General features: G+C 40.4%; 2 protein-coding genes across 2 annotated transcripts in view; both read right to left on the reverse strand.

Moving 5' to 3' along the window:
• The window catches only part of LOC113170691, a 47786-nt gene extending 47397 nt beyond the window's left edge, over window positions 1–389 (reverse strand). The window contains exons 1-2 of the mRNA XM_026372891.1: window positions 368–389; window positions 58–252 (exon numbers count right to left, since the gene is read on the reverse strand). Of these exons, the coding sequence (XP_026228676.1) occupies window positions 58–252; window positions 368–389 (217 nt within the window). The remainder of the gene's footprint in view (window positions 1–57; window positions 253–367) is intronic.
• Window positions 390–32151: 31762 nt separating this feature from the next.
• nectin1b (nectin cell adhesion molecule 1b) lies at window positions 32152–102351 on the reverse strand. Its single transcript, XM_026367105.1, has 6 exons — window positions 101459–102351; window positions 55379–55750; window positions 53292–53591; window positions 52705–52822; window positions 48402–48553; window positions 32152–36708 (listed from the first exon to the last, which is right to left on the reverse strand). Exons 1-6 carry the CDS (start codon window positions 101508–101510, stop codon window positions 36203–36205), a joined length of 1500 nt encoding a protein of 499 aa, XP_026222890.1. The 5' UTR covers window positions 101511–102351; the 3' UTR covers window positions 32152–36202.
• Between the last annotated feature and the right edge of the window lie 41828 nt (window positions 102352–144179).

Genomic DNA, 144179 nt, shown 5'->3' on the forward strand with positions numbered 1-144179 from the left:
TTCTTTTCAAAGTGGTTTTCTCTCATGGGGTGACAAGAGTGTTACACCTAATCTTACCACCTGTCCAGCGCCTGCAATATTCTCTGGCAGAGGCTTGGTACTCACAGGTCATTATCTGTCTCAGTGCGGGTCTTCTGCTGCCGCCGATGGACATGAAAACAGTAACAGCCACGCCGATGATGAGTCCAATGGCAACAACACCTCCAAGGATCCCGATAACACCACCTGGGGGACCCTGCGGCATTGGCTTCTCTGCAGACAAGAGGAGATATAACACTGTCAGGGCAGATGCTCCTTGAGTAATTGATGGTGCTGAGGTCAACTTGAAAAACAAAATCTAACACCGCTGAGGACAAAGAAAGCTCACTAATGTCACTTCTCAATGGCATGTTCTTGAAGCAACATACATGGTGGGAACACTAGTCCCCATAAATCACAATAGTTCTGGACATGCTGGTTGAAAGCTTTTCAAAATAAAACCAGAAACGCTCTCAAAAGAGAAGAAAGACTACGCTATTATAAAAGGAACATTTTTTCAAGTCATTTGACAATGTTTTGCTTGAGGCTTTCTGTCACAAAAACACATCCAAACAACATTTCCAGAGACACATTGCAGGATGAGACCAGCGTCCTGCCTGCATTGGCACTGTATGAATACCAAACTGTTGTGGTCACTGAGCAGCTGCTGTTGTATTTCTAATGTGGACTCCATCAACTGTTCAAAAGGATCCTAAATTGGCTTGGATTTGACAGTGAACCCAAATGCACTTGTGAGAGCGCGACAAAGCTATTATATTTTAAACTCCTTGCCAGCAGTTGGTAACAAATGTAAAATATATTTGCAGCATTGCAAGACTGGATGTAGTTTCCAAAGTAAAGTGATTTTGCTAATTCTGTTGAGAGCGAAACATAGAAAAGTTACTCTACAACTGTCAGCTCGACTGAATTATGAAGGAGACATGAAGGTCCAACCTAGTAAACACTGCAGATTGTTGATGTTACTCTCTCCGCTCTGTGTTCAATATTCCAGTCTCCCCTCTGTTAATAAAGCCAAGGCTATTAAGGCTCGGAGGCTGCAGTGGAAAACTAAAACTCAACATATTGATAGAACATATTTTTTCAGAGCTCCACTGGGCTACAGTCATCTCCTAAACTTAATTTTTGGACATGTGTTTGAAAGCCAATTTCTGGAAATGTCTTTGAGAGTTTCACACGTGACTGTCAAAAGTAATCTGTGATCAATGCCAGAGGGAACTGAAGCTGCAAGAAATACTGAAAATAAATACCTCCTAATGGCAGCATATAATTGTTTTATCTCATGCTTTGAAAGCATCAGCACTTCTTTACATAAAGGTCTGCTGATTCTGTGCTCATATCAACAATGAATCATCCTCCATGAGATCAGAATACTTCAAAATGCTATTCATCTGTTGTCACGTAGATAAAAAGCTAAATTATTGCAGGTTTCATGTGAACTTCTTCCACTGTGTCTCGTCTGATGTCAGGTATTGCTAAAATAGGTCAGTCATCTCTTTTCAGAAGCACAATAGAGCTTTTTTCATTGTTACAAACAGTACTGGTTCCAGTTTTTCTTCAACAAGAGCAGTTAAAGTCTTTTTTTTTTTTAAGATAGGTCATGGACCAATCAATGGCTGTGAGCCTGTTGTTATAAGAAATGGCAAATTCCTACCACCTTCCACGCTGAAAGGAAAGCCTATCTCAAGGCCCTCATGATGTCTCCATTATTATCTGGTCGTCCCTCCTGGTAGTGACAGGACAAGGCCTCATTCCCACGGGGGCTTTTCTCAACAGCCCCTGCCTGCTTGCTTGATTCACTGCCCATAATGACGGATACACAGAGGACTAGTTCACATACGACCACACAATAGCAGGCACGTTACGCACCTCGTACTCAACACTTGCTGCCTCTAAAGTCAGCGATTATGTATCATGTCCATCAGATTGTCATGTCACGTCAAGGTTGTTGCTACTCTAATTCTCTGTCTTGTGGTTCTTAAAAGTCATGTCAAATCTACACACCAAAGGAAAGTAAATAGGTCGTCTTGTAGCTACACGCGCCTCTTTCTTGTGATGCATTTCAATAAAAAGGCTGAGGAGTAGCTTTGAAGAGCCAGTGTGAATGTGATGTTGCAGTAGCATGGCAACAGATAAGTTGAACTCCTACTGTTGTCTCATCGCGCTACATAGTGAAAGCCAGTGGGCTGAATTTCATGGCCCTAATGCAAATGCCAGACACAATAGTCTGTTGTGTAACACTGACACACAGAGGAGTGGACCGGATCAGAATGCAATTTCCCTGTTGTGGAGCCTCAGGCGCTCAGCACACAGAATTCAGACTGTCAACTCCTTACACATAAAGGTAGCGTGGGCCACCTGGTGCACAGGCTGAACACTAATTTTCACATACAGTAGACGGTAAATCATAAAGAATTAAAGTGTTTAATTTTAGTATGTACATAAATCATCCTAATCATCAGCCATCTTCCTGTGCTCTGTGGCTGGCATGGGTAGCATCGAATGTCGTGGATGGTTAGCAAGCATGCACCATTACTCCCACTCTGTGTACGATACTGCTGAGCTGGGATAATTTTATCACAAAAGCCGATGCAGAAGCCAAGCCCTTCTAGTCCATGCACTGCCAACAACACCTTCAAATTCAATTAGTCCAACTAAAATAGTCTTGCTGTAGCAGATAACTGATGCTTGATGATTCAATTATTACAGGGAATGTATTTTCAAGGACATCAATTTGCTGGGAATTTGGAAACACAGGGGTACGACTGCTGAGGTCATTTCTATTAGCCTAAATAAAAGTTCCACTTGATAACATCTCAACCCACAACACACTGCTGGATTGTTTGTGTCATAAATAAACCCATAGCTCATAAAAGAAAGCCGTTTTTTTTAAAAGCAATTATTTGATGGAGTTAACCTGAGTTCCTGCTGAAAGCACTCAAGGACTGGCACTGCTGAGGAAAGTTAAGGCAAGCGTGGAATTTCAAGTTCAAGTTCAAGAATCTAAATCCCACAACTGGGTAATCTGGTGGGCATGGCAGTCGGACGGGCCGCTGACAAATTTATGACTAAACCTCAATTGTGCTCAGCCACTGTACTGTAGTTCTGATGTTTAGCATATACTCAAATTTCTGTTGTGTTAGTGTTCTCTGATGCCATGGTCCTGTGAAAGTAATCGTTTGGAAATTCCCCTGCTCTGCGCACAACAGGCAGTGCTAGATGAAGAGGGCTTTGTCCCTGTTGTACAATAAACTGTGGATTGCCAGCAGTAATAGACATGGGGACTGAGTTATTATATGCAGCAGTTTTCTGCTTCCTGCCATCAGAGCCACCAACAGTGTTGGTACCAACACCATCATTATCTCCACCTTCAGCGTCATCATAAAGCACGGTGAAGGAAAATTAAGACGTAGCGGGAAGACAAAAATCTGCCTGTCAACTCCGAAGGTGTGAAACATATAAAGTATGTAGAGCTATGAATCACAACTTTCATATAATGAAATCCTCTGCTTTCATGCAAGGAGTAATTTACATAAAGTATATCTAATTGTCAGGAGAGGGTATGCTCCTTTCTAGAAAAGATTCTCTGATCTGCAAGAAATGATTCCTTTTCTGCTCATGAAAACAGCCACTGCAATTTGTTTTGAATATGTACTGTATTGTATGAATGAGGACATGGTGCACTGAACCTATATCTCTTTGCTTTACTCATACTTTGTTGTACAAGTACAAGAAAGTTACTTTACACTTCTTCATATCTACAGTATATGCCTCTCAGATGACAGCGTACAGGGGGTTTATCAGACCGTCTGTTGGAGGGAGTAGGTCCATAAAACAAATAGAAAGAGAAGCTAAAAGAGGCTTAAAGCTCGATAAAAGCTGCTGTTTAATTTAATTTTGTGATTGGTTTCACATTAGTCGTGTGATTTAATGTTAACATTAAAGATTCTGATTAATGATGGATTCAGTAAATGATCTGCATTTGTCAGATGGACATTAAGAGGAGTAAATGCAACATAGATACGTCTCCAAATTTAAGAAACTTAAACACACGTAACTGTCTAAATAAAATCTAAATAACCTTTAACCTTTGCTTTTTTTTTTCACCAGTGGAAAACCTGGATAAAATCTGACTGAACTCTACTGAGTAAAGGCTGTTGTTCAAATATGTCTTGTAGCTGCCACTGAAAGATTGCTATTGATTTTCAATAAGTGTAAAGCACCCATCCATGCAGTAGGTTTCTGTGTGCTGTCAGTCCACCTCTGTGGCACATTTGCACCGACAGACTTGACCTTGGCTTTTTGTGGTCGCAGCTCCCTCCGAGGTGGCGGCAACCTTCATTCTTGTCACTTCTACTCTCCAGTGCTCATTGAGCTGCACCAGATGTATGAACCATTGTTGTTTTTCTGTGCAGCACAGTACATCCAAGCAGAGTACAGTCGCAGGCTGCATGTAGTCCTCCGTCAGCTTTGATAGGCTTTGTGGCATTACGTTTATGTCAGCTGGTAGCCCATGGAGAATCAAATTTCCCTGACAATCCATCAAGAAGGCATCATTGGCTCAGTGCAACTTCGACTCAGCAGGTTGTTCTGTTTGCTGCAGAGTTCAGACATGCAGCCAGTCAGAGGTCTCATGGGATCCAGGGGACACAGAATAAGTGCTTTGCATGTGATCATTACTTATTCATTCCTCAGGGAGAGGACGAGTGGGCGTTTACTACTTAGAGAAACATTTTTATGGAACAAAAGCAACTGATCAGCTGAATCTGAGGTCTGAAAATTGATTACTTTCTCACTGCTGCTTGTGGCCCTCAGTGAATCAATGTGAACAACATGCAGAGTGACACAGCAATTCAGTGCCTGCACCGTCCAAATGTGCAAAAACAGTCTATTCTCAAGTGCCAGCTGCACTCAATAGCCAAAACATGTGGGTTCTAGTGTTACCGGTCTCCCTTAGAACATATTAGTCACACATACCAGAGCAGGGAGAGTTCAGGTGAGAGGCCAAAGGGTGAGCGGACTCCAGCTGGAGGTGCACTCCAAATCCAATCTGTCACAGAATGCAGAAACGCAGGATTTAAATGGAGGCTTTTTTTTTTTTTCTCAGCAGATTGCTGCCATGTACCTGCTGCGGCTTGGTGTGGTTCATCAAACACTGGCATAGTGAAGACAATTCACAGCTTAATGATGTCTTTAAATGTAGGGACCTCTGGCAATCTGTCACATAATGGCAAAAAGGAATGTACAGAAGGCCTGAAACTGTACGGTATCACAGGGATGTTATTAAGAGGACATTTATGTAGTGGTACTTTGTAAAAATGTTCCAGTCATAAGTCTGATCATATTCCAAGAATGGATGTGGCTCCTGGCGCTCTCCCTCTCCCATCAGAAATTGTAATTGCTATCTCCTCCACAGGGGCCATAATACTTTCCAGCAAACTGGGGAGTTTTCAAGTGGACAGATTGAGAATCTGGCTACTGAACCACGCCAGCTCCACGCCACCAATGCCAGTCCGAGACGGCCACCTGTTCCAAAGACCACAGTGACTGGTTTTCTACCTCAGCTTGCATAAGTTTGCCAGACCAGCACAGAAAAACAGGGAAGGTGTCTAGTTGGTTTTATTTCTCTATTCATGAGTTGTACCGCTACCTTATGTGGAAGTAAATACCCAGGCTGTTAGTAATTTATCTGGAGGAAATTTTTTTCTACCCCTTTTTCCACATTGGGTTAATGCTGCAGGCCCCAATAAAGAGAAAGAAATGTGGTTTAATGGAGTTCATAAATCTGTATTTCAAGCTGCCAACTCCAAGCGGCACATACTGTTTTGTCTGCTTCTCTCCCACCCCTGCCTGAGTTGGTAATCTCGTTAAAGTTCAATGTTTCCAGACCTGTCTCCTCTGGGAGCTGGGGTTCCTGATGTCATCCTCTTTCTATAGTTTACCCTCTGGAGAGGTCTGGTCTAGGTTTCACCTAGATTCACACTGATTGTGTGTTTCTGCACCCCCCCACCCCCCCCATTGCACTCTCAGACCCAATGTGTCAAAATGGACACAGGGACAGCGAGCGATGAGAACAGAGGGATTGTGCTGGTGTGTGATTGCCGTCCTACATCACTCCACAGAGGGCAGCACTTCATTAAATACAAATTGTTAGCACATGGGATGTGTTTCTTAAAATGAATCCAGGCTCATTATGGACCTAACTGTCTCAGTCCTGCTGTGCTGCCATGAAAAACCTGTGCCTGTACGAGTTTTCTTTTTATTTATTGTCGGGTTTTGTTTGCATTTTACTTTTTCAGACGGCCTCTTGCAGGTACAGTAAGGACCAAATTGAGACTAATGGATGGATGTCACTGAATGGATGAATCCATGCCTACTGACCCATTCTGCTTTACTTTATAGCCTCTTCCATTCCCTTGTAAACATTTTGCGAGTCAGTGGCACGTTAAGGAAGGCTGGGAAAATAATCACAAGCCTTCAATACAAAAAAAAAAAAAAAAGCACTTAGCATGTTTCCACACTTAAACAAATGACACTCAACATTAGCGTGGCGAGTGGGATATCTCCAAGTAACCACGCACACATCAGCTGGAAGTGTCTGGTACACCGCTGAGTCCAGCGGGTAGATGAAGCGACAACAAACAGCACCAACGCCCCTGTCAATGAATTTGAGATTGCAGGCTGCCAAGCTGAAGCTGATGCTGTCATGAGGTATTACCTCCCATGACAGCCTAAATAACAACAGTTCTAATTAAAGAATGATTGGAATGGGTGGACCACTGCCTCCTAATGGGGGAATAAACCGCAGCATCGCTGCAGGAAGTGAATTGCGCTCATTTATTAACTTCAGGAAGCCGGTACCTGCTGTCAATTCGTAATAGCTTATTTTAAAATCTACCAAACTTTCTATCCATTCTGCCCACTGGCCCGTTCACAACACTTTAATTAGAGAAAAATATAAACATATACCAGCATATACAGTAAACAGTGTTTCTCTGCTCTGTAGTAACTCTGCTGCAGTTTTCTCTCCTGTGCATCATTGCTAATCTGAAAACTAGCTCTGACTCCAGAAAGCGGCTGGCCATGCAGTGCTGCTGATAGGGCTCCCAGTCTGCTTTAGCAGCCACTCTCTCACTCTCAAGCCCTTTCATGCCCCAGCTGAACCCCTCTATGCGTTGAATGTTAATTTAATGGCTGCTCCCAGCTCTGAACTGGAGGAGCTGCAGTGCTTATACAGATCTGTAGCCTCGCCTCAGTTCGCCTTGTCCTCTCTCTCCTGCCTCTTCTTCGTGTAAGCAAAATTACTCTCTCTGTCTCTCCCTGCCAAGCACAGTGAGGTCACAGCTGTAATTTCCTTTGCCTGGTTAAAAGCTGACAGAGTAACAGACCCAGTCAGTCTGGATCTGTTCGAGAGTAGGTTTTCAATTTAGCAACACTTGGGCTGGTGAGTCTGCAGATCTCATCCCAAAGGCCGGCCCCTTTTACTGTCTCTGCTGCTAAGCAAGCGTGTCATCTCAAGCACCATACACACTCAAATGTATTCAAATAACCTCTGTGGGATGGAGTATTAGATCTGAAATCCAATATATTTATATTCTTGGACTGGACTGTTTGTGTTCTCTCCGGAAAATTACCATTGATTTCTTTATACACACTGCCAGACCTCAAGATTTCAGTACAGGAATATGAATTCACGTTTCAATATTCATTTGTAGAGCACCTCTCTCCTCTCTGACACTTTCATTTAGTATTTCTCCTCGGCTGAGTCTTTGTCTCAGGGTATCTGTCATTAGCTGCTCTGTTCACTTTTTAATTGGTTATTTGCTTTTATGCTATGCATTTTTAGAGCTTTTTGAATTTTCCTTCAATTAACCCGATCAGCAAGGTACTCATAACACGTCCAGTAAATGAGGCTGCAGCAGTACTACCTCATTTACAGGTTCAGCAGTGACGGTTTGGTTTGTGACTTTCTGCATTTCAAGCGTTCATCAGCTGGGTTTGATTTCTCTGTGCCAAAAAGTAAATTAAATAAAATGTATGATTTTCACATGGTTAATGTGCTCGTGCAGTTTGCTGCCTGAGATGAAGCATAAAAAAGGATAAAGTGAGCTACGACTTGTAAACAGTTTAAATCGGAGCCGTTATCGGTATAGTCACTTTAATGAATTGGAATTTCCTGATGAAGATTCTCGTCCTATTACATACAGTGATTAAGAATCGTTTGTCATACAGCTGACGTTACCGATGCTCTTTATAACACTCCTAGATTAACTGATGATAAGATGATTGTCGTCTACACAGATATCACCAGTTTCATCGCACAAAGTCATTATCTGAGTCTTAATGAGAAATCGCCTAAATGTTGTGATTGATCGCTTACAAGTGCATCACATAATGTGTTCAAACACTGAATCAAATGTTGATGACAGTCACCTCAATGAATCAGCTTTTTTTTAGCTATGTAGTCCACATTTAAAGACGCTGGTTGTCTTAGGAACTCTCTGCTGTGTTTGGTATTTCTAGTTCAATATATAATTAGATGAAGAAACTCAATCTAATGTTTATTACAGTGAGATCTATTTGATAATGTAAGTCAGTAAGACTTTTGTTTACTCATCTTACATCTGTTGTTTTCTGCACTGGTCTATCTGCAGAGCTTTATATGTGATCTGTACTGTAACAAAGATATACCAGTCTGGTTTAGGGATGATTCACATCTTAAAATTAAATTCCAAAATGAGATGACAACTATAGTTATGCAACTTTTGAACCGACTTGTAACCTACCAGCAAAATGAGCCCTAGAGCCATGACTTCTTCCTCCTTTTGAGGAAAGTAAGATAAAACAGACAATGCTCCTTGAAAAAAAAAGACGCTAGAGATGGCCATCGCAGTGATAACCATCTCGTCTGTCCTATCAGTTTAGAGCAAAGACAGACAAAAACAAGTATGCCCTCCAACATGGTGAGACCTGTCTGCTGATCCTCTTCCAAGTTTGGTTTGAGAGTTAGAGAGTGAATAGACAAAGGAAATTAGTATACAACAGTGAACCATTCATGTTTTCTAAAATGATGTCTACACCAAGAGCAATGTGGGGACAAAAATAGCATCTTCAGAAAAACTCATAAAGGCTCCGGAAGCAGCAAACGAAATAAAGTGCAGCATACGTCCTAAAATGATTCATAGGCCGACTGTAATCTAACATATTAATGATGCTGTACTAGAAGAACCTCTTCTTCTGCCCATTTAGAGTTTTAGAGATTTTTACATTATCTGTTCAAAAGCTCATTTCAAAAATAGTGGTGAAAATCTTTCAGATGACATAAAGCACTTAGAAAAACAAAAAGCTACTCTAAGTGGAGTTCAGGTTTCTATTTTAGTAACCAGCTAATATGTGTGAGGCAACATTGCTAACCACCACACATCCATGTATATAACAACATTTCAAAATAAAATAAATAGTACTAAGTTGCAGTTAATTGAAATGTTGATTGCAAATAGGTTGCACCAAAATAGTCTTTCCTGCAATAACTAGACTACAGCGTTCAATCTGTTGCTTACTACAACACCATCAAGGCTTTGATGAGCTACATCGTTTCTATTGATTTGGCAGTTAGTTGAATGTTTTTGATTGGTGCTCTTGTTTGATTTTGCACCGCTTCTCCTCTGCCAATCAAATATAATGCACTTTGCTAAGCAGCCAGAGTCTGATAGACCTGGCTGTGGCCAGCTGACAACGCCAAGGCGAGTGCTGGTCATTCAACAATATTTCTGTTTGAAATCAGAAAAGGGCTCTAACATTACTGTGGAGTGAAAAGCTTGTTTACCGGCAGCGAGAATCCTGTCAACATCAAAATGCTCAGTGTCAAATCTGAAGAAACATCCACAGGTAATCTGACAGTAAACAGTGCTGTGAGTACTGTTGTGAGGTTCACACTGCTGGTTTAGGACTTCTCAGCTTTTGAATGTTATAAGTTAACATCGCTTTGATACTGTACATATTCAATATTACAGGGTAACTAGTAATCTGTAATCTCTAACACCAACCATCCCAACATTGATGATTAATATCTTGTAAAGGTTCTTTGATTTGCACAGTTGTTGCTCTTAGTGCTGGTTCTGTAGTTTGTCATTTAACAAAACACAAAAAGTTAACTGGAAGTGACTCTGGAATCATGTTTAATGCTAAAAACACATCTATTATTCTGAATGTGTAAACACATCCACCGGCTGATTGGTGGAAATAAAACAGATGAAGTGAGGAGATAAACTGAGATCATGTAAATGTCACAAGTTTACATCTTTCTGCACTTTAACAATAAGAAAGAATAACAATTCACAATTAGTGCCTCAGACGCACAAAACAGAAGTCGTGTCATTATTTTCCTGAGAAGGGAGAAATGTTACAGCTCTACTCCTGCATAAGTCGTGTTGTTGTGTTGCTAAGCTAAGAATAAAGCACAAGAAGATAAAAATGAATCAGATGACTGTGGAAGATGTCTTAAGAATAAAAGAAACTTTTTACTGGATCATAATCAGTGGCACCACATGCAATTCAAGTCTGTGTGAGTTACAAGAAATAAATCTAAAAATATGCTCTGTGCCAACAAAATCAGCATGCACTGTTGATGAATCTGTATGAGGCTGTTAGATGACATCATGTTTGAGCTCCCTGTTTCTAGGGAGATGCGTTCAGGCGCACATACTGTATATTGATCAGACTAACTGTAGGGGAATCGTGTCTTCTCATCTTATGATTTTCCAAGAAAACAAAGAAAGCTTTGAGACCTCTTATCCATATTCATACAGACCCCTGTACATGAAAAAACAATCAATATGCGGTGAATACAATGGCTGTAAGTGAGCCAGAACAATTACACTGGTAGGCACAGTCTCCCTGCTGCTTGACTGGAATGCAGATTCACAGGCTGGCACTAATGCGCAGTTTATTGTGGTTTATGGAGAGCTAGGTTGCTATAAGGACTCCACAATTGGCTGTTTCCACAGTGCTTGAGATTTCAGGCAAACACTTCAGTGAGAACATGATGCGGTTCATGGTGGAGGGAGCAATCGATGGGTGGATGAAATGCTTTCATCCTCGATTCCTTTCTCCCACAGAGGAGGTAGTTGAGGAGAATAACACAGTATGGCTGCATACTGAATTTTCCACGTGGAAATAAACCCCTTCAAATTCACACAGGGGATTCTTTGGATGTCAACAATCCCCACCTTCTCCGCTGAGAAAGTACATTTGTGTCGCCAATCAGGTGCTGTCTCAAATGCCAAATCTGAAATGAAACTGAAATCTGTACTCTGATATGAAAAAAGCAACACGAGTGTACAGTATCTGACAGGTTTCAGTCGTGGAGCAGAGTCGGTTACACTCATTTAAACATTGTGCTGACACTGCAAACGAATGACCACTTGGACAAATATGACCCCTGACCACAAACCACAGCTTTATGGTTATTACAGTCAATCAGAAGGTGGGGGCTATAAAAGGTCAGCCAAAAATATCACTGAACAGAAGATTTAAGTCTCCTCATAATCACATTGAAATTGACATGGTATTTTAAAGAAACGTGAGTCCACAACGTTGAGAATAGTCGAATATTTCTCCTTCACTCTTAAACCAGTCTCTGTGCATGTTTTAGGGGAACTGGACTAAACCTGATCCACTCTCTGATGTCTGGCTCAGGGTTTAAACATAAAAGAAGAGAACGTGTCTTCTTCGTGACAAACAGGAGGAAAACCTGTTCTTTCCACTCACACGAGCTGACTGAACACAGATCTTCTTCAGACCACAGACAACATGGGTGACTATTGTGATTCTGCATGCATACCATCGCCCCCCCCTTCGCTCCAGCTTAGTGCAGCTCTGCTCCGAGCACTCGCACACCGCTTAGACAGACAGCAGACTTTCAAAGGCATTTCATCGAGCCTCTCAAGCTACTTACTTCCACCACTAAATACTGCTGGGGAATCTCAAGACCCTGCTGTGGTCACTGAAAATATCTGTTGTGGGAAATCTGTGGGGGAAAGAGCACCAGGAGAATAGGAGGGGAAAAAGACCCTCCAAATAATTTAAAGTTGTGCAAGTCCTTGGAAACAAAAAAACAGCGCAGTTATCGAAAAATGTTGTTTTTTTTTTTTCTGTGTCCCTGCTGCAATTACCTCTGACTGAGCAGAAATGTGTATAAATGTAGTTCACTTTCAAAAATATGCACAAAAATGCACTCAAAGAGTTTAAAAAAATAATCTCTCCCACTGGACACTGTAAAGCTACCAGGTTTAAACATTTACACATTTGCCTTCTTTGGGCTCCGTTTGTTACTTCTGGAAACCACTCAGTTGTGGCAAAAGAAAAAGAATGGGGGAGAAAAAAAAAGAGAAAAGATGTCAAAACGACCCAGTAAAAACATACTTTATTATTCTCCAAGAGCCCAGGAAACACACAGAGCACACACACACACACACACACGGCTCCTTCCAGAATCCAAAGCAAATACATGAGTTCTTAACCCTAACTTGGCTGTAGCCACACAGTTCACTTTCTGTAAGTCCATCAAGAATGAGTGACAATTTAGATGGCAATGGTTCTTCACATCACAGCTTCAATTTAAGTGGAAGATAATAGTGATATTCCCCTAGTGGTTGTACGGAGTGAAAAACATGCCACTTGAAATGTTGATAATCATAGTACAGACGTTGTCTGGGTTATAAATTCACACTATGTCTCAAATCACAACATCATCAGCGCGTGACAGCTGAAAACAATGGCTAGACTTATTTGAAAAATGCATAAATAATTGAATTATGTGCAATGCAACACCTCAGAGACTAAAGACAAAAGGCTGAACTCAGACTGAAGAGGCCTACTTTGTGTGCTGGTTTGTAAAATCTGAGCTCGTACATATCTCACAACTTGTAAAGTCTCGACACTGAATTAATTACAGATCACAGCGCCGCCACCATCCGTCGCACTAAGCTGCGAGAGAAGATGATAAACACAACGGCAAAGCGAGTCTTTGACTGGTAATAGTGTGGGAATCAAGGGAACTGCACTGGAGACAAGTTGCTAAATGGTCCCATCCACAAAATGCTACCATGTGGAGGTTTGCAGCACCATTTACAGCCAAATGTTTCTTTGTTCAGTTTCAGTGGAGCTGCAACAGTGTAATTGCAAGGAGGACTGGAAGCGGGTACCCTGGTGGGCAACTTGCTTCAAAAACCAGATGCACAGATCATCCATTCAGTTTGGATGAATATTTGGTTTTGTGAAAGTAATGTATATTTGGGTTTTTTAGACGTGAAGGAACGCAGTTGTTCTCTTTATCATAGGGTAAAAACTGAGATGAGAAGCAGCAGTGACTCTGAAATAGATAAAATAAACCAATCACAGACCATTTGAAACCCATCAAAATCACGTTGTGACACAAACAGTTTTACAGTGGCGTGGGTTCATTCATGGACGACTGGCTGCTGGTGTATAAACTTGTGAGTTTGTGGTATTGACAACAGCGAGTTTGGATTGTTGATATTGTGTTTTGTTATGAATAGTTCATCTGTTATTGACCAAGCACGTCTATCTTAAAAATACAAGATGTGAAACAAGACGCTTTGCTTTGTAGGGTTAGATAAATGAATTGCAACGATTTTTTCTCAAGTTGGATTAGATTATAAACTGTCATCTCACTGTTTTTCTGCAGAGTTGCTGCCTGTTTGCACTTTGTATTGATGCAGACTGCATCAGCTGTGCTGGGTCCACTTGGTAGTATTGCAGTGGTAACACAGACCATGTAATTTCAGTAAAAGTAACTGCTGCTCAGCATCTATTAGCTCCAAACAAAACAATTCACTGTTCATAGGACATCGAAATAACTCAGTGCCAGAAATCCCACTGTCAACTAGTGCTTTGTTATTTGATGCAGCAGCATAAATCAAGCTTAAAGGTTGTGATTATAACCAATCTGTGTAAACCAGTTGTTCGTTGACTATGCCTTGGTTATTCCTCTTCAGAAACAGTGATCTGGCACTACTGTGGCCTCTTTTATAGGATTGTTTTGTTCCTTTTAATAGAAAACGGTTCCTGGTTTCCATTCACTTCCTTTCTACTGGGTTAGCATCAGGTATCTCAAAGAGACACAGTAAACCTGCACTCTCCAATAAAAGTAAGTGAGGAAACATGTTTTTGTGCTTTGGGTGGGCCACCTTTTAAGAACGCCTACTAACATGTCTGTGTTGTACAACTGAAAAGGACCATTGACTTTCAGAGTGCACCTCTCTGATTAATGTTAACAACAGAGAGACGAATAGAGGAGCTACAGTAGGGTCCGGTTAGGCTCACCACTCACTGTCTACTGATCTCTTTCAAACACACTTGATTGCTCCTCGTGGATTATCTGGTGGATGTGAGACCGCATGAGCGAGACTGTGTGAACCTGCGCGCGCAATGTGCATGCAAGTGTGTGTTTTAATTAAAGTTTGAAGAGAACTGGGAAAAGTTTAATTTAGCCAAGGCAGGGTGAAAAATTGTCTCGTTTTCTTGTCTTCATTTCTGTCGCTCCTTATCTTCCTTTAAGCTCGGCCACTGCACAGGTTATCTCCAAATTACCAACAGAACTCATTTATTCTTCAATTGAATTAGGTCCTAGAGAGAAGGCCTGCACAACCATCTCTCCTTTATAAAACAACCCACCAACAGAGGCTATCCACTGCTACAATGATTAGACCGCAGCATGACCTGGATCAAACACCTCAATCAGACACCACCACTTGTTCTCTCTTTGTCTCTCAAACAATTGCTGCGCCTCTCAGTCTCTCTTCCACCGACACAGTGACATCAGATTTTAAAAGACTATACGCTTGATCAGAAACACTTCAGATAGTAACCATCACTCACTAGTAGAATTATAGAAACAATTGCATGTTTTGAACAGGTGATAAAAGCACAGGGTGTTTGCAGAATGACTACATTTAAGCTCAAAATTATGTTCTTACAAAACACCACACCACACCACCTACAAGCTCAACACTAAAGGTAGAAAAGGACAGAAAAGCAGGTGTTTTACTTCAGACCAGCACATGCTACAATAAATTCCCTTCTGCTAACAGAGGAATTTAAAAGCAGGTCTGCAGTTCATATTTATTGTCATTTGCATTGGGCCATAGACACATACATTGTGCCTATTGTTCTTCCTGACTACCCTTTGGTTAAAAACAACACGTGTCCAATCCAACTAGGGAGTCTGACCTGAACATGAGCTTTATGTTAGTGTTCTCCAGGCCAAATATAACTCTCACTAGAATTGAAGGTGAACACAGTGAACATTAAATCATTGGTGTTCAACAGTTATAGTGTAATGGGATTAGACTTTATTCCATCTTGCAGCATTAAGTTGAAAGTTTGCTTCTACTTCCACACTTACCCACACTGCACAGGTGTGCAGGTTTGTTTTCCTCAACAGAACATGAAGACTTGCATCTCTTCATATCACTTTACACATAGTAAATGATTCACCACATTGGAAACTAATTTTTTGTTATTGCAGCAAAGGTGAAATTTTCTTTTGAGCCTGTTTCAAAGTGATGTTTGGACAAAAAAAGAAAATTATGATAAAAAAGGAATTTTAAATAAACAGGAATTTAGTGAATGCATGTACAGATGCTCGAGCAGACACACTGAGGCTAAATGCAACCGGGAAGAAAAAGCAGAGGGAGAGAAAACAGCAGCTTACTGACATTAAATAGTGTCAGGCAGTTGGACCAGGTGAAATGAATTCTCCCCAACGATCCTCCACTCATGTAGGCAGACGCTGTTCACAGAGTGTTGTCACCATTTTCAGCTCCACACAAAACAGTATCTCATCTGAATTTAGTTATTTTAGTAAGTCTATCCCAAAACCCGCACTTGCAGTGTTGGCAGGTAGTCAAGTGGCTACTTGTAGCATGTTTTTGCTTCAGTGTCCAAGCTCTTGTGACAATTGCAAGTATATTTATCAGTGTTTATTGGATTATGGTTTGATCATTAGGAATATTATGTAACACAAACTAGTATAAGTGGCAAAGGCCAACTCAGACGATTTGTTTGATCAAATAAATCAGAGAAAGCACAGGCTACAGTTTTACACACTGAGTGTAATTAATAATGCAATTAATTACTTTCTCAGCACATACAGTAGGTCGACTGTATTTAAAAAGAGACGTGTTTGACGTTATGTGTATTGTTTCTGACTGATCCAGTTTTAAATTATGGAATATATTTCTCTTTGATAAAAAAGATATGTAATATTTATGTTGACAGTGAAATCTTCTTCAGTCATTAATAATAGATTATAGTTTGGTGCATGTGGAAGATCTGTCGTAACCTTTTAGTGTTTGGACATTAAAAATAGGTTGTTCATGCTGCACCCAACATGTCTCAAACATTTTCACGTCTGAAGTTTGATGTTATTGTGGCGCAATAGACTGACACTAGCTCAACAGTGCTTCACTCCACCCTGCAGGCTCCTGCACGGTTACTTGCACAAATTAGTTTGTTAAGATAAAAAAAAACAAAAAAAAAAACTAATACATGTTACTTTTAAAATGAAAATTAGCTTGTTTTTCTTTTTTATACTAAGTAAGAGCCTGGAATCAATGATGTTAGGAACAAAAAATAATAATCACACTCTAATATTTCATTGCTCAGCCTTTAGCTTCAATTATGGCACACATTCGCCGTAGCATTGTTTTGATAAGTCTTTGCAATGTCACAACATTTATTCTCGTCCAGAGTTGCATTAATTTTTCACCAAGGTCTTGTATCGATGATGGGAGAGTCGGACCGCTGCTCAAAGTCTTCTCCAGCACATCCCAAAGATTCTCAATGGGGTTAAGGTCTGGACTCTGTGGTGGTCAATCCATGTGTGAAAATGATGTGTCCTCCTCCCTGAACCACTCTTTCACAATTTGAGCCTGATTAATCCTGACATTGTCATCTTGGAATGTGTCAGTGTCATCAGGGAAGAAACAATCCATTGATGGAATAACCTGGTCATTCAGTATATTCAGGTCGTCAGCTGACCTAATTTTTTGAACCCATAACATTAATGAACCTAGACGTGACCAACTGCAGCAACCCCAGATCATAGCACTGCCCCCACAGGCTTGTATGGCAGACACTAGACATGATGGGTGCATCACTTCACCCACCGCTCTTCTTACCCTGATTGACGACAGGATGTGTCTTCTAACATGGTTGTTTAAGAACTGAGAAGCTACTTATGAATCAGTTAGGGTTAAATAACTTGTTGGCAGCTGAAACATAATCATCCATGTAGTAATTATCCAATGGGAGGCTCTTACCTACTTGCTTAGTTAACATTGTTAACATGTTGACATTATATTAGCGTGTTTCTGGCTACCTGATGAATGTGGGTCCCATCCCCCCTTATGATTTAGCTCTATTTTGGTCCCCACCAACTTTTATTTTCGCTCTTTAACTGCTAAATGTTTGACGTTCTTTACCAGCTATTGTTGCCTGGTTTTGAGGTATTTCTTTTCTTTTAATTTTTTTTTTGTTAGAGGTATCTGAAAACATGCCTGCTGTTGCTGGAAGTGGTGTTCCAGCAGGGGATTTCAAAGCTGTACAATTAAACACTGAGCAAAAAGAGACTAAAAATGTGTTGTAGAGCTGAGAGTGCAACACGTAGAGATCATTTCACCGTGGGCTAATTACTGTGAGCAAATAACACATAGTCATTTCGCTCCTTCACAATATATAGAATATTAGTTCCTCTTCTTCCCATGTAATTATAACATTAGTGGAGCTTTAATGGAACTTACCATGTTAGGCAGTAAACCTGTGGTTCTCTGGACCCGCCTATTGTGGTTGAACCCAGCCAAAGAGATTGTTTGTGCCATGTGAGAAATGTTTGAATAATTAAAACCCCATTTGGCTGGCCATTCTGTATATAGCATATATTGCTTGATAAATGTTGGTTTAGATTTATTCCTGCAGTATCTATTGCCTCAGAAACCTCTTCCCCTTTGATGATTGCCTCTCTCCTTTCCTCTCTCCCCTCTCGCTCTGCTCCCGCATCTGCTTTCATTTTTCTCTGTGTGTATGACAAACAGCGAAGAAATTCCAAACTGTGGTCGTCCTAAGCCAGCAGCCCCTCCTCCAGCTTTCTCTTGGCAGGATGGCTCGTGTCTCACATTTAATCATGAATGCTTTGCCAGGCAGCTGGGCCTGAGGGAGATTCAGTGGGGGAACAGTAGAAATCTGATCTGGTGAGGCAGGCAGCGTACAGTTAAACCTCCCCATAAAGATCCAGGAGTTAGGCCACAACAACACCATTGTGATAGTTTTACCAGAAAAACAACAGCAGCAGCAGACGTGTTGTTTGGTCAGCAGCACTGAATAAGAAGAAAGTGGCAGAAAAACAGAGAGTTTCAAAAAGCATGATGAGCAATTTTCATGGCAAATTAAATGAACATATGGAAAAAGGAAACGTCCGTCCCTGTGCACGCTGTCCCTTCTCTTTTCCTTCTTTTTTTTTTTTTTTGAGACAAAGAATGGGACTTCTGTCTACTGAATGAAAATCCAAACATTGCCAAGACATGTGTGATCTATTAAGTTGACCAGATTTAAAGCTCCACCACTGGCTAACCCCACATCACAGTGTCCAACATTCTCATTCACATACATCTTGTATAATTGCACCCTCAAAGAAAACGCTTACAGGCAGCTGATAATTGAGTGGCACATAAACCTAATCATTTCTGCAGAGTCTCTTGGGGGCATCAGTAGTGACAAACTCTTTATCTCAAAGAAGAACCTTTCTCTTATTCTCACTCTGAGCTCAGAATGGCATTAAAATGGTGGCCACCAATCTTATTCTGTTTAGTCCGTCGAGCACTCCTTCCTAACTATGGAAAAGCGTGGCAGTCGTGTCTCTGTTGTCAACCACAGATAAATGAACAAATGTTTCCGAAGCTCTATTTTCACTCATTCAATCCAAATATGTTCCAACAGAGGAAGTCTAGGTGAAGCTGGGGTGACATAAACAAGCAGTTGGCTGGCATCAACATCTGACAATCATACAAACACACTCCAAAGCACACCTCTTTTCAGAGTGAGGATTCTCAAACTCACCACTGGGATGTACTGTACACTATTAAAACTGATTACTCATGCTCCAAGTTTGGATAGAAATCAATGGAATCAGAGATGCAAAGTTAAAACAGGTTTACTCTCAGTGTCACTTGATGCACAAATAAAGGTAGAAAATACTCAGTGAAAATAGTAGTTGGTGGAGGCCAAAAACAAAGACAAAAGGAGATGTATTAAATGATATATACAGTCAGAAGTCTAAAAGAAAAGTTAATAAAGTGATTAATTAGTCTGAAACAGTCTGTGACAGATTATCAAAATAAATAACAAGCAACCTGTAGATTTATCACAAATATGTGCAGAGAAATATGAACATTATTGCAGTTCCATCTTTTATTATTTTTCAAACACCGTTCACCAAGTCATCCAGAGTACAGCTATTCAAATCAAGCCATGTCCAGTGAAATTAATAAGCACAGCTGGACTCCAGTGTTTGCCTGTCACGACTCATTAGAGACATCTGTAGTAAGCATGTCATTACTCACTCCTACACCACACAGCTGACAAAACTGTTCCACAGGAGACCTCAGAACAGACACTGTGTGGGAGCCATGGTGGCCTGGGCTGGCAGGGGGTGGGAACACCACGTTATGTTTTTTTAACTTTCACTCAGTGACAATCGAAAGTCGCACCAAGCATCTGAGAAAGACCAGCCTGAGCAATGTTTGAATGTCAGCCTAACAAGCACCGTGGCACCGGAGACACAGTCTGCCGTCATTATGAGGGCCCTGGATAATTATGGTGTGGTGTGAAAACCAGCAGGCAGAGCCGTCGAATAGAATTTCAATAAAAGAAAAAAACCTATGAAAGAGGTAAGCATGTGACTAGACTAACTAAAATGTCAGAAAGGGGGGGAGAAAGCAGAATGAGAGGTCAATAACTATGTGTTTGACAGATGTATAGAGATGTTTACAGTATATCCTACAAGTGCTACTTGAAGTGTTTTTCTGTGACATCACAAAGGCCAGATGACACTGAATCACGTCTTTAAAGGCACATTTGCAAATAAAGACACAGCGTAACTACTAGAACACCTTCAAATAGACCTCCTCTTAGGTGGAGAGCATCAGAGACAACTGAGAAGGTAGATTCAGATAAGGAAGCAAAGCTTTGCATGTGGAGTCATAATAAAAACAATGCCGTTGTTGTTTCTGCTTGCATTTGCAAGTTTAGTGATGAACAATTCTATATGAATGTCTGAGTAGGCATCCTTCCTCCTGCTGGGTCAAGAAAAAATCCTGCAAATACTGAGGAATTCAGAGGAACTCACATCATTCAGAGATGTGGTTTGGGAGATCAGGACCCTAGCTGGATGGAAGAGTCTCATATTTTTTTCTTAACCTTAAACAAACACGCATTGTCCCAAAAGTCCCCATGATGCACACTCAGATCCTTGTTTTGCATCTGGCTCCCGTCCATCCATTGCTCTGTAAACAGAGCGTGCACTTTGTTTATCCTTCGCCTGTGCAGTTCCAGCCTGACGAACACAGGAATTGACTGACAGTGCCAGCAAATTAAGACTTAAAAACTTCTCCTTCCACAGTAACTTCTCTCCTGGAGACAAGAAGTGAATGTGTTCACAACAGCTCGCCACAGCGTCTGTCATCGATCAGCTGCAGCATCCAACGAAATGGACAAATCCAAATCAACTATTGTAGTCTTTTGTCTGTCTTTGTTCCAGCCTAGTGGCATTTTAATAAATCTATTAACATTTTGTTGCTGCTTGGAAAAAAAAAGATTGCTGGCCCGAAACAAAACCCCAAACTTTCAATGCCAGGCTGATTAAGCAGCTGTGTGAACAGTTAATCAAAAAAAATTACTGTGTGGTTTTTAATGAAATAACACTTTTTTGTTGTTGCGATGCTTCATCACAATCTAGAATTTAGTGGGAAATGCCAAAGAATCTGAGTTGCTCCTCCTGTTTTGTGGAAATCACTGTACGGGATTATGATCCTCTGACAATAATCATGAAAGGACACAATACAAAATTCTGTCATAGCTGAAGCCACCATCCAATAGGGGTCACCTCATCTTGACACATAAAGTGACAGTGAAATCATTATGAAGCACGGACCCTCATCTTTCACTGTGGTTCTTTCATGTCAGATTATAATGTACCCTGAAAACTTTCAATACCTTTGTAGCATCTGCTTTTTGCAGCAAGTCATGAATTCAATAGAGAAAGGTCCCTCTCTAACACAATAGATCACCTGATTGATGGCCATTCCTGAAAGAACTGCCAGAACAAAACAAGACCCTCTACTCCAATTCCCTTAGAGGCGATGAGTTTTGTCGGGTGTCAAAATGAACAAAAAAGAGGAGAGGCTGATTCATTCTGGCCTGAAAATAGATGACAGGAGAAGGCTGCTACAACACCAATTGCAGCACAGTCCCGCAAAAATAAAAGCCATCACCTGATGGATGAACAGGCACTTAATTATGAGGTACGTAGAATCATATCTAGCTCCCCTACAAAGAAGTTTCTCCGAGATATTCTGAGATATGAGAGTTGTCATCATTCATATATGCATACCTGTTCTGGTACAAGTTTTTGTCATTCAGATGTATAATAGCAAATGATTATAGAGGGTGGACACAATAAAATGTACAAAATTATGCAATCTAACACAATAGCTCTGAATAAAAGATACTGCCTACACCGTGTGACGCTCATTGGCTTCGGGTTCTGTCAGAGAGATGCTGATTCTGCTGCATTTAGTTTCTATTTGCAACCCTACTTGTTTTGGATTTGCTTGTTGTTTCTTACAGAGTCCAGTTATCAAACCCCAAATTCACTGTGTTGTGTGTATTTTGCCACAGAAACATGTGGTGGCTGTTTCACGGTATTCAAACACTTCAGTTTTGACAGATTTGTTTTATATGAAATATGTCCGCCAGCCAATTTGAATTTCCCCTTTTTGCCAATTTCCGATGCTATGTTAATTGCTAACGATCGCATTAGCAGCTCGGACACAAGAGCGACTCCTGAAACTCATCTCAATTTCCTGAGAAGATGCCAAGACCACATGCCAAGGCCATTTCATGACCAATGACTGGAATAGTCTACTCAGAAAATAGAACAGGCCTCAGATCAGACAGGAGTTTTGCCTCTGAAATTATATCTAAGAAATGTGTGTGTTACATCTGTCTTTTATTTCTTTTGTATTTTGTTTGTTGTTTTTTGTTTATCTCTCCTCTCATCGTGAGCCCTGCAGGTATTTGCAGCCTGCCCTGCAGCTCCGTTAGTGAGCTGTCACTGTAATTTGTGTTGTCGAGATTTTAATAAACTAAATGAAGCAGCGTGCTTTTTGTTTTAATTAAAGCATGTCAAACAGGCTTTAGTAAGAACATTTTGCAAGATGCAGCTAGAAACAAGTGTTGAAGACTAAATTACGCTAGCTGCTCTGTGGTCAAGAAGCCAAAAGCAACATTTTGATGCAGCGCTCATAAAATAATCAATACGTAAATCTGGTTTTTCCCTCGTCTCAAATTTGATTACGTTTGACTTCGACTGCCTGCTGTATATCTAAACACTGTTCTGCAGCCACCACAGTGTTACTGTATCATTGATCATCCTGGTAATGCTCATATTTGACAGCTCTTTAGATTTGTTAATTGACCTTTGAGTCGCTCAAGGGTAAGCAGCTCTACACCAAAGCTACTTGGTTGAATTGTTTGACCTTTGAGCGAGTGAAGAAGCTTGTCAAGTATTTAAATAAATGAAAAGCCGACAGGTTTAAGCACATGTTTGACTTCTGTCAATCACAACAGATGAGTCAATTCATTACAGACCTGTTTTTTTTTTTTTCTAGCAACAGGGTCCAAAAAAACTGTACATGTTATTACAATCGTGCCAAAACCAAAAAAAGTTGTTAATAAGCAGTGAAATCTGCTTTTTAGTGAAACATAAGTTTTATAGTTTGTCCATTTCTCAAAATACAAACACACACAAAACAATTTCAGTCTCCTTAAATATACCAGAACCCAACAACCCTGTCTTCTGAATTGGCACAGCATTTATCAGATTTATCATTTGTAGAAAAGGAGACAACAGAATCAGTTTCTTAACGTCCTGCACCGCGTTTACTGCTGCACTGGAGAGTACAGTGTTTATGCAGCAGTGTCTGTGAACACTGTGCACAGATGATGTGGCGTGGTACACTGTTTGTTGCCTGTGGGCTGGATAAAATTTATTGAACTCAACGGTTTTCCTCTCATTCTGGGAGTTGGCATGTAGACGGCTTCACCTCGTATTTCATGTTTATCTGATGTGTGACAGTTGGATCTCATACCTTAAACAAAGGAACCTTTTTCTTTGGCCAGTTCTTTTCTTTTTGCTATGCTAAGCTAACTCCAGGTATATATAAATAGCTATAAACGTCTTTATCCAAATGCTGTAAATGTTCCACAGTGTGTAGTGGCCCTCAGTGCCTTCAGATAAAACACTGTGTTTAGAGTGATGTGCTCTGACGACAGCACTCTGTGGGCGGTCACGCCGACCATCAGTCAACAGTGATTCTGTCATAAAGAAAAAAACAAAAAACAAAAAGTCAAGGCCACATGAAACATGCGACCAACGCGCACTACTTCACATACATTGCAGCTGATAGATGTGCTCCACTAGGGCTTTTTTTCCAAGAGCACAAGCTGCAGTTAGAGGCCTCAGGGCCACTTACAAGAAAACATCCTTCAACTCTGTCAATGAAATAGCAGAAAAGAGCACACGGCTACGCGCTGTGGACACTAAAACCTCTTTGGGAATAACTCAAAGCCACACGTACGTATTACCATGAAGGTATAAGCTGAGTTCGCTGTTGTCTTCTGTATTATCTTTCTTAATAGAACCAGGACATAGTTGGCACGAGCGTGAAGTGTCCTCCTGAATATGACTGAAGCTTTGTGGTGCTGCTGTTGTTTCATTTGACACTTAAAGTGGAAGATTGTTTTTGCCAAGTGTCACATTATAAAGCATTCAGCTAAGTCTATTTATTAAATAAAAGGGAAATGTAATGTTAAATGTTTCATTGCAGGAGGTCCTTGTATTATTACCTGCACATGGACTTCTCGCTGCTTTGTGAATGTGGCTTTCAGGGCCCGGAGGTGGATGAGCAAGGGCATTCCAATCTCATTATTACTGTATGTACTATTGTAGCTAAGCAATCCTGTTGAGTGTAGTCACAGATGTAAACAATAAAACTTATGTAAAACAGATCTTGTACTGATAAACTACTTAGAGAGTTTATGGTAACAAATTCAAGCCCCGAGCATCTTGACTGTCTGTAAACGTTCATGTCATGGCAAAGTGCAACAGCAACAAAAGCAGTTTGATGAAGTTCGCAGAGGGTGGTTGATGCAAAGCAAACACCACAATATGCACACTGCATGTAATGAGTACAGATCAACAAGTAGTAAAAGTAATCAGAAATGCCTCAGAAAGCCAAGGGTTCTGCCAACTTCTCAGCAAAACAAGATGACAAAGCTCTTTAGAGAAAAGGCCTGAATGATGATCAGCTTGTATGGCTTCATCATCTCCAGGGAGAGAGAAACATAAATAAACATGTCATCAGTCATAATAAGAACATTAAATTATGCTAATACATTTCCAACTTTGATTAGCAAATTAAAGCTAAAAAAAAAGTTAAAACCTCATGGCACACCAAGCAGACAACATTCATTTACTTAAGTAGAGCGCGTCCCTGGTAATTATTCATGTTTTCTCAAATTTCTTCTTCCATAAACCAAACTGGCTTCCTGGAAAACACTTCAACAGGGAAAGAACAGTTTGGGAAGCAGCAACAGGAATGCACATTCATTTTCCAACTACCATGAGGGTGACTGGGAAAAAAACTGGTAATCTTGATCCCTTGGTTTAGTATTTAGATGTTCTATGTAGACACCCATCTTTGTTTTAGCCTCTTTTATTATCATATTCTAGTCCTACTTTCTCACAGAGAGATTTAAATACCACTCACATATTCACAGAACAAAGCAATATGGGCTCTGCTGATGTTGGCTCAGTGACTGACCTCAGGTTTGGCTATTGAAACCTGCTGCTGGAGAAAGCCAGTCCTCCTGAGGCAACTAATTAGTTGTGACTTGTCATGGCAACTGGCCACGAGACTTCAGGGGAATTAGTCCCGACTGGCTGTGTTGTGAGGATCAGTTAGTTTGTTTGCATTTCTGCATGCATCAGCTTTTCAAACACAGAGTTGCAAATGGTAGTCTAATCTAATCAATGCCTGGCTCTGCAAATGCATTTGTAGCAGATTAGGAGATTTATTTTTGTTAGCAGTAATTCTGAACCTCAGAAGACCAGTGTTTTAGGGTCAAAGCCCATATAAGTCCACAGCTTCACATTCCCTGAGACATGAGACATCGTGAGATGTACAACTTTGGACTCAATTAAATATTCTCTGATGACCCCTGGTGCACAAAGATAATTTAGTGGTTAAATCAGGCGCAGCTGCAGCAACCTGCCTGTGATCCTGCTGGCGTACAGTCAGATCCCACTGCTTCTATTTCTCCTCTGCCACCACGTCTCTGTCTGCCCGTCTCAATTCCTACTTGGAAATAAAAGAATGTAAACTGTTTAGTTGTGATTAATGCACGTCAGTGGTTTATATTTCTCCTATTTTAATTTGGAGAGTAATCCAAATCTGAAAGTGAGAGACAGGTTTGCACGTCCATGAACTGGACCGTACACAACAATCCTCCTTATTGTCGTACACTTTGAATTTCGACTACACACTACCCTCTATCACTATTTGTTTTGGGCTGACAGGCTCACTGTAATGACCACAGAGTGCAGCCTCGGCCTGGTGGATCTGCTGATGAGGATTGTTTCTGACAAAGGGTCATTCGTTCTGCATGATGACAGACATGCCTGTATGTGCTGATTGGCTGCCTCCTCTGACACACTTAGTCTAAATGTAGACTGGCACTCACACTAATGTATACAGATAAAGCTGTGAGAGTCAATAGTCAGTGAAGAGAGTGTGGGGCTGGGAGACACTGGGTTCTTAATTTACTCCCATTTGTCCCATTTGTCAGACACTCTGTGGTAACTGGGCTGATGAATCACTCTGCATGTGGATGGGAGAGCTCTCCCAACCGCCAGCAAGTAATTCTTAACAGGTGAAGGTTCATTTCATGGCGACCTTAATATCTAGGGGACCAGGGAAATTTTAATTTCAGCTGACATAATGATGCTGAGTGAAATTTGACTAATCCTGTGATGCGTTCTCTCCCAGCGAAAGCAGTGGCTTCGTGCATGATGATCACCAAGGACACTGGCTCAGATCTGAGTTTAGCTTGAGGACAGTATTTCTTCACATGTCAATAGAGACAGTACAGAGACCGAATGGTCCTTCAAATCAGGAGCACAGTTCATTTTTAAAACCTGAAAATATTAAACAGGGTGCAACTAGTTCCTTAATGATGACAACCTGTGATGAACATATTAAAATCAGACACATTCACACCAAATATGTTCAGAAACATAAGCAGAACATGTTCTGTACTGTGTCCTCAGAAAAATCCTCTTTACTCAAGAAATTGAAAAAACATCTGGACATTAATAACCACAAGATCTGATTCTGTTCTTATTATTACTGTGGCAGAAAGGGAGTATTGTGCCTATATGAAATGACGTCGTGTGTACTAAATTAAGAAGGTGGAATCATGTCCTTGAATGTATCTTCGTGCTTCTGCAGCCACGCCCAGTCTCTGAGTAACTGAGGATTTCAGGGACAACATCAGTCACAAACTGTTTTATCATCCAGCTCCTTCAGGATTTAATATTCAAAGGTTGTTTATTTTAATTCACCCTGCGACAAGACTTGTATAATGCACTACATCAAAGAAAATGCCAATAAGCCGGCAGAACATTTAAACTTTGCCTTCAACCAACAATTATTAGCATCATTTTACCTCAAGTGTGCACAGTGAATGATAAGGAAAATGTTCCTACACTGTCTCGCTGATACCATCAAATCTGTGGTCATGCACATGAAAGTGTAGTTCAAATGTTATTGTGCGTCTAAGGTTGCTCAGGCTCAGTGCAGAAAAAGCAACGGTCAACAAAGGGATGAAGGGTATGCGCACAAACTCCCCTCTTAAATCCACACAAACACATCCACACACAGCTTTGACGCTGGGTAAATGGTCACAGGGACAGAGTATTCCCAGCAGGACTTTGTAGATGAGGGTTGTCAGCACTTTTCTCACCAGAGGGTTTAGGCCTTTCGTTCTGCTCTGGGATGGCTGAGTTTAATTGGAGAACGCTAATACGCAGCTGGATAGCAGAGCTGCTCATGCCATGACTGGCTCTGAAAATGGGAGGGTGTGAAAGCAGGGCTGGTGTGTATGTGTGTGTGTCTCCAGCAGCTACTGCAGGCTTGCATCCCTCAAGATGCCAACAAATTTATTCATGGAATCCAAGCAGTTTGTTTATGAGCCGTCTCATTTACAAAATAATAGGCAATAATAATTTCAGCAGATTGATCCTGGGTTAATCCAAATAATTGCCAATTCATTATAATTTCACATTTTCTGGAAATAGAATTGATTTGTTCTGTCTATCAGTGCGGTGTAAACTGCATGCCCAATCGATCAGGTTATATGTGACACATGTTTTGTCAAACAAAAGCAAAAGAGAAAAACAATGTCGGGAAATATCGTGCACATTGGAAAACTAATTGGAAAACATGTTCCGCCTTCACCATATGATGTTGAGAGAGAATTAAAATGATATACATAACCGTGTGTCAGTATGAGCCAATATAAGACATAAAAGCTTTGTCCGGGAACATCATTTCTGAGTCGTTACATTTCTATAAACAGCTTTATTTCTGTTTGTGGACGATCAATGGATTCTGGTGAGTTGTAGATAACTATCAAAGAAACAAGGATGTGCTCAGCTCTTACAGAGAAAAGCTGTTTATTCGTCCTAGATTATGATATTTGACTCTTTATAAGCTTTTATTCTATAATTTAAAAAAAAAGCTTGGGAAAACAATGAATTTGTGTTTGTCATGGATACGGCCTGGCTAAAATATTTATTTCATATAGTGCTGCACAGTGAGCTTATCTGTGTTAATGTTGTGGTGGACTGGGGTTTGAAGGGATTCAGTTCATGCTGGTCATGATTGACAGGTGTCAACAGGCATCACACAGTGCATGACAGAGTATGTGTAACTGCAAACGGGACAGTGTCTCTACTGACTCCTGTCCTGATCCGCGTATAAAACTGTATTAGGGCGAATTTCACAGGAAACGAAAGGACTCTTCTTCGTGTACTTTTGCAGCCCTGTAGTTGAAGCCGTCTCCCATAGAAATCAGCAAATGTTTCCTTTACACTAAATATAATAATAGGGGTGGTGGCTTCACATAAATCAGTAATTAGCTTCAGGTTTCTATTAGGTTGGTTATTGGCTATAGGCCTAATATGTAATCAAAGAGAGAGAGAGGGTAATGTATGGTCAAGGTTAATGCCCACCTGATTATTATCTAAACGCTTTGGGAATTAGTTTTAACAGCCTTTGCTTCGGTTTTTGTTTCAAGTCAGGAGTGTGGTTTAAAGCTGCTTGCCCGCTTATTTCATGTTCTAGGGATGGTGCATCCCAGTGGAGACCAAAGAGGTGCAGTACTCCTGGGACAGAGCTAAATCTCTGCAGCAGAGTCTTTGGATAAGCAGAAGGAGGGGGAGTGATGATGTTCTTGTTTGTGAACGAGTTGGTCAGACAATGAGCATGGACAGCACACGGACGTCCACATGCATTATGTTCTCCTCTGGAAACACTCCGCTGTCAGACAACAAGCTGCTGCTGCTGGAGGCAAAATATAGTTTATACGTTCCACAAGACCAGCAGAGGGGTTCGCATTGACCGTGGCTCAAGTAAGGGGATGCAGAAAACCACAAAAAGCAAACAAACCAAAGGAATATGGATGCCAAATGCTGCCTGTGTACCAGCTAACAGATTTTTCTGAGCCCTCCATACTGTAGGCTCAGGGGTATCAGATCCATGGCTGTATTCACAAGCTGAATTTCTATGTAAAGTACATGCACAGGCACTGAAGAAGACCTTAATGAATGGCAAATACCTAATCAGCTCAAAACATAGCAGAAGCACTGAGCCAAGTGTGAGCTTTAGTGTTTGAGAAACAATACTTCTGAGCTATTCATTTACAATAGTGTTGTTTTTCTTTTCAGTGTGAACATTGTGTTGGCTGCAGCATTACGGCGCAAAAACAGCTCCTTCCTGAGAGCAGTTTAAAGCGATGGAAAGAACAGTGTGAGCTGGGTCGTGGCAGGGAAATCTCTCCAAATGTGTGTGTGTCTTGCATTTTGGATGATGCTCCAAGTGAAATGTGTCAAGTTTAGTTGTGCTATTCTTTGCCTAGGAGCCAAAATCTGAGAAGACAAAAACACAAAGCTGAGAGTGAAAATACAGATAATGGAAGCTGGAAATGACACAAGTCAACCGAGGACATCTTTGATCAGCTGATCAGTGAAAGTTCAGCAGCGTCAGCTGGAACTCTGTCCTGATGAGTTTTGTAACATTAAGACTCAGGACGGAGCAGCACTATCAGTGCTTAGAGAGATGATGATAATGAGTTTTACACAACCAATTAAAGGGTGAAACTATCAAATGCATCACACAGTTGCGACCTGAGAAACAAAGTGTGATCACAATGACTTTGTTCCTGCAGTGTTTAAAAACCTGACAATAAAATGAGTTAAAAAGGTTAGAACACGGCTATTAAATGTTAGATTTGTGTGCTTGTTCAGCAGAACCTCTCAAATGAACTCACATTAGAAATAATTGTTGTGATTCTAATGTAACTACTGTGGTATTTATTTTATCCAGGACTAGTATTAGAATAAGATCAACACTGACCAGCCACAGCATTAAAACCACCTTCCCAACACTGCGTAGGCCTCAGTCTGCAGCTGCTCTGACCTGTTGGAGCATGGACCTCTGAAGTTCTCTGTTATCTGGCACCAAGACGTCAGCAGTTCAAGTTCTGCAAGTTCAGACTAGATCAGACTCCCACAGTGCATCCTGGGGCCATCTCTTCCCCAGGTAAACAACACACCCACCTGTCCATGACCTACTTTGGACACTAACATTCTCATTATAGGCACTTCCTGCTGCAGACAGGGGGTCAGCACAGGCACTTGATCAGTTCTGGCAGCTGTCAATAAAAACCAGCGTTAGATTTTCATCAGTTTGTGCTACAGTAGCTCGTCTGTGGGACTGGAACAGACAGGCCTTCACTCGTCACGTGCATCAATATGTCTCCGGTGCACACGACCCTGTCTAATATATCCCACCTCTTGGTGCCGTTGTAATGAGATAATCAGTGTTATTCTATTCCCCTGTCAGAGGTTTTAATGTTGTGGCTGATAGGTGAGCAGCCTGCTGTAAAGCAAAGCAAATCAGATCCCAGTACAGGATGTATGAATAATGTATCAGAGCCAAAGAATCCTTTCCAGTAACATTTGATTATGGACGTGATGCTACCTCAAACTGCCCACACTGAAAACAAAACGAAAAAAAAAAAACATTTCTAGAAGCTGCAAACAATCTGTTTATTACAAAAAAAAGTGTTTAGAAACAAAGAGACTATGCATAAATCATCAGACCATGATGAGAAAACAAAGCACCACTTTTACAGGCTGTGACACAGGTTAGCTTCCTGTTTTTTTACAATTACAATCTTCACTGAGAGAATATCAATGTAACAACAACAACGTTATTTACACCACGTCCCAGTGAATATAGGTCTTCGATTGAGACATTCATTTTCTTTCTTTTATGTCCATGTGTGGATCTTTTTAAATTTTTCTTCAAGGCTTTAAACTGAACGTTGACCAGCGAGTGAAACTCTCCTCCTGCTTCCAGCCCAATAAATGTCTCATGCATGTACAATATGTTGATTTAATGTAGTTTAATGACTCATGGTATTGGCTGCCTGTGCGCTTTCTGTCTTTTGGATTGATACATTTTTCCATTTCTTGGTCGACTGACAGCATTCATTCAGTATCAGTTCAGAGTTTAGTGACCTATCGTGGCTTGTGGAATCAATCTGACTCCCAAAATAAACTCCAGTGGAATAGTAATGTGATTCACCAGAAAAGCTCCTGTTTCAAACTAATGAAGAGCTTCTTTAGCATCAAATACACTTTTAAACTTTTTGGCATAATGATATGCCAAATTCAAAGCCTACAATTATAGATCAACATCAAATCATGGCAGGAATTTTACGCTGTATCACATACCTTGTGAGGCTGTTAAATTTACAGCCCACGAGGAGCGTATTTTAGAACAAAAATACAGCCGTATTTCATCCGAGGACGACTTTGATAGAGGAAATGTTGTAGAATTCCACTTGCGGCTCTGTTCGGAGGAGAAAAAACTAGATGGCCATGCATGTTAAAAGCCTATGTGCCATCAAAGCCCCTTCGGCTACAAAGGGCTCTTTTAGCAAATGGATGGCAACAGCTGCAAACTCTGGGCTGTTCTTAATGTGCACAGTGCAGATGTCTGCACTTGAGTCCCACAGTCTGAGACAGATCTGTCTGGCTCTACACTAGGCCTCTCTCATCCCATCACTGTAGCTTCATTAAGCATTGAACTCAATATCAACATCTGTCTGACAGTTTCTGCTCTCCAATTAAAGGAAGATCTCACAAAAAGCTACAGTAATAACCACTGAAGACCCTTATTAGACCGTATTTATCCCTTTCTCTTGTGTTAGCTTCTGCAAAATTGTTAACAGAACATGGACCCTGTCAACTTTTTTGAAAATAACTCAGGGTTTGAATCACAGATGTTCTCATCTGTTACATATCCTGTGTTTGGAATTTATCACGTCCTAATCGTGTTTGACAGTGTTGATTTTATTTTTATGGATCTATGTTTTACAGAGCAACAAAAACTGGAAGCAAAAACAGTGTGAAGGTAAAGAGAGTTATCCCTTTTTTTAATAACTGCAGTTGCCTCAACAGCCTTTCATTTTGAAAACCAGAGCTGCAATATACAGCAGAACATTGGAAGCCCTGATGCAAAACGCTGTCTAATGGCTGGATGCCTAAACACACTCTGGACTCTGAGTGTCTTTGACCAAAATTAAATTAGCAGTGCTACATCTGGATTTAAATATTGTTCTAACAAGGCGTGTCTTTGTTCAAACTGAAAAAAAAGTTTATTTGCAGAACAAACCTTGTATCTCTTACACTTAAGGTTCACAGGAACTGATACAGCTGAAAAATAAATCCAAAGAAGAACCTGCATAGGGTGACAGGGATACATTACTGATCAAAGACATTGGCAAAAAGCTGCAAATACCAAAATCAATACACAGTGATAAGAAATGTGTCGTAGACATGAACCATATTCAACCAGAAAACATACTAACACACATCTATCCAATCAGTGAACTGGGACAGAACATTGTTGACTATTGAACTCATTTAATGCTTAAAACAAATACAAGTTACTTCACTGGGTCATCACAATTGAACAAGAGAATTTTTTTTTTCATATTTGTAACACCCTCAGAAATATACATTCACATGGATGCATACAGACAATTTCTCTCTATTTATTTTCTTTCAATAACAGTAAAATCGACAAACTGTATGCATCTCCCCTTTGTATGACAGTGAAGCCGCTAGTGGCATGTTAGAAACGTATTGGAGGAGCATTTTTCGGTGGGACTTTGGAAATAAGCAATGCGTCAACTTCATCTATCCATCATCGAGTCTACGTTTGCAGTCAAAATAGGTATATTTTACATGAACAGGGTCCCTACGCAGTTGTCCCTAAATAAATCCTGACTATAATCTCAACCTTATGTACAGTATTTACAGTGGAATGTTGAACATATTGAATACAAAAAGTAGATTAGGATGGAATGAAATTACAGTCAGTATTACAAAATAGAAACTCATAACACCCCGACAACATGAAGACAATGTTTACATCTAGCAGTATACAGGATGTCGACTCCAATCTAAAAAGGTCGTTCTTTCTCCAACGCGTCTGAGAAGCAAGTGTGGCAGTGGTTTTGTAGTGAATGCAGAAGAGAAAAAGTCAAATGAAACCTTGAGCTTGTGCTTTAAGAATGGGTAGAGCTGATGTTCGCTTTGGGCCAAAGTTGCAGTTTTTACTTTTTATATATTTTAATTTACAAGTTAAATCTCTTTTCACTGGATTGTTGTGCTTAAAAAGTCAGCAATGTGTGACTAAGTTGCAAAAATTACATCTCTTTAGGACTTAAACTATCCAGTACTGACTGTAACAAAGTGCTGTGTCAACGTTTAGCCTCGATTACACTTGGCACTCAATTGATTTTAAGATGCATTGTTAGTACTGTGCTGGAGCTGGGATAGAACAGCATCCCAGCTATATTAACCACCGTTTATCATTTTATTATGTCATTCTGAGCAGGAATAAGTTAAATGATGGAGCAGCAACTCTTAACTACCTCCTGTCTCCTAACTCGATAGGCACTGAATGCAAACAAAAACACCTTTTTCATTCCTTGTCTCTATTATGCAGTGATGCAAACTGGCACTGGAACTGAAACATTACAGCAAAGCAGTCCATCTGCAGGTGAACAATTAAATAAAGACTATAAAAATTACAATTCGCTTTTGCACTTTGAAAGGTAGCAATTCCGCTACTCTAAATTAGTTTTCACCCTCTGAAATTCTCTGCTGCACACCTCGTGTATTGCTGTCTAACTGCAGGGGATACACTCAAAAACAAAAATAATGAAACTAAACTAAACTGAAATCATTAGACTTAATAAGAACATGGAACACAGTTCCCACTTTGTAATGCTAAATTGTGTTGAAAATACAATATAGTTTGAGGCTCATGATTAACATGCTCATCTAAAAAACATTCAGTAGACAAGCATGGACACACATCTCCATCCGGCAGAGAGATGTGCCGACACAGAGATGGTATTTTTTCTCATTTTTATTTATTTATATATCTTTATATACTTTTTGTATTAACTGCAATATTGTCGCTGGGTACTGTGTGCCCATAAACTCATACCTCTGTCAATACTGACAGCACTGACAAAACGTTGTCATTTGAGCTGCAAATGAAGACGACCGCACTGGAATCGATACAGAAAAAATAGCAACAAATGCACTTCCACTCCCACACAAAAACATGCATAAAATAAGGCTTAATACAGTATTTATATTGTTCAGAGCCAGTCAGATGTGTGGTTTATATCCACTCCTTTGATTCTGTTTTATCATATATTTCACAAACTTTATTCTTTTTTTTGTTTGAAGCTGCTGATTGTGTAATGGACCTCAATGCTGTGGAGAGAAACAAGTCATTTGCTATCATAGCATCCAATGGTGCTTGTTAACAGTGATTTTAAAAAGCCATAGCTATAATGCCATCAGACAGGGTCATTGTATCCCTACTGGCACATTGACATGCCAACATTTAGGGAAGGATAACAATTCATTCCTTTAAAATCCCACAATTAGCTTCTGAAAAGAAAAATAAAGTTGAACAACAAAACAAAAAGCAGCAGGTGACTTATTATAATCCAGCATGGCCACCATCATATTTTCAATTCCCTTTACACGTTAAAATGTTTTATCTGCAGACATTAATAAAAGCATCAGTTGGCATTTTCCTCCTGTCTTTGTCCTTTGTGTCCATGGACGACTCCTCATAGAAAATGCTGTTGATGTATGTTAGGAGGTTTAAGCCAAAGGAGAGACAAAGTCATTATGGGGAAATTCCCACGACACTTTTCTCTGACATCCATTTGATTAAAAAAAAAAGAAAAGTTAGAGAAAGACATAATCATGACAACTTAAGGCAAAGAAACAGACATTTCATTATAGTGGTAAGATTTGGAGCTCATACACACAGGTCAACCTGTTCAAGTCAAGTGACAATCAGAGCGTTATTGAACGTTTCACTGTGAGACTCAGCAAACCTCTAAGATGTAATTGTAATGCATCACTGAAAAATAGAAATAGCTGTTTATGATACATCTGCAGCCCTTCTCCCCCCTCTAGTCTGACTCACTAATGTAGGATCTGATTTGAGTGACGGAAATATAGGTTAAAAAAGAAAAGAAACAAAACACACACAACAGTTGTTACTGCCATTCCCCATACGGCTCAGTAGACTCTGACTCTCCCTCCGTAAACAAACAAATCAAGCATATAAATATAGGGGGTCAAGAAATACTAAGCTTTTCTTTGGAAAACAGCAACATACAGTATCTGCTTTTAATGCTGTTAATATGCAGACATTTGTAATTTCATGGATGCTAACCCCAGTGAGAAACAAGAGAAATGATACAGGTTCTTTACGGCAGAATTTCTTTTTCTGTCTCTGAAACCCGACCACAAACTTATAAAGACGTAACACTCCACCTGTAATTATGTCAGACATTAAACTCTAAATTCTATGGACACTTAAAAATTATACAAAAGACATCATAAAAATAACAAACCGCCAATGGTGATGGAAAACAAATAAAACTAATCATACATCCAGTGTAGGACTTTCACAAATGTGCTCACCAAACCGCAACCTGTAGTCACTTTTTATACATTTAATACATTTATAACATGAAAAAAATACACAAAAAGAATAATACACTAGTATTAATCAACAAATGACCTCCCTGGTTTCAAAGGTCAGTGACAGTGAGTCCATTTACATACCTTAGTTTGTATTCTTTGCCCATTCACCTTACGGATCTGATATCAATGCTGAAGTCAGAAGTTGATGTTGCTAGCACTTTAAATAGATGCTTGATTTTTCTAATTGAGATTAGTTGGATGGGGTCTGATGTGGGGTGAATCAGGGGGGAGGAGTACTCGATTGATCAAAAGAGGAATGGGACTGTGAAGGGTGCAGTTTGACCAATGGGAGGGTGGGGTCGTGATGCAGGTGAAGGGTGCAGTGGAATGCAGGTGGGGGTTGTTTGGTTTGGTTGTTGCATGCAACTACACATACCACTCTTTCTTAGAAATGACAGAGCCGTCGGTTTGAGAGATCATATCATCGGCTATCTCAGGTTCAGGGTCATACTGGAAAGCTAGAGTCCGCTCGTCATAATCTCGGCTCTCTCCTTCGTCCACAGTGAAATAGGGCCTCTTCAGGTCCTCTGACTCGTGGTCGAAATCGCGCTCGCTTGCCTCGAACCCTCCGGGGCCGCAGATCTGAGCAGGTTTCTTCTCATCGTCTGAGTCCTCTGGGTACTGCAGGTTCTTGGGCATTGGGGGGTGGGCGGGCAGGCCGCCGGCCTTGCTGTACCCATTTCCAAACACGTGTTTCTTGGTGCTGTAGTCTCCCTTGAAGGTGCGCTGGCGGCGGCGTAGGAATATGAAGAGGAGTATAGCCGCTATGCCTAACAGGGCGACTCCCCCCACAGCGCCCCCGATGGCGGCACCTGCATTGTGCTGCTCCTGCGGGATCTCACGGTCCACAGGTGGCGGGTTGTTAGGGAATTCTGGGTAGGAAAAGACAGATGGAAGGGAGTGTGTCAGTGCTCTGGTGGGAGGAGGTGCGTTTGTGCAGGTGTATTTTTTTATCTTTTTTTAGGAGAGATGAAGAAAGGGAGACAAGGACGGAAAAGCAAAGGGGAAAGGAAGGACCCCTGACCCCACGACAAACCCCCCCAACCCAAAATAGAGTCTTTATCAACAGCGCGGCGAAGCTCAGTCACTAACATTCACATGCAATTTAAGACATGGACGGAACAAAATAAACAACCAGTCCAACACACAACACCATCAAAGAGTAAAAAAGACTGAAGAGATTAAAGTGAATGAAGCTTTTCAGAATGCATTAATCATCAGCTCCTCTGTTTGGAAGACGGAGGAAAATGAAACAAAAATTAAACTGTGGACGAGTTAATTCATGTGGCCTTTGAAGCCTCTTCCCGTTCGACTCTGTATGATTCATACAAATCAAAGCAAATGCATTAAATGATATACTGTAATATAGTCCAGCATAAAATTGTACAGCATGACATATAACCATCGTCATCATCAGTGTAGCACTAATGAAATGAGTGCACTGCCAGAGATGATTATCAGCAGCCAAGCATGTGCAGCCCCAACGCATCAAGAGAGCTGATAAACATGAAGCTCTTAAACTCAGGCAGCAGAGCAGACAGCAAAAAATAGAATATGCTTCCAGGAGTAAAAAAAAAATATATATATATATTATTCAGAATAGACAGAGAGAAAATTATTAAATGAGTCAAAGATGTGTTGTAACATAGAACAGAGTGACAATGACTAATGGTCTTGTAGAGACAAACAGTAACTAAGAAGCCAGAATCACAAGTCTGGAATTTTGTCTTGCAAATACAAAAGGGATATGTTGTTTTAAATGCACAACTGCAGTAATGACACCATATCTGCAGCTCAACTGAGCCTTCACATTCATTCCAGCCTTTTAGAGAGCACAAAGCCTATTCACAGAACATAAACAATGCTCATGACTAAAGTGCTGTTGTTGTTTACATTAATACCAAGCGTAGAAAACCGCGTCGCTACGAGCGCAGAGAGGGGAGAGACTCTTATCTGAAACGTGATCAAAGTCACATAGAGCATTGGTAGGTCTTGTTTAAACCTGCAGATCCCAGGAACATTTAACTTCATTGGAAAACACTGAATGCTCACCAGAAAGGTGGGGGGGTGAAGAGTTACACCATGGTGTTGGGAAGAAAGGAGGGAGAGTCTTGTTCATGCAGGACAAACTACAGACTCATATGTACAGTATGAAACAAGGCAGGACAAGTCAGGTGAGATACAGTAAAGACTTCCTGCTCCCGATAAGATTTCTTTTATACTGATTTATTACCATCCTATTATGAGATGTGGAGATGTGTCACCACTGGGAGCTGTTGCAAAGTAAAGGCCACAACTGGAAGATAATATGACAGCATCAGACAGGATTAAGTTTAATTATGGGAATATTAATGGGGAATTATTTTTTTCTGAAAATTGGAAACGTATATAAAAAGTGACTGATCTTAAATGAGCCAAAATGAGGTTTTCTGTTAAGCAATACTCAAAGTCAAACAAGAACCATGTGGAAAACTTGCAAATTTGACAACCATTGTCTGCAGAAAAGCAATGTAAAATGAATGTCCCCAACTTCAACACAGTCATTTACTGCTTTTTAGTGGAAATGACAAATCTCTGTGCACAAGAAAAGGATGGCGCCGGGTGAAGTGCAGAAGCTATTGAAGCCTTCATCTGCTTTAATTACAATGGCGCTCTCTCAGACCAAAGGAGAGACCTCCCAAACACAGTCACTCTCCTCAGTTGCTCTTCCCCTGCACCCTTTCTCCCAGGGCCAACAGCAAAGCTCTCCAATTTCTAAAGCGGTGCCGGGCAAAGTCTCAAATATCAGCTCAGGTTTTAATCTGACCACCTAATGGGATTATTCAGACACAGGCCTTCATTACACACATGAATGAGAGAGCAGAGCCAGGTCACCCCTGCTCGAGAACACATCCTCCCACCAAGTCGGAACGAACGGATGAAAATCCAGAGGACTGAAGAAGCAGAGAGAAAAGGGAAAACGTTCTTCTGTAATCCTCTCCTCACACTTTACTGCCTTCATCTGCTACGATCTGTCTCTGGTCACATCAGTCTAGTTATTCAATCTTAATTAGGCAGATTAAACTAAAAAGACGCTCCTCTCCATCACGGCCATTTGTATTAAGGTTCAGGTGAAAGCACCTAAACGCCCGTATTTAAAGACTGTCACTGTCAACACTAATGACGGAAAAATGTGTCACAGTCCATAGAAACTACAGCCATGAAAGCAGTTAAACACTGAACCCCATGTGTTGTGCCAAAAACAAAAGAAGATGATGAGTAAAAGCTCAGAGGATCACTTTGGTGCTGTAGAGAACACATTTATATAATTCTGCAACTCAAAGAGATGTGTTGGCAAGGAGGACTGCCTGTTCTCACCACGTTACCCAGATGACTTCAGCTGTGGACGTATGCCTCTGCAAGGTCACATCACAACACCTCCCTTTCAGCACGCTGGCCTTGTGCGTACGTGAAGGATGCCAAAATGCCAGGACTTCTCAAGCCTTGGCGGCTTTTTCTAGCACCTCCTCACCGCGGACACGCGTATGTGAAATCAGAACGGCTATGGAAGAAACTAATCACATTATAGAAACACTAATAATAAAACACATTTGAAATGGTTGGGGTGCGAAGGGGTGTTTGACAGCACAGAGGAGGGAGTAGGCGTTTCACCAGCACGCCATCGCTATTGGCAACACCTGCCAACAGCTAGATAAAACAGACCTCAAAGCAGCACAACAACAGCAATGATACTGTTCCAGGCGGTGTGTATTAACACCACTCTGAAAGTATACAGATAGTGGGGTAACCTTGAGTTGCAACAACTAAAGTCTACTATTGAGATTAATAGGTGCCAAGATGTGCTATGAAAGGCTATAATTCAATCCATGGGCATGATAGATCTATACAGGTAATGAATAACATGAAATACTGCAGCCATTCAGACGCTGCAGCCATGCCATTTTGAATTGCATTAATCATACTATTTTGAACACTCACGTCTGACATGATCAAGTGGATGATTTACTACCTCCAAACATTTTAGTGACAAAATCTGTTTCCTTCACAACTTGATGAGTGTTCTTCCTCTGAGTCATTTGTGTGAAGCAGAAGTGAGTCTTTAAGGGAAACAAATGGTAAACAAAAGCGGAGCACTCAAGAAAAGCTTAACATCTTGTTGTGGAAATGACACATCGCGACCGCGCCAGAATTTTTGGCTACTGGAAACAACATAGAGGGTTTTGTTTTTCAGTTTAAGCTACAGTACAAAAACAACCACCAGCAGCAAATGTTCAAAGATACTGAAGGAACTGTGTGAGGATTGTCTGACACTGAAGGGGCTTTAAAGTGAGCGAAACTGTTTCACAACTCTGTCCTGCAGGTACTCTTTCTGGGTGTGCTCCAGTCATGTCTGCACACGAAGAAGAGAAGGAAAGAGACAGGTACAAACATTCCTGAGTCTTAGTGCAATGAGTTGTAAGGTGTTATGACAGAGGATGGAAAAATAAGAGAGGATTTTGAAGAGTGGTGCAGGGAGTGGCGTTATAATACGAGTAAATGAGGGACAAGCATCTGACAACAGAAGATGAAAAGAAAATAAAAGGCTACTCTGAGAAGTTGAGGAGTGGCAAGAAGGATAAAAGAAGATGGAGTAAGTGCCTTTGAGAGGTTGGGGACTGACAATGGCAAATAAAGAATGGCATAATGAGTGACTGAGAACAGGGACAATCGGAGAAGATGCATTAATTCAGCGATTCCAACGATTCTCATTACTTCCCTCTGACTTTGCCAGTGGTTGTGAAGTCATGGAAATGTAATGCTGCCACAGCGAATAAAGGCTCATCACTGACAGGAATTTAACATGCTGCCTGGGGAGTTAACGTGGAGGCAAAGCTCTTTTTCACCCTATTGCACACTTCCTTTCACCTCCCTGTTTGTCAACATATGTGTTTTGCTATCACTGGTTTTACAGAGGCCTGAGTTCACCTGATTTGCAGGTAAACGCCGCTCAGACCAGTCATTTGTTTCAGTGTAATAAAATAATAATAACAGATAAAAGACGCCGGATGTGCTGGAGGAGATAACGCTGTAAAATACTGACATCAAAACATACAGTAGGTGACATCATCTGTGGCATGTAGCGACTCGCAGAATGATCCTGTCACAGACACAGAGACTGATTCTCGTTTTCATCTCTCTACAACAGAAGCAGATTGTTTTTTGGTCTCTAGTGGCGACCGAGACACCACAATACAGCTTTTCTGTATAAAACCTGTCATAATACATCTGTTAAAATAAACAATCAAGTCATAACAAACAAAAAATGAGGCTATGATGGTAAATGAGACCAGATATTTGGGCTTCAGAAGGCATCCTCGCAGGTTATGGTCACTTTGTACTGCGGTGCACAGCATGACTAATCCACCTCTATGTTTGCTGCTAGCTTGCATGTGGCTGTGGAAGTGCTGTAAGAAGGAGTTATTGGGTCAGCAGACATGCAGCAAGCAAATCTGCATGTTAGGACGTGTTAAGCCAGGAGAGGTCAGGCCACTGTTTATTTACCGCACCATCCTACCCCCAGCTTCTCCTCTGTTCTTTTTTCTTGTTGTTGTTTTGGAGCGGTGTGTGTAATGAGTGAATCACCACACGGCATCAGCAGCAGCAGCAGCAGCTCTGCAGCCAGTGGTCAGACCCTGGGACAGTGTCTGACCTACTTCATCAGGCTCTCAGGGAGGCGTGACAGATCCAACACCACACGGGTGGACACAGGGAGGAGGAGGAAGAGGACAGAGGAGCAGAGCTGGGCCGAAGGGGCTCAGCCAATCCCCCTGCTCCATCCGTCTGCCACATCCTTCTCCTGTGCATATCCTCCGGAGAGCAGAAACAGCAAGCCATGCAGAAACAAATGTTAAGATAAATCACCACGATCTCAGCTGCTCTGCATTCACATGCTCTCCCCTGGTGACGTTTCCATTTCACTCCTCTAGCCAGGCTATCTCTTCTCCAAATACGAAAGACCCTTTTACACACTGAGCTACCCCCCTCCTCCATTCTATGCAAAACGAGCTGCAGCCACAATGCCTTCCCCTGGCGCTGAGCAGCACAGCGTGGCTCTATGGGGCGGCCCAGGGTGTGTGTGCGAGCGAGCAACTCAGGCTAATGTCTCATTTGGATAATGAGGTGTGATTTTGGCAGGATCTTAGCAGCAAGCAGCCCCTTCCTACAGTGAGGACATGGTGGCTAGAAAGTCGCTTTACCCGCCTCTAAACCCAAACCTTCTAGGTTTGTAAACAAAGAAGTTTAAGGATGACGAGAACCTGGCAGGGGGAGCAGGTGACCAAGGTATGGAATATGCTCCTCAACCCCACTGATAGCACGCGACTACTTGAAGTGAGAGTGCAATGATTTGCAACATATAGACATGTGGCCTTTGAACCTATGAATAATGCAGGTGGTGAAGTGAGACGGCGACAATACGATGTGCTATAGTGCACAGATTGAGACAAACTTCACCGTGACAGGCGAAGACAAACAAATTTCACATTGCTAGGGGAGCCTTTGCAAAGCTGACATCATAATGTCTCTTGTCTCTGTCAGAGAAAAGAAAGAGACAAATGGCTGCGTGGAGCGAGTCTGCTGTTAGATGTCAGTAATATATGGTGTGATACTTGTTTTATTCAAGGGTGTTCTTGCTGCAGTCTTGCAAGTTTTATTACAGGGAACAATCAGTGTGCCTTCACGTTAAGAAAACCGACAGACCCTGCGGTGACGGAGAGAGCAACATCCCTGCTCCTCAGCAGATGAAAATGAACTACGCCATCAACACCTACTGTTATTTGTTGGAGACCAGTGAAGAGGGACTAGAAGCGTTTAGAATAGAAAGCCCAGGAAAAAGTGATTTAATCATTCTGAAAGTTATAAACAACTGTATTGTTTTTGTGTGACAGTCCCTATGGACAATAGTTAATGCATTTGCCATGACAACCACCAGGAGCTGCTAATAATAGCATCCCTTTAGGTCTGCTGAAATGGTATTTATTTCTTGTTGAAACAAAAGAAATCAATCAAGTTTCAGAGAGAGCAAGTTTAATTTTATTGAATGGGCAGAAACCTGCATCCATTTCATTGGATCTTTAAACATCATCCTGTTAATGTATCTGCAAAAGAATGAGAACCAGAGGGGTGATTTTAAAAAGAGAAATTATAAATTATTAGGACAATATCTGCATAATAAAGGTCCTCTGAATATTTAATTGTAGCTCCTTTAATTTGATAACTGTAATCTGACAACAGTAAACTGTGTTATGAATCCGTTCTAGTTGTAATATGTTTTAGGACAATTACAACATCTAATGTCAGCTCACAGCAACATCTCCTGCTCAGTAATTTAAAATTATGCTGAGAAAGCTCCCTCTGCCACTGCCAACAACCCGCTGCTGCTCTCCTGCCAACCTGGTGGCAAAGCATTTGGAATCATTATAGAGACATAGCTAATGTTCTCAGCAAAGGTCTCATTTGCTTGCACTGGTTATTCAGAGCCAATAAAACTGAGGTGAGATTGGTAAATAAATAATGTAAAAGTCCGTGCAAGTACTTTTTTAGGGAATGTCAGGCCCTCTCACCACCACTGTGTTTCACTGTCTTTGCATATCATTGTACTGTTGGATTTAGAGGATAGAGAAAGTGACAACCAGTGAACACCAGGAGTTGACACAGGCTGTTATATAAAATCATGTAAACAGAATCCTGTCCTCACTTCAACCTCTGCACCGCTCCCGGTTTCTGTTTGCCTGGGAGCCCACGTCTGGAATCCACTTTACCTCTTCATCTAAATTCCACAAATCAAACCTACTGAAGCATCTCTGTCGGTCACATGGATACCTTTATTTATTTATATATGTATTCCCACTGAACTCTCTATGTTTTAATGATCTCATTTATATCATAAGGTTAAGATTTTTTCCCCCCAGCTCTTCATCTTCTCACCCGGGAGCGAAGTATTGCTTGTTCAGGCGAGCGTGAACAGATGTCGGCACTGGTTGCCCGTGCTTAAAGAAGTATCCATCCTCACGCTTTCTTGCTAAATTGAAGAGAACGCTCTCACTCCATCCTGTTTAACCCGAGTGGCAAAGCCCTGTAGCAAAGTAGACTGCACCTCTGCTCTCCAAAGCAGCTCAGTGACACAGCTCCAACAAAGGAGGATGAAAGTTAGCCGTAAGTGGAATCACTGAAGGGTTCACAAACTGGCTGACCCCAAGATGATCTGATATCATCCCTCACAGCGAATGTGGCAAGAATTACGCCTTCTCTTTGTCTCAGCTTGGCTCCCGCCTAACAAAGAGTTAGTCAAGGTTAAAAAATATTACGTTTAAGAGTATTCAAGTGGGTAAACAAATTAATTCTGCAGTGAATGTGCTGCTTCACTAAAGGAAATGTTCCCACATGTCACATAGCTGTGTACTGCCTGGAATAAAACCACATATCCTCTTTCTCAGGGGTGATAATGACATAATTGTAAGGCCATCCTGACAAAATGGCCATTTATCATGTCTTATTATGTGCTGGGAAGAAATTTAAGATGGCAGCATCGATTTGTTTCGAGCACGAAAACAAAGTGAGATGGTGGAAAAGCTGATTATCTTAATGAAAGACTGAATTTGCTCTCTTAAGTTGAGACGGTTTGATCTTTGAGGTTTAACCACATTATTCAGCCCTCTTCTCCGAAGCTTTCTTAGCTGCGATATTTTACAGCAGTCACTGTTTGATGACATTCCTATTAGATGATTTAAATTTGTACCGTCAAAAATAACTTTCATTGTGAGGCGGTTTAATTGTCTCTGTTTTTTAACATGGCATCTGATGCCCCTTAGTAATTAGCTGATTAATCAGATCTGACGACTTGTCAACTTTGCCTCAGGAGATTTCTGAACTGAATGTGAATGAGAGAGGTATTTTCTGAGAAGTGGCCCATTACACGAAGCTCATCTCTCTCGCTATAGATCCCCTCCTTTCTTTATCCCTCAGACTTTCACCTCTTTTTCTGAGAGCGAGGATTGATTAAAACAGGAGAGTGGTTCATTAGATTCTGACAAGCGACACCATATCTGCAGAACACACGTCCTTGGAGAAAGCTGTCTTAGCCCATGTGACTTACTATAGTCGATGCCATCTCCACAGCAAACACTATCCCCAAACTAATTGAAACAAGGTGCTCTGTGGCCCTGCTATCTGCCGGGATGACAGTTATGCGGCTCCCACAAATCCGTCCATGAAAACGGAAGAGCTTGATTAAAATGCACCTTCCTTAAGTGCACCATCAGTGTTGTTTTCCAGCGTGCGAAAATAGCTTTTCTGTGATACAAACAAGTTGTCACGGACATTTTACCCTCCTTACAGTGGAAGCACGGTTGTCTCCCTGGCAGGTGTATATTGCTGTGTCAATCTAAAAATCAACTTCAAAATGAAAAGAAAAAACCCCAACTGCCAAGCCCAAGCATAATGCAGCTAGTCTTAGTGCATCTGGGTAAATCCAGGTCTTGATAAGGACAAATCTATGTACAATGGTGTTAGGAAGTGCTTGATGGATTGTTTATGTGTCATATTTATCATTGTTCTGATATAGTTTACTGCAGGCTAAAAAAGGCTGTGATAACTGAGGTATTGACTGAGTTATAAATCTGAACTCCCCTCTGTGCATCTAAATCCAAATACCACTTCCAGGTATTAAATAATTCTTTCATGATTAGCACTGGTCTAGAAATTGTCAGCTCTGTGAGCTATTGAACGAATACCATATCCTGCAACTATTGGCTTGTTCACCTTCCTTTTCTGCAGAGAACACATAGCTAGCATTACTGAGGCCCAGTGCTGCAGCCTTGAACAGCAGCCAGCAGTGGGCTCTCTCACCTGCCATGTCTCAGCTGGCTTGTCTGAGACTGTTGGGAGCACAGGGAGCTCTTTGAAGTTAATGAAGCATCAGCATACTTCTTTACCTCCACCACTATGTCATTATGCACAGGCAATGTCAATGCTGCACAGAGCATTTCAAATAACTACTAGGAAATGCCCGGCCTCAAGTTCGTCTCTGACATTCTTATGTCCATGTCACCATAACTGATGAAAGCCAAGAGCTGTTCTACATTCACAGAAATACCTTCTGAATGTTTTACACATAGGAGGAGGAGCTTAATGGTGTTTTGTGGTAGTGTAGGAGATTACGCTGACAAGCCCAAGTTAAGACAAGAATAGGCTAGCATTTCACAACATCAGCAAAGAGCACATGAGTACAAGCATTGTACGATGCCACTGTAATGAATCCATGTTGCACCTGCCTGAGACATAAGGGCAGGACAGCTCTGTCCCTGTTTGTACATGCTGCTGCACTCCTCCCTGCATCCTTAAGCACCAAACCATGCTAATGTTTGACATTCAACTATGGCTGTTTGTGTTTGTGCTGCAATTTGACTGAGCGCCATGTTGGAGCCGAGGCTCTGTACTGCGCTTTAGGAAGGGAGCCTGGCTCGTCTCCCTTTTAACTTGTCACTGTTACTATGGGAACTGGCAACATGCTTTTTAAGGCTTGTATGGGACCCTTTGGGAATGTACCCTAAACAGAAACTCAGGACTTTTGCCATCTAAAAGTATAGAATATAGCATCCAGCCAGCTTGTAACCACAGAGAATACAAACGGACCACAGAGCACTTTGTGACATTTAATGTTAAATTAAATTAATTTAATTTAATGTTTTGGCATGTCTCAACGAAACTGCACAGATGTAAAAGAAAGATCTTATCAGATACAGAAAAAGTGACAATCATCATATGAAGCAGAAAATGAAAAAAACACTTTTTGCTTTAATGTATAATTACATGTTGCTGAATGATGTGTAATAACTAAGGCGATTAATTACTGTAAACATACAGAGTGAAAGGAAGTAAAAGCCACCGCCAGCTGAGAGCCAAGACTGTTTTCACAGCACTAAATCAATCATTACACCTCCTTTAACCAGCTGCTGAAAAATTCATGCTTATTTTTTTTTCATGGCTCTAAAGGTAAAACAAAAAGTGGAAAAATAAATAAAATAAAAATAAAAAAACAGCAAACAAAACAAAAAAACAATATCTTAAAATTAAATTTTGTATGCAAACAAATTGAAACTGAATGTGCTCAAATTATGTACCCACACATTGTTCACCTTATTCACTCAATAAAATTATACGGACAAATGATTAGAATAAATAGAGGGACTACTGCAACAATAGCAATATGGCTTGTTAATTTAGGCAATCAATGAAAAAGCAGAAACAGAAAATGACTTTGGTGCCTTTGTTTTGCCTTTCCAAAGGGGTACAGTACTTTTTGCCAGTGCAATCTCTTTGAAACACAATTACTCAAGCTGGTGCAGGGTGATTTCCTGACAGTAGATTACTTCCTCACTTTCCAGTTTGATAAGTAAGGGTTGTTAATGCCCCTTTGAGATTTCTATTCTATATCACACTAATAATCCGCCTACTTTGGATGGGCAACTTCTCACAATGCAGGCAATGACATCATCACACCCTACAAAAGCTGCTTTGTCTAAGCTTTACCCTTACCAGTAGAGAATAACTCACTGAAAGAGAGGAAACAGGAAAAAAAAGGTATGCAATGATACTGTAAGGCACAGCTGTTCACTTCACACCAAGCACAACGTTCCCAGAGACACAACATGAGTCAACATGCAAAGCAATGCAAGTTAGAACACCCCCACCTCCCTGAAACCGAGCAGCACAGAGCGTAAAGGGGAAAAGTCTTTCCAGTCCGACCAGAGCAAAACTGCGACAGTCTCCCCTTACCACACACACAGCTGGTACCAATACAAGAAAATTCCCATATTTGTAGTACGTATGGCAAAGTCTGATCTTATTTGTATAGGGTAGGACAGGCTTTGGAGTGTAAAATATTTCCTCCTATGGATAAGAACTCAGAGGAACCACAATATGTGTGTGCCAACAATTATGTGGAGGGCAAGGGAACTGAATCAGTTTTGTTCAGCATTTTGTTTTCCCCAGAAGAGAGAAAGAGGAGAGACAAAAGAACGAGCGCAGAGCTCAGCTGCAATAGAGGCACGCTGTTTGGAGAAATGTGAGTGTGATGTGAGCGAACTATGATCAATACAGTACCCTCACCTCAAACCCCCATTTTCCTTAATGTTATTTTAGGTGCTGATAATAGGCCTGCTTTATATCGCTCCCACACACACACACATGCGCCTGGATGCGTTACAGGGGAGGGTGGGAGAGGGCGGCTGTTGTGTTCTCACAATACGTGTGGAGCTGTGATATCAAAACACAGAGGGTTTTTTTTCTCATTTAACCCGACACACAGCCGGGGCAGGTGGGAGCTGAATCTAAAACACGCCGGTCTGCTACACTTAACCTGGTCTGTGAATGTGCATGCATGTTTGTGTTTACTTGGGCTGAGAGGGGGTGTAACGGCCGCTGGCGACATTTTTAGGGAGGGTACTGTACTGATACAAGCCATGCCAGAGTTACTGAAGACAGAGACAAAGAACAGAGACATCAGCGAGTGTATTTAGCAACCTACCTGTGATGTTGACGTCCACTATGCCAGTGCGACTCCCGATGCTGTTGGTGGCATCACAGACATATGTCCCAGCCAGGTCGTAGGTCACTGGCCCCTTAAAGAAGAGGGTGTTGTTCTTGATCTCCACATTACTGGGCAGGGAGCCATTCAAGCTGTGGCGAGAGAGAGAGGCAATAACACAGACACCATAAAATGGCAGAATTACACCAGACCACAGAGGGAAAAAAAAAATCCCTCTCCCCGGAGCAGCAAAGCAATTCAAAACGCATGAAAAATACAGTCTCTAGTGCCAAACAATCGTGGATGAGTGTGTGTGTGTGTGTTGGTGAGATAAATACCAAGAATATTTGACAGCGCTATATTTCAACCATCATCCATCACGTCCAAACAAAATTATGAGGACAGGGAATCCCAGCAGGTCCAAACAGGTAAGGCATAGCTGATGCCTGAGGACACTGGCTGTTTTGGCACGAGGAATACAAAACATACAGTAGTAGGAGGAGAAGGAGGGGTGAAGGAGCGGGGCTTCCTTCCTCAACTATAGCAGAGCTCATATGGCAGAGCTCAAAACTCAGGGGAGCTGTCAGGAAAGGCAGCTGATCAAGCGATAAATGCAGAATCTACCAAATGCTGGGCTGTCAATGAGAACTGGAGCCTGTTTCTCCTGCCTGAGGTGTTTGTCTTCATGGTTCACTATCTCTACCGCGTTCAGACTTGCTCACGTCCTTTGATCAGGTCAGCACACTTTGAGGTCACGGATCACGAGCACACCAGCCCTCTATTCTATTATCGGGACCCCTTTTATGGAGCCTGGAGGCTGAATAAGGTGTCGGATTTTGTGACAATTAGACGTTTCCTGTTGCCTTCAGCTCGATCTGCTTCATCAGCTGCTCTGAATGGATCCAGCTTAAGCAAAGCTACAAACGCGACTGAGAAAATATTCAATAGCTCATTGGCCTGACTGTGGGGAGCTGCTGCTGCTGGGTGTTGGTGGTCGTTTGAGTTTCTTTAAACGATAAAGACCCTAATAAGACTTCCCTCTTTCACTCCGTTTGAGACGGACTGCATCTGAGAGACAGTTTGAGATCTGCTAGAGTGTGAGGTTGGAGATTATTAAAAACTAAAATGTTGTATTTATTACCATGAGAGAAACACAAACTTAAAATGACACAGGGGCAACAAAATCAGATCGCATGCTAACAATGGCCACACATCAAGTAGTTGAGCTACACTGAATTGTGGAGAAAAAGGCAGAGTGAAAAGCTAGTTGTTAATTTAACAATCATAAAATGTCGATGACAACAAGCCCATCCATATGTGGATTAGTTCTTTTTTTAGAGCAGATTTTCAGTACAAGTAAGATTTTTTCCCCCTCAGTCCATACTTTAGAACAAAGGTAATAAAAAAGCTACGGCCGAGTTGTTTCTCATTGGCCATCTTAGCGACAGGTTCACAATGGAACTGCAAACAGGCCTCAATACAGTGTGTCACGATTCAATAATCAGTTACCTTGTGAGCCGATATCAAATGCTGAGTTCTGCAAAGCCCAATTGATTTGCTGCAGAAATGAAAGGCTGGCAAACTGCAATTCACCACAGACTCTGCCACAGACCAGAGTTGTCTGCATTTGTATGAGACATCTGAGTGTGTGTGTGTCTGTGTGTGTGTGTGTAATAGGCAGCTAAATGAAAGGCTAACAAACAGCCTGTGAGAGATGCAGATTATCTGATGACTGCTCATGTGCATGCATGTGATGTGTGTGCATAGATGTGGATGTGTGGCTGTTTAGATGAGGGGACTCAAAGACACATTCTACAACCCATCATCTGGATATCTATGTACTGCATCATTGTGTGGAGGTGGCTTTAAATTGGTTGAGAAACACATACTGTGCATACGCATAAAGGCCAAAATATCTAAAAACAATTTACAACTAATTATTACATCTTTTAGGTTCCTCTGGAATAACCTTGACTTTAAGGGGCATAAAGTGTGTGTGACAAGTGTCCACAGCTGTTTGTGACATCGCTAGCGATGCCTTTTATACAAAATGAATTTTGGAATCACATTTTCATAACAGAGATAACTCAGCTGGCTAATTGGAGCAGAGTTCCAGATAATCACACTTCAAAATACAATAATGCTACTGTTTATATTTATGGCAGTATTGCATCACAGAGGGAGGGGAAGTGTGAGCTAGTGAAAAGGCTTTCCAGAGAATGAAAAATTGAAAATATTATATCAAGTCTGAAACCTTAACACGTAGATAACCGAGTTATTTGTGAGAATAAAAAAGTAATCCTCTTCCCTAGTTAGTATTCCTGTGCCCAGTGAAAGCTGCACTTGAAACTGAATCAACAAATGGCGAGTTGAGAATGCCCTGCAAACACACATCTCAAAAAACAAACGTTAGGCTCAAATAGGGTGTGTCCTGGCTGAATCCTCTATTTCAGTGCAGCTCCCCATTAACCCATTTTAAGAAATAGCTTTGTGCTCGAAGAAAGAAAAAAAAAAAGCGTGGTTGCTTTCTTCAAGGATTGTATATATGCCAAGGCTTTCTGCACACTCCACACAATGCAGCAAACAAAGAGAATGTGTGAAAAAGTGATTGCAGATGGCACAAATAAAGGTTGTTATTTTTTGAAATAATTATAGCTGCTTTGGGGAAATAAGCTAAAGGAAAAACAAAAAAACAATAGGATCTACAAATTCACTGAACAAGATAAATTCTACATACACATAATTGTTTTGGGAGTTAATGCGGACCTGAATCCAGCACATTAATATTTACTGGATCTGGCTTCACCTCATTTGTGTGTATGTTTGTGTTTAAGTGTGACGCAATCCTTGCCGGCTTGTTCCGGATCATTCCGTCACAGCCTTGTGCTGACCTCCACAGTGGAGCCCAGGGGAACCTTCACAACAGATTTGGCATCTCATTTTCAGTGCAGCAATGGCCGTCCCCTCCTATCTGTCAGCACAGTGCCCTCGTCCTTCTAGATCACATCTCTTCACCCTCCTCCTCCTCCTCCTCCTCTCTCCTTATCTCACTAAATCTCCCTTTTGCCTCTGATAAAAAAGAAAATAAAAAACAGGCAAAATCTCGTCTCTGTCTTGGCTTTTTCTTCTGACCCTGTGTGTATATCAGATATTCCCTCTGAAAGCTGAATGTATGCATAAAAGAAAAAAAAAAAAAGTCCCCAAGCCTCATTAAAATCCAACAGTGGCCCATCAAGTAGATACAATGAGGGCACAATGGTCTATTAATCCACATCCACTCGTGTCCAGTGACATATTTCTCAACCCAGCCTTCACTGCGCAATTACAGGACAAATTGCTACGTTTATCTCCTAATTTTACCGTATAATGATTTTATTTGAAACTGTGATACGCTCAGAAAAGTTGTTTGTTGCACCAACTTTTTTTTTTTTTTTTGTATCAAAGAGTTTAATCAGTGCAAATTACAGCAAACAATCCTTATTACAGTTGTTTTTCTTCCATGTCTCAGTGCTTATATTTTAAACTGAAATATTTCTGCAAGACCAACTTTCGTGCCCATTGCTTAAAGCAGATCAAAACCACAGTTGTTCAACAATTCCCAGAGGCCTTGAAAACATGTTTGCATCCCTTCATCTTTGTGTATTTGATAGCATCTGAGGCGAAAACACTGATGTCAGCCCTGCAGTACACTGGCCTAATCCACAGCTCCTACTTCTGGTCTTTCTTCGTGTGTCAGGGACAAACAGTTGCCTCCTGTGCCCTCCTGAGAACACACCAGCACTAACAATTACGCTTTCTTACCCCTCTACCTGCATACTGGTCCTCAGATTTCAAAGCAAAACCCCACTAGCAAGGCAATCCATGTTCTGTTTGCATTTATCTTCCAGTATCTGTGACCATCAGGGAGTTGGGGTGTGCGTCGCTGCCGTAATAGCCCCATTGTGCTCTGCCTCGAGTCATAGTCTTATCTTCATTACATGTTTCATAAACAAACAAATAAACTGAGACATAGTTCTGGAGAGGAGAAAGGAAGCTGAAGTGGTTTTATCTTTGTAGGTTACTATTTTGTGTACACACACACACACACACACACACACACACATCTCTATATATATTTATATTTATAAATAAATAAATGTTGGGGCAGAGCAGACTCTGTTCTATTTTATTCTATAAAACTCCCTTCTTGTCTTTTTTTAGCAAGACTATAACAAAAAAATCCAACGTAGGGGAAGCAACATGTAGCCATGCTGTTTTGTCTGTGGGGCCTTAAGAGTTTTTGTTAGGGTGTAGTCAGACTTACAGTTTCCATTGGTAGATCGTAACAGGAGGGTTAGCATCAGCCTTGCAGGTGAGCTGAACATTCGGGCGGTTCAGATACCAGTTTCCATCAAAGCCCTCAATCTTCACCTCAGGTTCATCTGCAAGGACAGCATGTTGATGTCAGTTTATTCTTAAACTAAATAATCTAAAAAACACATTTCTTATTATTGTCTCCCTGCTGAAGCATAGCAACAGTTTTAAAGAAGTAATGCTCTAAAAACAAAAGTTATGAAAGACCTCATGTGAATTAAACTGTTTCATTAATAAATTCAAAATGTCACATTTTAAACTGAAATAGAAAAAAGATAATGTGTTGGAATCATTTGCTTTACGGGTGCAGCTCATGTTTCTGAGTTGTGTTTGCTAGAGAACCTTGTTTACTGTAAAGTTACTGGTGTCCTTTTGCAACAGGACACACAACCTTCGTGTGTCCGAGAACAATGAATTCAGACTAAAACAGGTGTAAACTAATGCAGCCGTTTTAAAAAGTGCTTTTACAAATGTGCAGTATTGAAAACATATAATATAAACATATGATTCTATATTTCCAGGGTAGCAGATTCTTACATTGCACATTCAGCACCACGCTGTCTGTGATCTTTTCGTTTCGATATGTCACGATACATGTGAGCTTCTGTTTGTGAGTCTCGCGGCTCGGTATCACCACATAGTTGCTCCGTACTGTGACCGTCCCATTTTGGTTGCGGGTTTCCTGGAAAGTGGCCTCGCCCTTCAACCTGGTGTCCCATTTTATCACACTTGGGGGCTTCCCATTGGCCGATACGCACGTGGCCACAGTCATCTTGCGTTTCTGGGCCCTGGCCACAATCGTGGGCGTTGTCAAGGTCATACGTGTCATAGGCCGAGCTGTAGAGAAGAAAGGTTAAAGTAATTAAATTGCTGAATTCTAATTAAAGCTCATTAAGGAAAGATCTTTTTTCTTTGAGTTGCCATCTTATTTGAATGTCTACTTGTGTCTGCTTCACGTACAATCAGACTTTGATCAGCTATTTGAAGCAAATTAAACTAAAGAGCTGAGATAAAAACTGTGGTGTAACTCAAATCAGGCGAAGTTTGCTTCTTTCCCTCCTCAAAGCTAAAGTAGTCGTCAAAGCACTCACAGATGTAGAACCCACTTGCCTACCCAAATGCACAGTCATCCAATTTGAGTCCTTTGTGAGTTGCCAATTAGCAATCTACTCTTAGTACATCAAAAGGCAGGCTTGAGCTTGAGCGAATGCACAACTGAAAGAGATAGACCATGAAGAGGCCTCTTGGAAAGCTGCCGGTTGGTTTTATGCACACAGGTTTCTGACGCTCACAGAGCTGCCGAAGCCTTAAAAAGGCCCGGGAGCCTCAGTGACATGAAATGGGGACTCAGAGCTCACAAGAAGCTCTGGCAACAGGGACTTCTTTGGCCAAGTGCCTTTTCTTCTACTGGGACTTAATAGAAAATGCATTAACACTTAATTTTTAATTATATCTCTAATCAGAGTCAACACACAACCTTTTAAAGCTGCCTCTTTTCAAGATAAACCACATCTCAAGCAATTCTTTTTTTCCATGAGATGAGATTATTCAAGGTAAATTACACACTGTTGAAGTGGCCTTATCGATTTCCGTTTCACCTGTCATTTTTATTGATTTTCTTTCTGCTGCAGTTTCCTGTTTTATAAAAGCTGCACAGGACAAAGTGTGATTATTGTTAACTGTGACACAAATCACCACATTGCGTATCCATCAAGAATGATTTTCACTTTAACACTGACCCCCTATACCGGCAATAGAATAAGAGCTTTGTGGACTCAACCGCGACGTGACGGTTGGTGGGGGAGTTTTACCTATAAACATCAGGAACACTTTTAGAGAAAAGAAACGGAGCATATGGTTTGGAGGTGTTTCAAAAGAATTAAACCTACTTCACAACAAACCCTGTGGCTGTGTAATGTTGTATAGCAGAGCTCTAAAAAGAAAGATGTCAGTTTGACCCATTGTTATCTGATTGGTAAAAAAAAAAAAAAATCCTTTCCTGCCTTAAGTCAAAGAGAAACCATATTTGGGTGACAGATATTACATCCCGTTGTACACTCATCAGGCCAGTAGTAACATGTTTGAAAAAATAGCTGCTTGACTGATTTTTAGATGAAGAACTTGATATTTTTCTCAGTTTTCTTGGCTCCAAACCTTTTCACACATGCTTGACTCATTGCAACACTTGCACAATCTGATCTGTGCAATTCATCTTTGTTCTATAACATGTAGGAACATATACTGTTTAACCCCAGTCATCAGACTGTAGCACTGAATTCCTGCTGTAATGCCATGCATTTACAATTTTAATGACATTTAAAATGAGACTTTCTCAAGGCAGGTTTGTTTTATGGAAACAACATGTTGACATGTTGCTGAAAACACTGATGCAACTTCAGAAGGGTCTTGATTTGATGAATGAAATGCTTGTTTAAAAAGGCAGAAATATACTGTATGTGCATGAAGATATAGAAAAAAACAACCAAAGAAAAATGTGCTTTTAAGCATTTGATTTCACTAAAATAGAAAATACTGTTACCCTTCAAATTAGAGATGATGTAGATGCAGTCAGTCAATAAAAATGATGATTTACCCCATTTTACCATTTTCCTACAGATTCTTACCATATACTGTCAGGTTGACCATGTTCTCCCGGTTGCCTGCAGGAAAAGTGGTATACTCGCAGATGTAGGCTGCTTCATCAGACAGCTGCAGGTTGGAGAACACAATGGTGGTGTCCTCCAGTGAAGGCGTACGATGACGAACAGCTGCCTGCTTGAAACTGACCCGCTCCTTGAAAGGCTGCAAAACGGACACGCCCAAGGCTGGGTTGGCTATGGCCACGTTCTGTTTGGTATTATTGAGAAGCTTCTGCCAGGTGACTTGAGAGATCTTGACTGGTGGGTTACTGTTGATGAAAATGCAGCGCAGTTCCACTTGTGAACCCACAAAGCCAGACTTGCTGGGGTCCATCTGTACCATCTGTCCACTGCCAGCTAGAAGTAGAAACACAGAGAGGAAAAAAAAAAATTAATTACGATTAACAAGTGTCCAAGGCCAAGCAAAGCACTCCAGTCAATAGTAGGTACATGCACTGAAAGTCAAGGAGTCAATTCAGCCTAGTAGGTAGTACATGCACGCACAACACTTGCAGTCAAACTCATGGATTCAGCCACACACTCTTCCCATGCTTTGAAATCACAGTCTGCTCCTTATACGTCTACATAAAAAGTCACTACATGGTGGTGGTCGTGTTAAAGCTGTGGGAGCTGTTATTAACATAATGGGCACATCTATACCACCCTGTCTTTGTCCGCGAGGGCACTGCTGGTGATGAGATGGGAGGGCCGAGCGAGAACCAATGCATCACTAATGAATGAATACAAGGGCACTGAGTTGGAGCCAAGTCATCGTCGGCTGCGCTCCCCTTCGTCTACCCAGCAACACCCTGGCTGGCTCATTGTAATTTTAATCACTTTTTACTTACAAATATTTCAATGACTGCCTGTAGCACCTATTAAGAAAAACAATGTGGCGTCCTGTGTAAGCACTCTAAACAAAGAGAACACACACATTAGCTATATAAAAAAACAAGTAATTACGTCGCTCTCACCTAATATCTAAGCCTGTGAGGTGTTTGCTACAAAAACAAAGGTCAATTAACAAAGACGGACCTTCTGTAAACTCGCCCATGGTTTCGTCTTTCATGGTTACGGCGATGTGATGTTTCTCATGTCTAACTGCTTTTTCCTTGATGCACGGTATGTCCACAAAATTAACAGCCTTGCAATTAACATCTTTGAATTACGTGATTACATGCTCCCTGCTTGTATCTTCAATGCAGGATTAGCTCACTCAGGAATTTAACGTACAACAATTTTGATAATCAGCAATTCACTAAAGACATTTATTAAGAAAGTATGACACATCATTGGCAGTGAGTGAGTAAGTCAACGTCTCTATGTTTTGATTTATTGGTGAGATAAAACACTTGCTGCTCCCATCTTCCTTTGTTCTTTTCATTCATTGAATTGTTGTTAACAATACAACTTTTATTTACTTGTAATCTGGTGTCTGAAATGATGGTACTCACAATGAATGTGCCACTGAACGGTGTGTCATTGAACTGTCATCCTGTCGTCTTTGACACATCTTTATTAGCTCAGTGTCTGATTTATGTTCCTTTTCAGGTGAAGTCTGATGATGTCCCATTTCCTGGTCCGACAACCCCCTGGCTGGACTTTTATTTACAACCTGCCACAACTATAATTATCTCCTATAGATGGGTGAGGATCCACAGGAAGAGAGACTGAAATTCCTCAGTTAATCACTCGACCGGTCATGAATCAAGTCATAACCAATGAGAAAATATGTTGTGGCCTCAAGTAGAGAACTAGGCTTTTCACACATGCACCGCAAACAGAGTGGCCCTTAAACACAGAGCAACTGCATCTCAGTGATTGATAATGACTGTGTTCAAACTTAGGTTCTGCTGGTGGCTTTAAAGTGTGTAAGACTACATAAGAGACATCCATTCATGAATACACCGACTTGAATACAAAATCCAATGGAGTGTACCTTCAGCTATATAGAAGTGTGGAGGGGTCCTATGTGTACAGGCTGTCACACTGTCTGTATGAAGATTTTTCTGTAGGTAGTGAGCCAAAGGACATTGGGGCAACAATAAATGCATGAAGAGAGGAAATAGTTGATGCAGACTCTGGCTATTAAGATGAGCATTGCATTTCTTTCCATCTTACATGATGGGGACACAACTCTCTGGCTGAATGGCTTACACTGGAGAGCAGTGCATTACGACAGAAAGCAATTTCTATCCATTGTTATATCCTTTCGCTCAAGTGCAGCCTTGGCTGCCTATATCAAATCATATAAAAACAAAGTAACAACCTTTTGAAGCTACTGAGTACACATCATCTTTCATTTCCTTCTGACCACATCAGCAAGACCCTCTCTATAAAGATTTAAACTTGTTGGATTTGAAAATGACAGATTGATTTACTAATACAGTGTGACAGGGAGAACTGGCAACCTTGTCATCTGTACCTTGAGAAACACCTGTGTCCTTGTGCACCTCTGGGCACTGCTTTACTCCATTTTATCACGGCTTAGATTACCAGTTTTGGCAGCTATAGTATGATATTTTTTGAAATAGCAAACACAATTTACTGTGTGACAACACTAGTTAAAGTTTAATCTTAAGTTATGGGTGGCCGTAGAAACTCATAAATATGTAGCTGGCTAGACCTCTTCCCCTTGAATGTTAAAACAATTCTGGCAGGGGCTTGCTGTAGGAAAAGCAGCAGCCCCTCCCTTCGTCGCTGTTCCCCTCCCTCCTGTGAATCTGATGTTCTCTACTCAGATTGAACCAAATAAACAGCAGCTCACGCAAATGGAAACCAGAGGAAAAGGCATAATTACATAGCCACAGAGCCCAAATCCCCTTCGTGAAGGACCAGGGGCACCCACGGGGACCCCTTTCACTCAAGGACTGGAGAAGTCCTTGGCTGAGCACACAGCAGAGCTGTAATTACAGACTACAGTGGCTACACCACAGAGCTGCAAAGCCACAGAAGAACAGAGCCACATACATGCATGAGGCATTAAAGGTAGATTTTGCGAGGGCTATGAGAGCCTGCGGTGCATAAACAGAGGAGAGGGAGAGAGGAAGAAAAAGATAGTCAAAGTAGTTGAGGAAAAAAATAAACTGGCGAGAGGCAACACAGAGGAAGGCGGAGCTTTAGGGAGATCTGTACATGTGCTGCAGGTTTGAGGCTGGCCTGGCATTGTTGCTTGTGCTGCTGCTGCTGCTGCTTTGTTCTCACACTGACAAGAGAGTGACTGGGGGACAGTCATGCTCTAATACACCTGAGGCTAGACACTGCCTCGAGAGTTGGCAGTGGAAAGAGGAGCCCTATTTCTGGAAGAAAAAGCAATAGGACAAACAAACAAAGCAGAAAGTATGCCCAAGCTGGCAGGGTATAAAAAAAGAAGAGTGGTTTGGTTCACACCAGGTGAGCCGACTTGGATCAAGGGGTACATAAGGGGCACAATTAAAACAGCTGCTGTACCGTCTGGCCCTGCACTGATAGCAAGAGACTCCCAAGGCCTCAGCACAGAGCTGTTCACAGAACATTCAACTGCAACAAGATCTGTTCTGTCAGGGAGCAAGGAAAAGCATGTGCTTTGTGTTGTTTGCATATGGCACACTGGACAATGCAGGACATTTGTTGCACCGACAACAACAACCTTCAGTAAAATAGCCTTCCTATAGTGTGTGGACAATATTCAGGAAAAAGCTGAAAATTGCTTTTGAATCAATCAGAGATTTCATTACTCAGGTGGGAAAACAAATGTAAATGAAAAACAACTTTGATTCTTTTCTGTATCAAATCAAAAATGAATGAGAAACATGGCATTAACATCTCATCTTTGCTTTTTGTCTCTGCTGTAAAGGAAAAAAAGTCTCAACACTAACTCTACACTACAATAGTGTATTGTTAACACTGCCTCTGTCCAATGTGGGAGAATGGGGTTTGAATCCCTTAGGTAAGACCCCCTTATGCTTACCTTACCTTTTCCTTGTACATTGCATCTCACTTATAAGTTGCTTTGAATAAATGCATCTGCCAGATGACTGGTGAAGTGTAAATATGCTATATTCATCTGTTCCCAGATATTCTTCTCTACAATGTTAAAACAGACCTTGCTCTACATATAAAACAATAACACGACCACAAAACCCTAAATTGAAAAGCAGAGTGCCGTCCCAAAAGCCCACGAAGCTTCTTTTTCATAGATCTACTGCTATTTGGCAGCTCATCGCACTGTGAATTTGTAATATAGTTTTTTTTTCTCCTCTTTTTTTTTTTTAGATGAACTTGCCAACGACCAACAAAATTTCAAAAGACAATTATTGGCTCGTTTATCATGACTTGGGCCATGCTCATTCAAGAGAAATCCATTTGTGCCTCAGTCAAATGAAGTTCAGAATAATTCACCTCTGCTGCAATGTGAGTAAGGCAAAGATTAAATAGAACTGAATGCATATTTTAGACGAGGCGCTCATTAATGTCTTCTATTTAAAGCTGCACCAGGCAACTTGGCACACTGTCGGTCCCAAACGGCAGCGCAGTGTCGCTGTTTAAAGTTTGAAGACTTCAAAATCAAGAAAACGTTGTAATGTGATGTCATTAAACTCTACTCTTCTGGGATCTAAATTTCTCCTCCGTAGATTTTTGGGGTGGAGATGAAGAGGAGTTTCCATTTTCACTGGGCTGAGCGCAAAATGTCTCACTTCCTGCTGACAGGGAAAATGTCCTGCTTCTGTCCAGCACCGACACTGAATTTCAATTTGGGTAAATGCTGTAGATCAAATCTGACATCGCAGTTGGTGTAAATTCAACAGCCTTGTCAACTGCAGCTCTAGTTTGTGATTCTAGCAGATAAATCAGGCATATTTTGGTATAAACTTCTTGCCAAGTGCAGCTTTAAAGCTTAGCAAATGAAGACACATCATCTCCTTATGTTTGATATTCTCTGGTTACTCTTTTGTTACTTAAGAGGGATGCTGATAGATAAAAGACTGCTTGAGCCACTCAGGATAATGACTGTTTAACGTAGTCCCAGTTCCCACAGCAATGGCACAGTCGTCTACGCTCCCCTATTTATGACCACACATGGGGTGCTCAGGGGGAGTCCAAATCTTCTTTCTCTCACACACAAAACCCACCCATTAGCTGCTTGTTTATTCTCATGGTAGAGCATTTTCACTATTTTCTTTTTGTCAACTAGTGTTTTAGAGCTCAAGCAGTGGCATTTTGGTTACGTTATCAACTGACAGTGCTTTTCAAAATGCTTTATGGAATAAATTATGGTTTATTACGCTTAAGGATAACTGGGAGCTACAGCACTAACGGCTGTAGTTCATCCAGAAAGGGTACTTCATTTGGCAGGAGCAGCCATATTCTATGTTTAATGTTGCTTTTTGTTGACGGTGGCCATTATGTTTTTTTGAGATGGAGCAGTATATGTCAGAGAATTTGTTTTAATCTACACTCAGTCACTATCTGATGGTACCTTAGCCAGGTCTCTTGGGTAAACAAAGGTGTACCTGGCAAAGCAGCTCTCTTTACCCTCTGTCTCCCCAAGCAAACATTCAACTGCAGATGCAATCGAAACCTCACTGGAACAGATGGTTAGCAGACCTGTTCCACATTTTCCACTATCTGCTTCAAATTTGAAAAACTCTTTCGTACAACACACCCGTTCATTGAGGACAATGTAACATCTGCTGAGCTGTAAATGTTAATGATTATCGAGAATATTTATTATGTTAGGCAACTTCCCAATCTGGGAATGCTCCATGAAAGGCACTGTGCATTTCATTTTAACTATTCCCAATAGCTGTTTGTTTGGGGGTGAGAGAGGCGTAATGGCCGAATGCGGCAGCACAGCAGTCGTGTGTTTTTCACTAGGGTTATAAAATTACAGCTTTCAGGTTGGCAGTGCGTAGCATCGGCCAGTCGACCACACACAATTCTCACCTAATGTGGCTGCATCCATCCTTTCTGAGGCAACACAAGATTCAGAGCACAGGCCCACACACATACACACAAGCAGACACACACAGGCCCCTCAAGCAGCTTTAAGGCATTTCAAATGTCAAGAGGATGCATCAGTTCGCCTGCAACAGAGCTTCTCATCTTAGTTCAGCGGGATAATGATTCATCCTTGAATGAAACACTGGAAAACACTGCTACTCCATTTTGTTATCAGACAACTTCAAATAACTGAACTTAGATGACACAGTAAAGTACATTAGACCCTTTTTTGGGGCATCTTACCATCCTCTTTGAATTGAATACATACAGTGGCTAACAGTGCTGGTGGATTTATTGTAATTAATGTTTTCTTTTTATTCTGGTCAAATAGGAAATACACAAGAAGTAATCTGGGATTTTGGTTGTCTTTGACTGAGGCAATGACAAATAAAGCTGGGCCAAAAATAAGGCTTTTGCCCTAGAGAGAGAGGGGATGGCTGAATAGGAGCGAGGAGGAGGGAGGGAGCATGGCATGTATTGAGTGTAAACACAGTATCAGAGAGCTCTGCCCTCCTCCCTCCCCCTGCAGCTTAACTAAACAAGGCCATCACGGTTTCGGTTCTACGACACAAAATAAACAGAGTTGACGTTACCTGACCAACTCGAGGGATGACGTAACTCACTGATACCAGATATCAAGCAACTGTCAGTAAACAAATGGATGGGAACAAGTGAAAGGAGAGCTCCCCTACCTGGTAAATGAATGACTGTAAGCAAAACAGTCATGCTTGTTTGACTGAAACTGAGGGGGGAAATGGGGAACAGATCCAGGTATTGTGAGTGACTCTACAACAGAAATGAAAGACTGTGGTGTGAGAGCAATAACAGCTAGATAATAATATGCTTTATTATCAGACTAATCTCAAGCCAAGACGCAGGAGAGCACTTACAGAGACCAGACAATTAGTCAACAAAGCATCTCATCCACAGAATGGGCTCAGTGCACACAGTGATGTGCGCTGGTTATTTTTCAATAATGCAAAAGTTTCGCTCGGCTTTTCAAACGAAGGCAGCTGTTGGACATCTTAATAGGAGAAAGATGATCAATAAATAAAAAGGAAGGCGCAGGCAGACCACAAAGTGATGCATTATGGTCTCAGACATGCCGAGCCTTGGCAGGTGTGGGTGTAGGCTTGGAGCTTGCGAGGAGGGGTTAAATAAATGTGATGCAGAGGATTTTTTGGGAGTTATGGGGGACGGTAAGCAGTGAGAGTGACACGCAGTGGGTCAGACGTGGTGAGCAGATTACAGCACTCAGGATATTAAAGTGGAGGAGAAACGATGCTGCAGGCAACACACCTCCCGTGGAAATCGGAGTATTAGCACAGGGTGACACAGAGGCTATGTCCACACTTCTTTTGACATAGTCAACATAACAGCACAATAACAACTGCTGCAGGAGCATGCTTCTCCTTATACACTTAGGTTAAGATGCAGTTCAGACTTAAATGTCCCTTAACAGTGCAAGGGAAATTAATTGACATTTAGGAGCAGATTAAACCTCCCTGAAGCTCAACTGTCATGTCACATTATCTAAAAGAAACACAACATGTGTATGCAGGTAAACCTATACCCTCACTTCTTGATGGCTGCTTGCTTCCTCTTTTTGCTGACACATTCAATGAACATTTGCTGGTCATATAAGATTTTTATCATTTCATCTCTTTGGGTTTTGAATTGTTTAGATAACATCTCTCTGGACAATATGTTCTGATATATACATATATCTATAGATCGACAGATAGAAATAATCAGCTGAAAAAACTAAGAATACTGGTCTGATGCATCCTTAATCACCACTGGTTGAGACAACTGCTCATTTTGGTTGCATGAGTCAGTGTTAGTGCTCTGTTTTTCAAAGTATGAACCAGCATGCATCTTCACTGAATATGCATTAGACAATGAAGCATACAGGATTATGCATAAGAATGGATTTGGAGTGGGACGTATAGGATGGAGGTGGCTATGTGTGAGCCAGGACCACAGCATTACCCTATACCACTGCTAAGCAGTCAGCAAATAAAGCATGAAACGCATATAAAGTCCTGCCAAAAAGTGCTGAGAAGGAGTCTGGCCCCGGACAACCATGCATGACAAATCCTTCTCTCACACCATCTGTTCCATTGTCCACAAGTAAAGATAAGTCTTGCATGTAGTATAAACATTGAATACTTCCATGCGATTATGCCAAGCACTTGTTGTATACAGCATGAAACATTAAGATTTCAAAAATCAAACAACTATTCAGCTGAAAATGGATGAATGATTGTATATACATAAGGGACATCTGATATGGAGACCTTCTGCAAGCTTGGTGACAAAAACATCGTAAGTCTATATACCCCTTGCAAGGTGACCTTTAGAAATACTCATTGACAGCAAAAAATATCATTTTTGGCATCTGACCTGTGCTGGCCTTTACTGGTGGAGTTTTTCCTGCTTTTTTTTGACAAAGGCTAGCCGATATCTTCCAGGCATGCAGGCAAAGGACGACTTTTGGGGGTAAATAGGTCCAGCATGAGCATGGGGAATAGCACTGTTGCATGACCAGTAGCTTATTAAACCAAGAAAAGAGAACGTACAATCAATATTTGATTAGAGTCACTTGTGATTTTTTCAGACATTTCCACTCTGCGTTATATTGGAGCAGCCTCCATAGATTTCATGAAAGAAATCAATGTCGTGCATAACATACATTTTTAAAAATGTGTGGAAAAAAATAGAACTGGCTGTCATCAAAGTGCATCTCTAATTGTGGTTGGGACATAAACAGGACAGCAGGGGCAATGTGCACACAGATTCGCTTGTTGATGTGTTGTACTGAGTTATTTTTCTCGAGCAATTCTGGCGCAGGCCATTTATACAGCAGATCCATTAACATATAGGAGAGGGAATTCACACTCCAGCTGGAGTGGGCAGTGGGCTGAAGCCCCAGTCTGCTATCAATTAACAAGCACACTTAGTATGTGTCTGAGTCATGATCACCAAGGGACTCTGACAAATGCTGTGCATTTGCTCAAAACAAGTGTTGTTATAAAAGCAAATCTTCAGCTGACTACCAGCCCTTGTATCACGTCTGACAGTCTAAACCAACAACATAAGATGAAACCTAAAAGCAATAAAATTCTAGTAGCTTCTACCTAATATTGTAATGAACCAGTCATCCATGTGCGCATGTACAAGGAATTAGATACAAATAAACACGATTATGATTTTCGCCCTGCAGTCACATCATTTAGGCATGGATTACCATCCTGTTTTTGCCACTGGAGGAATAAACATGCGGAGTTACTTAAGCTGATAAAGTTAGATATGCTACACTTATTTTATCCCTGAACATGTTATCTTATCTTGTTATTTAAATATTTTTTGACATTGGTAATGCATGTACATTTTAATAGGCATTCCTTGATGCAGTTTATCTGCAACATTCACTGCACGTTCTCCAGATGGTCTTGACTCTGACCTTGACTCTCAACAGACACAGAAATCACAGAAGTTACTGTACAAGCATCAACAGCTAGTATGACATGTAAACAAAAAGATTAATGCTAACATGTGACAGAGAAGGCGACATGGGAACAAACAGTGTTTCAGCATAAATGTTGGCTTCTGGCCTTTGCCAAATTCCCCCTTTTAATGTGTGTTTTGATCATAAACCTCTATGAAATTCAGTGGTTCTTGGTAGAACTCCGAGACCAGGGCTGAGCCATTTCCTAAACCACGACCACAGCCTATCTTTCCAAGGCGACTAAGGCTCCATGTTCCACATACATATAACCGTTGGAATGCTCACCACATCTCAGGACCGCGTTCATATTCTGCTGCATGTGCTTTCCAGCTGGGATTGAGTATTGTCTTTCCCACCAGTCCCTGAGCTTCATCATATACCGTCCTTTCTCAGAACTCAGTATGATTCCATACAGCGTGCTTCGGTACATCATGTCATTGGATATCATTAGAGATATGTTGGATCTTGGCTTGTGTGTCAATCTGACACCGTATCTATTTCTCTTTAATGAATGTTGTATGCCGACTTGGCAGTGAGGAATATAACATAGTGGTAAACTGAACACATTTTAGGACCACAAGAACCTATTGTCTGAACAGTTATTTTTCATCTGTACCTTCTTCATTCTGCATATTGACTATGTTTGATATCAAGCTTTAGAAGAACACGTGGAATAACAGCACTTCAATTTCTACACAGTTTGCAACTAACCTTAAAAGAGAAAAGCAACTGGCAAAGAGACATACGTAGGGAACCACAAAGCCACAGTAAGGGGAAAGGAACAGCCTGAAAGCTGAGTCGGGTGGTATGAGTTACTCCAGTCTCCACTGGTCGTTACAAGTCTAACAATGTGTATTGACACAGAGACCCAGGACACAAAAGCCATTCGGTGAGTTCTCAAAGATGTACGCGGGAAGAAAAACAGGACAGGCACTGCTAAAATGTGACTGGAAAGAAAATGGGCATGGTAATCAATTGTAGGAATCAAAAATCATGAAATGACTCTCTGGGAGTGGGTTTCTTTGAGTTTCATCTGAAAAGACCACAGTGGGTGGGCTTGGGGCTTGGGGCACAAAAAAGTCAGGAAATGAAGTCATGTTTTTTTAGTGTAGCTGGCACTAGGTGGTTGAAAATTGAGGAGTGGGATTCAAGGGCTGAATGACACTCCCAGATCACAAGCGGTAGAATCAACAATCACTACCTATGAATCTCAACATTTAACATTAACACTAAGTAGCATCCAGATAAAATGAACAACGCTATAGACAGCCGCCAGTGGCTGGAGATAATTGTGTGGTTCAATGCAATTTCAATGTGGCCAAATTGTAACTCTGTGACTGCTGTGTGACTGTTTCGCTGACAGCTTGCGCTATTAACTACAATCAAACTGCACCGTAATTACCCTCAGTGTTAAAAGATATTCTGCATTTAAACTTCACAATGAGCCAATTCAGACTCAGAATGCAGAGGGATGAATGGTGACGAAACAAAGGAAGAAAATATACCTGACAAATCCTCATAGTGTATTACTATTGATCAGAAAGTAGGGAAAGCGATGCAGGCAGTCACAATGAGAGCAACTCAGTTAGGCTAAATTGAAATCACCTGTCAGTCCCTCAGGACCAAGAAGAAATGTACTGTTCCATGGCAAGAAATAAAACATCTGGTTAGCATGCAGAGTATGTGAACAGATGAGGGAACCATCTCCCATGATGATAGCATCTCGCAAAGTGATTGGGATGGAAGTTAATCCAAAAGCGTTTTGTAGCCACAGACTTTATCCCAAATCAAATCACACATGTGAACACCTACGTTTTGACATTAATAGCCTTTGAAATCTGCTGACAGAGTTTAGACTACTGCTGTAGCTGGCTCAAAGACATCAGGACCTGTCCAGTGGGAACCCAGACAAAATAGCTGTACACTGCTTGTACAGACGTTTTCCTCCGGGCTGCAGGAGCATTATTTCGAGCTCTTACCCTCACATTGGCCTCCCTTACTGTGTCTATACTGTGGGCTGCTCATTGTTGACAGGATTGACAAGCTCCCTGGCAGAGCTGATTAAAAGCTTTAAGGTCAGAGAAGTGGGACAGATATTGAGCGAACACCTGTCTCCTCGCTGTGAGCCAGTCCCCTACTGGGTGTGTCTTCCACTGGTGCAGGATCAATGGCTCCATTAAGACCCAACATGGGCTCTCTTTTCTCTTCTGACAGTGTAGCATTGGCTTGCAAAGAACCTTTCACCTACCTCTTCCTCATTTTACTTCTCAGTACTTGTTTTTATGTTCCCCAATAGGAGATTATCATAGCTCTGTAAAACCTGGAGCACTGGTGCTAGGCAAAATGTCCAGAATAAAATGTAGAGTGACAAGCACACACTGCAGTTTTTTCCAGCTTCACCCTTAATTTCATCATGGATTTTCACATCCTGGTAAAAATAACTTTGAAAGCCCAGCTGCCCACTGAAGATTCGCCAAAGGATTACAGATCATTAAAAAGATGTTTGAAGTTCACTTGAAGCCTCTCCAAATAAGTTACCCGAATCACAGTTAATGGTGTCTTAGCCACAATTTTCCTCTCCTGCTGCAACTGGTTTTCTTTTTAAAACGAGTCTCTCACAAACTGCAACAGCTGGTCATGCTCTCTGGAGTCATAATCCAGAAATGGACATTTCAATTTACTTCAGTCTGAGTTTGGATCATAGCGAATTAAGATACCTGCTCCTGTGGATACAGTACTGATTTCATCCCCAGTGGTTGGTTTTCCACTCTAGCTTTACACAAGAGAAAATGTTATTATTTTGACACTGTATCTCACATTAATCTATAAAATAAAACCTAATACTATAGCTTTAGCCACGGGATAAGACTTCAAGGGATGAGAGACTTTCACCAACACATATATCAAACTGTGTCCCACACAACAGTCACCACTACTTTCCTGGATCTCTCCCCAACACAGTTGCCTAACTGGTCTTTCTTGATATGATTCAGTGGCTGAGCACAGAGGCTCATTGTGCAGCAGTTTTTATTGCATTAACTTAATTTGTAATCTTGTTTCTGTTTGCCGTTGAGAAAATAAAGTCACTGACTAGATTGACTTAGTAGATATAAGAAGATTTTTTAAAGTTATTGTCAAACAAGCACAATTGTGTGTGCCACTTTCTCATCTCTGCCACTGAAGGGAACCATTACTCTTCCAATTTAATGTCATAATTTCATTATTGAATGAAAAGGCTTAATATATATATAAACCATTCAATAAATCAAAATCTATTCCTTTTAAATGCTCTACATGAGTGTTTTATTACAAATATTGACCTGTGGGAAACCTTGGGATTTGATGGTAATAATAAACTGCTAATTTGATGTTCTACAAACATTACAGTTGACTGCTAATTTGGAAAACCTTTCTGTTTCTCCATTTAGATATTGGATGAAAATGGAGCACGAAGGTAATGTGAAAGAAGCAAGTTCACACTTCTCCATTAATGTTTTGGAGTAGGTGTGAAACTGGGTTTGCAGGAGGGCAGGGTGAAGGAGTCAGTGAAGTGCTAGGTCACATTTCCATTTGCAGCTGCTCTCTGGCCCCTTATCTCTGCGTACTTGCTTTTATTTTAAGGGTTTGGTTTTTAACAGAGGTGAGTGAAGATGTGGTACAAAAGCCTGAAGCACAGAGATCAGATGTTCAATGGAAAAACCTGGTAGTGAATGCCTAGTTGTAGCTTAGTTTTGCCACTTTTGGATTCCTTTTTATGCTGCATTAATAATAATCATAATAGATCCCTTATTAATTCTGCTTGGGGAAATTCTTGTGGACAGGAGTCAGGGATGAGCTCCCTATCAACTGAAACTCAGATATTCTATTAACACTAGAGCCAAAAATGTTTAAATTATATGCAGTCATACTTTTGTTTTAATTATTCTGTTCTGTCCCCAAAAGATAGCAACTTTCCATTCTCAAGTTTGACAAGCTGTAAAATCACTATTAAGTGTAGTTGGTGTTACCATGAGTTATTTGACTAATAAACAACACACTATATATCTTTATAGTTTCTACAATGCTATTTAATAATTAACTACTATTGACAATTACAAAACATGAGATTTAGATAGTTTCTTGTTAAGGATCACAACATTGCCCTGCAGCTTGCAGCCTGGGTGTTTTTATAGACACTTTGGGAACACTTACTGCCACCAGGATAATAAATGCCAGTGTTTTCAACCATAGAGCATTCAATAGTGCACATATCAGTTGCCTAGAAATGATAGTAGCTTGGGTGAAAATTTCTCATCTTTTCTGTGCCCTTCACAGATTGTAAGTGTACCCTGTGCTCCCACAGTCACTCACTTGCAATCCCAGCCTTGCAGTGATGGTAGAAAATGTTTGAGCAGAAATGAGCCGAGTGCTGGTGTCTTGACAATTGACAAAATGCATCTGTGCATTTAAAGCTGGAGAAGCTGACACTGCCACCCAAACGCACTGTAAGTGTTGTGAATGGAACTTGGGATAAGGCTCGACATTGGTGCTAATGCAGGTCAGAGTAAAATTCAGGGCAGCAAAGTGTGACAGGTATATTCCTTGCAGGCATAATGCTGCGTTTAATCTTGTTTAAAGTTATTTATAATTTTAGACTGTTGTGCATTCATCTGTCATGCATAACAGTGTGGTAATTACACAGACTCTAGTGTTAATTTCTGAATGATGGATATGTTTAGAGGAAGAAAAGAAAGCAACACAAATAATCACATTAATCATTTTATTTAGCTGGACTTGAGCTAATTGTGACAGCTATGTGGGCTACAAATAAACAGCAATAATTGACAGGAATTCATTTTCTGCTCATCCAAGCATGACTGGAAAGGGAGGTTAACAGCATCTGAATGTGTGAAAGGTGTCTTTGTACTTTTATTAAAAAGTCCTAGACTAGATTAGAAACTAGATTTTACACCAAAGATTGCATAAAGTAATGTTTATAGACTCAAAACAAAGGTAATAGCCATCACACCGACACTGATTTAGATAAACTCCAGTAAATCCCTGATCATCAAAGTGGTAGGCTGAGAAATTTCAATAGACACTGGACTCATAAAGCTCCTTTCATCGGTTCCTATTTAGCTGCAATGTATGCTCACATGCTGTACAGTCACATAGCTGACCCTTCATACATAATAGATGTGTTGGTGTCCATGGAGCTGCAGATGCTTGAGGCTACGAGTTGGTGCAGGGCAAAGACAATAAGAGACTTTTATTTTTTTTGCAATGTTTTATCAGGCTTCAACACTTTATACTAATCAACAGCCTCTCCAGTGATTGTGTTTACATTTATCATGCTAATGTGGTGGCTTAAGTAGCCGCCATTTTGCATTAGTGAGTGTGAAACAGAATAATGGCTGAGAAAAATGTTATGCAATGTTATCTGTTTGGTCAAAACTGTCACATGCTTCCTAATGGGATGTTTTAATTATATTTTTACAAAAAAACTTCTACATTTCTGAATAACTACTAATAAATAGAACAGAATCCTAAAAATGCAGACCTATAAACCAGGACTGTACACTATGAGTCTTTGTAACTAGAGTAGCTTATTAACACGTCATCTTATTGCTCCTAATGAAAGTAGATAAACCAACAAACTAGCATTAATAGCAAATGCATTAAGATATAACTGCATATTTTTCTATTCTGGGAATGATCAAAGACGCTAGTTTCCTGGGAGGTGGGAACATTGATGGTGTTCACCAATTAACAGTGTATTGTATTCCCATTCCCCATACAGTTAGTTATTTAGCAATTATCATGCTCACCATAATTTTGCTATAGTTTTGAAATGCAATTTACTTTATGAATACAAATGCCTCATGCCTTCTTTTAATCCTGTTGTTGTGGGGAGAGAAAAAAGTGAATAAAAAAACTGTTAAATATTTATATACCCATTTTCTAGCTACGAGCAGATCTCGCTTGGCTGCACTAAAATGAAACTTGTTGTGACCTAGTTAGAAGAATGCCACATGACAAGGCCATGTCTGCCCTCTATCTGTGAGACTAGCCAAGCAGAAACGGCCTTATCCAGCATGATATTTTGCACAAGGGATCTTTATCGACGGTTTGTTAGGAGTACGCAAGGTGGCAAGGTTTGTCTCCTAATCCTTGGCTGATTAGGTGGGTGAAGGTCAGACTCTAGCTGCTCCTGCTCTTGCTTGCAGGAGGATGAAGCGGCTGCGCTTTGTTAATGTGCTGCCACTCCCCTGCAGTGTGAGCAGGCCCGGACAGGCCGAGGTGACACTCCCCTCTTTCCCACAGTTCAGCCAGCTTGACTTTGCTTGGCTGATGAACTGTGACAGGACACAACTCCAAGGTTGTTTGTGTGGCTTTTTTTTTTTTTCTTACCAGGCAAACCAGTCAGAGCAGGAGTGTGAAGCATTGTTGAACTCTGCTGATGGCTCTCAACCTTCATATCGGCTGGCTTGGCTGCATCCGTGACACACTCCAGTGAACACCTGAAGGATCCCCACTGTCAGGATGTAAAAGTTGCAGGCCATACAGCCAGCTGCTTATGTTTCAATACAAAAAGAAGAGCATAAACAATGTCACCAACCTGCCCAGACACGATTTACCTTGCACAACTTAAAATGAGTCAGGCCTTTGATCACCAACGAGTACTCAAACTCTAGGGAACTTGTTTCACAAGTCTATCTACACAAAGCTTTCCAAGTAAGTGTGTATAGAGAAACTGCAATTCTTTTAAAATTATTTTTCAGATCACTCTAGCCTATTTCTACCTCACCTAGCGCCACCATTTACGGGTCTCAAAGCACACTGCAAAGCTTTATGCAGGTACTTTTGTAATAATTCTCTCCTCACAACTGAGAGGTGTCACAAATGGCTGCGTATGCTGGGAAGGTTGTTATTTGGTGCTGCTATTTCAACTCTCTGTAAGGCAGAAACATACAGTACCTCATTCACTATACTGTAAGAACTCCTTCCCATTTGCTGAAATAGATTCCAACAGCACCGTAAATGCTCACCGTGCCAGGGTCATGGAGGGGCTGCTACCAAAGCAATCAGCGAGGCCATTGTACATTTTTGCAGGGAGCCTGACAAAATCCCATAGCGGGAGAAGCTGCCAAAACCTCTTCATGCTAATTATACAAAGAACACTCTTAAATGGCATCATGAGTTCCCAGAAGATGAATTCTTGTTCACGTTAAGGCATGGAGAACATATTTCTGTCTATGTTGAACATTGTTTTGGGAGCAGCCTCTCGAAAAGTAAAAGTCATGCCAACTCCTCCCGTCTGTGTTTTTGTATTTTACACATTACCAAGTTCTTACAGCCAATACTGCGTTCACACCCACTGTGTGGGTTTAGTACTGTTAATACTGCAGTATAACTCAACAGGTAAAACTACTTATAGTCAACGGTTGGCACTCTCTCAAAACAGCATCCATTCTCATTCCTTAATTAGCAAATTACTATACAGACTTAGCTTGAAGCAAGTTCAAGACAGAACAGTTAATCCAAGAGATTAACATGAGACTAGCATTTACTTTGGAAGAGTGAAAGAAGGATGGTAAACTATCACTATCGACACATTTCTTAGTGATTGTGGGTTGTTAAACATCAAACTAGGCACACAGTAGGAATATGACCAGGAAACGTGATTATGTTGCAGTCTACAATTCCACTGTATAATCATTCTTCTCACTTCGTACTTCATCCCCCAGTGTTAGTGTTAACTCTTGTCCAAATACTTCATGACAGGTCTCTACTGGCTTTCTACATGTGCCTAACAAGTGTAGGATTTCCTTAAAGTTTTCTGAACTTTTGTTGTTTATTGGTTAGGAGCTAATTTAGCAGACTCAGCATGTGAGGCTGTCAGGGGATTACTAGTCTAGATGTGCGCTGTTTGTTAGTTTGACTACATAAACCAATTATAGAATGAGGCACCATAAGAGAATTAAGAGTTTGATTAGCCGTAGGGTAGATGGCAGTATAATTGGATTGGGTAACAGTCGGACAGTTTCTATCTGTGAACAAATAAAGGAGCTGTGCGTTTCTACCAAGTGTCTGAAAATAGTAAAGAGGCTTTAAGTAACAACCTGCGATATGTTGAAATAAATACATTTCTGATCTGTGACTAACCACCAACATGCAAATAATTACTACTAATCTACTTGTGCTACTCTCACACTACTTTTACCCACTTTTTACCATTTATCTTGTAATTGTCACTTGTCACATTCTGCTTGCTGCTGGAAAATAACCAACCAATCATGTACAAATTTTCGCATTGTGTTGCTGTGACAAGCCAATCACGGCACCACCTGTTACAGAGCAGTATGATGTTTGGTGGCTGGATAGAGTCGAAGTAAGATCACCACCCTCCATGTGGGATACTTGTACCCCACTTGTAAGTTGCTTTGGATGAAAGTGTCTGCTAAAAGCAAATGTTTTAAAATATCAGGTGAATGCCAGTGACTCTGACAAGCATTGACTTGCAACTTGTTTTAGTTGCAAATGAGTGGATGTGTGTATGATAGAAGAAAATTGATAGAAGAGATAGATGAAAATACAAACCAAAAGTACAAACCTATTACAAAATAAAATCACTTGGTGCAAAAACACTCAAATAAAACATTGTTGAAGCGCACGGGTGCATTCATTCATTTTGAAAACACGCCTATTCCTGCACTCTATAGAATCTAATTGTTCTGAAGACTCCAAATGCCAGAGGGATAAATTAACTCCCAAGAACTCATAAAGCTCTAACTCATAAGTATGAAAGCTTTTCTTATTAAATGCTATACTGATCTTTACAACGCCAAAATAATGGCATTTTAATCAACTGGGCCTTGGTGTGTTGCGAAGGGCTGAGACTCCTGAGTTAGTGAGTCGAGTCTGAAGAGTTTTCAAGTGCAAGAACCCGAACAGTATCACAAGTAAACTGTGATACTTGCAGGGCGGCAATGAGCTCAGTTTAAAATGTATGGATGTCACTAGTAGTAATAACCATTCAAAACTGTGCCTTGAATTATATAAAGCTGCGGTGTTTGGCATTCACCTCGCATCTGAGGCAACAATTTGACACAGACTGAGCTGACATTTCTATTTTAACCATGCTGACGGTTAACGTAATCAGACAAGCTGCTGTCGAGCACTTGCTTGACACCTTAACTCTTGCCCATAATTCCTCCTTATCATAGTAGAATGCCATGAACTGAAAACTGATTACTATTTCTGTTCTTTCTTGGAGAATTGTTGCAATTCATCTTTGAAGATCTAACAGAGATGCCCTTGAACCAGCCTCTATCTAAAATAACACCACATTAATCCAAACTTTTGAGGAACAGAGAGGCTGCTCAGATTACAGAAACAGTCTCAGTGCTGTTGTAGGATAACTGCACTAAGTTTAGAAATTAGTTGAATATTTTACATGCACTTCACGTAGCAGCCGTTTGGATTCAAACACCTACATACAGGATTAAAGTTGTAGTCTATTACGAATTCATTGACTTGAAATGGCCTGCTTCTAAACCTTGAGTCGCTAATGAATAAAAACAACGTCGGAGATGCATTTAAATTTCATCTTGTCCAAATATTCAATAAGTTCAACACAGTGAGAGCATGAATAAAACAGTGGTTCAGCACTATTACATGGTAAGGCATGTGTACGTGTGTGTGTGTGTCCTATCCTTCGGGCGGCACTGTCCTTGACTGACCTTGCTGACGCGATCACCCTGACTTTTGGCTCTGACATGTTTATACCGACTATACGACCTGCTTTGTGGGCTTCAGAGTCGTGCAGCAGATCCTAAGAGAGGCCACTGACAGGAGAAACCAGTGAACACAGAAACCTCTCCTGCTGTGAAAAGCCTCCTGTTTTCTTTCCAATAACTGACTGAGAAGGAAATCTTTGTTTAAATTTTCATTCACACATCCCAAACGCTGTCACATTCAAGGGTAAGAGTTACCTACTACGATTATACAGTAGAGGGATGGCATTTTTGAAAGAACGTGTGGGAGGTTTATAAGAAAGGCTGGGAGAGACACAAAAATAGACAAACAGTGGGATGGGAAAAGGAAAAACAGAGATGAGCACTCTCAGTCCTCAGAGATTCATTTTATCAAACGGAGCTTCTATTTGCTGTCTTCCCTTTGTCTCTTTTTTATGTGTTTAAGATACTGCACTCTACCTTGTGAATGTGCAACACCCACACTGTAAACAATAAAGTCCCTGATAAAGGAATAGATGTTTGGAAAAGTAAGTGTGAGGGACTGCCGGAACTTTTACAAAGTCATTTCAAAGACCACCGATGGTTTGCCGCAGAAATTAGATGTGTTTAAGATCAATATGAAAGTATTTCCTTTTCTGCCCACTATGTTTTGATCTCACTTTGGTTATTGAAGTCAGGGCCTAATGGCCAGAAATAGTCACACAAAGGGTCCAAAGCAGCAGACTAAGTGCATTTTAGGACAGTATGGCAGTTTTCCCCAGGCAGTTCCTTAAAAGCACCCAGAAACCATGTTCCATTGCTCTTGCGATTCCTGACACCAAAAAGGTCAGACAGGGGTGAATTTTTCATGAAGAGGAGAAATAAGCTTCTCACTAGCTCTTTTTGGAATCTGGAAGTACCAGACCAGTGCAATAGAGGTACACATAAGCCTGCAATGTTTTTTATTTTTTCACATTTAAAGAGATGAGGAGAATTTTAAAAAATGGAGGCAAGAGAGAGAGAGAGAGAGAGGGGGAGAGAGAGCAGGGAGGTTGATGGAGAGGACAGAGAGCAAAGAAACAGCTGGGGTGCCAGATCAAATGGGAATGTGGGAGAGAGAGGCATGTTTTGCCCCTGCATGGCGATAGGGGAGAACCGAGCGTGTAGTGCATCAAATTTTCATATGAGCATCAGTGCACAGCTTAGAACTGCATTATGGAACCAAAGCAGCAGAAAATATCCTTGAGGAACAGCTGAATAAAAATGTGGCTTATTTATAGACCATGATGAGAACACAGCTGAATGATTTAATTAAGCTAATTAAAGGACAGTGAAGGGCTATCAAGAAAAATGTGTATTTATACTATAATGTGCATTTGATTATTGTGGAACTGACACATTATTTTCCCTACATTTCATTTATCCTACATCCTTAACAATTACTGAGAAGATCAATACACTCATTTTAATCAGAGTTTTAAGATTTTCAGCCTAGTGTTGAACCCATATGTTTAATATTTTCATGTTGAGTAAACATATGTTGAACCATTGCTCAAACAACCCAACATGTCAGCACAGGGACTGTTGTTAATGTAAACAAGGCTGCATTCAGTCGTGCGTGTGTGGTCCTGCGTATGTTAAAGAAAGTCTTTGAGAATGTTTTCAGTAACAGGTGTGACAGGTAAATGTGGTGAAGTCACACTTCTATATAGTGCAAAAAGCAAGCAGAGTGTATTTGCTTCACAGACACAGGAGTGTAGCTGTATTTGTGGCAGTAATAGCTTTTAGTTTTCACACATGGGTCTCACAGGTGATAAAAAAAAATGCATCAAATGTGCTGCAGATGCTCATATGATATCGCATGTGAGACAACATAAGCACGTTCTGTATAACATTCAAGGATGAGTTTACTGTAACACACCACTAAGCAGCTACATTTTCAAGTGTAGCATGGCTCACATCGTTAGAGAAGTCTGTCTTTGGAGTCAAGTCTACCAAGAAACTTGTTATCATGGTTTCCCTTCCAATGAGTGCTTATGTTTACACTTGAGCCAGGAGCAAATATTGCAAAATATTATGATGTCCTGGGTGGACAAATTTCCAAAGTGACATTTTTACAAAGAGTGTCTTCGTAAGTGTGTCTTCACCACATTTACCTGCTACAGTTACATATAGCAGATGTGAAGAGGACTCGGCGCCGCTTCAGCTGGGCTGAGACAAGCTCAGGGGTAGAATTGGTTTGATTTTAAATCCTCCAAAAATCTGTTCAAAATCTATGTTACAGTGCATGTTTGAGAGGTTCTACAGTCAATGAGGGAGGGATGTAAGTTCTGCCTGACTAATGCGAACTCTCTGTGTAATGCTAGGGTTTGCCATCACACCTGGTTTCCAGCCTTGGCCCCCGTCTCGCAGATGCATTTAGCAGATGTGCCATTGAGAAGAAATAGCGCTCTGTAATGTGGGTATAAAAAGAATGAGTAAACAGCCCACAGGATTACAATATTCACAGGCATAAAACAAGTTTATTAAATTGCAGGCAGGCTGCTTAATAATTTTGGCCAATAAAATGTGTGAACAAGCAGGGCTCAGTGTAAAAACAACAAGTAAGCATGTCCAATTGCTTTAGCTTCTTCTCTTCCTCAGTAATCTCAGAGACAAGGAAGCATTTGGTTCACTGCAGGTAAAAAAACACACTGATAGATTCTTAATGGTGGATGAGGCTACGGAATAAAAACTAACACAACATACAACACAGGAAGTATGATATGACAAATGCAAATGGTTTCTAGAAAAGTGAATATATTTGAGGTAAAAAGAAGCCTCTAAGTATGAATGAGACAGGCGAGAGCAGTGCACGGCTAACAGCAGCAGACGGAGAGGGCTGGTTGGTGTGATAAGGCTGTTTCACGGTCTTTAGTGTGAAAATGTGATATTTCAGAATGGTAAGGTAATGGTGTCAGAACCGATCCTGCTTTCAAAAGATGCACGATTTTCGAGGTGAAATTGCCATTAAGCACATTTGAGTTCTGTGAAAAGTTTCATCTCAACAATCTGAGCAGGGAAATCATCTATGACTTTCAGCTTTAAAGCAAGATCTGCCAGCAACATAAAAATTTTAACTGCAATATCACGGTATAGGTTTTAAAAAAAAAAAAAAATATATATATATATATATATATATATATATATATATATATATATATATATATATATATACATAGACAATCCTGGCATGAAAAGTGTGGTGTAAAATCCTAACTGAACATTTCAAACACATTCATTTTGTTTTTGTGCCACAATGTTCAAATTAATGTTTCAGGTAAATATATCAGCAATATGACTTATAATGAAGGGAATTAATGGGTCCATGTTGCCTTTGGCTCTACTTCAACCATTCTATTAAAATGAACTGAAGTCATTCTTCTCTGACTCTTGTGCTCCCGCATTAAGAAATATTTGTTCACAGCAGTCAGCCTGGCATTGACACAGTGCTGTGAGCTTGATAGAGGGAAGAAAAACTGTTCCTGGTGCCACACGTCATGTAGGATAATATTTCTTGTTCTTAAATCAGGAAAACTGGTCATTTCTAGTATAATTACAGTTTCACGACACAACTTTTTAAGTTGGCAGATTCCACAGGAGGCCAAGAAACGTGTGATGATGTGAACAAAGCCGAGCGTCTTGGTGATTGGCAGGTCAAACGATGTCTAGACATTTGGGTTAAACCTGGGTTAAATATGGTTCAGAGTGAGCACGATCCAGAGCTCTGGGGTAGATATGACTGTCAGTTCTGCAGTATTTCACTGTATATCCAATGTTAAATGAGTCCTGGGAAATGCTATTCTCGTTCAGGTAACTGTGTTCTACAATATCCTCTTTTTCCTCTAAACATTAATCACTTGGGATGATTTTGAGGACATAGACCAGGCTTACTATTTAGAGCAGTTCACTGCATGATAGTGGATCAGAGACACAGACACCTCCCTACACCACCGTAATACAACACATTTGTGAGTCTATTTAGCAATGCGGAGTCCACTATGCAAACTCGACCATGCTAATCCGCAGCTTTCATAGTGGCTAAATAACACACTCAATACACTTCTCCCAAACTCAAACAAACCCCTAATGGATATACACACTGTACAAACACTCCCTCTTTAACAAACGTACACACACCAGTCCAAACCACCTGGGGGTGAGTTTAACGGCTTTTCTAGATTACAACTCCCATCCACAGACCGGTTAAACAGCTTTGTCAACAGATGATGTCACCACACTGCTTTTTTTTTTTTTTTTGGCTTAGTGGAGACATGTGGGCGACCCGGGTGTGGCCGCCTCTGCCGCAGCTTACTCTCTGGCCAGAGTCACATATAATTTCTACACATTTCACTAACCACGACATCGCCAATATGAGACGCTTGAACCCTCACGAGAACCGCCGCCAGCCAAACACGCCTCGATCTCTGCTGTGTGCAAACACGCTTCAAGGTTTGACAGCCACTCAGTGCCCATCCCCTGCCATTATCCATAAAGAGGAGTGTGACTGAAAGGCTATGAAAATGCTGTAACTACACATGAAATTCTAACATCTGCACCAAGGACACTGGGGCTCTGGAGCAAACAGTGCAGGCGATAATAGAGCCTTATAGTGTGGGAAGCACCTTCCTTTTCCTTTACTTCCCCCCCATGTTTGGTCTTTTTAAATCCAAGCAAATGTCATTATTGTGAGCTTTTCTTAGAGCTTTCACAAGGTGACAGTTCAGTTATATCCTGCCTTCAATATCTGTGAGCTGACAGTGAACCGCTGTCAAGGTCTGTGTAAACTGTACAGGTTCAGGAGTTTTAAGAATGATTCATGTGCGGAATATTCACATGGAAACAGCAGAACAACAGCCCTATTCAGTCGGCTGAGCCCCTGGTGTTATGAGTAATTGTTTCAACAGTGGCTAGGAGACAGTTGGTTTGGCATCGTAGATGCAGGCAGGAACTTGTCCTTCCTGTCAACGCTCAAACCTGAACTTCCAGGAGATGAACACGGAGGGTGCAGAGCATGCAGAGCTGTCATCTGATAAGTGCATATTGTGATTATTTATTTAAAACCCCCAGTGACACTTTGGCAGCGCTGTTTTTTTTTTTAAAGGGGGAAGGACAAACAAAAAAAGTAGAAGAATACCTGAGAGACTGTTTGAGAAATAGTTCGAAACTCCCTACAGCTGCAGATTCACTTGAAGGTGGTGACATTACAATCCCCTCTAACTCAGAGCATCTGCTACACTTACAGAAATATCTCGCTGTTTTCATATTATCTGTGAGGGTTAGAGTCTTCTAAGTGGTTCGTTAACAAGGACGCCATCGAGCCAACCAAGACGTGTTCCTCAACTACTGCTGCACTAGCAGTGCTCCACTTTTTCCCCCCATGATGCATCCTTATTTCTGCAACACCTGCTCAGTGCATGACTCACTGTTGATAGACCTCACATGAATAAAACAGTGGAGATTTAAGCAGTACCGACCTTAAACTCAAGTATCACAATTCACAGTCAAGCTAGAATACAGTTTCGTGTGAGTATAAAACACAAAACCTCCATTTATTATGTTGAATTAACTTAAACGACATAACAATAACAGCAAATTTGTTGTCATTTAGAAAGCAAACCTTTCTCAAATACTATATAAATATAAGATATAATATATTATATGTTTATTCTGTGTTTTATCTTGCACATATGTTGGTTTTGAGCTCTTTTTTTGTAAAGTAATTTACTTTACTTGACGAAAAATTATCATTACCTTATAGATTCTTCCTTAAAAGTCAACTCTAACACACAACACATTTACCCAACACACTCAACAGGGTGCCTTGTTAATGTTCAAGTACATAAACAAGCCAAATGACTTGCACATGAGTATTTCTGCACTAATTTTACACCTCTGAAAGCTGCCAGGTCTCATCAAGACGTCTGAAGCAGCATTGCCTTTCAGCTTAAACATCGCCGTTTTGTGATGTTTAGTCCGCTCATTCAAAACCTGACATTTAAAGCATCAATAATAAATTCCCAAGTTCAGATGCCCTGGTTTTCCTCGGAGCTGCTTTGTGTTAACACAAAAGGTCTCCTCCCCTCGTTTGTCACCAATCAGATTTGGCCGAGCAAGAGCATCAACACTGTATCTGCCGTCAACACAAATTAGAGCTTAATTACTACAGAAATACCCATTCACTATTGTTTCCCTCCAGAGTGCTCCCCTGTGCCTAACCATCTGTATTACTTCAATAATATTTATCATGTTATGCTGAGCAGCCTCACTTTCCCTCAATGCCTGCCCCCCTCTCTTTAATAAGCCCCGCACCCAAAAGCAGGCTGTGTGTGGATAATTTCCCCCACGTCCATTCCAGTTTATTGTTTCATATACTGTACAGTGCTACTCTTCCTCTGGGCAAATGTCCTCTTTTTACTTCTCGAAGCCCCAACAATCCCATCATAATGCTTTGCCAACACTTCTGTGTTCCATTAGCGTCTGGCATTCCTCCACTAATTGCATGAAACTAGGTCTGCAACCTCTTTTACACCCAATCAGTGGGGGGCAGAAGGGTTCCCTCTCTTGATTATATGCCACAGGAGCAGGGTAACAGCATTGGTGCGGATTAGACAAGCAACTCAGGTGGGTGTAGGGAGGTTGGGCTCCTCTTACCTCGCTGTGTCACTCCGTTTGTCGTCACCGCCAGAAGTAAAGGGGGAGGGGAGGTGGAGGGGCGCCTGGTGACGAAGCCAATTATTTTCACCTATCTGCTGCTCTCTGCCAGCAGACATGTAATCTTAAACGGTCTCAGTGATCCCTGGGCAGACTTTGAGCCCTTGGAGAATATGGTTTCACAGATGAAGCTGTCACAGGAAACAGCTTGTGTTCGGCAGCAGGCTTTTCAGATGCTTCTCACCTGTCACCTATTAGACGTTATGTCAGGAATTTAAAAAAAATCCTCATTTCCTGGAGAAAAAAGTAAAATAAAATCCCAGCTTGTTGGCATTTTATCTAAAGCTATCTGGGTAATCACCTATAGTTTTGTTCTTAAAACACAATGTACTCCTTGCTCATTGTCATTTTATGGAAATGGAGTGTGCAGTGGCATATCTAAAAATGATGGCATCCGTGTGCTCTCAGAGAGAGCAGGGTGAAATTTCAGCTCTGCAGCAAAGACGGGCAAGCTTGATGGAGAGATGCTGTTACCGTTTAAGGATCAGATGAAGCAGACAGACAAAAAGCTAGACTACAAACTCTTCCTTGGGTTATTACTATAAATAACAGATAGAACGCCAGACAAACAAAATTGGTCACTTCTACCCCAAGCTGAAAGCCAAGCCCTCGTGTGATGAGTCAGATTTCTCAGTGGTGAGCACGTCACGAGTGGCCTTTAGTTTAGTTTCTCAACATTTCTATAACAATTTCACATTATGGCACGCCAGCAGCACACAAGCCTCCAATTCATTATCCCTACAGTCCACAAAGTTACAGAAGTGGTAAAAGTTACAGAAGTGGTAAATGCTGACGCAAATGTCAGACATTTAGTCTACAAAAACCAAAGACTGACACTTGCAATTCCTGCATTTCGTGAAAGATGCTAGACAGTGAATTGCAGTCACTAAATCCATCTCTTGCCCAATGGTACATGTGAAGTATCCTTTTGAACAGAAAATGTAGCTGTGTCATAACCAGAGATAGTCTCTGAACAGAACTGAAGAGAAACTGGCAAGAAGTGGGATTATCTGCCCACACACAAGTGAGTCCACCCTCAAACACATGGGTAAACCTGTTCAAAACTAAATAAAACGATACCTGCCACCAATCCTGAGTTAAAACAATCATCGTCTATGTCACGGTGTGTCTTTAACGCTCTAGATAATGACGGCTGTCTAAATCATCCGTGTCTCTATGTTGTCTGTTTGGGACTCTGGCTTCAAAAGCTCAGTGCGACTCCTTTGCAAATGTTTTTTAGCACCATGACTAAAGTGACGCACCATGCATCACTTCTGTGACGCATGGTGCGTCACTTTAGTCATTTTAACCTGTTTTCACAAAAGCTTTCCAGAAAGCACGAGGGTTCAAACATATGCTGTAATTTCTGCCAAGGCTTCACAATCCTTTAGTTATATTTGTATTCAGATAAGAACCAACTTCCTTGTGAAAATAGCACAAATGTTAAAAATAAAGTGCACCAACATTGTTAGAATTCTTATTCAAAATCTCTGGATTAAAAGCGGGATTCAGACCAACACCACATAATTTCTTCAGTTTTTCTTTGTTTTATTGTCTAACTTTTGGTAAAATCTGTAATATTTGATGTTCACACGTTTCCTGCTGACAAACAAAGTGTCTCCAGCTCTGCAGATCATCTACAGTGACCACAGAGAATACACATGAATACCTACAAGTCTTACACGCTCCAGATGGACAATCAGTCACCTGTGAGTTTGTAACACGACGTGTCCACTGCTTTTATCTGTATTCTCATTACTTTTGGGTTCAAAGAGGCACATCCTCACAGAGCCACTTCAGATCTATAAATACTCTACATTTATATTTCATTTATTCCACTAGAGGCAAATTAAGGCGAGCTTTTCTTCTCGCTAATGGATCCCACACAATGAGACTGAGTGGACATCAAAGTTGCATAGAAAGAGCTTTGAAATGAGGCCATTAATATAATTCTTCTCCTTCTGGTGCTGGACACATATTTGCAACACATTGTGACAGTAAGTTCTTTTGGATTTTTGATAATCAAAACAGAACTTTGGGTCATCAGCGTCCTTTGGCATATTCTGAAATATATTTTGAATACATGGGAAGTACAGTGAAAATGACTTTATAAGAAACATTGTGAGATTACTGCCTCCAGCTGCTGCCGTACTGATACTGTACAGATACGGCTGATTTAAATCCAAAACCAGTCTTGACACACCTAAGCAAGACAGATAACTTTGCAAATATCACAACTGTGTAATCTGACAGCAGGGAGACATGTCAATGTACATGTATCCCAATCCCAACAACAGATATGAAGTAACTGCAGATATGGAAGTACTGTAGAATTTTAACAAAAGAGTTCTGAACAGCAGTTTTCCTCAAGGCCATCAGAGAAAATGAATACAAGGTAAACTGAAACGGCATAATGAATATTTTTGTTACGCTTACTCTTGGGGCATTTGGCAAGGGTTCTATTCCAGGTCGACTTACAATAAGACAATAGACGACGGTTCGTTTTTAGCTCTAGGACACTTCAACAGGACACACGGTTGATGTTACATGTTAGATAAGTTGTAGTAAAGTTGATGGTTCAGCTCTAAAATTCAAAACAAACCAAAAGTTAACTCTGTCACAGCCAGAACACGTTGCAAGTGAGTTCCTATCAACCTCATACATAGAATTTTTAAGCAACACAAGGGCAAAGAAACCATCACTGAGCACTTTAAAGGAGATTTCAATTTCTTAGATTCAGTGTTTGTTATTGAGGGACATCAAAACCAGGCCAAGAGGGGTCTAAAGAGTTGATGTGATCTGATTTTGGGTTGGGCCTTTAAGTCAAGCGAAGCCTTTTCTGTATGGAAAACAGCCCTGTCAGGACCTGTGTGGTGGGCCCCCTCTTTGTGTCACTGTCGTTTAGCATCTGCACTGGCCTATCAAATAGAATGCCACCCTCACGCTGGCTGCTTTCCCCCGTACGACACAGGATGCTGAACAAAGGCCCCAGGATGATAGATGATGTTATACAGCGGCCACTGTTCTTGTCGGTGCTGGTGGTGGTGGTGGGGGGCTCTCCCTGACATCTACTGATGGATATGTTTCTGAAAATATGTCAGCGTGTGAGATGAAGCCGTCAGAGGAAGCAGAAAGTCAGGCAAAGGCGGTGAAACAGGAACCGGATGATATCAGCAAAACACAGGTTAAAGTAATTAGCAGTGACATTTTCGCTTTTGTAAATGTTTGTTTTGCTCTTCTTAATCATTAATTCATCAAATAGAAATGTAATCATGGCCAGGTCAAGAAAGCTTTTACCTTTACAACATTTGCTGTTGTAAATGCTACATCATTCCTGGGCACACATTTATCTGCAACGCAGATACCGATACGGTTTTTATGCCTGAAACAGCACAAAACAGTAGTTTGTTGAAAATGAACAAGCACTGCAGGGTTAGCACGAGCAGCACTGTGACTGAGAAGACCAGGGAAAGGTCAGTGCCTAAACAGATCAACTATATCAACAGGAAAGCCAAAGAAGCAGATGTCACAGAGGTGGACGCGCTGTTTGCTTACAGAGAGAACCGTGGCGAACACAGTGCAAAATTAGCTTAATAATAACTGCTCAGTCCCAAATCTGCAGAGACGATGAAAAGGGCTGTGCAGCCTCAGCTGTTGTGATGTGAAAATATTCACTCACATCTCCTACAGCCTGCATCCCCCCTTTCCCTGACTCTGCCATATGTATTTCCGGGTGGTGAATGTTTTTTCAGTGAGCTCCAGCACCCTGAGGGTTCATGTGTGAGTCATGGCCACTGGCTGGCCTGATACACAATGACAGACCAGGCCTTGGGCAGACAGAACAAATGCCATCACGCCACACTCAGCTCACAGCACTGCAGCACAGAACATAGCCATTAGCTATCAAAGTAGGCAGCTGTGGCTAAGGAGACACATTCAAAAGAGGGAATTGGCATTTTACCACACAAATGCATCACAGGGAACTGAAAGAAATGATAAGAATATAACAGCGTTTACAAGAAATTAACTGAGAAAACACCAGCTTGGAAAATTCCACATTGTGTTTTGTAACAATACAAGGCCGAGAGACAACCTTGATGCTCTTTATTATGTATCAACCTCATTCTCAAATGAGCTAAACATGCCAAAACTAGTCATTTATGATTCCCTTTTAAAGAAATAAGTTATTTTCCCTGCTGGTTACAAATGAAAATAAAGTAAAAAATAATGCCAAGAGCCACCATAATAGAAAATCTCACTGACATATTGATGCACAAGTCTAGCCTCACTCGAACACAATCTGTCACAAGCAATACCATCTGAGTTGCAATGTGAATGTTACAGATCAGTGAAGGAGAAGGAATAGCTATTTTTCTTCCTTGCAAAAATGTATTTATGCAGCCCTCGTGTTGTTGTGGACCAGGCAGAGGACAGAATGATCACGTTACATTACTTTATGTGAAATCAAGTGTCACAAAGTTATAATAGAAAAAACAAACAAACACAAAGACCAACAATTTTAGCACATAGTAATAACATGGATATCAGAAACATATTCAAGGTGATTTTGTTTTTTAGCTACAGTGATATTGAGTTGTTGCCAATTGTTGAAAACAGAATTCAACGGCTGTTTGATGAGCGTCAGTCATAAATATAAATTCCTATTTAAAGTTACTTTCAACCAAGAAGACTTCACTTAAGGACACATAAAGGTGTCGTACAGGCTACAATGAAATTAAGCAGATCCTTGATTTTGATTAGATACTGTTTTTTAACTCACAAATACAACCTGCACTTGGTGTGAAACGTAGGGATCAAAAAGCAAGAACAAATGGAAGCCAAGTGTACTTTGAGTGTGACACACCTGGCAACAGCTTGACAGACCTCTAGATGAGTGTGATTAACCCCCTGGCCTGCTAGCTTTGTTTTCTTTTGGCAGCATCTGCTCCAGTGAAGCAGCACATGCTGCAAGAGTTAATGTACCAGAGAAGAAAGCAGGTCAGTTGCAATCTTTGAAGGTCCAGGAAGGGGGGATATGAGACTTCTGTAAGGCTAAGACACTGAGAGGAGGACAACGAAAGATGGATCTGCCCGTCTTGGATTACCTTTGCCTGCGCTGCCACAAAAAGACAGCAAGATATTTGTGCCAAACATGTCAACCACTGGGGCTGCAGCTTGTAAATAAGACATTAACCTCTGTGTTTACGAAGGAGCAACTTGTTTTTTTCATTGCAAAGTGCTTTTCCATTGCAGTGCAGAAGTAGTGTAGCACACAGCGCTCCATGAGGGATGGGCGGGGGTGGTGAGGCAAAGAGTAATAAAGCGTGTCAGTTCCTTTCTAGGGATAAAAATATTAAATCTTGTCATTTTCAGAGAAGGGGCCCATTTTCATTTTTCACTGCTTCCCCTGCCTCTCTAACCGACTTGAGAGGATAAAAAAATGTTTCTGTCTAGGATATTTGTGCCAGGGAAATCAATCAATTAGCTATAAGCAGTGAGATAAGTCGCTTTCTCGTTATGTGCAGGGAAGCTGCACACTGATGCTGCAGAGTGCGCTTACTCGTGCACACAATGAGGTCAGCACGTGACCCCCTCCAGTGCTGGGTACAAACATACCCCTTCTGCGAGTTCTGGGCAAAGAGTTAAGGAGCATCTGACGGATGCTGTCCTGACACACTGCGTTGGGCACACAGACCTCTTCTTGTGCATGATGTGTGTTACTAAAAATACTTACACACATCACACATGCAAGCACTCTGCAGGATTGGATAGTATGGTAGTACCTTGCTGATGTGTGATGCAATGAAAGAGAAGCTTGCACACACTCCATTGTGATGCATAAGCTGTGGTCATGTGCTCATTCAGCTTCTTGCACATGTTCATGTCCTCCAATAAATACAACATATAATAGAAGGGGGAGGAGCAAACAGCTTTGTCTAAATAAATCACCGAGTTCAGTCTTCTTGCTGAAAGGTTACACATATCTAACTGAATCCTTTTTATTCATCTTGGTGGGATTTTTTCCTGCTCAGCCTTTGATTTATAGCACATCATCTGGCTCTTGAGTCTTGAAGCCTTGTTGATTCATAGAAGGCTGACAGTTCCTGACAGTCTCCTATAAATATTAATCATAAATCTATGGTTCAATCATGGTGGTGAATAATCTGAAAGACATAACCAGTCAGGAATATTAATTAACTTTATTTAATTAATCCTCTGAATAAACTAGTAGAGGAAGTTGCCTTAGCCGCCCATGGCTACGTTACCTGACTGAGAGAAGAGGCGTGACGCACATGCTGATATTTCAGTCCCAACTTTTAATAGCTGTGTGAAAGTAAACGTGTCAAAATATGCACATTAATCCGAAATGATTTTTTTTTTTTTTTAAATTAAACCTTTGTTTAGCCAGAGAAATCAGTTGAGAACTGATTTTGATTTGCAATAATGTTCTTGGTCGTTTTAAAAAGGCAAATCCAATCTGCATATTCAGGCATCAAACCTGTGGGAGCAAGTTTTAGACTCCCGAAAAAAACACTAAGAAATAATCGACAATTATGTGGATTCGAATAAACTTCCATTATCATAAAACGGTAATGCCTGTAATCCTCTCGTTATTCATAAAGTCTACTTTCACATTCACCGCATGAAAATCAGTACTGTCTGCATCTAGACGAGCTAAACAAATGAGTCTACACATGCAGCACAAAGAGCTTATTCATGCCTGGGAGATCCTGCTACCCATCCTTGAAATGCCTCTAATTCACAATATAACACAGCCTTTAATGGTAGTTTTCATTGGTTCTCCTCCTAAATTTCTGCAGGCCTTTCCAAAAAAAAAAAAAAGTAAGATGAGAACTGTTCAAGGTGTGTGGGAAGACAAACCTCAAAGGCACATAGATAAGCCTTTCATTCCTGGCTTTTGTTTATCTCGCAGGGAATTTTAAAAGGATATCATTCATTATTCAAACTATATTTGCAGAATACAGACTCTTAGCTATGCTTAGTTTTGGAGACACTCTTTGTGTAAATGTTAAATAAACCAGACCTTTGCTCCAGGGATTAACTTGCAAATGCGTGACTGTCATTCCCATACTCAAAAGACAGATTCGCCACAACAGTCCTATACTATTACACGATCATACAAATGACTGTATTTTGTACAGCGTTTTTTTTTTTTTTTAATATAAGTGCGAAAAACAGCTCATCTACCCATCACTTTGCCATTTTTCTACCATAATACTACTTTCCTTCACAATATAATAACACTGTGGCTATCTTCACAGCCAGCTGTACTTAACCAGTTCCTCCTGCTGTGATCGTTATGATTAATTGTGTGCTTGTGATTGAAGATGACTAACTTCAGAAGATTTTTCTAAAACATCATTTTGCATTTTCTGTGTTTTTCTCTGGCTTGACTTGAAATCACTGCAAGTCAAAGAGCAATGTTTGTTAATTTGAAGTAAATACATCGCAGAGAAATTATGAAAATGAAAGGCAAATGCAACTTCTGCAAACTGGAGAAAATATTTCAGATTTTATTATGTCACTACCCTGACATATGTACATTTGAAAGTTATAATGACCTAGGGAGGTTACAAACAAGCAGGGTGAGTCAATTATCCTGTACAATCAAATAAAGCACACCACTGAAGTGTGCATGCCTGAACAAATAGCAATGTCTTAATCTATGTGGTAAGTAGTTGTATTCTCAGATGGCACCGAGTTTCTGCTTGATGGCTTCTCCAAGCTCAAAGCGTGAAAAGCAGTTGGGGATGTCAAGATTCCCCTGACACTCATTCACCAATGATCAATTTCCCATCCTTCATCCTCTGGCCTGCCCTCACACATCAGCATCAATCCAACACAAGTAAATACAGTGAGTGGCTTAATGCATTTTACTCTCCGGGGATTCCGCAGACCAAAATGGCAATGGGAGGGTAAATAAATAAATATTCAGCTGAATGGTGGAGTGGAAAGCGTTCTGTTGAATAGTGAACAACCTTTCTTCCCCCTGCTGCCCATAAAAAGGGACTGAAATTCTTTTTAGTGCTGGCTTCTGAGCGTAGCAGCCCTGGACACAGCTGCAGAAGAGAATCCGGAGTTGGGTGATACTAAAAGTCGCAATAAAGCTCAGTTCAAATAAGGAGAAAGGAGGCAGGCATCCCTTGTTAAACAAATCAAAAGGCACCACTGTCGAGTCAGCATGTGCACTTGAGAAGGGTAATTAGAGTCCTCCTTTAGCGTGGCCTCCATTCAAACTGCAATCAGGACTTTGGCACAACAAGGACTATGAAAATCACTTCAGCTAACTGGGTCCATCCACAGTGCTCCACCATGACATAATCCTTTAGAAAGCTAGTTTATTTCCCATCACTGCACTGGTTCATGTCAAGCTATACATGTGCTGCCTCTTCAGTGGCAGAAAGGACAAACAAAACAACACTCTGCCCAGCTTAAGGGGTCTATATTGGCAGGACCGGTTGGATGAAACTTTATTTGGGCACTCTTTCATAGCATAACATCATATGATTTGATTAATCTCCCCAAGCACATAATCTAGTGCGAAGCTCACAGGGCGCAGTAGTTCTCACCCCACCCCTGCACGACGGCAGCTGCGGATAAGCTGCGATAGGATGAAGGGCACGGTAGCAAATACAACACATGCAGCACTCGGCATCATGACCTTGACTGGAGTGCAAGCCGGCCGACAGCCTCTCTATCTTTTCACACTGCTGAAAAGGGCCCTGTCCAATTACAGGCACTGGGTACATTGTCTTGTTAACTTCAGCTCTGAGTCTCCCACTGTACATTTGGGCAGCTCAGAGATCAAGCACTCATTAAATTGACAGAGCTACCTTTTCCGCTGTCACAGCCTCCTGTGTTACCATGTCACACAGCCAGGTGATGGAGGAGCAAAATAAGCTGTCTGAGGCATCTATGCAGATAGTGAGTGCATCAAAGTCGGTGGATTCTGGCAGCCTTCATAGGAGCCCTGACTCTTGTTAAACAATCACACTGTAACTCAAGAGACTGCATTGTAGTAGAACTTCACAGACACCTGCTGTCATAGTTTAGCCTGTCTACCGTGTCATGTTGACAACATTCCTGGACACATAAACACTTACTAAAGCTATTGTGGTCATGACAATGTAATTTTACAACTTTGTTAACTTTAATTGACCTTTCTCATAATTTTCTTTCACTCTATAGATCAAACCATTTGGAAAAAAATAATAATAATCATGAAATAATCTGTAATAAAAGTGATAATTTGTTCAAGCTTGACAGTAAAATAAGCCACAAATTTGCACTAAACTAAATGATATGAATCGTATCAGCTTCTGCATCAGTACCAAATTCTGACACTTTGAACTTGAAGGGGAAATAGTTGCAGCTCAGCGACACAGACAAGACAGCAGCTGCATTTGATCCAAACTCCACCAGATTACTAATGAGGTATTGACCTATAAATGGCACTTCAGAAATGACAGCTACCAATATTGACCTTTAAACGAGGAGCAAATATACAGTGTCTCCCAAAGCTCAGGACTGTGTATGTGCCAGAGGTCAATACCAAGACTCGATTAGAGGAGTTTAAGTAAGACATTCTCCTGAAATAAAATGGCACATTTACCTATTTAGCCAAATGATCCCGTGGAGCAGGCATGGAATATGTAAATGTTTAAACAATACGCAGGGCAAGTTTAATGCAAGTGCAGCTGACAGGCTGAGTAGCAAGCAGCAACCTAGCTGTGCAGACCACAGCTCTGAAATACGCCTGAGTGTTAATTGGAAACAAAGCACAAATGCTTTTTCACTGAGGCATGTCATTGGAAAGGAAATAAGCAGGAGCAGCAAAGAAAAAAAAAGATACCAAGCCATTCACGAGGATAAAGAAACATAGCTCAGTGTGATCAGAGCAGGCAGATGAGACTAAATACACATCTGACTGAGGCCCACGGTAATCTTAACACAGACAAATAGCCTATTGTCTAGAAACTCACTCATAGCAATAATTAAATGTGTAATATGTAATATTCAGGACACTTTTTTCGCCTTTGGACACAAAGGAAAAGCGGAAAAGTTTCACATAAAGGCAAAAACAGATGATTAAAACTTTCCATTGTCCTGTTTGGTATGGAACTTTCTAGCTATTCTAGGCATCTATGAAATCTATGTAATTCCAAATTTAATTTTCACATTAAATTGAGGGATTACTACGCCCCCTCTGGTTCAGAAAAGCTCTCAGGACCCTTGGAGAAAAAACTGGATCATACATTCTGGAAAACTGACTTCGCTTAGAAACGTTTGGCCTTTCAGACAGACGACATTGATTATTTAATCTACTTCAAATCATACAGGTGGACTGCAGTGTCAGACAAGTATCTAATGACACCATTCTGCTGCCCCTGTGACAGTCCGGCACCCTACCCCCAGTCCCTGACCTCTATTTCCCTGTTGGTCAGTCGACAGCAAATCCGAAAAGCCTCCCAGCATCTCCATGGCGACGGGCCTCAGCCGAGCAGATGGCCTCAGTGTGCCGCGCAGCAATTAAAGAGGGAGCACGAGCAGGGGAAGTAAAGTGGGTCAGCATCAGGGGGGAGCAGGGCTGGCAACGTGAAGCTGCCGCTGCCTCGGGCCTGCGCACAGACGTGCGTATTTGCGTACGGAGCAACGCCCACACACGCCCGCTCACGCCTCGGTGCACTCCTTCCCGGGTGTTCCCAGCAAAAACAAACACCCACCCCCCTGCTAGTCCTGAAGAATGAACAGTGTGAGAATGAAAGGGAAGGTTAGGGAAGGCAGGAGGAGGTTAGACCCCTTCAAAGGTGAGAGGTCAGAGAAACTTCCACCAGAATTACATGAGCAAATCCCACCACCAAATCAACGGGATTAACCCTTTAAATCGCATACAACCACACGCTGAATCAGTCCCCTGTTATCTGCATCACTTTAACTGGAGCGACACTCACTCTGTTTATTTTTTACCTTATCCAGAATTTCTCAAACAGCAGGCGTGAAACACACCCATGTCGATGTGATGCAAATCCAATCAGTTCCATCCCCAACTTATTGATGTGTACTGAGAAACATGGAACTTTCTTTTCATCATGACTTGGACTTAACATAAAATATCTGATTGAGCAACTAAATCACTCATTAATCAAATTAAGAAAGGTTTTAATTAAACAAATTTACTAGACAATATGATCTTGAGCACATTATGGGGCATTTAATTTAATTTGCTGATTCATGTGTCATAACATTCTTACAGTTATGCAACAGGCAACGCGTCTGTCGAAGCTTTACTGGAGAATATGAGTTGGTTTTGGGGGTCTACTAGCTTCCTGCATAGAAATAGAAAAAAGAACTAATGAGCTGGAAAAAAATTGAATTAACTTTTATTTGCACAAGTCTTTTCTTCCAGCGAGCAACCCCAATGTGCCTCAGCAGAACCTCAGCCAAGAACACTATTTCAAGGCAAACTAAAATCACCCTTGAAACAAAGCCTCATTCAGGAACAGCATGACCCTCTGCAAACTCCCATCCCCCGCAGCGTCGACATGTAAATCTTCACTTCTCCTTTTCCTCTTTACATTTAGGCTATTATTTCCCTTTGCAAATGTTTTTTTTTTCACTATTTAGGAAGGAAGGTACATTTCTTAAACCCCTTCTGTAGAACAATTTAAAACTTGGCAACCTGAAGGGTATGAGTCTGCAGGTCGTAAGAGGGGAGGTATTTTGGGAGTTTTGCTGCGGTATTAAACATCCTCTGTATCAAGTTTCTCATTCCAACATTTGTTCCTCTTATGCGTCTATTTTAAGTTTCACAATGCTGACCGAGAAAATACGTAGTATCAGAAACAACTGCACGTCCTTGTATCCATCTCCAATAAATATTTACGACGCTCGTGCTCGCAGACGGAACATATGGTTAAAGTGGGAGAAGAAATTCAGGGAAATGCTCTGTTCACTCTTACTCCTCATCTGAAACAATGAGCTATGTGGGTGCAGGGTCAGTGAGTGGGTGTTCTTGTGGCCACTTATATCTGCATAGCTTATCATCATATAAGTGTTGTTGCTCGTATGTTCAACACGTGGGCGGGAGATGGGGGATCCATCGACTCCCCCCTGCCCCCGACCTTCTGTTTCTCTGGCCTAATGTGACATTTGGCAGCTTCATGGCTGAATTGACAGTTACTGACAAACTACAAAATGGCCCTGCATGATTCCACTACTGGTAGGAAAGTCCTCTGCAGATTCCTGACTGGTTAATTCCACTTGCAAACTCAAAGCCAAGCAAGACGTGTGCTGCCAGAGTGGAAGCTCCCATGTGGAAACTCCTGGCAAAGTTATTCAGCTGGAAGAAGCAAGAAGAAGTGAGGAGGAGGACGAGAAAAGAGAGCTGGGTGAGGGGTATGGCAGTCATTGTATTTGCAACTACACTGCATTAGAAATGATTATCCTCTGGGGAAATCATAAAGGTAAACCAAATATAATGTCACTGCCAATTAGTAGTCAGGCCGCAGTCATCTATAATCTTTTGTCTCTCCTCCCCTATAAGACATATCTTTAGTACAACATTATATAACTCTATAAACTTGCCAAACATGTTTGCTTGTATCATATGTTGACGTAAAACACGTCATCTGATTAACCAAATAAGGGTATTTACAGTATATTTTGAAATATTAATTTCACCTATACACTGGATTGGCTCTATATGATGTAAAGGAAGTTAGATGACAGGCAGGTACAGCACCGGGTACTTATGAGGACAACCTGCTTTCCAGCCAGTAAATCCCTAGCATAATGCATTAGGGACACTGCAGCAGCCCTGTGTGCACTTTCTGTGATGGGGACCTCAAGTCTGGAGGGTACTATATGTGCACATCTTGTATTTATGAGTCACTTTGGTCCATGTTCTTATAAGCTGCTCCTAACACATGTCAAGCATAAAAAGAACAGAATGAATGCATCTCTTTTTTTTCCTTTCAGCGACATTTGATGTGCTGTAATTTCTGTAGTTATATTATGTAGTTTTATAGTGTACTGCACATAGAAGGATAAATATAGTTGAAGCACAGCACGGCCATACCCTACAGCTTTGCTTGTATGCATGCAAGTCAATAATTTAAATAGGTGCAGGGCTGATACGAATTCATTCTGTTACAGATCGAGATAAAGAGATAGGCAAAACCCTTCCAAGCTCTAAGGTGGGACTAGTGGTCAGATTACTCAACCCACCCACCCAGCCACCTTTTTTCACACAGATTTAAATACAAAATCTACTGATAGCACATTCACAGCAGAAAGATAATACATACAGGAAGGAGGTGGAGGCCATTTGGCACACCTGACTTTCTGAAAACAATGTAACATCGGAGTGAAATTCAGCCAGGCATGAAACTGGGGAATCAATAGCAGGCTGCATTAGTTGCTTTGGCATAGACCCTACTAACAAAATGGAAGGATCAATGCCAAACTGCAGACCATTGCTGTGTTTATCTTCATCATGCTCACACCAAAGTTGAACCATGGGCTCTACAAAACAGGCCAAATTCCTACCACTCATGTAGGTTGACCTCAATCTCACTGTAATGACATGCTCTGGGAAACCATTGTTTGAGCTGCAGCACAGGTGGATGGAAGAAATAATAGGAGATATTTTCAGAAATGTCCCCATATAAGAAACCGAAATCTCGTAGAAATGAGCAATTATCGTAAAAGTTGATCACAGCGGAGAGCGGTGCAAACACGAATGAAAGACCCACACTGAGAGAAATATGACACAGAGCTGACTTGTTATCACTCATATTTTGCACGTCTGTCTGCACAGGACGAGGGCACTAAGGAGCTTTGCACCAAGCTGCAGCACCCTGGAAGCTTTGCTATATGTCAGGGAGAATAAATAAACCTGTTTGTGTTTTCTAAGCAGACCCCCCCCCTTCTCCTCATACCACCACCACTGCTGCTCCCTCCCCTTTCACCCACTCCCATTTACAACCACGCTGTTGCTTTGAAGCGCAGTCAGCTCCCAGAGAGATATCAGTGCGGAATATTAAATGAGCGAACACCATCACTCATTAAAAAGGGAAACATTTCATGAAACAATCCTCCTTTTGTATCAAGTGCTAACCAAGCTGACTCTCAGCACGCACCGTCCTCAAAGGCAGAGCGAGGAGACAGGAGACAGAGAAAGAGGAGAAGGAGGAAGCGAGGGGGTACAACCAAGTTTGTAGAAAGTAAAAAAGAAAAATGTTGAGTTCTGGCAGCAGATCAGCTCTGAGCCTTGTGAAAGCCCGGGTGCTCCGTCACAATGACAGAAATTTCGATACTACTTTGATTCTGAACATTTCCGTAACGAAAGATTGAAGCCACAGCTAAATTTTTAGAAATGTTCAATATTTTCATTTGAATGTGTTCTGCAAGCTAATATTCCATTTCAGCTTCATGCCCGGAGAGTATTTATCAGTGGATGGCATGTGCGGTGGGTGAGCTGGAAGGCTTGTAATGGGATTGAGAGATATGGTTTTTGAAGGCAGTCCGGATATTTTCAGGCCAGAAGTTGGAGACAGTTCCTGCAAATATTGAGTGTCTTATAAGTTGACCTGTTTGTGTTTACACATTTGGAAAAACATCCACATTTCATCAAAATTGGCTCTCTGCTGGATGGCAAACCCACTTATAAACAGAGTGGTAACAACATAATGAATCTCCAATAAAATCAAGGATTACAGTCATTTCTAATGTTCAAAGCAGGAAGAAGGAAACGCTAATATGACTTCATAAAATACTAAAACTGTGGCAAGAACATCGGAACGAGATTCAGTAGAGCCGCAGGCGAGTTCCTGTCAACAAAAAGGTCAAAGAGCAGAAAAGATGGCAAGTGCATCAACTAGTCCATCACGTCTTAAATGAACCCCACTTCACCTAAACAAGCTGAAGAAATTGAGAGTTGAGTGAAATACAGAAGTGTTTGGCTTACACAGCTGGCCAGGGGGAACGCTAATCAAGTCAGTCAGGTAGCGCAGTAATGTGCGCTGTATTTCTCTGTGACAGGTGAAAGTTCTGCTACCATGACGGACTGTGCATTTCAACCTTACAGCATCCATTTTCCCCTTTATCCTCAGACTCAGCAGGTTGTTCACTGACTGGTTATCGGGACTTCTTTGCTCCTTAATGGAGGCACATCAGCTCAGCAGCCTCTTGTAAATTGACTTGTTCAGGCAGTCACAAATGGGGGGTAGGAGCCGCACTTATCAGATCTGCTTTATTTTAAAGACACACAACCTTACTGGGAAAACCAGGAATTATCCACTCTCTCAATCCCAGATTAGCCCATGGCCTAAAGTGCCACTTGTAAACCCAGACATACAGAATAAACAGTGACGCAGAAACTGCAAGACGGCTGCATGAAACCATTAAAATGATGCATTAAAAGGCTTCATACAGCAGTTTGAAAAAACACAGTAATGGATGTACTGTAGTTCCTGTCAAAAAATAATATGATTTGCTTACAGGTATTCACTATAGCAACTGAGCACTAAGGGAGAAACTCTGCAAGCTACTGGCCAAGCCAAGTCACACAGAGTCTCTTTAACTTGTTAGGTTATTTAATGTTTCTTTAGAGAAGATTTACATCAACCCAGAAGCCATAATAGGCCTATCCTCAGATGCTGAAACAGCTATCTGACAAATGCCAAGGAAAATATGGAACAAGTGTAGTCAGTTAATGCCATCCTCACTCTCAGGAACATAACAGGAATTTAACCATTTAATCCCTTGACAAGGATCAACTAAATAGAAAGAAAGAGACTCGACATTTTAATGCCAAATCAGAAAAGCTCAGGGCTAGATTTGATCCCCATTATTGATTTCCTTTTTTCCTTACTTTGCTGATTCTGCGATTTGAGTTGAAACAGAGAAGAATTTCAAGGACTTAAAGCATAAAATTGCATCTGCGGTTTGCTGATAACATGTTTTCCATCCTGATCCAACATGGTGACTGGTGTGAAGAAAGCAAAAGAACAAGATGGGGCACGTAACAAACACTGTACACTGAAATAACAACCAAATGAAAACACTGCATTTGATACTGAACTGCATGTTCTGACAACACAAGCCTGTCTGGTAACCTAAGACAGCTGCTGACTAAACTTCCGTATCCCCTAAAATAGCTTCATTCAGTGATGGGGAATCAAATTCAAACCATTTCATCATCAGATAGTCATGCAAAAGAGCTGTAAGCTCCTCGAGAGACCTTTAAACACTAGTTTATTTCTTACAATGACTAAACTAACCTCCATTAAAAACGACAGCCTACAAACAATTGGAAAGGTGAACTTAACTCAACATTCATTCACTCTAACACCATTTGTGCAGTACTCTGCACGCAGGGAACACTCCATTTTGTCATAGCCTTTCTATTATTTAGGTTCAGTGCCTATCACCATGTTTTATTCATCTATTTTGTGACATACAGCCTTTATGCAGAGACCACAGGGGCTGGAAATGTGCACCATGAACTTACAAAGAAAAGTGAGAAAGTGCCTCTTGGATCAACTGCTGTGGCATGTGGAACAAAACATAGCTGTTTCAAACACTGTGCTGAAAAAAAGACAAAAAAATGCTTATTTGAGAGTAAAAACACAATTAATGAAGCACCACGGCATTTAGAGAATCAGAGCAAAAGAAAAACAGGAACTACACTTTACAGGGACGTTTCACGCAGTGTTTTGAGAAGGATTTGCTAAAGAGCTGACAGCAGAACCACAATGAGCTAAATGCTTAAAGAGAAGAAGTCTGACTGGCCAAGTGCCTTCATTAGTTCCTATGGCAAAAGTGAAGCTTAATCTCCTGTCAGCTCCCCTCAAGCTAGTCTCCCAGGACTCAGTGCTGTGTCTCCCATCCATCACCTCAGCAGGGACCAAAGGAAGACTCCCCGAAGGAATGAAGATCAGAGCAATTTGCATTCGCACTCAAGCCATCAAGACCCAACAATCCCATCGTGACTCTTTCCATTTCACGAAATCACAACTGTCATCCAAATGAAATGCAAAATGCCACCAACTGTCAATTACAGTTTTCTTCAAAAGAGAGAGGAAAAAAGAGCCAAGTCAAAATGCTAATTACAAAGCTCAACAGGGACGGCAGTATTGCTTCCATGAACGTATCTGAGGAAATATTTTCCTACCTCTTGCACATCAATTGTCTATTTCAACGCTATTTACGAACACGCCTGCAATTGTCCTCAGACCCCTTCCGACTGTTCAATCAGTCAATCAATCCAGCTGAATTACGTGACACTCATGTACAAAGGTAGACTTTAATGTGCTTCAAATGAGTCTGAAAAACAAATTCACGCTGCAGTAGCACAGCATGCGACCGGTTGTCATGAGTCAAAATGAGCTGTTGTGTGTCAGGCTTCAGCGACAAGCTCGTGCATAGAAAGCAGGCAGTTAGCAGCGCAATTAACCCTAAAGACTCGAAAGAATAAAGCTGTCTCTCAAAACAAAACAGGAAACATCACCCGTGGTTTAAATCCCTCAAGGGATGTCACGTGAAAATCAAACAGCAAATAAACACAGGGGAAAGGTCAGCAACACACAAAATAATGCAGCTGTGTAATGATATTATTAGAGAAGATTACTAGTAAATGTTCAAGAGAACTCACATGAGAGCCTGCATGAAATGACTGACAGTCATGAACAACAGGGGTCTGCAGCACAATGACTTCAGCTCGCACGCTGCCAAGTTATTACAAAGATTAGAATTCACAGCTACACAATTTCCAATCTCGAATAATAGTAAATTCAAAGTCGGTGCTGTCCACCATTCAGCATTCATTTCCCAAATGTTTAATCCACCTAAGATGAGGAATTAGAGCTGGAAAATCTCCTTATTCCACCGCTGAGAGTGATATCTATATGGGCTCATGCTGCACCAAGACCCGAGGATGGAGCCAAGCCATAAACAACCACCTGGCTGCTAACTCAATTCACACTCAATTAAATATCAGTCTGGAATACTGGAGCAGGAGCAGAGCTGCTGTTATTATTCACAGATCCATTATTCTCAATGTTCCTTTTATTTCATAATTTAATTGGCGAGCAGCTCAGAATATTTTCTGTTTATGAATTTGGCACTCTTGTGTTTTCTACAAATGGTTATTACCATGACAGCCACAAATGGTTTTCCCTGATGGATAACTGCACCAGCATTTGCTGCTTCTTGCATGTGTTTGGGCCATTCCTACTTGTTTGTGCTTGGGTAATGAGGGAAGAGTCTGGAACATGTTGTATATCAATTAGGCCATCAAAGACCGTGGGCATTTATGGCTACGCCCTTTAACCTCAGGGTGAAAGACCAAATTCTTGTTTTTGCATGTCAAAAGAAATCGGTCCAAACAACTGCCGAAATAAAAATCTTCCAAGCCCTTCCCATCATGAAGTTGTCTAAACGAATGAATTATGCAGTTAGTGTGGTTTTTATACTAACTACATAATTCCTCTGACTTTCTGAGCAGCAATAAAAAAGAATTAAGAGCAAAATACATTTGTGTGATGTTTAATTAGGCTTAGAAAACACCTCCTGCTTTACTCAAATGAAAGATTTCTAGGATGCTTTAAGTGCAATTTTTGAGACATGTTCCACTCCCTTGATTGAACAGCTTCAAAAGATTTCCACCAGGAATCCCAAGGGAACCAGTTAATCCTGATCTTCTCCACAAGCGAAGGGATCATCTCAATGTAAATCAGACAGAGCTTTTGATCAAAGTGTTCTATCAGTCTCGAACACGTGACGCCACACCGAGTCTCACTGTGAACAAAGTTTGGGTTCCAGTTGTTCTCCATCTTAAAATGGGGGGCGTGGGCGGTGGGAGTGGAGCTGCCCCGACGCACCAAAATATCCAACTAGGAGGAAACTGACAGGACCAGAGAGGGATTAGCAGCTTGGTTCACCTCAACATGTCCACGGAGCTGCCTGTTAGACGCTGAGGACATCAGCATCACTCAAAACATGATCTGACATTTCTTGACCACACTTGACCCTGTTCCATCTCTTCCTTCAAATGAGGCGCCACACTGAATTTAGCAGCTCAGGACGTAAACAAACCAGTAAACGTTTAGCGAAGCCTTAAAACCCCTCAGCATAAAGGATCGCAAACACACACACACACACACACGGAGGCGTAAACACATTGAGTTTTGTTGTTGTCTTGTTTTGTTTTCCAATTAGAAGGTTGTCAATATAACCAGAAGGATGATGCTCTTTCCAGGAAGAGTCAAATACACTTATTAAGCACGTATTTAAGTAATTAGACCCACTTTGAGAAGCTTTAATGTCAGGATGATCAATGTGAAATTATCACTCATTTATCTACCACCACTGTTTCCCCTCCACGCCCCATCCTCCACCCGACACACACAGACACACATTCACAGTTTCTCTCTCTCTGTCTCTCCTAAAATCTATTTTTTATTCAGAACCATTTTTCAAAGTGTGACAGGAACCAATTCATTGAAAGAAAAATGTCACCATACCCTGAGTCACTCTTCCTCACAAAATATCACGATTGAATATGAAAACAGCTCCGGCCTGTAGGGATGAAGGGTTTGGACATGATGGGCCCTTGAATTCTAATTGTTTACTAAATTCCCACTCGGGAGGCCTGAGGATAGGCCACAGGTTTCAATCCTGATTCAGGAGCACTCAGTGGCTCCCAGTTGCTGTTACAATGAGATATTGGAAAACTTGGAGGCTCCTGGTTCGCACATATCGCCATCTGCCTGCTGCAGGAGTAGCTTCACTAGTTTGCAGTCCAATAAGTATTCTGCAGCCGTTTGTGAAGGCTGGATTCGAAAACTGAAAACACTTTCCAATTTTCTCCAACTCATTTGCACATCTTGTTGCAAAACACAAACCAGGCAATTACATCGATCCACCCATGTATGCATTAATCAAGTCTCTGCTATTGCAAAACATGATGCAGCGCGCGCACGCACACGCACACACACACACACACTGGAGGTGGTGATAAAATAAGGCAGATATGTCTCAGGAGATAATTCCCCGCTGAGGTCTATTCCTGCGGCTTACCTTGGATGTGCAGCGCCAACAGGAGCATCCATATCCCCACACACATCGCCATGGCACCTCAACTATCCGGATCTTCTCAGAGAGTGGATGGACAGGGCTCACTCGAGACGACAAAGACCAAGCATGCAACTTCTGCAAATCCCACTAGTCCACCTCCCTCACCGAGCAGCGGCAGCAGAGTTTTGCAAAACTAGAGGATCGGTGGTGCGCTGCACCGCACCAAAGCATCAATTTCACGTCTGCGGCGGCTCCCTGCGTGGCGGAGAGTTTGCACTAAGTAGAACCTGAACCGGATCCTTAAAACGGGTTCCGAGCGACTGCAGATGTGCGGATCAGGTGATGGAGTCTTTTAGGAAACAGAAGCAAGAGTTGGGTTCTTATCAACGCAGCTCTTCTAGTTGAACCATCTAGCCTTTGTTGCTCAGTCCACCGCAGCGGCTGGAGAACTCTCTCTCCCCCTTCCAGTCCTGTGGATCAGAGGTAAAGTGGGCGGGAGGTCCTCGATCGATGCTGCGCTGGGAAGTTTCCAACACTTGGCGAGTTCCTCCGGGGAAACGGTTCCTTTTTCTTCCGTCTGCAAAACTGTCAGCGCACCTAACAGATAATCTGCTGGCACCGCTCCTCTTTTATTTCCTCTGGTTCCCGGTTGGTCCCTGTGTGCAGCCGCGGCCAGCCCGAGAGATCAGCACACCAGGCCGGTGAAGTTGGGAGGAACTCTGGAAATGGTGGGAAGCGTCCCCCCCCCCTGTTCCCCGTTTTTTCCCCTTTTGGATGAGACACACTGGAGCTCTGTCCCGCTCTGCTGTGCGCACCGCCCCGTTCATCCACCACCACAGTGTGTTGCTGACTATCGCTGACGCTTTGGGAGAGATCGGGATCGGGTGACGTTGTGCAAGGGAGGAGCCTGGATTGTCCTGCAAAAAAATAAAATAAAATAAAATAAAAAAAAAGCAAAGGCGTCTGGAAAAAACCCTACAGTTACCTGGTAGACCCCTGGGAAGTGGTTCCTAAACTTTTTTCTTGCAGTCGGGGCTCTTTAAAAACGACACCGTTCAAGAAGAAGGTGAGAAAAAGAAGCAGTCGATGAAACAGGGTGGGAAACTGGCAATGACATGTGCAGTCATGTCGATGGGAAATAATGCAACGTGAAACACTAGTGAAATGTCGAAACACCTGCAGGATCCACAGGAAAAGGAAATGGACAGTCTGAATTCAAACCAAAACCTTCCGGGTACATTAAAAACAGAGAATCCTCCACAAGTGGTGTCAAAATAAAGTGAAAGAGGTCAAATTAAATCATGAGGGAATTAAATATTAATGTTCAGTGGACAGAAAAGCAGCATACACCCACAGCATTAAGTAAATAAACTGTAATATTTTCTATCCCCTCAGTAACCCCCTGTAGCCCCCCTGACCTCATGTGAGCCACAAGTCTAACAAACACGTCAGGGTGGGACAGTGAAAACTAAAACATGGTGCAAATAATCATCCTTAAATGTGTGCATAACGAGGCAGCGTGCTGTAAATTGAAAACAGACGGAGCAATAGAAGAGGAAGTGGGTTCTCAGGATCATTCTGAAGCAGAGACGTGACGGGAACATTTTCCTGCCACTGATCTATTTTACCTCATGAGGCAGCTGTAGCTCACGAGGGATAACTAACTGTATCCTGCCTCCGTTATGCTTCCTTCCTTCACGCTCACCCTTCAGCCACCTCAGCCTTTCTCCAGACGCAGGATCAGGCCTGCGAAGGTACTGACTGTAAATGAGAATGAATGTGATAACACTTCCCTCTTGTGGACAGTAGTTCTTCAGATAATTATGAAACTCCAGGACCAAAATGTTTAATATGACAGATTTCTCCGGGTTGTTTGGAGGTTTGCAGGTTTGCATGTGGTCAAAGTCACGTCTCTGATGATGATTTACTGTCAGAATTATCTGCTGAACAGCGGGAGCAATTACCTGGCATGACAACAGAGCACCGGGCCAATTGGTTATTAGGGTCAGAGAGTGTTTGGGGCATGACAACATAAATCACACTGTATAAAGTGGAAAACCACTTACAACATAAACCATCCTTTTTAAGTGAAGGATGTGCAGTTTATAAACACGGGATACCTACAATCCTGTTAAATGCAATAACACCAGACTGGTGCATTCGTACTGGGAGCATAGAGATAAACTCGAGACTTGACATTTTGTTGTGTCAAACACAGAGCTGCTAAGAAAAACGAAAGGGCTGCTGCTTAAAATTCTGCACGCTTACCCCAAAGTAATGGTTTTAGAAAAGTGGAATCATGCCAAGCGAATGTACTGTGTAGTTTGCAGCTGAAATATATTACTGTCTACTGACAAGACAAACATGGAAAGTGGAAATTCAGGGGTATCATGTAAGATAGAAGGCGTATTTTGAGAGCAATGAATGAAATATACTGTATGAATTACCTATGCCAATTTTACACTACATATTACTACTTGGAACATAATCACTTTAGTTCATAAACCTTGAAAGGTTGGAGCAGAAGCTGCCTGGAGGTATTCGGAGATGAGTAGTGGTCTAAATCTGACTTGGAAAATTTAGGTTGGAGGAAAGGAACATGAAATATTTTCCTTAACCAACGCACTTAACAACTAAGGGCTCCACTGCCAGGTGCAGGTGTCGCTGCTCATTGGTCAGCATTGGCTGCACTACAGCAAGTTTGTGAAGCGGTTTGAATTCAAAACTCAGCATCCTGACAAAAAAAAAGCTTCCATGCACAGACAAACCTCCTTCGGTGGATAATAGCTTTAAAAAAACCTGTAGGATTGCCCCTTGCCTTTGGTGCATTAACTCCAATGCCCCCTTCATCGAGCGGCCGAGGTTGTGATTGATTTACAGGCCAGCTGATGAAATTTGATACACTCGTTCTGAACTACAGCCTGTGCCAGAGCTCAAGGCGAGGCCCGAGCCACTGTGGAGATTTAGGAACTGCCCTGCATAATGAATACGTGGAGATGCTCCAGAAAAAAGTACTGATGGGGAAATTACAGGTTAGGCCCAATAAAGGTAACAGATGAAGGTTCTTCTGATTAATACGTCAATGTCAGATAAACGATGATGGTGCATTTCACCACACAGAGAAACTAATGGATATTTTGCTGATGGCAGTATTACAACAGTTTTTCTTTATAGATACAGATGCACTGGTATATTGTGTCATCTGGTGATTTTGTTCTGTTGTTTTTGAATCTTCTGTAATGGAAATGCATTTCTTCTTATTCCCAATTTAGGACTTCAAACGCAGTAGTAATTACCTAAGTCAGTAAGATACCAATACTGTGACATAGGATGTGAGTCAAATCTATTTGAGTCAGAGATGAAAAACCCGATTTATACAACATGACGTGTCCTATTGGTGACCTAATATAAACTGTCACAAACTTGCAATTGTGAGCACAAAGATTATGGCAGAACTTTGGCAAAATGCTGATGAGCAACACAGAATCCAGGTTTTCAGCGGTCCAGAATAGCATGAAATCTGCATTGGGCCCGACCCAAGTCTGCCTCCCTGGAGAGCAGACAACTCTTTTGATCCAAAACTGCTAGTTTCCCTGGCCTGAAAAACATTTGATAGAGAAATCTGTGTTCTATGCACAGATTTCCAAACAGTCTCCAGTTGTCTGCCGTCGTTCTCAGGAAAGTCAGAAAGCTAATGTAAAATGAAGTTGATCTCTTTACATTTACTAAACACAATCCTCAGACAGGGAGAAGACTTCATCCTGAATATAGCACATTAACACTTGCCCGGCTCCTGCTAACTGATTCCCCTCAGCATTTAATACAGTGCAATTACATTCTAGCAAACAAATTACTGACCATTTAACTTAATGACTTGATACAGTGGGTTGTAATTGTTTTACTGAACAGAATTATGTCGCTAATGTCTTCAATTCAATACATTCCCTCTGAGATGTCTACCGGTGCCTAAACCCAACTTGTGGCGTGATTAAATTTTCAGGTGACAAGGTGTTGTTAAATCTCATCTCTCTCTGAACAGGTGACAGACAATGACGTGTAAATATAAGTCATCTCAATGCAGGAAACACGTTGGACATCCTAAAATAGATTTTACCACAGTAAAGAAGAAATGAGTGGAAGGTGCAGCCAATCTTGTTCAAAGTGAATGGAAAGGTCTTATCAACCCTCTCCAGTGTTTCTATTGATAGGAGTTTATCTATTTTCTTCAAATTGAAGAGACAGAAATTAGCTCTCTGGCTTTACCAGCCTGTGCTTCAAAAGTACCCGGAGAAGAAAAGAGTATATCTTAGAGAGTTCAACACTCAGTAATTCCTGAGAAAAGACCAGAAAAACCTGACTTCTAATTCTTAAACATCCTTGTACGTTCGTTAGGTCGGTGTTGAGATGAACTGAAGGGACGATGCCTCTGTGGCTAAAGATATAAGTTAGACGACCACGTTGCATACTTCAAAAGGACATCTGGGCTCTGTCACTTGAAATCTAGAATATATTCTATGTGTCAAGTTTAATGTTGCTTGCATATTTAATAGGATCCCTTCAACTGCCCCATATAGATAAAGCAGTGATGCAATTAAACACAATGGACTGAGGTTAATTTAACCTTTAGCAGGCCTCTGTGTGTTTGCTAGTATCTCCTTTTTGTGCATGACTGGAGACAGAAAATGTTAACATTTAAGAGTGAAACTGACACTATTTAACATATTTATAATAAAAACAGTGGTCTCCTACACACATTCTTCATATTTTAATAAAATATAAACAAAATATACAATGTTCCACATTTCAAATTACTACATGTACTCCCACAAAAGGAGCTCATTAGTAAGGAGAGAAACGTAGGACTAGATCCTGTTTTTCATGAGAATGGAAACAGATTTTGTAATAAAAAGAAAATATCTCCTAATCATAACAAAAGACCTTGTTACCGTGAGAAAACCTGGTAATTTTTCTTTGTCAAGTCAAACACAATATGTTTCCATAGTTCAGTGTTATTCTTTTCTATTCTGAAACCAAGCTGAAAAACAAAACTGATGGCTAACCAAAGAAATACAGATGACTTACTGTAGCCTACAGCATTTCAATTTGTGTGTACCGAGCAGGTATTCTGTCTTTTACTTATGAATCCTGATGTGTTTCAGTTACAAGACAAGGGGAGACGATGGATTCGTGCACACGGGTGTATGTGTGTAGCCACTGTGTGTATGGGGATGGGAATGTGCACAAACAGACTTTGGATAATTCTTTCCTTCAGGGAACGTTTAGGAAAATGCCACCTTTTACAACTTAAGGAGGAAATCAATCTGTAATAAAGTCGGTGAAGTCACATCCTGTAAGTCACCTACTACAATAGACCAGTCAACTGAGTAGCCGGGAATTGAGGAAATAACTGACTCTACACCGAGCTGGTATTTGCAGATTTGCAGAGATACAACTGACTTCTGTCTGCTTGTTGGTTGCCACTAATGAGTGAACATTAGCATTTGCTTATTTGCTACTAAACAAAGAGCTAGTGTGGCCGAAAGCTGAGCTGACAGGAGGTTTTTCACTGGCTCAAGAACAGACCATACACAAAGTAAAATGACAATTATAGTGGTATAACTGCTGATTGGGGTTCTCAATGCACATTATCCTCTTTAGTATTTAAAGCCTATTTAATACTAAAATGTTAATAAATCTGCTCCATTTGTCAACTACACTTTCACCACCTAACATTACCTAATGTTTATTTTATTCTCATATTTAAGAACATAATGATCGGCTCTTGATTTGCTCTCAGCTCTACTTGAAACTGTGCAGAAGTGTTGTGAATGCATTGTCTTTGCAAACGGTGGATCCAACAGCTACATCTCAGCACGGAGACGCGTCTGCAGTGGCAGCAAGATAAAATCTCAGCTCTGAGGATAATGAGGTGGATCACATGCTTGGCATCACTTGCTAAGTTACATGCTTTTAACGATCTATCAACAGGCTAATTTTCAAGCCACTTCAACCTCCTATAGCCGGGCTGGGCTTCTTCCACTTTGACTGCCTTGTTACAATGTGGATGTTTCTGCTCTCACACAGAAGTGACTTAGCCCACGTAAAAAACAAATTAGCATTCTAAGGGCGATATCAGCCACCCCTCAATCACTCCTGGCTTCATAATCAAAGTACTTCCCTGATGGCAATAAGCCACATTTATTTGACTCATTAGTGCTAAAAATAGACAAGGTTTAGCATAACTGTTCCTTCTAAAGTCACTGATGTCTACGTGCGCCAGCCGAGGTTGATTCGCCTTCAATCCAATCAATTCAAAGTGTAAATAGAAGCCGTCTCATTTGCTAATGGTCAAGTATTCATTCTGGTATCCCCGTGTTCTGTATGACAACCTTTTCATGCCAAAAGCGTTTCTCTTTTTTGAATGTTGAAGAATACCCACTTTGCTGTATTGATTGCTGAATGGAGAATGAATGGAATCCAGCTTTTGTACCAGCATTCAAAGCCACGGTTTAACTCATGCATTTCACGAATCTGCAAAAAAAAAAAAGAAATAAAAAAAGTGCCAGGCGAGCGTGTACTGTCTGATTAAATGCCTAACATAATTGACATCCACCTTTTATACAACAAGGATTTTGCATGATGAAAAACAACTACTGAGACTCTGAGATGGCTTCAAGGCACCACATAAATATAATACAAATAAAATAAGCTACACCCACCAACCACACCTGGTTTCAGAATTTAGAGATGCAAATGCCTACAAGGTTGAAAAGTAATGTGAAAAAACACCCACAAAGCTGTCGGCATATACACGACATCAGCATCTTTAACAATGGAAATAAAATAAATCACCTTGTGCCAGGTGACACAGCTGCTCTGCCAGTGTGTTACTATCTGAATTTCAATCCTTCAGTTGGGACTCTTGCTGATTCAGCATCAAGTTAACCAAATTACTTGTTTTGTGTAATTATGTTGTCTTTCCTCTGTGTCGCCAATATGATCATTAAACTCAACCCCTTCTTGAGTGAAAGTTTCCAGAATCCTGCTCTCCCAATGTGCTGCTTGGAGACAACAAACATTAGCTTTTGCTAACAAACGGTTTGTTTGTGGTTATATTTATGGCAGGTTGCCATTTGTATGTTTTTGAAGGAATTGCACACATACATTTGAGGAAACTTAATAAACCAACAAACAAAAATGGCATGATAAAGAAATGGATTTACAGTATAGGAAATGTTGTTTTTCTTGGACTATGTAAATTAATGCAAAGTAAATGTACAAAAAACCAAGATTGGACATTTTGAAATGCTGGCTGCATCGTGCCCAGGCTATTCCAGACTATCGCCTGAGGCTGGTGATTTCATTTCTTTATTTCAAAGGAATACATCATTAAAAGTGTTTGCAGAGAGACACATGCTTTCTGTTGGTGCCTATTAACTTCTATTTATATTTCATGATTTATTTACCAGCAGCTTATTAGCATAGGTTTATCAGGAATGAGTGACACAGAAGGCCACTCTTGGTTTTGCATCGACACAAAAAACACTTATAATAAGCTGGCAGCTGGAAAAAGAAGCAGAGAATGAAAAACTTTTAAAGGCAGTCACCAAGTTCTAACATTTAGTAAGGTTTATGCAGCAGATGTTGAATTGATGACCCACCGCACACCTGATGTTAGTATGTATTTCATGTTTAGTTTGTTTATATGATTCAGCTGGGTTAGACAGAGTCTGACAACCAATGATACAACGTCATAACATCATGTTAGAAAATATTTCCTCTCCCACTTTAGGCAAGATCACAAGAGCATCTTCATTCACATCTTCTTTTACAAACTTGAGACGATATTTCTAATGCTATAGTGAATTTATGAAATGTATTAAAGGTGCGTCTGCAGTAGAACTGTATTGGAAATACTCTGTCTGAAGTGTATCATCAGGATATTTACAGTAAAGGTTGCTTTATTGCTAACTAGTAAACTTGTGGGCTAACCTCAGTCCTCTACGGGTGATTTCTAATTCTATTTCTTCACATCAGAGCTTTCAACCATACCGTATCTCACAGATTTTCCATGAGTGATAAAAAAAGACTCAGTCATGTGACTTCACTTGGTCACAGGACAAAATGTTAAAATATGGGGCAGATCATCACCCTCCATCTGTCCTCCTTGATCTTCCTTCTATTGTTTCTGGTTTCCCTCCTTCATTTGAGGGAGAAATACACAAGGTTCCATATGTTCTAGCATTTTGTTTGTTTCACTCTACAGTATTTACATATTGAGACTCTTAAATTATTTTACTTGTGTTGAATTTATATGATACAATATAATAAGATAATAAAAGTAAGAAAAAGGCATGATTTGATGCTTTAGAGGAGACTATCTGCCGATCCATACACATAATAAAGAAGACAGACAATGTGTGCACTCCATAAATACACTTTAATGCTTTTAACAGCATGGCAGCAGACAAAGTAATTTCACTGCTTGCAAATTTCAATGTAATATTCTGCGCTGCCATCAATATTAACAATTATAAAAGCCATCAGATGCGCATCCAAATTCAATCAATAGATCTTATGTTAAGCTTTCAGGAAATGCACTGCTGGCAGGAGCTACATGTTATTCTGTCATTTCAGTGGGATTATTATTATCTGTAGTTACTAGTCACAAACTGAGCCCATTTAAAAGTTTCAGCAATAGTGAAAAGTGACTTTTCCTACAGAAGCCAAAACCTTGAACCCTAAAAAACACATGCTTGTAAAAACAAGTGCCAGACAATTTAAAAAAACGTCATAAAAGCTAATTATGATCTAATATCCTGTCGTTGGTTATTTTAAACATATGTGGGCAGCTCTACCTTTGTTGGTTGGTACTGTTGATATTGCAACATAGTGAGGAATTCTTTATTAATCATCGCTTTCATGGCCTTGATTTATTGTCAGCTCAGCAATTCACAACCAACTTCTGCAGAGCACCTCAGTGCATTCGATTCAGCGACCTCCCTCTCAACAACTCCTCCCACAGCGACTTTTCTGCACAATGACAAATGAACTTCAAAGTAGTTACGAAGCCAAGAACAGGCCTAAATTTCTCATTAAGTATTCACCTGCTCTCCCCTGCCGAGGTCTTGTTGTGACAGGTGTCTCTGATCTGAACGTGGAATATGTTTCATTACAATGCTGCTGTCAGCTACTAACCAATATATCTTAAATCACACAGTAAGTTAAAATAGTGAGCAAACATACATGGGACTGTGTGCAGCAGAGACTGTGGAGTTAAACTGCTGAGCAAGATGGAGAAAGACCCAAGTGCTGCAAGGAAAGGATTATATCTGGAGATCTTTAATTTCGGTCTTGGGCTTCAAAGGCCTGCAGAAAGAAAATGAGAATTGGTGAGTGACCAGTGGGGTATCAGCAAATGGGTGGGCAGTGACACAGGGCTCATCACACAGACCATTCTGAAGGTGCACACAAGACAAAATTACTCTGAATAAGTTCTAGCTGTGGGCAAAAGCCAGAGCCATCATGCAGACTGAAACATCAGAAACTTAAATGATAGACTTTATGTTTTATCTATGGTAAAACCTCAGAAGCTGGATGATGGAATATATTTAGGCTTAAAATTGATCATTGTGTTTGAAAGAGTTAGAAGCTGTATCTGGAGTGCATCGTGTTTATTTTCATATTATCACATTGGGGGCGCGGAATCAGCTTGAGATCAATCCTCTTTAATGCTTATGTGAGAAAAACATCTGGTTTTCAATTAGATATTTAGTAAGCCCTACAACAGGGGGTTACCTCAAAGTAGCGGTAGTGTCAACGGGCCTGCAATAATGATGCCGTTAATGTGCCTATCGAACAACACGTGGATCGAGAGCTCAGCCTGCAGCAGTATCTTAAGATAGCTCTGCACAGTCTGTTTCTTCTGATAAGGTGCAATCTGATTCAGAGAGATCAAGCATACTGCAGGAATATAAGTCATCTGACAGAAAATAAAACCCAGTCAACAACCACCGATTAATAAATCTACACCTTCCATCAGAAAAAAAAAAAAAAAAAAAGTGATCGTCATGTTGGTCTCATGCTCGCTGTTTGAGACACCAACAGGCCACATGCCTATCTCTGATACCTTTTTGCCTGCGTTACTTTGAATAATACGCTGTGAGCATGCCAGGGGGGTTATCAGCTTTCACCTCCTGGAAACAACCTGTCTTATAAAGTTGTTGTGGAAAAAATATGTTTTTTCCTTCCCTCAGCCACGGTAGCAACATTTGAAAAAACGGAGATAGCGGAAATAAATAAAAAAAAGGATCTGCTGGAGCTGATAAGACTTCAGGATGGTGAAAATGATTACAGCCTGTTTTCCTTTGCATCTGACTTTAGCTGATCCAAATAAAATCTACCAAACAATACAGCAGAAAGGACTGGATTTTGACTTCCAGCATCCTGTATCTGTGATAGTCAAATAGCTTAGTTCAAGGGCCACTTTTGGGACATGATAGTAGCTGGAGGCCAGTATTTGCACCCACTCACCACAGTCCTTTCAACACTCAGTCTGCACTGCAAATAATGACAGTTATACATGAAGTTGTCAAGTTCTATGATCACCAGTGCAACACAATGAAGGGCTCTACAGGTCTGAAGCTGAACAAACTGGCTGGTGGGGGTTTTCCTGTCTCATCCAACACTGTATCACTCTCCTTCCACGTGTGTGACATGCATAGAGAGGAGAAATGAGGCACGTTCCCCTGCTGATCCCTGCACGTCCCCCCAGGCTTCTAACCTTCTAAGAGAAGCGTGCAAGCTGGGAATGATGAGGACGCTGGTGCTCTTGAGTCATGAGCCTGACAAGACCTAGCAGCTGATCTAGATGCACCGCTTGAGGCTCTACAGGTTGAAGCCTGCATCTCTGGATGGAATCACCACTAAACTCAAAGTTTTCATTCCTTTTAAAATATAACCATATGAATTGATGTGTCAGTCCCCACGGAACTAGAAAGACGCCGTGACACAGACTTCGACAAACACACTCTCAAACATCATTTGGAAGCTACATCTGTAAACAACTTTTACACAATAAACTTAATGAACCAGAGAAACCGCTGTGTTAAAAACAATAGGACTCGTGATAACCTTATGTAAAACATCAGCAATATCCTCCGAGTTTTGGAAAATTACAGCGGATTAAGTATTAGAAGTATTGAATTGTGTTTATACCAAACAGAATCCATTCTCACTCAGTCATTCCATTTAGTTCTGTATCAAGAAAGATAAAGCGAAGAAAAAGCATTTTTGCAGACAACTTGTACCGTATGAGTGCATATTGGAGCGTGTCAATTTGATGAATCAATGTTGAAAATACATCAGTATTGACAACCTTAAAGTGATCTCACGCTTTGTAGAATTTACAGATTGTTTTTGTTTATCTATCAATTCAAGAGCTGAACATTTTCAATTTATGATTACACTGAAGATACAAAGCAGCACAAGCTCCCAATAGAAAAGCTCGAACCATTTAAATATCTGTCACTTTGTTGAATGACTTACACAATTATTCAATTATCAAACCTAATCTTCTATCAATCATCTGATGGTGAATTAATATTTCTTGTTCTGAACCGTAATCTTCCTCATAAGAAGTCCCATCTCTAAAGATGTGAATTGAAATATGAGCAAACCAACACTCTGGAAGATGCAGAGCTACAGCTCTGCAAATCTCCTGTACAGTTCACTGCATGAATGCATTGGTGGAGACACACACCGTGTGCATGTGTGTGTTTGCTGTTTGAAGGAGAGGGAACCTGAGCAATCGAGGATGGTGATGAGCTGCTGTCTGAGTAAAAGCCAGCTTTGGGATGCGTAGGCTACACTATCTGTTTGGCCGGCAGAGCACAGGGCTGTGCTTGTGGTGTGATAACACAGGACCCACGCATAAAACAGGCTTAGCCTCCAAGAAAAGTTCTTTAATCAGCCTGATGTGCTTAGTGAGCAAAGACTGTGGGAATTGAAGTGAAGAAACTCAGGTCAGATAATGAGACTTACATCTGTAACACAGCGAATGTGATTTCCTTGAATCCAGCGGAGGAAGAAGAAAAGCTCATTATTCTTATCACTTGTCAGAGTGGCGTGATATCGATATTTTGCATATTTTGTGAGGCCCTTGTCGGAAATTAGCTAAATCCTCACATTTTTTCCCCAGTTTGCATTGTATGTGTCCATTTCTATACTTCATGCTTTGCAATGCATGAAGCCACTGTTTCAATTTGTCTCCTGACTTTATCAATGTACTTGGGTTTTGCACTCTTTTCATTTCATTTTGAGAAAGCTGACAGTTAATTGAACAGATGGATGATAATCATGTCTTTCACAAACTCTCCCTGGAGACCGTCCTCTCCCTCTGGTAGGGAACAACCCAGTTTTTTATGTCCTCCCAAGCAACAGACAAATAAAATGAGAGGGGTGTGGGGAAATATAGAAAAACAGTTCATCAAACCACCAAGCAACAGATATTGCAACACTGAGTAATTACGGCTGACAGTGATTAGCACTTAGCCTAATCATTGCAACAGTAGAGTGCAATTTCCACTTTTTAACTGAAACCTTCTCTTATCTGAGAGAGATTCCTTTTCATAAATTGAGCTCAGTTACTGACATCTCTGTACATTTTCTATTTTATTCATGTAACCATAGAGGAGAGCTGTCACAATTCACATTTTGTTTATGCAGAAAAAGCCAGAGATTCCTGAATGAGTCTTTTCACGGAGGTCAGGGTCCTGTTCCAGCTGACAGTGTCTTCCTCTAGTGTACTTCAGTATTTTGCACACTTTCTGTCACACAGACTATTTCCCAACTTATTAGTTTACCAGTCTGTGGGAAGACAGTGAGGGACATGTACTGATGCAAGAACGGGAGACATAGAAGAGGGTCAATCAGCAGCATAGTGCTTCTTCTCCCATGATTTAAGCCTTCTCGCTTTATGTTTTAGCAGTTTTCACAGAATAAAATACTAATAGAAAGTAAATACACTATTTCTGATTGCATGTCTCACCTCTTAGTATTGTTTTGTTAAATAAACCTCAGCCTCAGATCTTTTATCAATTTTTCCTTCAACTAACGTGGCTCGGTTGGAGAAAATTATTTTATTCTATAGCACTGAAGTGCTGGTTGTTGTTGTCGTTTTGTTAGGTTAAGAAGTGAAGCTGGAAGCTGTGCCACATTTGACTTTCACATGAATGCAGTGCATCCCACAACCTGATGCTGTGATTCTCCACGAATGCATCCACCCATACACAAATTACAGCTTAAAAGAAATATGCTGCATGAAAGCTGATTTGGGAACCTGCTCAATTAGCTTTATTAAAAAAAAGTTAAACAAAAATAGAAATAATAATAATGATTATTATTATTTTGCTTTTAATGTTCCAGCTTTAAATAGTCATTAACACACTAGTGTGAGAAAATCAAAGCCTCTGTGGTGTAAAATGTCAGTTTGAAACGTATCATAATGAAACAACCAAAGGAAGCTTAGGTTTTGTTTGTTCGTATAACAACTTTTTAAAGCACAGCCATCACCTACGGCTCCACACAATGCAAATGCAGCTTAAATTCAATGATGCATATGTAATGGATTTCCTACATTTGAAATGACTGATTGAACAATGAGCACTATGTGCATCTGCTTTGAGCAACACAGGGAATTTAAGTTCATTTGAGGCAAACAGGTTTATTTATTTTATTTATCTAAAAACAAAATGCAATAATAAAAAAGTTGCAGTCGAGACAGAATTACAGGGGAGGGGATAGTGTGTATTGAGAAATAAAATTACTACTACACAGCAAAAGACTTGTTACATCCCAGTGCTGTGTTCTCTGTAATATCCCTATTACAAGAAATTCAGATCTTTCATTTCTTTGTTGAGAACAAACATAAAAACCTCAAGTGCAAGTGGAAAAAGTATGTGAACCCTTGTAATTAATAACTGGCTGACCAAACTTCAGAGTTCAGTTCTTTTTAGTAAGCAGCAGCTTCCTTCTTAGTGACCTGTCATAGAAACTCTGCTTGTTCAATGTTTTACTTACTGTAGACTCATGAACACAGATGTTAGCCAGTTCCAATGATGCCTTCAAATCTTTGGCTATCACTCTACGTTGCTTCTTTCCTTCATTAATGAGTGTTCATTGAGCTCTTGGGGTCATTTTGACTGGCTGCCCATTTCTTGGTAGAGTAGACACAGTCCCTCAGTGTCTCCATCTGTAGATTGTTTAACTGTGACTGGTGAATTTCTAAAGTCTTTGTCATCACTTTCTTTCCAGCTTTATTTAAATCAACAATTCTTGATCATAGATCCTCTAAAAGCCCTTTTTGGCGAGCCATGACTCACAAAAGCACATTCTTCCTGTGCGGAGCATTTCTTTTTACACCTGCACTGTGACTTTTTAAGGCTGTTCTCAATAAAAGACGTAAATGATCTGAATTTTCTTTTGTGTTATTATTTTAGGCACATTATATGTGTTAACACTCTTAGTACAATACAGTAATACACCTAGATGAATTTTTTATGACAAATTTTTTTAATGCAGAAAACCACGACATTCGCTGGCTTAGCCAACACTCCCCATGAAGCTATGAGCTACTCATGCATGTTTTACATCCAGTTCTGCTGCTGTGAGACTACAGAACTACAGAGGTAACTCCTCTTGTGGAGGTTAATGCCTTTGCTCTACATTTTGCCATGTAAATGGTTCAAAAAATTTGTATACAATGGTATGTATATAATGACTTGCTTGTGAGCATGCATCAGTGGATGGAAGCTTTTACATTTGATAGTTAGGAGAAAAAGAATATACAAAAATGAATCTACATACACACTTTAAACCCCGGAGCTTCACTGTCTTCATGAGAAATACTGTAACATTTTCTTTTGCGAAGAAAATAGAAAGGGAAGACTATTTTTCTTCCTATATTCATAATAAAAGCTCCTTTTCTTGTGTTTCCACTGTGCAGTGATCCACATGTCTCACATAAAAGAAGCCTGAAAGAGCCAGTTGAAGATTAGGGGGCTACAGCATATCAGGCAGCAAATGTATCATTTGTCACTGGGAATATGCGGTTGTCATTGTACTGGACAGTGTGCGTATTGTTGTTGCAGTTGTTTACATATATGCATCTCGGTGGTCTGTCTGTGAAAAAGAAAACATGTTGCTGCCACTGTGATCACTATTTATACTGTTCATGAATGAAATGAGTAGGTATGAACCACACTGGTGCCTATCACTGTATTGTTATATACAAATTATATATATTGGTGTTTCAGTACAAATTATTATTACCATTAAATATGGAAACAGGGTTTTAGACCATTCAGCTTTGTGTTAAGTGGGTGCGACAGAATATAAATCCAAATTAAAATAATTCACAGATGCAGCCGATCTGGTTTTAGGCAGTGCGGCTTCTTTGAAATGGTTTACATAATTCACTGGACAAGTCGCCATATAATGTGATTTCTGTCACTTTCAGGTCAACTAGTGCAAAATGACACAAAGTGTGTTATCTGTGTTATTTGTGTTCAAAGTTGCATAACTAAAAATTACATTTCTACATTTTAAATTAAATTTGCTATTCTAAAGTGAGGACTTCACTCCATTTTATCAGCAGATTACATCGGCATTAATCAGGTTATTGTAATTCTGAAACGTGTAATCCTTCACACCCGACTATTTGGGTTGGAATCAGTGTGTTTGCATCTGTTGCTGCTGAATAGCTTAATGCATGCCACTGCCACATTTACTTGGAAAAAAAAAAGACTCTAAATTGTACATTTTTACCTCTGCAATAAAGAAAAAAACATCTCTTTTGTTGGTATCAGCTTAGGGTGAGGAAAAGGATAGTGCTTAATGTCATGTGTGTGTCCACTGCTCCACCCCCATAGAGAGCTAAGTAATTTTATGCTCTAATTCTTTCCTTTAAATTAGACAGGAGGCATAAAATATGAAAAAGGCAGAGATATTTTGAGAGGTCATGTGATTTGTGGCATAAATACTTAACAACCACTTGAAATGAAACATTTTATTATGTCATGTGTGCAAATAATGTTCAGCTGTAGCTTGATTAAATACAAGAGTAGTGTCTAATGTGTTCTTGATCCTTTATTTACCCGTGAAATAAGATGTGATGCAGCCACACAATAATCTGCCAGCCGGTTTTGCATTAATCTGGGTGTAATGCAATATGCAATCCCCTGCTGCGACCATCTCTGGCAAAGGGTTAATTTTCTTATGCATGACAACTTTTATCAAAAATTGCTCTAAATATGCGTTTTAAGTGCTGTGATTTGAATCTGTTAAATTATTTCAAGACCTATACTGACACATTTAAATGATATAAAACTATAATTGCTGATCATCTTGCTTTTAGAGGACCTGACTCCTTTACAGTGTGTGTTCTTGTTTTATATCTAAAATTATAATACAAGACATGCACTGTCTTTGTTGTGTCTCTTCTATGTTCCTGTTTTGACATGATATGCTTTGATTTCAGCTTGGAATGTCTCCTTCATTCTGAATTATAAACAGTGCGTTGTTGGGAATAATTTAATCGCTGTCAAATCTACACTGCCTCTCCCCTACCTACCGACATTTATGAGGTGTTATTTCTCCAATGTATTAGTAAACTGTATGCATGCAATTCATTTTCCCCCAAGGCACCTTGTCGTTTTTCTCATCTGAACAGAGTGACTGGGGCAAGGAACTATATGGGAGATATATTAGTGTCCAGGAGCACAGCAGCGACAGGGTAGAGCCTGTCTCTGTGATTTATTCCAAATCCAAAAGCCCTGCAGGAGTGTGTTGTCAATCCCATTGGCATCACCTTAGGGTCACATCAAAGCACTGACTCGGAAAAAACAGAGACAGTTGTTTACACATTCAGCTGCCTGTTTTGTTCGTTGTTGGAAATGGGAATTAAAAAGTAAATTGGGGCTGCTGTTGTGGTATTAAATATGAAAATGAGGTGACGTGTCTGTGAATTCTGACAGGGATTTTCTTGGCCCGAACAACGAGGAGCTCTGTGCTGGCATCAATCAATTATGTCGGATTTTTGTGTTGTTTTCAAAGACATTGAGAACAATTTCTCAAGCGGGTTTTAAGGTGATTCACTGAGTATCTTCAAAAATACAATGTATGCATGCCAATTTAAGGTAGATCCTGGCTGCAATTTACAAAGAAGCACACATATCATAAACTAACAATGCAAAAACAGGATATTCAGCTCATTGCTAGAGACGGTCTCCTACTGAATCATGTTGCTTGCATGCTTGACTCATCACTTTTCTGCTGCAATGCTCTCCGGAGCTCACTAAGCTTATTAATCACAGCAAACAACATATAACAATGTCTTAGTATTGCTTTCACTCAATTCACAACAGAGTTTTCGATGGCGCTCTAAGAGAACAAAGTGAAAATCTCAAACACCCAAAATGCTTCAACACAAAGTGCACAACTTAAAATCATGAATCATTTAAACTGGTGCTTCCCAGTCTTTTTTGTCTGACACATCCCCACAGGCCTGTCAGATAAGCTCAGCTAACCCTTCATCAGCACCACCCATCATGTCCCAAACATGGTCTTATGAATGGCTTACAAACTGGATATTATTTGACACTACTTAGGACAATTTGTCCTCTTGATTTGCTGCTCCAAAATGTACTTATTTGTATTCATAGCAGGTTGGGCTTTTCATAGCTCTTATTATTTACAAAAAAACTGACTAAACTCCAGACAAAATACCTCAACATTATATGGAACCAGACAGTATCCTCCACTTGTGAGCGAATCTATTAATTTCCTCCTTGCTGAAGTTGTTGATGTATTCTGCTTTAGTGTGATGGAAGTGCGGACATTACCCTTCCATTTGCTTCCATATTGTAGTCCCAGTGGGAAGCATTCATCCCAGGAAGGTTTATTCATGAGGACAGGCGAGTGCCCTGTGCATTATAAATAGAACAGAGCTCTCAGCCATGCTCAGGATCTGGCTGCATCTCGCTGGTCGCTACAGGTTTGGGCTCTGAACTGCAGCAAAACTAAGGACACAGAAAACATTTAAATAATTAAACATGTTTAATAAGAACACAACAATGAGTTTTGTTTTGTTTTAGTCTCACTTACACTGAAAAGTATTTGACAATTTGCTCATTATTCCTACATGCCTGCAGACGAGTCAATATTAGACAAGTTGTGAGATTCAACCCTGAAATAGTGTTTGCTTTGCTCAGAGTTAAAGTCAGATTTCCTGTTCACTCTGAGTTTATGTTTGAACTACCTTGATTGGCAATTTTTTTGAGTGTTGCTCACAATGATGAGATGGAGAACATTAAAAAATGAAATCGTCCTGGATGCTGTTGGCAGAGTAGCTAGAAACACTGCAACAACACAGCCTTGAGTGTTAGTGATTGCCTTTGATGCCGTTATCTGCATCTAATTTTCCTCTGCTGCTGAAAAAAATAAAAATAAAAAAATTCTACTCGAATCCAAAGCAAAGTGTGCTGCCATTCATATGAGCTGCTTTGATTATTGAAATTCCAAACAGTTTCGCTTTAAATGGCAAAAGCTGGTTTTAATCTTCAGTCGTACTTTATTACAAAACGGTCGGTCCTCCTTCCCTATCAGACTTCTGAAAGACTTCTTTGTGCCACGTTCTGTGATTCAAATTTTGATACCGAGTCAAACTGATTGCACCAGGAGAAACCAAAGGTGATTATCCTGATGGACTAGATAGCAAAATTGTAGCTTATTAAGTCTAGCGAGAACAGGCAGATTAAAAAGAGTTTTCAGTTGACTCTGCCTCCTCCTTTCTAGCCTCTTTGCCTGACTGCATATTGCCCTAAGGCTTACTCAAACCTCTGGAGTAGCTAAGACACTTCATATTTCTAAATCATTCACTAAATTACACAATGATTGAAGCATGTAACAACTCCATCAATCACATAAACTCTTTAGACACCAACAATGTGAAATGTCAAAGGAAATTTCAAATCATTGAGACATTCCTACTAAGACTGGACGCCAGTGTTTTATTATAACAAAAAGAAGCACTTGCACATATTGATGCTGGATAGAGATCTTTGAGGATTTAAAGCTTTCCTGCACAAAGTACAGATGTCCCTGTGAGTGCAAACAAATATATTTGGTTTAATAAATATACTGTGTTTGGTAAACAAGTCAGTCCTGGTTCCTTATTCTGTGCATTTTATTCAGTGACATGAGCTATGTATGTCTTTGCAGTTGGTTAGAGGTGGAATCTTGTTTTTATAGCATGTTTAAGCTTATGCAAAAAAAATGTGATACAGCATATATTATTTATAAAAATATACAACTCAAGGCGATTTAGCTGCACGGTATCCAGTGCTAGTTCTGCTGTTGTGCTGCACTATAGTTCAGAACAAAAAGAGCTAAATTGAAACAGTTCAGTATTCAAAGCTGCCAATCACGTTTATGTACATTACAATATCATCTACTTTATGTCAATAAGCTCCATAACACACTATTCTTTTGCCCTGTTTTTTTTGCCCAAGATAAATAACAGCCAAAATACATTAGTGAGATTTTATATAGTGAGGAGTACAGAGGAAGTGCTGCCCCTAGCAATGTCAGAGTAAGTTACAGTCATCCCGAAATAGGTACTGAGGATAGGAGGTGAACATGTCATCCTGACTTAGGTCAAGCCAACAGGAGCTTTGCAGAGAGAACAAAAGCTGCCTAACCGCTTCTCTCAGCCACAGAAAACCTTTGTTTCATGCAGCAGGCCACAATTGCAGCTTATGTGCTCTCCAATCAGATCATGCTTTCAAATATATGTTATCTCCACAGACCACAATGTAGCAGCGAAGGCCATCAATACGTCTTTGATGAGCAAAAACGTGATATACTCAGACATTTCACAATTACTTTTTCTGAGTAGAACAAAAGGTTGATCAAATTTAAGCTAAACAGCTTCACAGTTTACTGAGCTCCCACTGCTTGAGGCATATAGGATGTGTGATTGCATCACAAGTCTCAAGGTAGCAACAACTGACAACATCATTGAGGTCCACTGGAAAACTGTCCAAACAGGCAGATCAGAAGGAAAGAGACACCTGATGTTTGTCATATACAATTCTCCTCTATCAACAGCTGAAAGACAAAAGACAGCTTGTGATTCGAGTGGGCAAATAAGATCGTATCACCGTGTTTTAGCCTAATGGGAGTTGTAGTTGTTGAATGTTCAAGATACATCTTTGTAAAAAAGACAAGATGTTAAAATGTAGGATCATTTTTCAGCTTTTCACCACGGTTTAAGGTTCCTGTTGTCGGCTTTTAGGGATTGAAGACTTTTGTTTTTACAGGATATATGTACATAAGTCCATTAAATCCCTTTTCGCTTCTACTTTCTCTGTCCAAGGCATCAACCACCCACTGACTGTACTCCACCTCCACCAGCGTCTAGACAAATAGAGTAACTGGAGTAACACACACATCATTTGTGTTGTTCTTGCTATCATTACAGTCTGTGAGTATAACTCCCACTCCCAGCAGATGTGGATGACAAGTAGATCTCCCCTATCTCACCCCTAAATTTGCAACTGGATGTTGTTGCAATGTGAAATTACTGAAGTAATTTCACATTGTTTAATAATCAAACTTAAAGTGCGACAACATAAAAAAAAAACAAAAAAAGTCTGAAAGCAGTAATCTGCGAGTAATACAGTTACTTAAGTGAATGAAAACATGGTAGAGGACAGCAGCTTAGTGGACAAGGATGAAAAGTGCCCGTCATTTTGTTTGCACTAATAAATGCTGCTGCCTTTAAGCTGCATGCGCCAATTAAATGTTCAGTGATTTTTTCTATGGCATTATAAACATCATAATCTGATAACTGACTAACTGAAACACCAAAAATTAATACCAAAGCACAGGAAACATGTCCTGGAAATCAATCATTTGAGTTTATACATGTTTCTTCTTCCACAGGAATAGTGTCTTTTCATTTTCAGTGTAAATTACAACTAAAAACAAAAACAGCTCTCCTAAGAAACCCATCAGTCTATATTTGTCTTGAAATTGGGTGGTTATGACCTACAAGATACAGCCAAGAAATGTCTTTAATGTCTTTATTAAATTTCTGTAAAAGATGTAATCTCTAGAGACATGTAACTGGATCCAATCAGGAAAGAGGATGCAGAGAAGGCCCGAGTGCACATCTGTTCAAGAAGTACTTACGAGTGTCCTCCTTGAGAAACGGATGTCTCACTGCTCGTGAATTGGTTGCATTGTTAAAAGATAGTGCACAAAGGTATTGTAGATAGGAGACTCAGGTCAGCTGGCCTCATAGGCAGAGGGTTAGGGTTAAACAAAAACAAACTCAGATTGACAAATCAGATAAAAAGGTTGCATTGGGCCAAAATGCATGAACAGTGGATTTAGATGACTAGAACTAAGTCCTACAGGCTGATGAGTCCTAGTTTACAATAGAAATGTTGACTTTGTTGATTCAAAGACTTGATATTTGACTAGTAAGGCCGCTGAGTGACTGGATCTTGAATCAACTTGACCACTGGACCAACATCATACTGTCAAATATCAAGCAAAAAACGTCTTCCTTCTACTTACACACCATGGATTTGATGATTTAAAAACAAATAAATAGAAAATTCCACTAATCCAATCAATCCACTAAAAGTGGAGTTTTGAAAAGAGTTTTCCTTCTTAGGAAACAGAGGCAAATTCTTTGTATAGTCATGGAGTGTTGGCAGTCCTAATTATCTGGTGTGAAAATTGATGTGTTGAGACAGTAACGTTAACACATCGTGCCACGCTTTGCAAGCAAACAAACTGACATCATCTTAACACTAAATCAATCAAATTTATTAGTGGCAAATCAATTTCCCATGCCCAATGAATTCAGGCGACACACCAAAGTTGTTGTTTTGTTTAGCAACACAAGCAGCTTTTAAAAGCCACTGAGGCTGAAAGCGAAGAAACTCAAATATGGCTGCCAGGGGTGTGTTAAATCACCTGAGAGACCTCTGCTGGAAAAGGAAAAAATGCCAACATTGCTTTATTCTCTCTGTATACTGTTGTCGAATATAATCTTCTCGCTGTAAGTTATTCAGCAGGAGAATAACAGCCACATGATAACACAACCAGACCCCCCTCTCTGTCCCTGACAGCACAGATGCTCAGACAGGCTGGGGCTGGTCATAGAGTGTCACTCACAATCAGTCTCTGAGTGCCAAAGTGCATTCATCCAGAAAATGCCAGATTCCACTATAATCATTTTTTCTTATTCTATCTCCATCTCTTCATACCTTGGCTATCTCAAATTCTGAAGACAGGCTATTGAAAATCTTGACCTTCAGGATGACAGTTATCACTGCTCAGAGATTTGTGTGTACTCCGGGTTTGTGAAGTACAAATCTTAAAAAACTGCAGAATTTAACAAAGCTGGCGAAAGTGTTCTCTATTATTTGAGTCAAGCCTAATTATAAAAATGACCACTGACATTACTTTTTAAATGTCCGTGTGAGGGCTTTCTTTATTTTGCTAACTCGTGTCCTCTTTTCAATAAGAACATTCATTTATGTTTTACTACACAAACAGATGAGCTGTAACTGCTCTTAGTGTGGAGTGGGAGCTGTATGTAAAATTGTTTTGGCATGGTTGGCAAACTTTTCTTCACACAGTTGTAACAAGAAGTGATAACAGAAAAGACATTCTTTACTATGATTATGAGTGTGACAGTGACGTTATCTGCTATGATGTGCTTGTTCTGACTGCATTAGCATCACTACAAGACATCCACAAAGATATACCAAAGCTTTAGCCCTAACACGCCTTCAGAAAAATAGAGACATGCTGGATCATTAATTTATTACCAGTGTACTTGTCTTGGCAATGATCTTAGCTAACTGTATATTTGTATTAGCTCAACTGGTGGTACTTCTACTGCAGAGAGCTCCTACAGCTAATACACTTTGAAATAGGACATTAGATGACATTTTTATGTTTTCTGAGGGGAAACGTGAATGAGAGACTGTGTCAAGCATTTTGAAGAAGGGGGTAATTTCCCTCTGCAGAATAAATTAAGAATGCGTAACACCCCAACCCAAACAGATTGTAAATGATGTCTGCAATCAGGCGTGGCTACAAGATCCATCCCTTCATGTTTAAATGGACAGTCAGGATGCATGATCCTTCATGTGAGGTTGGGAAGTAACCCTGTAGCAGGTACAGTGTACCCACTACTGCACTGATGATGCTTGTGCATATTTGATGTTGAATATGTGATAGGAAATGCAGGGGCAGGAAGGCAAGGATGAAAAGCCACGTCCATGCCTGGAACCCAGGATCTGATCAGCATATCAATGCAGAATGGTGATTATACTTTGTCGGCAATACCTCAAGGCCGGACATTTAATGAAAAAAAAAAAAAAAAAGAGGCTGACCTTCCAACCGAGCAAAATCAAGTTTTACCAAAAAATAGAAAAGTTCACTATCAGCATTCAATATTAAAATACAGTCTTGTTAATTTACATAATTAGAATTTGGATCTCCAAGGGAGTCTGTCCATGCACTCCACTGTTTAGTAATATGTGCTGCAGGACACCGAAAACCTCCACAGAGGACAAAAGAGAGGTATTTTAAAAGGGAGATGAGGCACCATGCTGCAAAGACTTATACATGAGTTCAAACCTAAGGAGACACCTTTCTGTTGAGAGGAGCTGAGTTAATGTAGCTGCTGGGGAGAATTTACCGTGTGTCTCTTGCAGCATATAACTGCTGTGTAATTTACTAGTTCTTATCTACCCATGTAGCACATGCTGATCTGGGATAATGGCATTGTTTGATGAGGCAGCCAAGAGAGCAGACTGCAGAGTCGAAAGATAATGTACATCCTTCACACAACCCCATGTAGGGAGTGTTTGTATCTGTTCTTTTTTTTATTTATATATAGTCGAGGAAACTGTACAGCGACAATCTGATTTAATTATTTTATTCACTTTAAAACGTATTTTGGATTTTGCATTAATATTACACAACATATTCGAGAAAAGGTAAAAAAAAAATCTCCCCATGTGCATAAAGCATGTCATCAAACCCTGCAAGACCTGACTAGTGATTGAGTGTATGGAACATATTAATGTAAATATGTGGAAGCATGTAACATGATAAAATAGAAACAGTAGGATGATCTAAAGGTCAATTGTATGCTGGACTTTATGTATAATTTATGTATTTTGGAGTGAGCCCGCATAAGCTCACCTTTCCAAAGATATAAATGTAATTAATTCCTCAGAGACAACCATATGGCTGCTAAAAACAACCCAGTACACTTTTCATTATCCTATTAAAAGTTAGCAGAATTCAGGACAGATGTTATTAGACAAAGTTTTTCACAACTGTATTATTCCCTCATCTAGATTTTATGAATGCTGGCCCATTCTGTATATTTTATATGTTGACGTTATCTTCTACAATCATTAACAGAACCATATATAGTCACACATTCAACTGTTTTCATAAAGAAGATATAGACATAGATGATTCAACATTTCAAAATGTATTTCGCCTCAGACAAATGTACAGTCACTGTGTCTCTATAACAAATCCCGTTGATGAACTATTCAAGTAATAGAACAACAGATACATGTCACAGGGTGATGAGGTGAAGGCTGAGTTGTATCAGCTGGACACAAACAAAGGAAAGAAGTTCTTTCTAATAGAGCCAACAAACATATCCCACTGACGGCTGGGTGGGTACCGGAGCGATATAAAACTTATTTATTCCATTCTGTCACTGTTATCACGTATAGTGTTCCTATACTCTTTAATCCTTTGTGACAAGATCTGCAAAATGCCCCGTTTTACATTTCCTCTTATTTCTTCAAAGAGGCACACACTAAGTACAAGGAGCATAAACTTTAACTCTCATGCAGAGAAAGGCTTTTTTTTCCATTAGTATCTACAATATTCCTCCCCTGTACTGCAGCCGAGAGATTAAAAGAATGAGACTAGAGACATCAAAACAAATCTTGAGGTTTGTTTTTCTCCTTAGGTTGGTGTCAGAAATTACAGCTACAGGAAAGTTTTGTTTTTTAGCTATGGACTGCATTGGGCTTTCTCCTGGTCCCCTTCCACTTTAGCTGTCTACCTTTTTAACAGTCCTTCTGCAAAGCAGGATAAGCAACAGCAAGACTGTGTAGCCAGCAGCAAAAGCTAGCAAGCTTTTGATGGAAGGAAGAATTTGATCAAGCACTCTTGAAGGCCAGTACAACACACAGTTGATGGCTTAACTCACCTCAGACACGCAAGCGATGGCTAAGCAATTCTTAAGACAAAAAAAGAAAGTAAAAAATGACTGACACGGTTTTGGAAGGACATGCTCACTATGTCCTTGATTGTGTACAGGCAATGACAGAGATGACTGAGCGCCATCTATTTTTGGAATTATCCTATGACAAAAGTGAGCTCGTCTGAGCGCTCTTCTGCACTGGTACAGTGAAAAAGTGTGAAGAACGGTTTGGCAGAGCATCAGTAGGCAGATTATTGTTTTTGCCTGTTGGTTTTTTTTTTTTGTGTTTTAGTAAATGGTGGATTACAAAAAAAGATTTTGCCAAGAATGAAATATTCCAGCCTGCAAAGTGGATAACTCAAGCATCATTCCAACTGCTACATCTAAAGCACTGCATCTCTATACAGCAGACACGATTTTAAAATCTGAAAAGGTGCAAGAGAAGGTTTGAAGAGAAACAAGGGACGTGTGGAAAACAGAAGTGCTTTACTTGTGTGTGTGCTAAGGAGATGAATCTGTTTTATTCTGCTAAGCAAACTCTGGCTGGATGCTAAGCAAGACGGGATGTGCCCAGATATGTTGTGTGTTAGGGTTCCACTATTCATCACTTCAAACACACCCACAGCTAACTGCCAATACAGTGCCTCATCCCTGACGCAGCTCAACAGTTTGACTGCCACCAGTGCTCTGAGTCCAGGAGCCATAGCCAGTGATTTACTATCTAGCTGTATTTTGTCTCACTTGGGTGCACACCGCCAGCCACACTGTTGCACCGTCACAAGCTGCCTTGCCATATTTGTAATTCTGTAAAAAGGAGTACCTGTGAGTGGTATCTCTGCAGCATTCATTAGAGGACGCTTTAATCTGGTTCGCTCTCATCTCCGAATCTATATCAACGAGCAAGATGAGTGTGATGAGGCAGAACCAACAGTGAATATATTCCACACACAGCTGATCAGATTAGGTGTTGCAATTACTCGCTGGGGAGGTTTGCCCTTTGATTTAAACGATTGTAGGGCCTTTTACAACCTCAATAGAGTCACTCATGGGTGAAAATGTGATATGTTTGCACTTAATGCTGGACACAGAGTGGTCAGAACCACACTATATATGTCACTGACGAGTTAAAAACTACAATTATCCCTTAAAGCCCATTCAACTGTCTAATGAACTCAACTATTTAAGTAAAAGGTGATCTGCACAGTGATTTTGGACTTGGATTTGTAGAACTCATGTTATATGCAGCTTTTTCTCGTTTCTTTTTGTTTTGTGTGGTCTCATCACAGAAAGGAAACCTGAATGAAAACATAAATGAATATGTAATGAGGTTCTGAGACCTGTGCCCACAGGCCAAATGGTCTTTGCGGAGTGCATTCTCCACTCAGTCTTATGGATCTGAAAATAGCATTTCATATTTTACCATATAAGCACTTGTTTAATAGCTTGTTTAAACACAGTCCTTTTCCTTCTTTCCTTAAGGGGCCAATTTAGACTTTGGCATAACACTGTACTAGGGAACATATCAGGCTCTGAATTGCTTGAACTTGAATATCCAAAAGTCCTGCCACTAAACTGCACACAGTGCGCTTGTGTTTACCAATCCAGCCAGTCTATGATCACTTTATAGCAAATGACACTAAGACACAGTGCAAGAGGCAAAAGAGTTGACATTACAGAGTTTGGAGTAATTGCACCAGGCAACAGTTTTAGATTTCACTTTTTAGTTTTGATTTGTTTTTGTTTTTTTTTCTGTGTAGAGAAGAGTTCATATTCCACACCTAAGATTTATGGGGGGAAAATGTGAAGAGTCTGAATTAAGAGGTGGCACATTTGTCTTCGCTGCAGCTCCATGTTATGATTTAGGCATCTACAGGAGGTGTAAATATAAAGCACATCTAAAGTAGAGTGCAGTTTTATGTTGTGCACAGTGCTGCATCAGTGCTGGAGTGCACCAACTCAACCTGAAACTGTATAAAGACACATACAAACTGTAAGTGTACATATGTAAAATCAAGATCTATACATCGAGTCTGACCTTCACACAAATCAATTTATGGTGTCTGAATAACTGAAACCAATCTTCAGTTTCCAGATCAAAACACAAGTAAAAAACACAAAAAAATGATCATCCCATAATTTTAAGAATTAAGAAAAGAGTGGACGTGTCAAACTTCCTCACTACATAACCTCAAGTTTCTCACATGCACGACATCATAAAAAGCCAGTTTCCATTTCCTTCAGTACATTTTCCTCTTTGCATTTTGCAAAACCGCTGGCATGAATAAGCAGATTTTCATATTCAATATAAAACATTTTCATGATTTCTTGCAGACCAGAACACCGAGCTGCATAAATCATGTCACATTAATGTACTGTAGATTTGATTATGCTGTTTTCCAATTAATGTGCCAGAGGCATTTACACTGTAAATTTAATTCTCATTGTGGTGTTGTCCTGACAAAAATTGAAATGAAGGCGGACTGAGTTCATAGGTAAGTAGTTTGTAATTAGAAATGCAGAAAAAGGATAAACACCCTATGCCTGTGTTCATTTTTCTTACAAATAAGAAGCGAGTTCTAACAGGTTTTTACATCTACCATAGCAGTATAGTTCAGTGGTTACTGGGACATTGTGTCCTCTCAGGAACATGCACATCACAGTACTGTACTTCAACAATTGTGCGTTTTCTTCCAGATAAGATGTGTTACAAACTGAGGACAGTGTTAAGTATGTGGAACAGTGCATGTTACATTAATTGATTTATTTTCCGAGGTTACTTCATTATAGTTTAAAATCTACAAACTGTAACTCAGTATTCAGTTAATGTGTGTTTGGGGTTTCTTTACTTAATGAAGACAAATGCAATTATTGTGCCTCAGTCAAAAACTGAAAAAGAGTACTAGCATGAGAACTGTTGTTTAACAAGTATACGATACTTTAATGTATCTTAAAAGAATGGAAACGTCAAAATACTGAAAAAAGGTACAAACTCTATGAGGACACTGAAGAAGAGTAAGATAACCTTGTATCCTCACATCTGAATAACAGTAGGACCTCTAGTAATATCAGTCTTTATGTGAGGACATTGGACATGTTATGGTATATGCAGAGAGGGGATAACAGGTCTTCACCGCGGGTCCGCTCCTGTGGTGAGGAGACCTTACAACAGCATTTTGAAAGTTTTATAATGACTATGCTTCCAGGCGGTGTCCACAATTCTTTTCCCTCTTTACAACAAAAACTGACATTGAAGTATCATTTGACTTCAGTGAGATTCATAAAGAAATTTCATGATGACAGGTTCTGATATCACGGGACGGCGCTACACGGACCACAAGAGGCTTCCTGTGGATAAGCAATGCACAGCAATGCACAGTGGATGTAATGGAAAACAGCATTTGTCCTTGCAAAACTGTATGAGGGGACTGCAGCTTGCTGTGCTGCACAGAAACAAAGTTCAAACAACATGTCTAAATGTCCCATAGCCACTGTGTGTTTCATTAACAAGGCTCCCCATATGCAAAGCTTTTGACTGTTTTATTTTAATAATTAATTCTACCTCAACTGCACATCAAATATATAAACTTCAAAAGCTCAAGCTGAGATTATAAATTATTTTGTGCTGAAATGCAAAACTGCAACAAAGGCGATAGAATTAGAAGGGACAGGCAAATTAGCGCTCCTCTGAATAAGTTTTGATGAAATTGAGTAAACTCAGCTAAATGATAAAATTTGACCAAAACTGCACATTAAATTCTGTGATTATTTGAAAACGCTAAATCTGTCCCTCTACAGGATCCAAAGACAGCATCACTGTGGGAACTGACAGGAGCCACAAATTGGCAAGAGGTGTCTTTATATAATTGCAGTTTCCATTTTAAACAACTGTCCATCACCACTCACAGATTCTATTTACCAATGTGTTAACAACACATTTACATTATTCCATACTGCAGCTATTTAAAAGAAGCTTGCTAAACATAATGGTCCCTCTTCACCACATTTGGTTTAATAAAGTAATTTGCAACCCAGTAATTTTACTGAGCTAAGAATTTTCAAAACAAAGCATCTGTAGGCCAATTTAAACAGTGTCTTCAGGGAGCTCTCTGCAAAAGGAGTTCAGAGGGATGGTGAAGAATGCACAGAGAGAAACTGTTTGCTCTGTAGTTATGTTTGAAAAGCTCCTGGGTCAACTGCTGCTTGGTAAAGAAGCACTGAAAATGATCAAGGAATCAAAGTAGCATGTTTCAAGTTTTAGAGGACTGGATGCTGTGTGTGAGCAGCTCCAGCTCATATTGTTCTGGAAGCTTATATAATTTTCAAAATGCAAATTGCCAGCTCTTTTTTCACAGTCACAAATTGCCTGGGATAATAAAGTGAAACATGCTACTTCTATCCTGAAAGTCCATTTAGTGTTTGCTGATGGAAAACAAACGTGTTCCCCATCTCTCCTATTAACAGTATAGCAGCATTAATAAACTTAGTGTCTGGTCCCTGCATTTGTCCCTGTTCAGGTAAAAGAGAAGAGAGTTTTCATCTCTTCAAAGTGGGAATGTTTAATTCAACTATCATGAATTATTTCTTAACATCACTCAAAGTCTAATTAACAGACTGAAGCTCAGTTTGGCTCGATCTGTACTAGCTGTACTAGTTCCTGCTACAACTACTGTTACTTCTTGTATGTGCCTATGAAATCCCCTCTAATGTAAATATAGTGGTGAGCCTTCACAACACAGCTGTTTTTCTTAACACTGCTAAATATAGACATTTTCTGCAGTTTTTAAATCAAGTAATTACTCTGTAACTTTGCATAATACAGTACTTTTCTATTACATCTTTAACTAAGCTCATTACATGTCTCAAGCAATGAAGACTACTGTTGCATCTTTTTAACAACCCCTTCCAGTTTACTTTCTTTTACAAATGAAATGGTTTAGTGAAGAGAAATAGAAGCATGTAATTTCAAGTTTGGTATCACATTCAGTAACAGGGAAGAAAAAGTGAGATTGTAGAGTCCTTAACTGTCTGTGAATCACTTAAGCCTAATGCTGTCCTTCGTTAAAGATGCATTTTTCATCGCAAATATGCAAATTGTCTGCATTTCAATTTTTCTCCTCACGCCTACCAAATTCAGCCAGTCTGCATAATAGTAAATACAGATTCACACAAACTGCTAGAAGTGCCTTCAATGAGAGAAGCTCACTATGTCACTATTTGTATCTGACGCAGATCAAGATTTAGATTTAAAGTGTATAAGTGTTCTGTAGATTTCTTATGTGGTGCTTTTCTCTTGAGTAACACTCGAAGATGGAGCTGGTTTCTTCTCATGGTCACTCCATATTGAATCACTTTTATTTGTTCCTTTGTTGTTTTTCTTTTCACCTTTCTTCCCTTTGGTTTAGAGAGTGTGGGCTGCTCCACTATAGCTCTCCATGTAAGCTTAAGGTATAAAATTGCCCGATCACAGGCAAGAGTGAGTGTTCTGAGTATGTCTGTGGGAGATACACTGGTTTTCACATTCAATAGCCTTCACTGTGTTCACCGATCCCACTGACATTTTGGGAGCTACACAAAAACTGAATTGCTACCTAATTTCATGTACTCACTACTGATTGACTGTGATAATGAAATACATTTTTTACATACAATTTTTTGCTTTATGTCATTAAATTATTTAATGTGATCACAGAGAAATCGTTTTCTATCTAATTTGATGTCTGTTAATATAAATTTCATTTGCAGCTCGAGTAACACCTTAATAACATGACAATTATATCTGTTTTATTCTAATAATTGTATAAAGAGGTAGGGTTGTTTCATGATCACACAATAATGACCTGTTAATTCATAAGTTTATATGAATATATATTTATAGTTTTTTACTATGACTCTACAGGAACAAAGACCTGATAATGAAACGGACATTTGAAAGGTCGAGAAATATATTTAACGTATAACTTAGGTGAAAGAGATGATGTCGTTGTGTGTAACAGCATATTGGAGAACGTGAGGGCAGAGCTGTTGCATATGCTCTCTAGTTGTTCAAAAGATTGACCCCCAAAGAAGAGAGGACGCATATGTAAACACACATTACTAGTACAAAGAGGCAGCGGCGATGTGCTGCTGTTTCATTCCCGCCTATGGCCCACTGAGCACAAGGCAATTTCTTTCCCTCTTTTTACTTCTCTCAGGTGTGCCTGGATGCTTTATTGCTTCACGTTGATCTTGCTCAAGGACAAAAAAAAAAAGTGCCAGATAAAAAAAAAAGAAGAGATCATGTAGACATGGAAACACTCAACTGTAACATGCTCATTACCCTCTTCCTCCATTTGCTCATGTCAAAAATACACACACAAGATGATTTAAGACGAAACAAGTAGAGAGGCTAGAAATTACATCAGCTGCGTACGTTTTACCAAAACACTGTGGAAATCAGTGATTGGTCAAACGTACCACGAGGTCAGAACCTGACAGATCCCTGTGGGGAGTGCTTGCAATTGCTTTTTCATGAAGCTTTTTAATCAGAGAAATGGGGAGCAACATTAGATTAGCACCTCTGGAACATGAAAGGACAAGTCAGCTACACATACCTGAAGCACTCTGACATAAAACTTCATTAGCCCAATACACCAAGTCACGCAATGGTGCTATTATTTAACTTTTAGATTAAAGCATTTGAGAATTTCTGCAGATCTAGCAACTGTGTATTTTCCCTAACACACTTTCTTGATCACATCCAGACATTCAAATCTGCCAAACCGACACAATCTTCACAATAGGAGCTGACAGTGCTGAGAATGAAATAGATGAAAATTAGCAAAACATCTAAGTATGCGCTTTCATCGTGGAAACACTGCTTTAATCTCAGCAAAGAGGATGTTTATGCTAGCTATGCCTCCAACCACTTTTGTTCTTATTAGCTCAGATGGAAATTTTTGAAAGCAAGATCTGAAAAGGGCCCTCACAGGAAGACGACAAAACACTGCACATCAAAAGAAGGGAAGCGACTACTTATTTGACAAATCATCCAGGTAACAGCTTGATACTGATTCTGAGTTCCTGAGAGAGAGAGAGAGTGGTTTGCATACAAAGCGTATGCACTTTCAGACTTGGGTCATAATCATTTAAAGAGTATGTTCTGTCTGTGAGCTAAGTGACTCCAGCACAGTAGCTGGTAGACATCATCTGTTTGAGACGAATCCATCTTTATGACAGGTGACAGCAGAGTCTTTTTGATTTGTGAAATATTTTGATGAATTTCCAGTCCTGCATTTGAAACGGACTGAGGGGAGACATTCTTGGCCAAAGTTACAGGTGACAGTCTCTTGCATCAGTGGAAATGTGCAGCAAGTGCTGTATATATTCAAACATTTAGCCACAAACGTTCCTTTAAAACAGAAATTTATGATATGCAAGCATCACTCTGATCATAAATCTCGATATTTTATATTTGTTCTTGTCAGCCATTGCATCGTCTTTCATATCAGCAACAGTATATCACAGAATTTAATTTCTTCTACACATTTGTCATTCTTTTTAATAAAAATCACGTCCACATTGTCTGACGTGTCTTGCACTGTGTCAGGCTTGCAGGATGTGAAGACTGGAAAGAAAACTTAACATTCCCAGATGAGGACACACTATTGTTCAAATTTGCAAATTCATCACACGAGCACTCTGATAAGCTGTCTGAAAAATACATATACGACTGAGATACTACAGGACCCAATAATGGCTTCTTGGATTAGAAACTATAAAGAGAAAAAAATGTATTTCAAATAACCTTTATCTTTCACTGTCAAAACTGAGACACAGTCAATCCTTTGAAGTGTAAAATTTCCCTTAGAGTGTAAACAACTCTCTCCCATCCATGGCGTTTACCTCTCCTCTTTGTGCTCGCAATTTTCTACATGAATAAAGAAGCTGCTCCTTTCTCCCACTGGCTAGACCCTGACTCAAGTGCAATCTGTTATAATATCAACTCAAGCCCCCATTGGCAAGCATCATTAGCCTCCCCCCTTTCTTGCATATTTAGTGCTGGCACCATCCATGTGGCAACAGAAAACATTACAATTGATTCTACACTGTAAGATGATTAATGCTTGAGTGTGATACTGTTCTTTACACTGAATTTTCTGTCTTATCTGGCTATAAAAACGCACCAAAAATTTAATTATGAATATGAGTTAAATCTTCTCAACTTTTTAATGTAAACTGAACCAAATCCCCCACTCTTAATTTTCACATCGGCAGGTTTTATCCTGGCTTGTTTTTGACAAATCCTCATAAAAGATAGGTTACTTCTTTTAAACAATTTCACAGGACGTAAGTGAAGAAAGCTGTGACAGCGTGTAAAAATGAAATGCCTCTTCCTCTGCCAGTCAGCTTAGTATCATGATGCCTCTGCTAGCTGTGCACCTCACACTACACTAGGTAGGGAGGCTGGCTTAAGATTTCACACACATCCCTGTCATGAAAGATTGAGCATGTGGGAGTCATTGAAATGTATTCATGCTCGCAATGTAGAGGAAGCACGGGGCCACAGTAATGGTTGTCAGGGGCTGGTATGCCTCAGTGAGCTGAAGACGACATTTTCTGTCTCACTGGCTGCAGGGATGTTTGAGTTATATAACCCTGCAGGAGGCCACAGATGAGAATGTCACATGTGAGCTCTAATAAAATGCCACATTTAGTGTGTGTACCATGAAGAGCGCCACATATTCCAAGTGATTAAAGAAAAACCTACGTGTTTGTGCAGCCTCCGTAAGAATGAAACCGTTTTATACGGCACTACAAGACAACATTTACTCTACTTTCTCTTGGTGAAACTAAATCAATATAATTCTGTCCAAGTATGTAAAAGATACATATGGGTATGTTGAGAAATTTCATAATACTGTTGTAAATGTCTCTGGAAGCTTGGCCATGTTTTGACCTTGAAGGGTAAATTTGAGACTATAAAAGCCTATCTGGACTCTGTTTTCCTCCTGGACCAGTGCAAACAGCCATGTTTGATTAGGAATGTTAAAGAGGTCTCAGACAACACCCGTCTTATCTGCTGCAGGATTCCACAGTGTCAGTGCTCAGGTTAGGGTGTCCTTTCCCGAGATGCAAATGTTGTGAAAATGAGCTGAATGTATTTCTGCACACTCCAGTTACATTAATAGGGTAGAAAACAATGTCAATGGAAAGTTTGTTGTGTGGAGTGTTGGATAAAAGAAGCATTCTGCCATCTGATTGAGGAAGAGCTGCACGGTCATTATGATTCTTGGTTTGGAAGGATTTCTTTGCAAAGTTTTCTACTTTGGTCTTATGAGGTTAATTGCCATCATTTCACAATGTCCAGGGAAGAATTGCATTGTGTCTGCGATTTGATGAGGCCGAGCACAGAGCTAACCTGACCTTGATCCATTTAAAACACTGGTTTCTCAAACTACAGCTCAATTTCAGAGGTCCTTGAGTATAGTCTGCATCTAAATGAAATTTTCAGTTTTGTTCTTGTTTTTTTGCAAACTGCAGATCTAGGGATGATGGATGCTGCATAAAGCATTAGGCTTTTAGGCAATATACTGTAACTAAAAAGTATTTGACTTTCACACCAAAATCACAAATCTTCAACCAGAGTCAAGTGACAGAACATTTACAAAATAAAAAATTGTCTGCTAACAAACTGCAAGACACAACCTTCGTTTCTTGCAATGTTTATTTGCCTCTTTTTTTTAAATTTTATTTAAAAAAAATTCATTTTTTTAGTATGAGCAGCAAGAGTAAGAAATCCACCGTCATAAGTGTGTTAAGCTTTGTAGCCTTAATTACATACTTTTATGTATTATATGCAGAATTTGGAGCAAAACAAACAAATAGTGCTAATAACTTTTCTTCATAGTTTTTTTTTTTATTGTATCCTAAAATAAAAACAAATTTGAGATTTAAAATTTTACCAACTTATAATGGTTGTTAAAATAATATTCTGCACACTGTTCCACTCAGGAGACACAACAAAAAAGCAACAAGGGTAACATCAGCAAGACGTTCAGTGAGCAATCTAATCATCAAGACTGGTATGTCAACCATATTATGTGACAAAAAGTGTTTAATGACTGACCCTGATTCAAAATTCAAACCTCCTGCAAGCAGTAATTTCTTTCTTGCAGTAAAAATGCAAAGTAGGGCTCCGAGAGCCAGTCTGATGTTTTTTAGTTAATCATACAAGGTTGACATTAAACATTCAAATAGTATTAATGTGGCTGTGCGTTGATCGCTCTTTTTTTTTAACAAGTATTTCAGTTACCAGTTGTCTTAAAATGTTTTGACAGCTCAACAATTAGACGTTACTGTTACTGCTTCAAAGGCGCAGGGAGAAGGAGAGGCTAGAAAGCTTGCTAAGATTTTTGACTGAACTATGAGGCTCATGTGGGGCTTTGTCAACAAATCTACTTTTCTTAATCTCAAAAACATTTCATCATCTCTCTCTATGTGACAGAGAAGCGAATGCATGTTTTATTTATTTAATGCCTTCCTATTTGGTCAAAACAAGATAATTCAGTTACAACTGACTCAAAGCTCTGCCCGAGTACGAGCTGGGGCTCCTTTGAACTCTTCACACTGATGGCCTGTTGGTTATTTCAGAATCTTTAAATTGGTTTTAAAAGTACTCCATGGTTTTTCACCAGCTTATTTATCTGACAAGCTTCCAGTGTTATGAATCAGAAAGTCCTTCTTTTGTTCCAGGACAAGTATTTTTTATGCTTTGAGTGTGCTTAAACTGCCTCATGTTTTTACACACAAACCCAAACCCTACACGTTAAGCTTGATTAACCGCCTCAATTGACTCGATTGATTTATTTGTGTGACTAAATCTATGCTTAGAATGTTTTATTGCCTTAATGACAATGACAAATATTTGACTTGTCATAGTCTCTAGTCAAGAGATGAATGGTTACCAGGTGGCACTGAACGAACACGCTGGCTGACGTTACATATTCAGATACAACTGCGGGACTTGGTGCCATTTGGGATTTGGTGTGAAAACTTCGGCACAAGGACACTGATTATATTTTAATATCACTATTACCATCACCAACAGTTGCAAGGCAGCTTCAGCTTTGTTATTTGTGTTTTCACTCTGCCAAAGAGAAATTCAGTGTTAAGTTACCTGCCCGACATTGTGTTAACTTGCTTCGTTATGGAGGCCTGACTGTTGGGAAACGATAGCTCAGCACTGGGAACTCCTCTGACTATTAGCCAAAAGACTACAGAGGGGGAAGGGAGGGCTCCGTTTTCCATTCTGTCAATGCTATGCTCCTGAAAGTCTGGGTTCATGGGGTTATCTGTGCAGCCATGATCTGGGCTTTGTTTAAAAAAAAAATGCCACTCAGTAAAACATTCAGGGCTTCAGTTAAATTAAACCTGAGACCAACACCAACTACAAGGTGTTAAAGACTGACTTGTGTGCTTCTAGTAGCCATAATTCAGCTAAGGGTACACATTTTTACATTATACATGCATTTCATTCTTCCCCATTGGCAGAAAAACGGTTGTGTTGAACCTAAAGCTGCAGAGCTTAAGGTGAGTCGAGCAACCGTGCACCACTCCTCACCTCGCTGTGTGTGCCTGTTTTCAAAAACACACAACAAAACCAGAGAATATTCATTGTGCGAGAGTACACTGCTATCTGCTTTGATAAAAGACGTAAATATTAAATATATTATTACATATTTTGTTGACATTCCCTCAACGTTTTTACTAAATTTGCCATTTCCAGTTGTACTCTACTCCAGTCTTAGGTGTAACAATTCTCTGCTAGGGGTGTGGAAGTACACATTTATTACAGCACTCTGTTACTTTGGTGCAAAGACCCAATATTGTACAAGGCACAACTACAGCATGATCCCAATCAATGCAGTAATTGCAGGTGCTGAGGTCGCACTGATCCCCCTCACATTGTCATTGTTGAAAAGGCAGTGCAGAGATCAAATAAAAAGCCCAGTCTGTTCTGGGAGTCTAAAAGTGCAAACAGCTGAAACTAAACCTATATCTGAGAGCAGAGCTGAAGTGAGAGGTTTCCCATGTGAGAGGCCACAATATGAAATCCATTAGCTGCTGGACACATACTTGACATGAAATGACCAAGTAACAAAGATCCACAGTGCAGCCTGGGGGACATACAGGCTTTTAAAATAAGGCATTGCATAATAACGTCTCAGAAAATAAAGATCACCTACTTCCTCAACCGGTATTTTCAACATTCTTCTGGTGACTTTTAGCACCTGCATATTTTTCAAGGTTATTTTATTTTTTAAAAAACACATTACAACCTCAAAGTTATTACGTGACTAAACTTGTATGCCAGTGGACATTTACAGCTCTCCTTAACTTCATTTTTGCTTAATGTCACCAATTAAACTGTCATAATTAAATATAATTAGATTTGTAACTGAAAGACGCAGATTGAATAAATTAATGAAGTGAATGATGGATGAATTCATGAATTAAGGAAAGATGCATACATTCACTGACGCATGCATTCCTTACTTTAATTTGTGAGAGTGTGAAACTGACATGTTTATAGCCAGTGATGCCTTAATTACAGGCATGACGTCGTTATAGCACATTCACCAACCATTAAAGTGAAACAGACTGGAAAACCATTGATCTTCTCGTCATTTCTATGGCGTCATAGAAATGACTGTATAACATGCAGAGAAATCACAGAAAAAACAATGAAGCAACTTTATGTGAAGCAACTTAAGAGCTAAACTTTCCAACTGATGACTCCACTAAAGTGTCTAAACAAAGAACTATTGATTTGTGTTCACCATCCAAATGGATTTAAATCTTTAATTAGCTTGGTGGCATGTGGCCAAATGTAAATTAGACATCTGACTTGTGATCGTGTCAAGATGTTGATGAAAAGTTCCAACATTGGCTGCTGGCAGAAACAGCATTGTCTATGGTGAAAATAAATCTGATTACCAAAATTGAATAACAGGTTGTGTGTGTTTTTTTGTGTGTGTGTGTTAGAGCGACCATGAGTGAGAGAAAGGGAGAGACACAGGAAGGAAGAGATACCCAAATGCAATCTCCTGCACTAATGCAAATCTAATGGCACTAAAAGCAAAGTCACTGCTAATGTTAACTGTAATTATTTAAAGTTTAAGCACAGAAAATATATCTGATCCAGTCTAAGATTTAGCATTCTCAATAAATAATACTTCCAAGAAAATAATACACTCTCCGATGACTCTCTGCTACACTCCCATGTTGGCTTGTTTTTTTGTGTTACCATGTTATTTCTGATTGGCTGAGCTGACTAAAGGAAGTTAACGTGTGTATCTAAAATGCCACCCATGTGGCAGAAACAAGTGGAGCTGTTGCAGAAATACAGAAGTAGTAACAAAATATCTCCAGGCTATGATGTCAGAAAAACAACAAGAGATCTAGTGAGAGATCTATTTGTAGTCCAAAATTTACACATGTACATGGTGTCAGTGCCTGTGATATATTTAATAAGATCTTGTTTATTAAAGATATGTTTCTTATGATTAGCAGAATACACACACACACACACACACACACTGTACACAAATTAATGCACACAATTCCAAAAGGTTCACATACTTTTTCTTGCGACTAATACATACTGTATGTATGTACACAATCATACATACAGGACCACATATCAGATAGATCTCATATGGGGAAGATGGCAATACTGATACTCACCCTGCATAGAGACAGCGCCTGTCGACAAAGTGACAGGACTCAACAGCCAAATAAATGTTACCTGACACACTATTAAAGCACTTTACAAAACTAAGTGTTGTTTTGACATGAAAACAACCAGACCCAGACTCTCAGCCCATTTAATCAAACCCCAAACCCTCAGAGGCTTAATAAATGTCCCTGCCAAGTTTCATAAATGGAGGATCAATTATAATTGATTTCACAGTCCGATACATTTATTAAAGTGACATCCATTTATTCACGTGCTTACCTGTTTTGCCATCAGCGCCTTCTTGCAGTCGCTGAGAGAATGAGGCGACTCCTTCATACTTTATTTAAAGTATTACTTTCAGATTTTCGTTACACCGACTACACCTCCGAGGCAGATTCAATACATACAGACCAACACTTCATATCTCACACTGGTCAACTGATGAGATGTTTTTATAATTTGCCAACTACACAATATGTACTATTGCGTTAGCAACAGTCAGACAAAAAAAATGGAAATTCCCCTAAGAACAGAATAAATTAGCTCCTGTCACATTAGGTGACATCCCCTGCAGATGAAACCTGTCACTCAAAAGAGCGGGAGACCATCAGACATTAGCTCATTTAACCAGCAATGTTGCCAACATGTTGGAACGAGCCAGGAGTAAAAGTGCTTTGTTTTTCCTAACATCTCAGTTGTATCCATTGCAATTGTATGTTCGTGTATATGGTTTTGTGAGTGGCATACAAGTCATCAAGGAATCTTGGGCTGAACTAGTCTGGGTTTGTATTGGGGGTATTGGATTTATAAAATAAGACAATACAAGAGTAGCATTAGCAAACAGAATGCACCACAATAACCTTTTCTATTTTTAATTATCTTGTTTTCATAATCTTTCAAAGTCAAAATCAGAATTCAAAATAGAACTAATTGCACAACCCTAATGTAGATGCTTTTTTAAAAATGTCTTTGTTACCCCACGATGTTACCTTCAATGTCACTGAATTACACACCAGTGGTGCAGTATGATAATAAATGCCTATTTTTGCAAAGAAATTATACTTAGGGTCTTGAAGGGAGGTCTGATTTTCTTTATTCCCAACAAGAATAGAATTGTTGGCTTTGTTTACTTTTTAGTTTTGGCTGAATTTGAGAACCATTCCCTGACCAGAAATGGCTGTGAGAGCTGATGGAATATCAATTTAGAAAATTAATTTGAACCATCAACTTCCACAATAGATAAAAACTAAAAAGACGACAAGTTAAAATGCCAGCTTGACATTCAAGACTATCAAGGTACCCCCTTTTCTATTACATCCCTTTTAACATGATTAACATAACATATTTCTGAAAATCTCCACTACAAATAAACATCTGCTCCCTCATTCTGATACCTTGTCAAAGCTTCAATGTTACACCACACTGTCTGCTTGCTTGAGACAATGTTTCCATGCAGCAAATTCAAAGAGCAATGAGTATGCTTCAAAAGATAAGCACATTGCCAAAGATCGAAAACTGGGTTTTCTCATTATCAGAAAGTGAAGTAGAGCACAAGCTGATGCTTCACTGAATTTTCAGCTCAGTTTTTTGCACTTGACAGTGTACTTTTCCCTCCTTTGCACATGGCAAGTTATATTTTCTCTTTCTCTACATCACTGAACAGAGTACACAAGACAACTGTGAAACAGATTGTTATTTCTCCCAGAGGATCGCTAACCTTTGAAAAGCGGACTTGTGACTAGAAGGGCTATGGTTTGAATTCAGAAGCAGACAGAAAAGTGAATAAGAAAGTGTCTCTCCTTTCTCCATAACTGATGCCCAGATGCTCACAGGAAAGACAATGAATCATCAATTCCACTGGTGAAACAGCTCAGTTTTGAACATGTGCACTTAATTACATGTCAAATCATCCTTGATAATAAATGTGATTCAATAAACATTTCTTCACATCTACATAAACGGCAAAACAGCGTGTCAGCATGCTTCAAAATGTCTCATGAGCTTTTTGCTGATCTAGTACCCATTCAGCAGAACAAAGACACAAAATTCCTTGGTGAATGTTGGGAAAAGACTGTGGTCAAGACCCCGAAAATTATGGCTAAGTAAAACTACTTGGTTAAGATTTGGGTGGCCATGGATTAAGGTTTTGGCTCAGAGCACAGTGAGGTTTATAATGGCGAGTGGTGGGTGTCATAAATTGTTTTCATCCAAAACGAGGATGACACTCCAAATATGGTTAAGAACCAATGTGTTACAGTATGTTGTGTAATACTTTCAGTAAATTACACTGCATTTACAGTTTTTCCCCAACACGTTTGGAGAAACTGTGGCTCAATTTCTCAAAATGGAAAGACAAAGTGAAAAGAGTTATTTTTTCTTAAAACTCCACAAACTTCTTGACTCAAAGCCCATGTTTTCTCACTTTTGTCTCAGAGGATAAAATAAACACGTTCAATTTCATCACTAGAAGCTCTCACTCTGCATGTAGTTAAATGCAAGTACTTGTACTCTGAAATAATAAATTCCAGGTAAAGGACATCACTCTACTTCCAGCTTTGCTACTAAACAATAACAAACTGTATGTTGGCTAAACCGGTTTGAACAAACTAAATATTCTGCCTCTACAGTCTGATATGAGCAAATTAGTGCTGACATAACAGCAGAGACTGAATTCAAAGGGCTATTTTGCAACTGGCCTGTGTCATTTATAAATGTCTCACTTCTGTAAGGTTAATATGTGGGATGTTGCACTACTCTGTTGATTAATTAGAGCTGGACAGAGGTCAGTGCCTCCAACCTTTAGAGGGAACTGTAGCTCATAACAAACAAATGTACTTATATGGGAGCTGTGAGTAGGCGGACAGTTCCAGAAAAACCTAAGCCAGAAGAAAACACTGCTGCCTCCAGGTATAAATGTGATGAGTCACGGAGGAAAGGGACCAGTAAATTTGCCATAAATGTTTTCCTTGTAGTTTCTATTAATACCTTGTTGACCTATATTAACAGATACTGCCTTGGAGCGCTCGATTTCCACAACAAAACCTAACTTTGCTCTTAGTGATAAGCCCCTGAAACAGTCAAAAGCTAAAATAAAGTAAAATAATCAAATTCAACTTTGGCCAGACAGCGATAAAATGAAGTCTTGATGTTGTTGTATTGCTAAAGGCAGAAGTGAAGCATCATGTTTTATTCAGTTTTCATGCATGAACCTCACAATCTGAAACCCTTGAAGTGACCAGCAGCAGGCCTGGAGAGCTCTGTCTTTGGGCTCCATCCTTTGGTCAATACGCATAACTGCATCAACAAACATGCTTGTTGGGGCTTTACGTCGCATCAAGCATCCTGGTTGGGATAAACCGCAATGAGTGTAATCTCTTTCACGGCTGCTACATTCTCATTTACGCTTTGTGGTTCTTGTAGGCTTTTTGACATATCATAGATAAGATGGCAAGTAAACAATATTTCTTTATAATAAGAAGTTTCTTTATGCACAACAAATCTTAGACCCTTATACAGCCATACTTAGTTTTTCAGACAATCCGGAGTGACACATTAACCAACCATTTTTGCACCCGGTGAACGGGCTGACAAGACGTAATCTACAAACCATACTATATTGCGGCCGATTAGATCTCACAAATCACACCAAGGGACTTTTCATTTTCCAAATGAGTTATCCCGCC

The sequence above is a fragment of the Anabas testudineus genome, chromosome 13 (genome assembly GCF_900324465.2).
Source record: "Anabas testudineus chromosome 13, fAnaTes1.2, whole genome shotgun sequence".
NCBI lineage: Eukaryota > Metazoa > Chordata > Actinopteri > Anabantiformes > Anabantidae > Anabas > Anabas testudineus.

What these genes read in the sequence shown, in the direction of transcription:
- nectin1b (XM_026367105.1), bottom strand. Translation starts at nt 101,510, where the DNA reads ATGGCGATGTGTGTGGGGATATGGATGCTCCTGTTGGCGCTGCACATC. An exon ending in CGTGGTGCTGAATGTGCAAT is followed by an intron (nt 52,823 to 53,291) that starts GTAAGAATCTGC and finishes CTGTCCTTGCAG; the next exon opens with ATGAACCTGAGGTGAAGATT. An exon ending in AGTGGACGTCAACATCACAG is followed by an intron (nt 36,709 to 48,401) that starts GTAGGTTGCTAA and finishes TTTCCTACCCAG; the next exon opens with AATTCCCTAACAACCCGCCA.